This window comes from Drosophila innubila (genome assembly GCF_004354385.1).
Source record: "Drosophila innubila isolate TH190305 chromosome 3R unlocalized genomic scaffold, UK_Dinn_1.0 2_E_3R, whole genome shotgun sequence".
NCBI lineage: Eukaryota > Metazoa > Arthropoda > Insecta > Diptera > Drosophilidae > Drosophila > Drosophila innubila.
Genome location: NW_022995380.1, coordinates 21935266 through 22079444, shown reverse-complemented (window position 1 = coordinate 22079444; position 144179 = coordinate 21935266). Strand labels below are relative to the sequence as shown.

The window sequence follows — 144179 nt, the reverse complement described above, 5'->3', positions numbered from 1 at the left end:
CGGATTTTATGCGCTATTATTATTGCAGTATTGCAATAAATTTGGCCAAAAAGATGTTAAATACTTAATGCTGATTTAAATTAAAATTTAATTTAAATGCCTTTACAGTCAGTGCGCACGAAAAGTCAATAAAATGATTATTTAAAGCATTATTAGGATGCGCAAAATGTTTGCAAATAATCGTATATGATGTGCCCCTGCAGTCCATTAACTTATGTATTATGCAGTAAGTAGACATTAAAATGCAGTGCGAGGCTGAAACATAAATCGTAGAATCTGTGTGGTTAACTTAATTGTACGCATTGTTGCTGCAAGGACGATGGCAAACGGCAAGGGACAGAGGACAGAGGACAGATGACAAAGGACATTCGAATGGCCGCATTGTAAATTACGCAACGGTCAAGGACAATGTGGGCAGACAAACAAACAACAGAAATATTGTTGACAGGATGTGCTTTAAGAATTACTTCAATATTTATGATTAAATTGAGCCCTTAACGCGACAAACATGGCAGCGTTGAAGCTTCTGCAATTGCTGGCAATTTAAATGCAGGCCAATAAATTGAAGCACATTTTTAACTGGTGCTTTTATGTCTTGGCGCTCATTTTGCAAGCCGACATTATCCGCTTTATGCACGGAAGTCCATTTATAGTGGAGTCCCGGACATGTCCCGGGGCAGGGTTTGTTTGAGCGGGTGGGTTGAGGGGAGATGGAAAAGCGAGACAATAAAGTGGCTGAGTGGAGACCAAATTGCAACTCGGAACTCGCAGAGCGTTTAAATACCTTCGTGTCCGGCGCCATTTCCCTTTGCAAAGCGAGCATGGGAAATGCAATAAACTTCTAAATCAGTCGATTAAGCTGCCGAGTTGAGAGTTGCGAACAATGCGAATGCCCCTAAAAGCATGCTTCGAGTAATCGCACACACGCACACACCTCCTAAAACAAAGATATACCCACACACACACAGACTCAGATACAATCCCGCACGCAGTCGAAACAAAAGTTGTGAAAAATGTTGAGCAATTAAAATAAGTAGCGAGCATATCAAATGGAAGTGGGAGTAGACATCGCGTCCATGAATGCCGTGTTATCTCTGTGTAGACTCTGCTGTCGGCAAAGTGCATTGAGCGAGTTTCTAATGAAAGCCAAGAAAGAGACTGAGACTGAGACTGATACAGAGACAGAGACTGAGACTGAGTGTCGATAGTGTGGTGGCAATGACACTGGCTGAAAATGCTATTAAAGTCTTAGATTGGACTTAAGAATAAAGTGAAGTGCATTGAACGAGACTTTAATGAATTTGATGACAGCAATACAGCGACAGTATACTAAAAACTTTACTACAACTATCAAAAATTTAGTGCCAATATATAGAAAATAAATCATTCTAAAGTTTTAGTTTCAAATTCTTTATTTTAGCATGAATTTTTATACCTGTTCTTAATAAATAAGATAAGGGTATATTGTTAAAGTATGTTTTTAGACTATTATTCTAAATTTAAGACAATATTTGGATAAAATGTCAACGATTTAATATTACAAATGTGAAAACACTAAAATATTTTGTATAATTAAAAAAATTTTTATATTATAGAATTCAGAAAATCAAAACATATGCAGAAATAAAAAATGTCAAAATAGCGTAAAATATTTGATATAACTTAAAAAAATATTACAGAATTGAGAATATGCAAATGTAAAGTTGTGCTTGAAATAAGTATTTAAAAAAAATAGATGGAAAACATTCAAATACTCACAAATCGATTTCAGACAGTGTCAATAGAAATTTCACGTACATTGCACTCATTTGGTAAATTGAATATTTCTATTTGAAGCTGCTTTGCTTTCTCTTTAGTGCGAGTACTTTTCAATATCTTGTACAGCATCTGTTGGTAATATATTTCACGCGAATAGATGCAACATTTAAATGCCACACACATAGACAGCGACGATAACAGTGTATCTTTATAATTAGATCTCAAGAACTGTATCGTTGATAGCCACGTTGCAAACTGACTGCCAAACTAGTTAACAATGCCAACATCCAGACATAGCTAACGGCAAAATATCTCGCCAAAATGGCAGCACGTGCAAACATAAGCAAAAATCAAACCGAAGACGAAAAACCAAACTCGTAACCGAAACCGAAACCGTAACCGAAACCGAAACTCAGCCGCGACTAGCGCAAACTTGGCTCATTAAAGATTAAGGCACATTAACGCCAATGGTGTGAGGGCCAGCAAATTTCGGCACCATCAGCATAAATATTTATGTAAATTGGGATTAAAAGTATTTTGTACACGAGCATATCTATCTAACAGTCGAAAACTTTAGCAGTTAGTGTACGCATATCGAGGGGCAAGTGAGTGAGCTTTTAAATTGCCATTTAATTAGTTTAAAGCATAAGTTGCAACTGCTTTAAATTGCTATTGTTGGCCAGCTTTAAAATGACCTTGTTCTGGCCAAAATGGCAACAGCGATAGCATTCCCAGCTCACTCGAAGCATGCTTTTGCGGTTAGCTGCATCTTTTGGCTTTCAACTGGAATATATTTTGCATTTTACCACATTCAAGGCTGGCCAAAGTGTAAAAAAAGCATGAGCTAAATAAATGCATGCGATACTTTGTGTTAGAGGCGAGTATTATTTATGCTGCCACGTACCGAAACAAACTGAAAAGCTCGTGAAAAGCGGCCAAATATATTCAGAGCTAAGGTATGCAAATGGCCAAGGGCATAAGATTTAGATAAGTGAATCGCATAAAGATGACAGCTGCTGGCCATGAACTGATGCAGACAGAAAGATGATTATGATTAAAATTTTCCTGGCAATTATCTGTATTTGCAATAAATTGATCGACGCACAAGTTCTGAGTGCGAATGAAACTCATTAATATGCATTGAATTTGTAAATGTTGTCGTTGTCAAAAGTTGATGTCTACGAAATGTTTATTGGACGCATTGTTGCCTAATGAAATTAGTCGCATTTATGCGCAATTTCCGACCTCACACACACACGCACACACACACACACATACACCCGATTAGTGTCGCAACAAATTTGGATGCTATTTGCTGTTGAAATTTCATTACTTTCTGTAAACAAAGGCACGTGTCAATTGGCCATGCCTCGCCCCTCCCTGTGCTCAGCCCCTCTCTTCGAGTGTTGCAAGTTGTTGTGGCATGGACGCATGCGCGGATAACGTGCGAAAGAGCGTGCCAAGTGTCCGTTATCCCTGCAGTTGATTTGAAAATATGAAACACGGCAGTAAATCATTTTGTCATGCTCGTGTGTTTTATTCAATTATCAAAAATAATTTAAAATAATTTCATGTGCACAGCACAACAGACACAACCACACACACACACACACTTACACACACACACACACACATATATGGCAAAGGAATTTAGAGTAATACTTGTATATATCTTGAATGGGTCGCTTGCTGGTCACGTCGTAATCAGCAAAAGGTTCGCCTAGTTGCGGTTATAAAGCCGTGAACGTGACCCGCATTTCATATGCGAAAAACGTTCGTATAAATACAAATTTCTAATTTATGTAGTTTACGTTTCGGATTTATGGGCATTTGTGTATGATTTTGGCCACAAAATGTACATACTTACACATTTATTGATGGCTCTTTTAAGCCTTTCAGTTTGAAGCGTGAATGCGAGTGTGAGTGCGAGTGCGAGTGTGAATGTGAGTGCGAGTGTTGTGCTTATGCATTCAAGTGGGCAACGGTACGTATGAGTAATGCGCTTTTAATGCGTTCGCTAATTTAGCACCTCAAAAGTGGTCTTCATTCGAGTGCAGCACAGCGAGCTTAGTTCAACCAGCTACTTGTACTTGTACTCGGGCACTCATTTACTCAGCTGCGAGAGTGCATTTCCATTTGAATTAGTCATCTGTGTGCTATTTAGACGGCTCAGTGTGTCACCGAATGTGTGTTCACTTATGCGGCCAAATGTACGCTTTTAATTAATCTATTAAGGACATTAGGCTTCTAGCTACTCGTTTCTAATTTTTCGCTACTTCTTGCCACTTTGCACACGCCACACTCACAGCTAAAATTGCGACATTTGTGTTTAGTTAAGGGAACAGGATGTACGCCCAGTGGGCGTGTCAGGATACTCTGGAGTGCGCGTCAAAGGCCAATCTTATAATCAGTATAATTTTCATGTAAATAGAAGTAAAGCCAAAGTAAATATGCAGCCACAACACACACAACCACATTTACACACACAGACTGTAACAAAATAGACACGCTGAGATTTCATGGTAAGGTCGGAATATAAAGACAAAAGCCAGCATGTCCAAGGCAAGATCTGAGTCGACTTTTGGCCTGCTGGTGGCCAAAAAACATCGAGAGAGAGAGAGAGAGAGAGAGATCGAGATTATGCGCCAAGATAATTATTTGGCCTAGCACACTCTGAAGTGGCTGTTGCCTACCCATTTCCATTTACATTTCCATTTTCACATCCACATGCCGTCCACTTTCACTTTCACTTTCATGTCTCAGCGCTTTATGCTCCTTGCGCCTGTTGGCAAGTTGTGCCCTGGAGACTAGTTGTGCGAGTGTAATTCTTTGCGTGTGTAGCGGTCTCTTTGTCTGTGTGTGTGTGTGCGTGTGTGCGTGTGTTTGTGCCAGTATGTTATTATCTTTGCTGGTAGGCGTTACGTGCAAGTGTCATAAATAAAATGGCAACTATGTAAGGGTCCTGCCGTTTGCCTGACGGCCTCAACATCATTATTATGTATTCCTTCAACTTCGTTGAATTCTCGGACTCAGTTTCAGCTGATTTTGCTCTGTGTGTCGTTTGTATTTCGAGTGAATTACACAATAATTTGCTCAACTTACTCGAAGGAGCGCTGCTTAAATTTGATTTCGTTTGTACTAATTGTTGGCAGTGTAAAAATATGGCCAGCTATTAATCACAGACACTGCCACACGCTGCCAAAAGTGGTAAGGGAATGCTCTACATGATGTCGTGGGAGAGCAGCAAGCGGAAAGCGGCGCATTTAATTGGATTTCTGTATGGATTTATTGTCGATGTTCGTGTAAACAATAACGATAACACTTATAAACATTTGTACAATTTCGAAATTACGTTTCTCATGCCCGCAAAGTTGTAGTTGATTTCTGTACTTCACAATTGAAGCTGTCATTAAACATGGCTAAGAGTCCTTTCTACTGATTTAAAATTCATTTATTCCAAAGTAAATATGTAATCATTTTTTGATTATTTATTTATTTGTGCGATCATTGACAATTTTTAAAAGTTTTGTGAATTGCGGTTTATGAGTTTCCACTCGAAAGCAGCATCAAGAAAAGAACCCCAAAGAATTTCTAGGTTATTAGCTTAACTGAACTCTATCTCTTGTAGTCGCTATCACTTGTAGTCAGAAAACAGTAGCAAGTTTTAAAAATCTTCACAAAATTTAATAAAGGCACAGGGTATCCTTTTGCGAGTGCGCTCCATCAAGTATGAAAATTTTGGGTTTATTTATAATATTTCGTTCTGTCCATAAATATTATACACACGCAGTTAAACAGAATAGCAATAAAATAAACTTAAATCATATCCAGTTTTTAAGTACTTCAAAAAAATGATTAAATTCTTCAGATTTATTAATAATTGCTAATAATACATTTTTTGATATAAATTTGTATTATCTAAAATAAGTTCTATTTTATTTAAGTTTAAGTAAATAATCAAGGGTGTTCTCAACAATTACGATACTGTCAGTAAAATAACTAAATATTTGTGTAAGCTCTTACTTCAATGTATACATCAGCAAGCTCTCAGTGGATCCACAAATATTATGTTAAACTACAGATACCTCGCGAAGTGTATTTGTGTGTGTAAGGAAACAAGCCGCTCCCAGAAGCGTTACGAATTGCTGTGCGCACATAAATTGGCCATGAGTAAGTAACTCACTGACAACACACACAACATGTGCACACACACACACACACACACAGGGAAACGCACCTGCACTTCCACATATGATATCGTACATATGATAGTGCCAGTCATGCGACCAAAAGGTTTTTAATACCTGAGTCAAGACTGAAGCCGAAGGAGGACAACGTTCATGGAATTGTTTGTCATGCCAAAGTCAATTTACTCCATTCAAAGGCATTTTATTGGCAACTTGACAAATGCTAATGGCTAACACTCATACCCACACAACCACCAACACACACACACACACACACACACTCATACACTTAGTAGCTCATGTGTGTGGCAAGCGACGGTCTGCCAAATGGTGGAATGGGGGAAAAGTGTCCGGGTAAATTGTGTGTTTTGGGCCAAAAAGTTTGCATGTCATTCGAGCTGCTTCATTTTAACGCCACCTTTTTCCTTCTTTTTCGTTCATTTTCCTTTTACCCATTTTTTTTGTGGCCAAAGGTGTGAAACAATGTGGGGGTAAAGTTAAATTATATGCGCTACAGGACGATGCAACGAGTAGCTGCAAAGTGTTGTCAGTTATTATGGCCATTGTTGTTGCTGTTGTTGTTGTTTTTGTTGTTGCTGAGCAATTTTAATGCACTGCTGTTACTCTGTGCTGTCATTGCGTTGTGTGAGTGTGTTGTGTTTTTGGTCTGATTTATTTTGTTTATCAAACATTTAATGTTGTTTATAACTTGCTGAAAAGTTCAAGCAACGCGCTTAAAAGTATGCTACAAATTCTGCTAGCACAGCAATTTGAGTGTGTGTGTGGCTGTGGGTGGGTGTGTGTATATATATATTGTTGTTCTTTGTGCTAAGGCACCAAGGAATACTCAGCTCAACTACATTTTCATATGCTCAATTATTTAATACACCAGACGAGTTACCCAACTTCAGTTACAGCGCCTTAACTTGGCTAGGGGTCCGCTTCAATGGCTTTAAGCCAAAAGCGACTGAAAGCGGCCAAAGCAGGCACACCAATTAAAATGCTGGCATTGGCATAGTCTTTGAACTGGCTCTTGTCTGTTAAAGACACGCCGTCGACTGCAGTCGTTCTATGTATTTAATGTTTTTTGCCCTTTATTGGCCTATGGCCGCCCCAGTCTCTACCTCACTCTCTTTCGCCCACTCTAGCTATCTCTATCTGTTGGCCATTGTTGAGGCAGCCACAAAGGCACAACGGCTACGGCAACAAGCTGGGTTGCAGCTTAAGGAACAGAAGGTACCTCGGCTCATTGCCTCATACTTTTCTTTATTTATGGCCCGCACAGACTTAGTTATTGTCGTTGTTGTCTTTGTTTTTCCTTGTTATTGTTGCTGTTGTTACTGTCATGAAAATCACTTTAAGAGTCCTACAGCACTGTCGCCCCTTTGTTTGCCTGAATTATTGATTTTCATTAGTGTCTCCGATTACATTGAGAGACCGGCAACAGTTTGAGCTTATTTTCTTACTATTGATGTGCTTTAAAAGTTTCGCACAATTGCAAAATATAATTTACTAGAGACTAAATTTGCAATACAATTGCTAGAGAGAGAGAGAGAGGTCGATACCGATACAGAAAGAGATGCAAAAAGACTTGTCTGATGGCTTAAACTTGTGCTCAATGTCTGTCTGATGAAGCGTCTTTAGAGCTGGCCGTTTGTTAATTTAATTAAAAAGTCGCGTCAGTTGCCGTCGTCGACATGGTCACAATGCAATTGTAAGGTTTCCATTTTAATTAAAGTTTTTACGCGCATTCACTTTGCCTCAAAATGCGGACTGAAATCGCTGGACAAACATAGCGCAACTTTTCCGCAGGAGATAGCAACGGTAACGGTAACGGTAACGCTAACGGTAGTCGGCACGGCAGACGGTTGTAGTATTCAAATTTCATATTCCGTTGGAGCCTTCACATTCGGGAGCTTCTATTTAAATTGCGAAAGCAAAACACAAAAATATACAGCAAAATTGTGAGACAGAACGAGAGAGAGAGAGACAGAGAGAGAGTTGCCAGTTATGCAGAGCTGGCGCTTAAAGTGCCACTCAAACTGCAGCTAAAGCTCGAGCCAATTTGTTGGGAAGACGGCTTTTCGCTCCCCTGGCACGTTGCCAATATTGTCAAGTAAGCCCTGGGCATTCAACTTTCAGCTGGCAATTAAACGATTATTTCAATGCTTAGGCCCAGGTGTTTAATTTGTTATTGATGTGTTGATTCTATACATAATATTGCGCATACGCCCAGTCTGCAATTAAGCCCCTGAAATCAGTGATAATAATTATAAATTATAAACTTTATGGCACCTTCAATTACTTCCCTTTTCTAATCCACTGCCTGCAGTTAAGGTTTGTGGGATTAAACTCATGTACACACTTGTATTCTTTGTACGCTGCACTGCATAAGCAAACTCTGTAACGTTGCCTGATTAATGCAACTCAATGCTCTGAAAAGCACTCCGTCTACGTTGAACTTGCAGCAGATAATTTATTCCAAAAGGTGCCCTACTAATTGAGCAAATTGGTAAGGTAAATATTATTTTTGTTTTTAGCCAGTAGACATACAGTTATTGTTAGTGCTTAACCTCAACGTTGCTGCTATTAAGCACTGACATCGATGACCTCAACATTGAGATTGGGTTTCTGGTTTCACAATCATGTTCCAATCAACAAATACGAATTGTACTCAGTTGGGATTGTTGTTTTCGACCTTAGGGACCCAAAACTAGTAATTAAAATGCCAATTGAGATACCTCCAATAGATGACGAAGCAGCAGTCGGCCATGGAAATGCTAAACACGGCCTCAGACCAACCACCAACGTGGTCAACACGACCAAAGCATTCCAAATTCATTTCGCTCAATGAGCTGACTTCGGGGACCATTTCCTGGCGCTCCGCAATAGCAACAGGGACAACGGGCCAGACACCAACAGAAGGAATCTTCGCATTCCAGTGTCTGCAACCCATTGTATTACTAATTTTGGTTTCAATGCTGTGACGGAACAATGGGCATAAAGGTAAGTATGTCTTCATTATAAACACAGCTCCTGCTCTGCTTCCCGCCATGCACTCAAATTAAATGCCTGACGCGTTTTCAATTGCGATGCCGAATAATGGAAGTAAAGAAGCAGACAAACAATGTAGTTATAAGACTAGAATATACCCTTTCAGCTATAAACAATATAAAAGCCTTATCATCTGTCTAGTAAAGGTAATTGTAGGTCAAATTTAATTTAGCTGTTACTCTTATAAATAAGTATTTATCTCATGTATAAAGAACAAGTTCCAACTCTTAGTTCTTTTATGCCTCACGCGTTTTCAATTGCGATGCCGAATAATGGAAGTAAAGGAGCAGATTTAGTTATAAGACTAGACTTAGTTATAAGACTATAATATACCCTTTCAGCGATGAACAATATAAAAGCCTTATCATCTGTCTAGTAAAGGTAATTGTAGGTCAAATTTAATTTAGCTGTTACTCTTATAAATAAGTATTTATCTCATGTATAAAGAACAGCTTCCAACTCTGACTCCTTGTATGCATCTTTTGGTTCACTGACTCAGCTTAATTTTGTTAAACTTTGGTAATGAGCTAAAAATAGGAGACGAAATCGATGTGGCCATGCATGGGCGAACACATTTTCAGTTTTATTTTATTTTTTATTTTGGGCCAAATTAAAAGGTCAAGCCCGAACACAGGTCTGTACTTAACTGCAGTGGTTTTCCACTTAGGCAACTTGTTAAGGTGTGGCATCAAGTGAAACACCAAGAGAATCCACCTTGTGTACGTTGTGCAACTTCTCTGGCATTTCTCTGGCTATACAATTAAATTAGAAACCCGAGCCTGCCCTCAAACCAGCAGTTATAAACTTTGTTGACTTTGGACAACGTTGCCTTTTTGATATGTGATGAAACAAAATACGTGACAAAATTTTGGTGTCAACTATGAAGCAAACAATGTGGCAGATGTTTTGTCCAGAGAACACATGTGTGAGTAATTGACCTGTAGACAGTTCATTCAACTCAGCATCCGTTTTCTATTATTTAGGGGAAATGGAAAGCCTCATGCTTTTCTGTATAATAGTCTATAAGTCTATAACAAACCAATATTAAACTTTTAATATACAGATATTTATTTAGGAGTTTATTTTATGTGCTTGCCAAAGAACAAAAGAAGTTCGGCTAATTTAAAACAAGAAAATACTGTATTGGCGGCTCTTTAAATTTAAGACACTTCTAGGACTAATAAAAATATGTTCTAATGACTTTCGGCTTTTGTACACTAAACAAATTTCCGTATTATAAACTAAAAAAAATATTACAAATTTTATCTAAATGTAAATCGATTTGTCTATAGTTTTTCAACAATTTTTATACATTTTTGGAGATTCTATAATTATTCTGAAGGCCTTAGAAGTATCATTCAAAATTAAAGGTTAAAAATGAGAATTTACACATATTTTCAAATAAATTTGGCTTTGGATATTTTTCACTTCACTTTAAAATACTTTTTCATATCATTTGCAGTTTGTCATCTGTTGTTTTCCAAGTAATATCTTTTTTTTTTGTCAGTGCATTGAAAAATATATGGCGTCTGGTTAGTTTCTTATGGGGTTGACTCCTGGTTCCATTGTTTTTCAATTTCGTTTCTTAGACTGTGCATCGCTTTATTTATTTATATGGCCAAATGTTGTCTTTCGATTCGGTTGTGTTCATTTTGCTTGCCTTCACTTGGCTTCAATTGGCAGCGTGGCTGCACTTGGGCTTATTAAAGATTAACTGCATTGTCTGAGTGAACCAAGTGCTGGCCGGGTTCAACGAGGTCAAAGTGGAGGCGGTTGCTGCACGTGTCTGTAGAGCCGAAAATATGAAGCAAAAGGGCCAACATCAAAAGGATATTGTATGCCTAATGGCCATTGCATGGGATTAAGATTGAGACTGGAACTGAAATTGGGATTGGATCTGAACCATTTGCTACTTTCACAATCCTTTGAAATATTTAATAGATCTCCCTTTTCAGCTGCGCTCCAGATTAAGCAAGTGGCCCCAGACTGTGAGCACTCGGCTATAAAGGGTCAACCCATCCACATTGAAGTCCTTTTTAACTGTTGGCTTGTTTGACTGTTGTCTGTTGTCTGTCGTCTGTCTGTACTCATCGCCTGTCGCGTCGTTGCAGCTGCTGCTGCGTTGTCCGAATGCAATTAAAATGTCAGCGAAACTGTGGAATGGGCACATTGCGCAAAAAATTGGGCAAAGCTAACGCTGAGGACGGGATCTGGTTGCCGTTATCTGGGACTGGGACTGAGAGCAAATACGCATTTCACATGCCAAAAGGATGACCAAAAGCCGTTCAACATACGCGTATGACAGAGTTAGATTTGTAAACTGTTTGCCAGTCGCATGTCGAGTGAATGGTGCTGACCACGCCCCCTTGCCCCCTTACTTTGGGCCATTAAGCGCACTTGTGAAGCACGTAAATTAATTTACTGTCAGCCATTTATGGACCAGCCCCGCCCATTCCCCTCACACTCCTACACAGCCACCCAACAACAACAGCAGCAGCAACAACAATAACAACAATAAAAGTGAGTAAAGAGAGTTGGTCGCTTTATTGACAGCTGAACAACAACCACAATAACAACAACAACAACAGCAAAAACGAGAGAGACCGAAAAAAGTTGTGGCTGCTAAAAGTTAAATAATAAATAACATTTAGCACAACACAGCAGAGACGCATCCTAATTGTTCATCCCATCGTTGTTGAATTTATGATACAGGCGGAATATGTGGCAGAATTTTTAGTTCCTTTTGCCGCATCACAAAGTTGGTGACTGTTTTTTTGTTTACTTTTTCGTTATATGATCGAATAATAATAGTTTCATAAAATATTACAGATGACGGATTGATTACCTCTATAAACTGCATACACATTGGAAATGGAAATAAAAAGAAAAGTGGGTAGCGCCAGTTAAGAGTTTAAGCAGCCCGCAAGCTACCCTTCATTCCCTTAGGTTCTAAGAAAATATGTAAAATTAAGAACCATTATTATGCATTTAAAAATGCCGAAAATAAATCGGAATTTGGCTTCACCAAAAATAAATTTTTTATTTGTTACTAATATCGACGGCAAAGTGTCAATTCCGAGTTCAATGCTAAGGAATTCTTAAAATTTAAAATCTTAAATATCAAGTTTTCACTTTTAATCAACTCCTTATATCGTAATTAGTATAAAACAACACTTTAAATTTGATTCTGAGACATTTCATTATCTTGTAAAAAATCACGCCAAATTGTACAAAAATTTTGACTTGTAAAGTTGAAAGGTCAAAGGTTTGACCAACTTTAAACTTTCATAACTTTCTCAAAACTGAACCGATTATCAAGCGGAATGTCATTCGGATCATGAATTGGCTTCTGAATTTATTTTGCATTCAAATTTATTTATTTTCATTAAAAACATTTTTTGCCCTCTGAATCTCGGTTCCGATTTCAATTGAAAGGGTTCCCCCATTTGGAATTTTAAAAATTGTCTCATGTTTTTAGCTTAAAAAATTTCTTATATCGTAATTAGAATTAAGCAATACTTTAAGCTTGATTTTGTTTAGACTTATTTTCAAATTTTACTGACAAATATTTCCTATTTTTATTGTTAATTCAAATTTTTTTTTTATTTCTAAAAATAAAAGTGTTCCAGTTTACTAGTTGATTCAGTGACAGAGTAAGTGCTGCTGTTGAGCCCAGAAGGGTTTAAGTCGGTTATAATGATACCGTTGGTTGCCATTCAAATTGCGGATATTATCCGGAGGGTGTCACTAGCATTGGCAGGGCCAACAGATACTTAAGTGCGGCCGGGTGAGGGGACTCTGCGTGTGTGCGGCTTGTAAACGGAAACACGCAACTCTGACGGAAATTGCCGGCACATGCAACACACGCAGCTGGCCAGAGGCAGGCTCCGGAATGGAGTTCACCATGTTGTGGAATGCACTGAAATTTTAAGAAATTATAAAAAAATTTAAAAAAATTTACTATACATGACATGCCATAAATACCACAGCTTAAGACCTTGAGAGCCCTGACCAATTGACCCAATTGTTGTTGGGCAGAAAAAAAAAGTTTGCATACGCCGAGTTGGTTTCAAGTGGGTGACTGCCACTGCAACTTGCAACTGCTTGTGGCAGGGGCATGCGTGGGTGTAGCAGCTGCTTGCCCAGTTGCCTGACTGCCAAATTGAATCTTAAGCACACTCCAAATAGAATACAAGGCCAGGCCCAAGCCACAACCTGAGCCCACACAGCATTGGGCTTAAAAGTGCTCGCCAAGCTCGAGTGCTAGAAGGATTTAATCATGCTCCTAAAGTCAAACTCAAACATAAGAGTAAACCTCACATATTTCGCTCTTTGCGACAATCTACTATTTAGTTTATTTTCTCTTTTAGTATCTCTCTCTCTCTCTCTTAGGTGGCATTCTCTTTGCTTGGCACTGTGGCACTGTGGCACTTTTATCCGGCCTGCGTGTGGCGCTTCGTGTTCGTGCCACAACACGAGCTGTGGGCAAACGCAAACGGCGTTTTGGCCGACTTTGTCAGTTTGCCGCAGTCAAGCATTGAACGCGCAGCACACGGATATTAAGGATAACAATATCGTTTACCATTGGCAGTGAGCTGCTTTTAAAAGTGTCCAAAAAGCCAACTCGACTCGGCGTAATATTGACGAGTTGCCGGCAAAGGCAGTTTACAAGTTTTCTGTGAATCATTTAAGGATTACTTATATATATAAATATATATATATATATAATTTAATTGTGCTGTGTGTGTTTTTTGTGTTTTACACTTTGACCAACAATGACAAGCCCAATTTTAGCCGCTGTCAGGCGTCATATTCGCCACAGCGGCAATTCAGCATCATTTTGCACCTCGATGACAACGTTGAAACTCCAGAGCGACTGGAGCTGGTGTTAAAACCGCAAATCCAACGTCCAACGCACAACATCTGACGTACCACGTCCCACGCTCCACGCTGCAGAATTCACAACGTGCCACTTGCAACGTGCCACAGCAGCCGCAAATAAAATCCTGACACCTATACTATATATATACACCATATAAGCATACGTTGTGTCATAGTCGCGTTCGCGTCGCGTCCAAAAATGTTGGTTTAGTTGCTCCATTATCTGTGCGTACATATACGGTATATGAATTTGTGAATATGTACTCGCATATGTGTGTGTCTATGTGCCCCGCTGCCGCCCCTCGTTCCTCGTTCCTCCTCCGTCGTCCGTTGTCCGTCGTCCTCGTAATCGGTACGTGTCGCTAACCAAAATGCAACCACAAGTCGCCATTGCAGGCCGTGTAAGTGATATCCATGTACATTTATATAGATTTTTTTGGTTTTTTGCTGCTGCTGCTGCTGCTGAAATCTCTGGTCATGACGTTGACCAACGCACTGTACTCCTGTACCTCCTCTTGCCCTATCTTCTCTATCTGCTATTTCTCCTGTCCACAATATAAATTACCTGACTGTGCGGACACTCATGACAGCTAACGACTGTAAGTTTGGTTCAACTGCATGGACAGGGATTTGACTTCATGTCCGGACCAATTGAAGCTGCAGCTGCAGCGGTCACTGGTCGCAGCAACTTTAATTAAATTTCAGATATTTTTTTTATCAAAATTCCAGACACACTCGTTGTGCTAAATTCGTGTCGCAGCTGCTGATGATGTTTCAACTGCAGCTTCGCTTCTACTGTAATTCGTTTGGGTTTCCATCATTATTCGACCCGTTTCGATAATACTTCTGTACAGCAATTCTGTTCAATAATAACAAAGCCATGTCGAAATGCGCCGCGGGCCGTTTTCTCGGTTTGCTCGTTGAAAAATTGGCAAAAACTAAGTCAAGCTCCATTAGAACGTTCAAAAGGCAGCATGATTTATGTATGTAGAGCCATGCATCATATTTTTCCACAACGGAACGCAAACTCATATATACATATGGTGGTATTGTTGCTGTTGGTTGGATTTTTCGTTTATTTTTTGTTTCCTCAAGGTTTTTTCGACCGTGCGAACTGAGTAAATACATGTATGCACAATACTCAATAAAAGTACATATGTAATTCACATAATTCAAGATTGAAATTTAAAGGTCAAGTTATAAATCAACGGCAACTGTAAGCCAAAAAATTTAAATAAAAATGTCCAAACAATAAATATCTGTAGAAAGCAACTGCATTCACAATATTAACTTTCATTTTTTTATAACCAGGAGAATTAAAATTCAAAATTTATGAATTACACAACACAAAGACGAACTAAAAATAATTGCTATGGAATCAACAAAATATTAACATTGACAGACTAACCCTTTTTTACTTAGCTTAAATACCATTGCATACTATTAGGCATGACAAAAAATTCCAGTTGAGAGTTCTAACATAACATTTGCTTAGCAGTTGCAGCGACTTAACATTAACAGAACATTAACAATACTAGCTTTAGGAAAGATAACATTAAAGAACACAACCCGTTTGACTTTATTCACTTTTCATTGCATACTTCTAGGCATAATAAAGAAGTAAAATGCGACCATTACTTTTGGTTTTACGCTGCTCGTAATAAATCAATGTTCTTTTTGCTGTTGCTCTAAGTTAGCAAAATGCAAATAACATGTTGTTGCTAATGATTTTTACCAGAAAACAAAAATAGGTATAAAAAAGAAAACAAAAATACCAAAACCCATTCATAATACGCGTACAAACATACGTCTGTACACATAATAAAACAAGGTACATGGGCAAAACAAGCGACTTTTTTAACTATGGTTACCTCCCCTCAAGTTGCTGATGAACATTGCTTATTGCCAGTTGGAGCCGTTGCCGTTGCCGGTGCCGATGACTATGCCGTTGGCAATTCCGGGCTCTGTGGGCAATGGGAAGTATCGAATACCCGGCGTTTTATCAATTGCCATATCGCGTGCTCAGCCGCGCCAAATATTCCAAATGAACGATACAACAATAACAGAAATTGTGGCAAGTGGAAGTATACTGAATCGAACAATCTATTGTTCTTTCATATTTCTAGAGGCAGTTGGGCGCTTGAAATGTGTAAATTGTTGCTAACAAGAAACTTGATAGCTTTTTGTGCGATACTCACAAACAGTTTAGTTTTTGGGTATTGTTTATTTTTGTTATTGCCATATTTGATAGCTCCACCAATATTGTGTACCTTCTGTTAATCGAACATTTGCCTCTATGTGCATCCGTATACTTCTTCACGCACTTTCTGTATGCCACTCCCAAGTCTTTGCCCCATGCCTCATACCCCATGATATTCAGTTTGATATAAATGAACTGTTTATGCTAATATATGAGTTCACTGTCAGATGGCCAACTGGATGGGGGGTGTGTCAATTGAGAGGAATGGCCTCATTACTTCATTAAGAATACTGGCAACACCTGCTGCGACCGTTGGTATGAGTGTGTGTGTGTGTGTGTCAATGTCATGAGAGGACTTCATATACACATACAGTTACCCCGCATCTATGCGCTACAGGCAAATTACTGCTAATTAACATTTTTTTCAATTTGTACCTCAACATTTCGTACGGGAGGCAGCATTACACTGAGAGAAATTCATTGACACAGTAACATGAAATGTAATACAAAAAAAACAATTTTGTCTCTGCCATTTTTGTTTGACTTTTCTTGAAGTGTATTTCGTCTGAGACCCCTCCTGTCGGCTTTTGCCGCGCTGCTGAGTGTTTAATAGCCGGAAATCTGTCTATTTCCGCTTGCCCTGGCGTTGATTATAGTTAATAGATGACCGACTGTAGCTCCCTTCTGGCAGCTTATTCTTTTTCTGCTACTTTTGCTTGATACTCGTGCTCGAGTATTAGTCGAGCCGTAATTATGCTCTAATTATATGCCCTCTCTCTCTCACTGTGTGTGTGTGTGTGTGTGTACAGGTGCAAGTGTATGTGAGTGTTTGTGTGTGTGGCAATAAAAATCTCGGCGCTGATGTAATTAAAAGTCGAGGTGGTAAGGGCTTTGAGTGCTGTGGTGTGGCAACCAAAGGCTTTAATTTAAGTTGTGCATCGGGGAGACAGGTAAAAAGTTTGTAGACGCCGTCAGATAATGGCAACTTATTCAAATTGCAGCTTACAAACTGTAAATGACATTTCAGCATATGCGCAACAGTATAAACGTACATTTAAATATTTTAAACTTGTTTGTTTGCTTGTTTTAAAAATAAATAAATTAATGTATGAACTTTTTTTTCTTTATTTGCAGCATAACAATAAATAATTACACAAGCATATTGACAGATGCATTAAAACAGCAGCAGTAAAGACAAATAAAACATAAATATTAACAAAATTTAACAATTTAAGCATAACTTATAACGATACATATCAATGTTAGTCTGATTTTGTTTTACAATAAAACAAAAGTAAATCCAATAAGTAAATATTAATAAATCAATAATCATATCAACAAATATTTGTGTGTACTTTTTATTCAAGCTAAATCTTACAATTTATATGAAATTTTAACTAAAAATTAACTTAAGAAATATAAACTAAACAATCATAATAAACAATTTTAAATCAATTTAATATCGAATAAAAACGGAACACGTGAACATTTTCTACTGCATTTTTTGAGTGTCGCGAGTGCGTGTGCATGTATGTGAGTACGTGTGTGTGTTATCGTATACTTAACGGAAAATCGCTTTGTCATGTAATGTCTTTATGTCGCACAACGGATCAAGTGCTTAAACGCTAAGCAAAAGCCTCCTATGGATTTATATGCATAAAGGAAAATACACGCATGCTCGCCATAAGTTGAACGAGGCGATATAGAAGCCGGAGAAGTTTAGCTGCGTACATGCAAACGGATTAGCAGAAACATAAAAAAAATAAGCAAAAATAGAGGAAACATTCACATATATAAAACATTCAAACAAGCAAAAGAAAGAAGTGAAAGTAGAAGAAGCTATACAAATAAAAGAAAGACATAGGAAGGCCAGCCTCCTGGCTAAAACTTAGCTCCGTGCACGCTCTGGCACCTGTCATGACGTCAATGCTGTGGAAACGGCCAAGCAATTAAGCTGTTAACGATGTACGCGTACTTAAGAGCCGCGCAGCCACACACAGATACAGATACAGATACAGCTACAGCCACAGCTGCACATACAGATACAGCGACAAATACTCTGATAGCGTGCATAAAAACTCCTATGAAAAATCCATCCAGCTCTGTTGTGTCCAATGCTGCTGATTAATTTCAAGTAAGTTGATGAGCCTTTTGTTTTTATGCTTCTTTTTTAAGTTCACATTTTTTGCTTTCATCTAGCTGATTTGTGCGTCAGCTGATTATCTTGATAATGAAGTACTCCATACATAAATATCTTTAACTCTTCTGCTTAAAATTTATTCTAGCTCTTACATTTAAATAATTAAAAATTAAATGGAATTTTAATTTTACTTTAATTTTTTAATAGAATGTCACAGCATTTTGAGTCATATTATTAAAAATATTAATCCAAGTTAGTCGAGCATTTGAATTTAATGGAGAATAATTGCATTGCTGCCATATAATTAATCTTATTATGTGCTTAATGTATTATATATTTTCACGATTTATGTGTTATTTTGGTAAAAAAATTTAAAATGTCAATAGTTAAGCTAAGTGAAAATTTCCGTAAATTTAACACTCCAAAATATCCATAAATTATTTTCTACAGCTCTGTTATATTTTTTTTTTTTTTGATTATATTCTATTGTAATACTTAGATGATTTTACTCAGATGAAAGTAAATTTCAATGATTATTTAAAATTGAATTGAATTGTACAATTATTCTTTTGCCCAAAAATGTAGCTGCTTAATCGATCAATTTTATGCAAAGTTATCCACGTTTTTACATATACTCGTATGCATTTAATCTAACTTGAAATTGAATTGGAAGAACATCCCAGAAGGAGGAGCAGTTAAATTTTAAGGGTAATCTTTTAGAAAGAGAGATATTCATTTTTATTGCTTTTTTTTATGCTTTTACTAAAAATAGGAGAACATATTTGTATGATGTGTATTGAGAATGATTGACAGACTTGGCATTTGGCTTGGGCAAAGGCAAAGGCAAAAGCAAAAGCAAAGGCAAAGGCAACAACAAGATGAAGAAGCCAAGGTCTACATTCTATGCAGGCAACGGACGCATTTGAGGCCTGTCAAGTTGTTTACCGAAAATTGGACAGCCAAAACAAATAACTTGAAAGGAAAATCTATGCAAGACAAGCTTGTGAAAGTCATCTAATTCTCTCTCAGTTCACACACTTTTGCTTAAACCAAAATGTGCACACACACACATATATATAAATGGGTTGCCTTTGAAAAGTCGGTGAAATAAATGTGAAAACAAGCTGAGCGATGAGAGCCAGGCTAAGCTTGAAAAAATGGCAATTCATAGGCATAGGCAGGCAGTCAGGTTGATTCAATGGCTATGGCAGCCATTGAGCGGCTTAAATACACATACTAAGTAAAGCAGCATATGCGAATATGTGGCATAAATCAAGCCCAAGCAGGCCCATACAACAGCCACAAACCACACAAATACACTGAAAAAATATAATTCTAGAATTCAAGTTTAAAAGTCTGGATATTAGCATATATTTTTAAATTAAATGCTCATAAAATAATTGTTTAATTAAGACCACATGCAGATTAAATGGCAACGAATCAAAATTAATAAAGTCAAAGATGGCTAAGTTGTTTGAGCTAACTTAAATAGATCTTACAGAGCCCCAATAATCAAAATATTTGCTGTAAAAAATTGTTCTTGATTGATTTAATGCCAAAAATGCAGATTTTTTTTCAGTGTACACACACAATAACACACATGCCGCTGCCAATGACGCTTAAAGGCATTTCACAAAGTTTTTGACTTGAACATTTCAATCGTGTGTTTTATTGCGCACATATTTTATGCCGTTTATGCTCAAAATTCAGCTCAACATGCGCCGTTCTGCATCTGTGTATGTATTGGTGGAACTTCACTTGAGCCAAATATCTTCAAGTCCATGTGTGTGTGTGTGTGTGTGTGTGTGGTGTGTATTTTCCTGCGGCGTGGCGTCGTCTTCAGTGAGACTTCTAGCGGTGTTCGGGAAAAACCGCATTGCGGCATATTATGCGCGTTGAAATTCCCGGCTTGAAGCAACACCCAAAAGGCAACCGTGGCAGAAGGAAAACGCAGCCGCAAAAGAAATGCGCAATGTTTGCACTCCAATTTGAAGGCGACTGGCAGTTGTGGGCGTGGCATTGGGTTAGATGTTTGCTGGACGCGCAGTTAGTTGGCATTGCCCTTTCCCAGTTAATAAACTCACGAAACTATAGTTTGTTTTTGTTAGCATTTCGTTACGTATACGCAACGAGGCACAAACCATGTGCCGTGTAACGGCATAAGCCATAATTAATTAATGTTTTTGTACTGGGAAATGCAATCAAGTATTTGCCTGTCGTTGCCGTTGCGACAATGTAAATGTTTATTTTGCTTTTGCAATATGATATTACGCATACGCAGTGTAATCAGGCAGCAAATTAAATTTCAAATTATAAATTTCACGAGTTACATGCGATCGAATTGTTTTTACAAATTAATTTGCCCGAGGAAAATGTAAACACATAACATTGCGTCAACATTTGAGCTGAGGAGAATAATATTCTCAGGCATACGAAAGCAATCAAGAAGACCGAGTATAAGCCAAAGGCAACAACTAACATGAGGTATTTACGTTTTGTGACTAATCAACTCAAGCCACTCAAAATTTGCTGAAATATTTAATTAAATATTTATTTATTTAATTTAATTTACTTGAAACTATTTTCATAACTGAATGAAGTCATGCTACTATTTTTGCACTTGGATGAAACAATTAATTCAGTCAAGAAACTTGGCCTAAGTGGTTTCATTATTTCCAACTTTTGTATTGTTTTTCACTTTGTTTGTTCATCGGTCGCTTATTGATTTTTGTTTACTAATGAAAAGTGAACATAAAATAGAAGAAGAGACAGCAGACACTTAACCCCTTTACACGCAATCTACTGATGACGTCAGATAGCCAGATAGTCAGTGACTCGTTGACTGACAGCCAGCGCCTACATAGTGAGAAGAGAAAAGGGTTGAGGGACGTGGGACAAGGGACAAGGGAAACGGGCCACAGGCTAGCCTTAAATGGAATTACACTTTAAAAACATGCCACTAACATGGAAGCCATGTGTCCCAGCTAGCTTGTGTATTTATGTATGTGTGCCTGTGTCTGTGTCTCTGTGTGTGAGTATGTGCATGGGTGTAGTTTGCTGCCACACATAACGCCTCTGTCATTGGGGAACCGTTTAACCCACATAATTATTACTGTGCCAAGGCACCCAGAAAATAATGCGTAAAGTTGCAAGTCGATAATTGCAATGTTCTTGCTCCTGGTCTCCCCTCTGGCCTGACCTGCGTCGACGTAGTAAATTATTGTTAAATATTTATAGAATGTGTCGTTGTGTAATCATAAAAGTTAATTGCACTTGCATTTTACACACACACACAGCATCGACTCAAACTGCAAAACTATTCAACCATAATTGTTGCGTTATGCCCCAACGGATGTGAGTTCCTTTTTAAAATAATTTGTATTTCTTTTTTTTTATTTGTTTTTTTTTTTTAGTTTTTCTTTTGGTATGCACAAATACATTTGCAATTGAACGAGCAGGCAGGCAACTTGGAGCGTGACATGTGCCACTTCCGCCTGATAGCGTCACCGTCATGGATCCGTATCCGGATCGAGTGGTTATCGTTACTTGCCTGTGTGAGTGTGTGTCTCGCTTATCTATGTGTTTGTGGCTTGAATTCCATAGTGCACTAAAATAAAACAAACTTTGCGTGACATTTGCGCGTTTGTGCCAAAAAGCGCTGCTTTAAGAGTCGAGACAAATGAAACAGGCTATTAAGTCTAGTTTTTTTTTCTATTATAAATGTTTTCCTACGCTTGATTAGTTGTTTGTCTGTTTTGAGTACAGGTCATGTTGGTTTATTGTGCTCAGTGCATTTAATGAAAACTTTACACAGCAATTTGTATAACTTATAAAATTTTGTATAATTTTTAAATGCACATTTTATGTCTGCGTTGCCAACTGCCTGAAGTTGTGTTTCTGCCCGCAGCTGCGTGCTTTTTCTACCTGCGCTGAAAAGTAGGCAACGTTTTTTTCCCGCTGTTTGACATTCGTACTTTTTCGTACTTTAATGTTAACATTTTCTTTCACTTTGCTCTAGTTCTCAGTGGCTGGATGCGGTTGGCTTTAATGCGTTTTGTCTTAAAAGCATAAATGCATTTTGTATGCACACAAAACGAGAACAAAACTGACGTTATTTATGCAAACGTTACTTCAGCTCTTTAGAAATTATTATTTTGCCTTTTGCATTTGCCTATTCCGTGTTTCTTGCCAGCTTTTTATTCTTTTTCAACGGCTGCTGGTGCCATTTGTCTTAATGCATTTGCTGGCTGTTGTTGTTGTTGCGCTGATTGTTGTTGTTGTTTCAGTTGTTGTTGTTGTTGTCGCTGCTGCTGATGGTTGTAACTCTTGCTGTTGCTAGTTGGCCGTTGGTGCGTTTACATTTCCGTCTTTATGTTTGCTCACTCGCACACTCACACGCACACACACACGCACACACACTCTCTCCACATACACACAGCATAATAAGCGGTCGTAGCATTTGGTAAGCATCCTTCCGTTTTGTGTTGTTGTGCAATTTAGCATTTGTAAACTGCATCCTTTGTATTAAATTGCTGAACTGGAATGCTCAAGTTAATATTAACTCAACCGAACCTTTGTCCATCAAATGAATCAACATATATACAGAAATATATATGTATACATAGATCAAAGTGAGTCTTTAATATACGTCAAACGTCAGCTAATTAAAGCAAAATATTTTCTATCGTGTGCTGGCTTAATAAAACATGGCCCAATGGTTGCGAAAGCGACAGCAACAACAGGACTCGTGACTTCTTTCAACAAATGGCCACATGACAGGCGTCTATTAAAGTCCGCTTCTGGGCCATGTTGCTCCGGGTCTCTCTTGGGATTGACTGCGAAATTATATGTTGCGACATCGACAAAGCAACGCCATCTTAACAATCACTTTCCAAATATGTCAACATAATTAATTTTCAATTATCCATGCGACATTTCACACACACACTCTCTTGCACACCTACATATGTACATGTATACATATGTACGGACAACAATGGAGCTTATGGCATTATTATTAATTGTAGTCCTGTTGACCATCAACGTCATTATCGTCGCCCTGGCGTCACTTAGTGTAATTGAGTGCTATTTGATGGAAAACAATTCACAATCCATTTGTCCGCAGACTAAAGCAAACTGCTTTGGATGATCGCAGTAATGATGCTGATAAATTAATCAAACGAATATTCATCAGTCCAGTTCAATTTTTCATGTCTTCTTACAGCTCCACACCCATTTCTTTATATCACAAAATAGCAAAATTAATTTTACAAACATTTTCTTGATGAGCTATATATTTGTTTCTATATTTATGTATTTTTTGTAATATTTTCAAGGCAATTTTTTTCTTAAAAATCGCACGATATTTTCAATTTCCTCATTTATAATTTCTTTGGTATTTAGCCTCATTTTGGTTTCTTAAAGCTTTGTTTTTTTTTGTATTTGTAATTCAATAAAATTTTTCAGAGCTCGTAAGAAGTATATTTTTTATTAGGCCTTATGTATTTTGAAATATGCGTGGTTAATGTATATTTAATTATAGTTGTGACAGAGTCATTAAGTCAACTAAATAATGAGGTTTACAGAGCTCAAATCACAAGCCAGCATAATTGATACTTTAATCGAAGGTCAAATCAAGCTGAACTATTAATAAACTTAATTATAAGGTTACAACTGGACAAATCATCCACAAACATGAAAGATATTATTATATACTTAAGAGTATATGATAAAGGAAAGTATATTAATATGCAAGCACTCAATGTTATTCATTAGGTATTCAAGTAGCTGCTGTCAAAGTGTCTGTGTTGTTGTTGTACCTGTGTGGCCAATCGCATGTCATCATCGTTCTGGGAGCAGGACGAGGATCAGGAGTTGGAGTTGGAGTTGGAGTATATGCTAGTACATATGTCATCAATATTTGCTGTTGTGCGACATCCTTGTCAAGTGGGTGATTGAGCATTGGACACGCTATTCAATTTTGTCTTTGGTCTTTGTGTGTGATTTAATGACTCTCCATTAATTTGACGCTATGAGTGGCGTGTATGTGTGTGTGTGTGTGTGTGTGTGGAGAACACAAAGCTCTCAAATTGGGTCAGATTGGGGAGGTTACTCGATGAAGTGCATAAATAGCTTTTATCAGCATCTGTTCATCGGCAATCAAGTGTCGTGGAAATGAGGAGAAATGCATATTTTCCGCTTTCCGTTAGGTTAGTTTAATCACAGAGGTAAGCGGTCATATAAAGGGGGGTAAAGCGGGGAAAGGGTACACTTTTGTCAATGTAGGTTGTCAGAGTTGTTTGTTCTGTGCTCTGTTCTGATTCTGTTATTTCACGGTTTGCATAATAAATGTTGGAGCTCCGGAGAAACAACGACAAGGACTACAACTACAATGGCAATGAAAGTGTGCACAACGAGACAAAAAGAAGAAGAAAAGAGAAGAGAGGAAGACGTATAAAGAAGAAAAAAAAGCCACATAACAAACAACAACTACTTATGCACAGGTGAAAAGAAAGCAGACAATGGAAATAAGGAATGGAAATAAATGGCAAATGGCTGAAACGGAATCTTTGCCGGAATTATTCATAATGTTCAAGAGGCACGCATACATTTGCATTTTGCACGGATATGAGCGTCACCATCGAGACGCAGACAAAGAGTTTGCATGGTGTGAGAGGGTGGGGGTGCAAGTGCAGGTGGAGGTGGAAGGGGCTGAGGTTAAGGGTAGCTAAAATTAACATACATACCTATTTATGTATGTGGTGTAGCTTTGCCAATGGCAGGATAATAAGTGCCCAATCCACAACTTTAAAATACAAATACAAAAACCAGTCAAGCAAGTTGTTCATTTAAGCCAACAGCAACACACACACACACAGCATAATAAAAGTGAAAAATACATGAAAAACGCTCGGAGAATTTCAAACATGCTTGGCTTGTTGTAGCACGACTATCCCAACAATCAGTGAGAATGTAGAATGAAAATGGAAATGCTGTTGACGACAGCACAGAATAAGCAACAGGAGAATCAGGAAAGCAAACAAAAGCATGACAAGCTTAAGAAACAGACAAACCGACAAGAAAGAAAAGCTCAACATGGAAACAAATAATTAAAGTCAAAACAAAACATAAAAAGAAACAAAATGAAACGAAACGAAAGATAAAATACAAGTAAAGATAACAAAATAAAACTTTTGCTTAAGCAACATTTTGGATTTTGATTTCTTGTTAGATTGATATACTTATAAATTCGTTTCATTCTTTGCACGTCGATTTTTTGTTGCCCCAAAACTTATCAATTTTAAAGGACTTGACCTTAAATTTGATCAAGGCCATTAATGTTGACACTTTTTGGGCTCGTCACGGAGTTTTGGATGTTAGGTCAGGTTGCGGATAACCAGGGCTGCCACCTTCACGGCAATGGTCGTCCGGTTGGCTGGGCACAATGCGTGTGGCAAGTTGACAGGCGACAGGACAGGACAGGAGAATAGCGAAAGAAAAGAGAAGAAAGCCACAAATAGACAGACAGTTGGGCATCCAAACGATTATCTGCGGCTGGAAAAGTAATTTCTTAAAAAGTTCACAGCGTTCGGGCAACCTTGGAGACCAAGAAACACACCGAAATCGAAACGAAACGAAACGAAACGAGTGTCAAGTGTTATTGACGATTTGTTGATGATGTTGGCACAAAGGTTGCTACAAGGGGCCAAACAGCCAGACAAAGGGCGAACGCTACAAAAGGTATGCGCATGGAAATCAGGCAAGGTCCTTTGCCACACACACACACACATACACAGAGACAGGAACAAACACACACAGGGACAAGCTCATCTTGCTATTGTTTGTAGCGATGCCGGACACAAGCTCTTACACTGTGCGCACTTATACATTATCCAGTTTCCTTTTGAGCAGCATACGCTTTTTCCTTTTAGCTCCTGTGTCCAGTACAAAGGAATTTCAGTTGCTTTTTAAAGCAAGTCGAGCTTCGAGAGTTTTGCATTTTGACAAGGTTGTTGCTTTGTTTAAGGGTTGCTTTCGCCTATCGCTATTTTGACAACGCCTGTCAGCGGGGCAACAACAACAACAACAACAACAACAACAACAACAACAACAACAACAACAATGGGGCAAGGTAAACACAAAACACGCAGAGCACGAAACATCTTTTTCTTTTTTTTTTTTTGACTGCGATAACAGAAATATTTCTTCATTTCTTCATTCAACTTGGCACTGAAAGCGAAACAGAAAGCAAACCAGCCCAATCACGTAACATTTTTATCTGTTATTCAAAGTAACGCCCCCTCCCACGCCCACCTATGCCCTTTGGTGCCCCTTGTGCTGTCTCCTTGCCATGTGAAAGTAAGTAGTAAGTAAGCCGTGGCAAATTAAACTTACTTGCCCATTGCTTTATCCTGCCACCCCTTCCCCGTCTTTTGCTCCTACCTCTCCGCCTCTCTGGAAAAAAGTTTTCAAGTGTTGAGCAATAATCAGAAAGGCTGGACGGTTCTCGGTCCTCCGTCCTCGGTCCTCGAAGTTGTCGCGCAAGTTTTCGTGTTTCGGGCATTGCTTAAATGGGTTTACGGGTTCATTTGCACTTGTAATGGACGTCAAAATGTCAGGGATTTCTTCTGCCTTCCGCCTGTCGTTGAGGCAGTTTCACATCCTTTTCTTTTACTTTCCCAGGGCAGCGTTTATGAGCTGTAAATGAAGCTAACGACAGGGATTAATTTACAAAGGACCTGCAAGAAGTAGGCAATATTTTAATAAATTTTCGCGGTATATATTTTATAATTTATTAAAGTGGCATGTCTCTTTTGTTCAAGGCTTTCTCATAAATTGATCATTTCTTAAATTATTTTATTTTTATGAACAATTTATTCTGAGCACGATACAAAATATATCAAAATTTTTGTCTTTCAATTACCTCGATGGACACGGCACGAAATCAATTGAAATCAATGATGAGCACACACACACACATGCACACATACTCACACACACACACACACACACACAGAGACGGTGTGACGACGAGTGAAATGAATCAAATCAAATATTTATTGTTTTCGATTCAATAAATTTTTATCACGCATTCGTCAGTGTGACAAACTCTTCAATGATAACGCATGCCCATAAGGGCGTATGTCTTGTGGGCGTGGTAGGTGTAAAACAGTATACTCTGACGGGGTGCGAAAATGCTGAAAAGTGAAATTCTTTCACTTTCAGCATGAAACACACAAAAATACAAAACATAACAAAACAGAAAAGTAATAAAAAATTCAAGAGAAATGCACAAATAAATACAAATACGAAAGGAAAAGTCAAGCAAGTGTGGCACACACATAAACACACACACTCACACACAAGGGGAGATGAGATGCAATAGAGAGGAAGTCGAAAATTCGAACATAAAGAATTTGCAATTTAAAGGGGGATTTACTGCGGATCGTAAAACAAACGCAATAAAAGATCAAACGACATGACAGCACGAAGGACATTGTCCTTTCCCTGTCGCTGTGACAACCTTTGCCCTGCGGCCTCTGACAAAATGTCAAAAAGGCTGTCATATACATAACTGGGCAGGGAGGGGGGATGCTGCCTAACAGTGCGTTGAAAAACCAACAGAAAGACAATGTAAACAACATGCGGCAAATGATGCCAAAATACAAGTAAAATAAAATGTGGTGTGACAACTTTGCGACGCATCGAGATGGATATGACAAGGCCAACAGCGTAACGAGCAGACACACACACACACACACACACACACACCCATATTCATTCTGTGATAATAAAGTCAAATTGGGGGCGTCTGTGAATTGTTTTTCCTGGCATTTATTGTTGTTGTACCTACTGTTGTTGTTGCCGCTTTTGCCCATTGCCACTGTTGACGTTTTAATCGAATCAACCCAGTAAAAGAGCGTGTCGAAAAACACCAAAATAAAAGCGAAAACAAGAAAAGAAGTTGTAAACTTTCTGTGACTCATACGCCCTGTTGTTTACGTGATGCTCTATCAGGAATACACACATCACATCACATCACACACACTCACACATGTTTATGAGCTGTGCTTTTGTGGCAAGCTAATTTTGCTGCCACAATACACAAGTTGTTGCCCAGATTCTTGTATCTCGATGCTGCCGCTTTTCCTGAAACTGAAATCAAACCTTTCGCCTGCCAAATGCAAAACCAAAATGCTTTTGGGTAAATGAAAATTGCACACATTCGATTTGCACAGTCGAAAAACAGCAACAACAACAACAACAACAAAAGAATGAAATTCCATTTGATTTGGAGAGCTGCGTTTATTAATCCAACACCAAATATGAGTTTGGGCTAAAAAGTAAACGGTTTCAGAAATATTCAGATTTTGTTGCCACAATTCGTTCACATTGTTGAACATATTTTATAAGAAAGCACTTTAGTTTATTTGGAATGTTAATGAATTACTGCTGCAGTTCCAGTAATAAATCAAATTTCACTTGAGTTATGCAGTTATTTCATAATTTAATACGCAATTATGCAAACCGAATAAATGTGAGTCGAGTACACGCTCTTTGCCTTTGCCTTCGCCTTTGCCTTTGCCTTTGCCAATGTAAACTGCAGACTTAATCCAATTAATGTTGAATTTAAATGCTTGAGATGATTTGGAAATGGAAACATTGCGATTGTGGCATCAGAAGACCGTGCCTTAACCAGACCAGACCAGACTGCCGATGAGTGCTGTTGCACGTACTCAGCACACCCACAACAACATGAAATACTCGAACAGGCACTCATACTTATCTCTACCTAAAAAGAAGACCGCACTATGGGAAAATGGAAATTTTAGCGGCATGAATAGTTTTTATTTTTACTTGTTACTTAGAAAGTACATGGGTATATTGTTTTTATTGCATTAAGAGCAGAGTCGATCCTTCTGTCTGTATGACCACGTATATTTCAGTGACTTCAAGAGCTAGAGCAACCAAACTTCACGCAGATAAAGTTGTTTTAATAAACACGTGTATCTCAGCGATTATGAGAGCTGAAGTCTTCAAATTTGTTGGACATACGTGAACTATTTATTTATTTGTTTTTTATTTCATAATGCTTAAATGCTATCCTTATATATAAACAAATTCACTATTTATAAACATTACTTACCTACTATATAAAGTTTTGAAGTATTAATTTTAAAAAAAGTAATCATGCTAATTTGATTTTTTGCTTGACTTAATTGATTAAAAAGTATAATTTTAAGTATCCTCATGGACATTAAAGTGTTTTCAAATGTTGAACATCTGCAACTGCTAAAATTCATAGATATAATTAAGATATATTTAATTTGAGTAAAAGGGTATTTTGTTGTTAGGGAATCAGCTGTACCCATCTTACTTGTTCTTTATATTTTTCTGACGGCTTTTGCATTTACACTGGACTCCATGTCCATGTCTGCACGTAGCAACTGTGTGACATTGGACGTAATGCGTTCTCTGTTTCGAGTTTATCACGATTCCCCAGCCATCTCTCCTCATCTCCCCTCTTCTTTCCAATTCAGCAGCCATTCGAAATTGCTATATGGAAAAAGGGATTGTGGGCGTATTTTCAGACAACTGGCAACGTGAGTGAGCCAATGATGCCTTTGGTCACAGCGGACACATAACTATGTGTGTGTGAGTGTGTGTGTTTGTGGTCAATGCGTGACTCCAGCGTGTGCTAATGCTTGGGTCCTCCTACTGTCATTCTGTCGCTGACGTGGACAACTAAACTTGTAGACAAGGCATAGAATCGTTGCAGTCGGAGCATGTGGCAATGGGTTTGGTAATTGAACCGCAAATTGAACCGAAATAGTTAACTGCTCATCGTATTGTGGGTCAGTCAGATAGACAGATAGATGGAAATGTTCGCTCTACTATCAATCTGCGATGCTGACACTCTCTACAACAACAACAACAACGGAAAAAACAACAAAATTGAATAGTTTTTATTTTAATCGCCAGCTTACATAGTTTATGCATTAGCTGCCGTTTACGAATAATTTCATTTGCGCTGCTTTCATAAATGCATTACGGTTTGATTGAGCAAACATATATATACAAATACGCATATATGTATGAATATATTTACACTCACATGACATTCATTCATGCAAGGACGATTTCAAATCAATTTGCGCTCATTTGAATTTTGGCAAAAACCGAAATGCAAACCGAGCGTGATAATTCAATGAGGTCGAGCGCACAGCGCAGTGTAACACTGTGTGTGTGTGTGTGTATATATATGTATCTATATATATATACATATACATATATGCCCATTGAGCTGTCAGCTTGCTTTGAGTGTTTAAGTAACAATTTATGCCTTTTTGGGCCACTTAGACACAGACACTTTTGATTGCCGCACCGTGGTATGAAATTCCCTAAATTAATAAAACTAATTATTATTATAAATAAATTTAGTTATAACTTTATTAATATAAAAAAGTAATTTATTTTCTACGTTTCCAATACAATTTTTTTTTTTTACTTTTATTACTCATTACCACTGTGATTTGCAGTGTGTGCTAAGATTTTTTACCTGCAGGTCAATTCAATTGCCTCGCTTGTCTGCACACGCACAGCCTGAAGTTGTCTTTCCATTGTCCTCTTTTATTCTCTTCTGTGTTCTGCTGTCTCTTTGTTTTTTGGTCCACTTGTGGCATGTGGCAACAGTGCGTATACTTTTTGTTTTTGTTGATTTATGCTAAACTTATTTATTACTGTCTGTGGCAGACAGAAAAACAAACTGCTTATTAAAATTGTGGTCATTGTTGGGCCTGCAGCAACTTCTTCTTATATGTACGAGTTTGAAATGGCTTATATATGAGAAGTCAATGTTATGCTCTTAATCACTTGAACATTGTATTATATATAATAAATACATATATATATGTTGTCGAATTCTATTGTGCAACAACAATAGGCTGTATCAAAGAGCTTGCAGAAGAAAGTTAGTGAAAAGAGTTGAGCATTAAGTTGTTTAGAGTTGAGCTGGTTGTAAATGTGCTAAAAGGCAAGATAAATGGCTTGTTATTAAAGCCAACCTCATTGGGTATGCAGACGGGTGAGGTGAAACCCAACCAAGTAGAACTCTGCAAAATTAATGAAGCTGTATGGAATTACTCACACACCTAAAAATGCTCAGCTTTAAAAGAAGCAGAGAATTCTTAAAACACCCATCACCTGGCATTGAGGTGGAAATTATCTGATTATAAATAAATATACTTATTAATATATCATAGATGGGTTAAATCTAATCGATTAATTTATTAGTTTTTACACTATAAATCTGTAATAGCTACCCTCGTCTCACATTTACATTTTTAACAGGGTATACTAATTAAATTCACCTCATCTGTGCTGCGTTCTGTGTGTTGCAAAAAAATATTACGATAATTGCAATTAGGGCGGAAATTATAAATGTGCATTAATCATAGCTGTAATGGATATGTTCATTGCACATTTCGTTGGCTGTCATGTTATTGGTCATTTCGATTTCTGCTTTAATTTTCGAATTCGTTAATAATATTTGCCTGGTTAACAGGATTTAAAGATTTTAAATCAATTAAGCAGCCCATTAATTATTGCAAAAACAATGGTATTAAATTTCCCGCGAGAGTATAGAAATCTATGCATAAATAAATATATACTTTTATACTTGTACACATAGTTAATAAAAGATTTCGTAATTTTGGCAGACAAATTAACGGAATTTCAAATACAGTATGCACTTTTCATTAACGGACATTTCCCCTAGGCAGATATCCGTGGTTAATTGACGAATTTATTATTTATAATTTATTCTTTACTCCAAGTATGATACATTTTTTTTTTTTGTTGAAGTCTGAATTTGATTTCCATAAATCGATTATTAATTTATGATTTGCTAAGCGAGTTCAATTGCTCTAAATAAAAATTTGTGTAAAAGCCCATTTTTTTTGTCACAGCTCGTTTGCATTTGCCGGCTAAAAATTTGCATAGTTTTGACAAATCACGATTTTTTAATTAACTTAAATACGATTTTAGTTCATGATTGAGAATTTTTTAATTTATATACTTATTCAACTACATTTCATTAATCAAATGGAAGTATACTCATCTCAGATTTACAGATTACGTCTACAACTCCCACAAATCTGATGTACTTATTGTATATATACTCGCACTTATATATGTGTATTTATACAGTTATATATTATAAATTCGAACAGCAATCGATGGTGTTATATTATTGTCAATTAAGTTAATGAAATTCGCGATTTTTCTCTCTTTTTTTTTAGCTAAAGGACCTGCTGAAAGTTTTTTGGGTTTCATTTGTTCAACAACTGATGACAACATGCTGAAACCGTTAACGCTGATTATTGGAATTTTTTATTTAGGTGAGTTGTATTTTTGTATATGCTTACCAGCCCCATACGTATTATTAATGACACTTCTTTAATTGAAATTCGGCATGCGAAATATTCGATAGAGAGTTATCCATTAATTAATCACATTTTTCGTTAAACGATTTGTCTGAGAACACAATTTTTTTTGCTAATTAAACAAAATGACATTGCTGATAAATGGATTTTTGATTGTATTTACGCTTGTGCCATGCTATTTTGGCTTATTGTACAATAGTCATTGCAAATTGTATTTTTAAATTCAATTTGCACCACAGTTTAGAAAGTACTGAGCGACTTATCAGTGGCTCAAAAACTGTATGTCAGTTAGGACACCAACCCTAAAAGGCTGACACAGCAAATCATACAACCATTGCAGGAACTTTAGAAAATTGAGATTATTTGAGCTTCCAGGTTTCTAGCGAGTGCTTGCACCAAAGCTGAATAGCGAATGCATGCACCAAAGCTAACAGGGATTCCATTATTGGCTACACCTTGGAGTTGCCACCTCGCTTTAGGTTGCGAAAATTGCTTGACGAAGTGTAACAAAAATTTCCTATCGATTCGTCGAGCTTAACGAAAAGATATTTTGAAAGAAGGACATTTTTATTTCGGCTTGTGTCTTGGCTAAATTTATAAGAACTTCGATACTTACTCCACACATAACGAATTTGCTTAACATTATCGAGACTCGATGAAATATCGAAAATGACCGATAAGCTAATGTTGGCTCAATTTTTAAATTACTTATTTTCTAATATAAATCGATTTGATGTTTGTTAAATATAAAATATAAAACACTAGTTGTATTTATATAAAGGATAGCATGGCTTTAGATAAGCAGTAATTTAAAAACAAAAACCATTTGATATTATTTAGAAGGTTGTGTTACAAACGTATAAGTGTTAAGAACTACAAAGTTGACTTTAAGATTGTTAGAAATTAAATTAAATGCGTACACTTGAGTAAAAGCAACAACTCTGTTGGAATACGTTATTATTGTGACCAACATAAATTTTACAACGCTTCCATTAAAAATTAGAGAAGAAAGTCGCGCAAGGTGGAAAAAAACCAACAGCAAACAGCAAACTATAATTATGTTTATCTTAATTATATTGCGTGACGTAAGTTTCTTATTAAGCAGCAAAAGGCAACAAAGTCACAAAGTCACAAAGTCACCTGCCACAACAATCATCCACCGTGTGTATGAGCAGCCCTTACGGAATTATTATTACATGCGAAGACTTCCTCACTCACACCCAAATCCATTCACTCTCTCACTCTTTGTATTCATCAGCACAGGCTTTCACCCATTTTCAGATTCACAAACACACCTCAGGGAGTCGGAGTGGGAATAGGAGACGGAATAGGAAATCGGAGTCGGAGTCGTAGTCGGAGTCGGAGTGAGAGTCGCGTGAGGAATCACAGCACGCGCTGGCAGGTCGCCACCGAGCGGTCAAGTGGCGCCTTCGTCCTCAACTTTATTTGCATATATAAAGCGTGTGGTGGCACCAAAAACTCAATTGCCAGATGCCAGGGGGTTGGCTTTTGATTTCTTGCCTCACAGTCCCCGAAAAGTATGCTAAGAAATTAAGCACATTCGTTATTTGCGTGCCTTGGCTTCTCGGGCGTATGCGCAATGCAAAGCAAAGCAAAGCAAAGGTTTGACCCTTATGACACACGCAAATAAAAGTGCACGTCATTACCTTGATTTGCCGAGACCCGAAGTACACGTAGTTATTCTTTTGCTTACTGCAATTGTCGTTACCATAACAAAGTCGCTTGGAGTGGCAGAAATTGATTGCCAACGCTTATCGAATGCAAATAATGTTCAGTGGAAAACTTCTTAGCTTGTACTTAAGTCCCTTGAGGCGCTCTTGATCCATTTCATTTATGCTAATCAGAAAGCAGGCAGAGTCAAAGTCAAAATCAATTTCTTAGCATTATGCGACCGTCGATAGTTGAAGCATCAAGCGGCCAATGGCGGAGATAAATCAAAACAATTAAGTCGCTTTAAATTGAGACCGAGTCAAAGTGAAGCCAAGCCATTAAGTGACTAGCATTAACCAAAGTCTCAAGTGGGGCTAATAAGCTTGAGACAGCGCTAATTTTACCCTCATTAAACAAACTGACATGGCAGGCAAACTGAGACAAACACAGACCATCGTGGTCGAAGACGAGCACGAGAACACGAAGCTGGTAACGTTCTGGAGGCTCAATAAACCCAAACATGGCAAGAGCTGCTCGACCCATCGACTGAACTTGTCTCGAGCTACCCCTCGACACAAAAGCTGCCATTTTGGCAGTCATTAACGGCAAACTGCTTCATCATTTAATAACCCAAAAGTGAGCTGGTTAAATGCCGAGGCTGCCAGGCTGTTGGCCCTAAAAACATTCAATCCTCCTCCCACACTCACACATACACACACACACACAGACCCACAACAGCTTGAGCCAGGCATAGAAATGAAGAGCAAGTCAAAAGAAAAAAAAAAAAGGAATGGCGTAGAACATGCCACACTTATTTTTATAGATTTCATTTTAACGCCGAAAAGGCAAACGCATCAAGGCTGAAACCCTCTGTTTCACCCCCTGCCACGCCCACCACTTGATGTTTGTGTTGTTTCTGGCCACGTTTGCTTGGCAAGCGCATTGCTGGCATGCCTACATCAAATTGGCAAGGCGTCAAGTCAGCCAGCCATCGAGAGAGAGACAGAAAAAAAAGGGTTCATTATGGCAATTTGCTTAAACTCGTGTGCCTTGCATGAGAAGGGGCATGTGGCAGCTTCAAGTTTGTGTCTTCTTCTTTTTTTTCTGTGGTATCTTGTGCCCTTTTAAAGCCCACGCAATGAAAAACGCGCCACAATTTTGGCGGACTCTTTTTTGGGCTGTTTTTTCTTGTGCCTTGTGCTATTTGCTTGAATGGTTTCTCATGGCCATTTCAAACACATTGTGCCAGCAAAAGTTCATAAAACATAATGATTAGCAGCATTTGTTTTAGCCAGGCCAATGATTAAGGTTTTTCACTTCTTAAAGTTTGCTACACTGCACTTTAAATCAGTTCAATGCACTCTCAAGTCAACTTTCTCATTCTACTATATTCTACTCTTACCTTCTTTCATATGCTTCGTGTGTGTACAAAGTCACCTGATTTTATTTATTTCATTAAGGCTCCGCTGGTGGTTGATTTGCCAGTTTCGTGCCAAGACTTTTTAGAACAGCAAAATGCCTAAGCTTTAGTTATGTTTACCCATTGATATTTATGACATCACTTTAGCAGGGCCACAAAATTTTTAATTGCATATTTCTGGCCGCTTTCGATTGCCGCAGGTAAAATCTGAGTGGTCAAATCTGCATGGCCCGCAATGTATTTGAAAATGCACTTAGGCTCGACAGTGCTGGTCAGTCCGAGCCGTCCTTTAAGAAATACGCAAGGACCACGCAAAAGAAACACCCGCAACTACTGCAAGTCCTTTTTTTATACAATGACATTGGCTTAAAATTTACACAATCTGCTTAAAGCAAACTGCAGTTCTAAAATATATAACTTAACTAAAAAAGTTTGCAAAGTTAATTTCTTATAAGGTATTAAATGCATTTGTATCAGGCTATCGGTATATGTTATTTATAAGTTGTCAACAAATCCAATTATTTCAGCTAATATCATTAGACTCAAACAAAGAAAGTCGACTCCGCCCGATTGTCGTCTGCGTTCTCCGGAAGTCGGCTGCCAGCCAGGGGAAGAGTTGACGTGCTATGATTTTACATACCCTATACTTATGAATTAGCTCAAAGGTTAATATTAAGTTTGAAACAATTGAATGGAGTACTAGACCTTATAAAATATTTAAATATATAATTGCTGAGTTTAGATTACAAAAAACATTTAATATTTTGTATTTTATACATAAATATAGAAACTATTTTTATATGTTATAATAAACAGCTTTATATTATCTCAATAGCTAAAAATACATTTTGGACTTATTTTGAAGGGAAACAGAAGCGATCTTTGTTTATAGGGTGCTGTCTAGACCATGCTTACTAACTTTTATTTTTATTTGCCATGCGTTTGACCAGAGTTTAATTATATTTGCGTGACTTGGTTATGCATGAGATTGTGACTGAAAATTCGTCTTGGGTTTGCACACTCGACTGACGCATTTAAAAAGTTATTAACTGAGTTTCAGGGCAGCTGCTTCGTCAGTCAGTCAGTCAGTCAGGCAGTTTGTCAGTCAGACAAGTAAAACAAACAAGCCAACATTTTATTTCAATGTCCTTGCGTCATTGTTGACTGTCTGTTGTCTACCGGCAACTGCCGAATGTCGACTGTCGACTGTTCACTGTATTGTCAACGACATGATTTGTCAACCTCAGACGCGTTTAATGAAGCAGACGATTTGGTTTTGGGCCTCGTCAGCTCAATGATTTGCTCGCCAGCTTTGATCGATTGCCCAACACGTTTTCTAACACTGTCGTCTAAAGGGATGTCGTGTTGGTCGCTGTGTTGCTTATATTGTTGTTGCTGTTTTGCCCATTAATGGGTAATAAGTAAATTGCGTGCTTGTCGCTGGACGCGTCACATTCGCAGTGATTGCTTACTTTTCGGCACTCTGAACTCGAGTCTCATCAGTTGCTGCAGTTGCCAGCGAGTAAGGCGTTCGACATTTGACGTCTGTACATTTTTAGGATTGACCTAAGGCTATATACTGACGAGCCCATTAATCAAAGCAGACAACAGGCAAGGACGAAGACGGAGATGGAGGAAGAGAGGGGAAGATGGGGAAACATGAAGATGTGGGGCAAGTTGGGCGTGTTTCTTTTCTTTTTTTTATCAATTCCGTTTGCATTTTCTATTTTGGTTTATTATGAAGACATTTCGTGTCGATTGCTACAGCACTGGCAAACACACGGCGTATGCGTAACATACTTGTTATTGTTCTTGTTCTTGTTCTTGTTATTTCGTCGACATTTTCGTTGACGTTTTGTGTGCCAAGTAATTAGTGGCAAAGTGGAAGGGCAACAACTGCCTGGCAACGGGCAATATGGTAATAATATTTGATTTGAAGTAGCTTCCTGTCAAGGCAACAGCCAACGATTCATTCCCGATTCACTACTCACTATTCACGAGTTGCCAACGACGATTCACGACTTTGGCAGTCGCCTAATCTCTGCGTGTATGTTTGAGTATTTATTTAAATTAAGGTCAAAGGCGTTTTTCTGTTTTTTTTTGTGGGTTGATGGCTGGTTGGGTTGGGTGATTGTTTGGTGGGGTGGCACAACGTCCCTCGGCTAATGTTGTTTTCAGTGGCAATTTATGTTTTCAGTGGCATTTAATCAGCCGAGCCTTGAGGAAATTTGCACATTTATCGCCGATTCGGCCTCCATTTCAGAATGCGAGTATCGTACTCGTATGCATATCGTATCGAGTATATTGTATGAGTATATCCTTCGACAACATCCTTCGCCATATCCAAACGCATATTATCCTTTGCATTGAATCTAAATTGTTTTATGCCTTTCGTTTGGGCATCCCCTTGGCAGTCGTTTTGCGCCTTTTGTTGTGGCTGCCACCGCCAAATATGCTAAAAAGATAAAATTCGTTTCGTAACGATTCGATTCGATTTCGATTTCATTTTTCGTTTTTTTCGCTTTTCATTCTCATTTTCAGCATTCAGCTTACAGTTTTCGGTTTACAGTTTGGGGCAGATTAATTTATCTCTGCCCCATGCCAGGAATTATCGAAATTCTTTTCGCTTGCATATATTTGTTGGCTGAAATTTACAACTTTTTTGACGACACATTAAAGAAACTACGAAGAAGTAAGTTGAAGTATATTCTGCTTAAAGCAAAGGTCTGACCAACTTCCAACTGTCATAACTTAAACAAATCTTAACCGACATTCAAACGGAATGTCATTTTGATCATGATTTGGGCTCTGAATTCATTTTTCATTCAAAATTATGGCAACGTTTCCTGATTGTGTTTTTTTCAGTGTCAACTTTTAATCAACTTCTTGTGTCATAATTAGTATAAAACAACACTTATAGGCTATTTCCACGACCACTCACATTTGCCACATTTGCTCACATTTGAATGTGCCTCATATTTGGCTTTCCACGACCAAATGTGAAACTGTTAAGACACCCAAAGCAAAGCAGCTTTGTTATTATTTATTTTGATATTATAATTGGCAAAAATATAATGCCTATCGGTAGGCATTATTGATGAAAACAGCTAGTTAAGGTGATAATTGCTTTTTTTTTACGAGTTTATCGATAAACATCGCGTGTTCGATAAAAAAATATTAAAATTCACCGGGTCGAATGACAAAAAATCGGCTAATTCATTATGAATGAGCCAAAATGATCATTCGGATTTTGTACTGAAATGAAGTCCACATTTCGGCCAAATGATAAAAATGGCGTCGAATGAGCCAAATGTGCTGTCGTGGAAATAGGGTTTTAAACATTTTTAAATTTTTCAAAATTGATTTTTTGTACCCGTACATTATAAACACATCTATATAAAGTAAGTAATTATAAAATGTAGCTACAATTAAAATTAAATGTCTAATTAGATGAGTTTGAAACCTTAGCTCGAACTGATTAGATAACCTACAAGTATTGACAGCCATTTGGGCAATGTAATGCTGAAATTTCGGCCATGTTGTTGGCCGAAAGTGTGAACAACATTGGTTGAGGTTTAGCCGCAGGCCGAGGACAAAGTTGCAACGTTTTGCCGTCAGCCTTTGCCCAACACTAATGAGCCAGCGACCGATGGTGGCATGCCACGCCCCGATGTTGCAAGTTGCAAGTTTATGGCATTTGTTTTATGCAGTTTTTACCTGGCGTTCGTTCGTTTGCCTTTTACCTCAGCTTCTTTTTCTGCTTATTTTTCGTGTGCCACAACTTTGACATAATTCTGGACTCGACTGACAGGCTTGGGCCAAAGCCAACAAGTCCAAAAAATTATATATATAGTATATATGGTATAGCATGTATATGTAGAAATGTGTAGGAAAAGTAGGAAAGTTTTGGGTGCTTCGACTCGTGCTTTTTATTCTCTTCAAAATTTTTGGTATGCAGCATGGTTTTTGTTTTTGCACAACCAGCAAAAGTTGATAACGAGCAGGTGTTAAAATGTGACCAAGTGTAGGCGGCTGCTAAAGACACGCCCCCACGCCCCCCATACACGCCCCTATCTCTCTTGCCGCCCTCAGCTGGCGCTGTGGGTGATTACAAGTTGTTGACACTTTGCAGTTTGTGGCAAAAACTCAAAGCGAAAACAAAGTTGACGCCGCTGTTACACCTTCAGTTGCCCTAACAGTTGTCTCTCCACTTGTCCCTCCAGTTGTCCCTCTATTTTCCCCTCCAGTTGCCCCTTCACTTGCTGCTGTGACCATGGGCAACAGGCCGCAATATTCGTCCCGCAACTCGTCTCTTCTCGTCTCGTCTCGTCTCGTCCTCGTGCTCGTCTTAAGCCCATTTGAGCTGCCAGCTTGTTTGTGGCTGTCATGCCAGCGTTGCCAGAGTGTGTTGTGTGAATTGGCCGGCCATATTCAGCCAATGGCAATGCATATATTTGCAGTCACGTCTACACCCCAGCCCCCGTTCTCCTCCGTTGTCCCCTCTATGATGGCATTACAAGTTTAAGAGCCTCAACGTCATACGTTGACTTTTTAATGAGCTTTCTGGCGGCAATTTGCCGAAAGGTGAAATTACGTAAGAAACCACAGAGACACACACATTTTCACATATGTATGTGTAAGTGTGTGTGGAATTGAGGGTGCAACTTATCCACAATACGAAAGCATTTTTGATCAGTGCCCAAGTCGAATATCATTTCACATATCGTTAAAATTCGTTTAGGCGCAGCATACAAATTGCTACATTTCCGCTAAAACTTTGAGGCGCTACGCTTCCCACCGTTTTCCCTTCCTTTCGGCCGACGCCTTAGACCACAACCACTTGAAAAATATAGTATGTACATTGTACACGTATATGCAATGTGTGCTGCGGTGGCATCAACGCCGTTGACTCTAAATTGAATGAAATTGAAAAATTCAACGCAACAGCAATTCCATTACACGATTTTCCAGGCTCATTTCCACCGCGTTTGCCACGCCCCCCTATGGCCCCTATACCCTGACCCCGGCCCCAAACTGCTTGACTCGAAATTTATTCATTACATGCAATTTTTTCATTTCTTTTTTCGTTTTTTTTTTACGTTTTTTTGTTGCTTTCACTTTCGTTTATCTGGTTGCTCGCATTTGTCGAGCATTTCGCTTTCATTGAGCTTCGACGTCGTCGTCGTCGTCTGGCGCATTAGGCTGGCAATCAGAAATCATGTGTGAAATGGAAAAAAAAGAAGAAAATTCTTTACGTAATAAAATGAAAATCGCGGTGCGAACAGAGTGGAAAAAAAAAGAAACAAAAACATGGCCATTACCGTTGCCTGAGGGCATCTACAGGCATTTATCTTCAAGTGTTTGTGTCTGTCTCTCAACCAGAGCTTTCACCTGTATCAGTGTCTGTGTGAAAGTGTGTGTGTGTGGGTGTGTACATTCAATTACATTGGCAATTGCTGCGGTAACAACACCGGAAAGTGTCGTTGGCCCTGGGCGTGGTTAACAGTCCACAACTAATCAATATGAATGAATAAATAATCGCTTACAAATACCCAAGAAAATGTCTTGCCACAAAATCAGCAGCTGAAGTTTGAGTCGGAGTTTGTTGAAGTTATTTTTGCAATCTGCATTTTATAAATATGCTTATGTGCAATCAACAATGTTAGCAGTCGCTTGGCTTGGCTTCAGTTGCAGCTTCTGTTCCTGTTCCTGCTTCAGTTTGCATCTTGCAACTTCCGTTCTTGCTTTTGATCCTGCTGTGCGACATGTTGGGCATTTCAAATGCCGAATGCGTTTCCTTTTAATGTCTAATATAAATGCCCGCTGTCTCGCATTTACTTTGTTGCCTGTCGTCAATAAGCATTCGATATGTGGCAGTCCTGTGACAGGACCTTCTCTCGCTTTCTCCTTGGCTTTGGCTTGCATTGCGTTTGACATGCGTTGGACGATTGCAATTGCCGACTTATGCTTATCGCATAAGCAAATAGGACTGTCGCTCGACTCCTGCAGCAGCAACAATAACAATAACAACAGCAACAACATAGACTGTGCAAACAGTTGCCACATCCTTTGATCCATCCTGACCATTTCCCATTACAAAATGTGTTTGTTTATTCCGCAAGTTGCTGTCAGCATTTACCTTATCCTTATGAATTTTACATTTCCCTTGATGCGAATAATAGAAATAAACCATTATTTCCATTCACCACATGTCCTTCATCCATTGCAGAATTTGTTTTATTTATATTGACTGTCGTTAAATTCTTTATTATTTATTTTTATTAATTTTCTTGAATTGTATTATTTTTATTTTCTTATTTGCGCTTCTCAAATATAAAAATGATTTTATAAAAAACTACCCATAACAATTTTTGGATAAACTGCATTTCTCCACGGATTTTGGTTTGCTTCGCAATTTGACGCTTTTCTATTTTAGCATAAATTTCTATGAAAATTAATTGAATACCTTTAAACTTAAGTTTAAACCCATTTTTACATACATATATTTTTATGTAAAAGCTGTAAAGCTTTAACAGAATATTTAATTTTTGTTGTACTTTATAATATCTGCATCAAAATTTAAATTAATCTCTATAATTAACCTAAATTAACCTAAATTAACAATATTGAAATTAAAATATTTAATTTAAATACTATAAATTAAGAATATGCACATACAAATTCTACTAGTTTAAATATTACACATTTTTTGACTTCAAAACCTTTAAAGTCCATAGAAAATGTACTCGTACCTCGTAGGTGTGGCTAGGCACATGTGAGTGTGTGGATACGTATGTAAGTGTGTGTAATTTTGGTTAGTTGATGTCGCTTACAAACCTGCATACTAAATAAGCCTCCAGCCCTGGTGGCACCTCATTCATTCCACATTTGCAGTCTTCAGCCGCCACTCATTTGTTTTCTTTTGGCGCCCAAAGACATGCCACAGAAGGGAGATGATGTTGCTGGGACATGTTCACTAGCACACAGACACATACACACATACACACATAAGCACACACAAACTAACACACGCAATTACAGCCGCACAGCATTGTTGCAATTGCACGGGAAATAGACTTTTTGAATGCGAATGCGTTGCACATGTCGTAAGGAATACGCTTAGAAAAACTTGCAGCATGAAGAGAAAAGAAAAAGAAGAAGAAAAAATAGAGAATGGAGGATTCTTTTTTTTCTCAGCTTGATGCAAGCAGTTTCTTGTTTTTTTCTACTTCTTTATTTTCATGTTTTTTTATACCCGTTACTTGCAAATTAAGTAAATGGATATATTGTATACGTTAAAGTATATACATATATGTAAAGTATATATGCATGTATATTATAGTACCCCATACTCGTTATCTATGGTGAATTCTTAGATATTTTCAGTGAGAAACCATTGTTCTAAAATCAATTCCTAGTCCCCGCTTTTTGAGTTGAAAAACCTGTTTTTTTGAAATTTTTTTCATTAATTATTACCATATCTTTACTACTTTTACACAACATTATTTTCGGACTAGGAAGGACTAAAAAGGCAAAATTTTTCAACTCAAAAAGCGGGGACTAGGAAATGATTTTAGAACTATAGTTTCTTGGTAAAAACATCTTAGAATTGACCGCAGATTACGAATATGGAATGCCATTTTTTTTTTTTCGAAAAAATCGATGCACCCTAATGTATATGTTCTTGACCAGCTTTAAAAAGTCGAGTTCAAATTGCCATTTATATTTTTTAATTTTTCAATTTTGATGCAGAATCGTATTATAGGTTAAATACTGCTAAAATTCACATTCCTTAGGGAAATTGGCTAATTTTTGACCAAGTTATGACAGTTTAAAGTTTTTGAAAGCAATTTAAGCTCCTAAAAGTATTTAATGGGTATTCCTTAAGTCGGGGTCTCGACAATAGCCTTTTTTCTTTTTTTTTTTTTTTGCTTTTCGTTTGCAAGTTAGCTTTTTCCTTTCGAGCCGAAACACGAATCAAGTGGGAGAGAAGAATGGGAGTGAGAATGAGGATGAGAGAAGAATGGGAGTGAGAATGAGAATGAGGATGAGGGGAGTGAAGTGAAGTGAGACAACTGCTTGCTATTCTACATGCAGGAGGCTGCATCCTGTCCCTGCGGTCGCTCTTCTTCTCTTGGTAGTCGTTGTTGTTCTCGTTGTTAGTGTTGTTGTTGTTGTTCTGGTTGTTAGTGGGCTCCATCTTCATGTTTCTTCATGTTGTCAGCGTTGTTCTGCTGGGTGTTGTTGTAATTCGTTGTTGCAGTTGTTGCGGGCGCTGATGCTGTTTCTAAATCCGTGCTACTTAAATTGTCCCTAAAATCCTCGTGGCAATTCTTTCGCCATGAAGCACATGCAGCTTTTGTGTGCTGTATGAGAATTTAATGACATTCTTAAGTTGTCATCAGTGGATGGCAGGCCACGAGTCGAGTCGAGTCGAGTCGACTTGACTCTAGCTGCAACGCAGCATCGAAAACTGGAACTCAAACTGGGACTGTCACTACCTTTTTTACTTTTGGCCTAGCTGTCTGCTTCGTCTTGCTCTTCGTCTTCATCTTGTTGTTATCCTAGTCGCTGTCATTGTTGTTGCTGTGGTTGTTGTTGCTGTTGTTGTCGTTGTCGTGGTTGCAGGGAGCATATTAAATTGACTGGGACCAACAAAATGAGTAGAATCATTAGCGTACACTCTATGCAGCAGGCACACAAATTGCGCCCACATATTGCGCAATCTAAGACGCTGCATGCCCCGCAGTGGCAGTTGCAGTTGCCGTTGCACTTCCGTTACTTTGAACGCTGCTGGCATGTCGTCCTTTGAAGATGAAGTCATATCAGCATTAGTGTCTTCTTCTGTCTGTTGGACGCTCTCGGCAATGTTGAGCTGTCGGCTTTACTATCTTCTCTTCACTTGCTTTTTCTATTTCATTTTTTGGTGGCAGTTGCTTTCTTAGCCGCTAGCAGAGCAAGACCAGAAGAGGGAGGGAGAGTTGTAGGGACACAGCAAGACATTTACATGCATTTTGTATTTTTGGGGTCAGATCTGAGATATGAGACATGTGTATAGGTTTGTGTGTCACGTTGCCCTGTGGAACTGGCTGTCGAGCTGCTGAATTTAATTTCAATTTAGGACCAAAACATTTGCGCTGCGCCTGTCAAGCATTTTCCATTTGCATTTATTTTTGCGCTGCTTGCGCAAATCTTTGCTATTTGTACAAGAGACAGCCGCAGACTAGAAAAAGCCGCGCGCATTTGAATATGCAATTTGCAATTTGACTTGACGAGGCCAAAAACCGCGCTGCTTCTGCTTCTGCTTCTATTCCGACCAAACCCGGACAAGCCCGAGTTAATCTGCGGGCTTAAGAAATGCCAGACGGTTGCAATGCCACAGTCACATTTACAGTTGCCACATAAAAGCTGCACGCCGCGACATTTTATCACAACGCGAGTGTGCGCCTGTTTTCTTCCCCCTTTTTTTTTTTGTGTCCCCTTTTTTTGCTGCTCCTCGAGTCCCTTCGGCTGACATTTGAGGCATGGCAAGATTTATGCACTGGGTCTGCAGTTGAAGACAGCTGTCGTTTGCTGGCGCTGTCTTTTTTGGAGCCCTAATAGCTTTTTATCCGCGCGCATGAAATATGCCGCGAAAATGGCAAATAGAGCCCAGAGAATATGGAAAGTGTCAATCCAAGTTTTTGTCAATTGTAAGTACAGCCCAAAAAGGCTGTTTGCCACTTGCCAAGCGAAAGGGAAAGGTAACGCTGAAATGGCGCCAAAATTGAACCTAGTCTAAGTACAACTAAGTTGTCTTGACACGCCACTGACAAGTACACTACACACACAGACAACACACGCACACACACACACACACACAATTAAGTCATGATAAATTGCTATTGTGTGCGTTTGCAGTCATAAGCGCAGGCGGCAGCCCAAAATGAAACAATAAGCCACGTCCGTCAAGTCAACTTGAGGCGACAAGAGTCGAGTCAAGTCGAGACGAGCCGAGCAGAGCAGAGCAGAGACGAGCCGAGTCAAGTTATGAGCGGAAGTATACACACACACACACACACACACACACAGAGGCAGACAGACAACACTTCGTCACAGTCACAGTCACAGACAATGCGACTAGACAGCACAGACACCTAACGCTTGCCTCACTATCAACTTTACATTTATATATATACATAAGTTTTTGTACATATATATGTGTGTGTGTGCGTAGAGTTGCTCTGTCATGGCCTGGCCTGAGAATGACAGCGTTCGGTGTTGCAAAATGTTTGAAATTCATGCGTTCTGTCAAGTAATTTACCCCAAGCGCGATCCACACTCAGCTGTCTGCTCTGTGTGTATGTGTGTGCCCGAATGAGTGTGTGCGAAGTGGTGTAAAGGTACAAAACGGAAGGGTTATTCTACCTGTTCCCATTTGGCTGCATTTTGTTAAGCAAAGCAAACGATGGCAAACCAATGACACTGACTCATAAAGTGCATAAAAAATATCAGCTAGTAAGCTATAGACAAAGGCAAGTCAGGTTAAACTCATGTCATCTTTAGAAAATGCAAGTTAGAAGTTTATATGAGCTTTAAAGAGGTTCTCAGTTGAATTAGCAAGCGAGTAAATATTTTACGAGTCCTTTAGATTTATGTCAGCTTAATATCATGTGAACTATATAAAATGTAAACGTAAAGCGTCAATCGGCAATTGGGCAATCTCAAAAAACTATAGGAAAATGTAGAGATTTTAGAGCATTCAAAATTAAAAAAAATAATTTAATTTTGTAGTTGCAAATTAGTTTAAATACAATTTTAAGTGTCGAGTGGTTGCATAAAATCAGCTTTAAGCCTGAACAAGTTTTAAAGTGCTTAGTTAGCTAAATGAGCTCCATAAAATAAACTGTTATTTACCTAGTACAAATACGCTTTAAAGTGCTTTTAAACAACTAGTAGGTAAATTCAGCTTTCATTATAATATATCAGGTATTTTAGTGCCAATCACAGTCTTTGCCCTTAGACTACAAATGGGAGCACCTTTTTGGCTAATTGCGAACGTGTGTTTACACTTGAATGGCCCGGCACCTCATTAGAATGTTCAAATTATTCAATAGCCTCATTTCCTGCACTTGAATTGAACCCTTTTGGCAACAACTTACGAACTTACGTTTTCCTTTCACGAACAATGCGATTAAAATTTTATTTAAATGAATTTTCTGCTCAGGCTTCTTCCGGTTTTAAGTCTGCATATGTGTGTGTGTGTCGTGTGTGTGTGTGTGTCGTGTGCGCATTATTGTATTAATATTGCGTATACGCAGTGTGTGCTTACGGCAATGTTGTTAACTCCTTTAGGGTGAGTCCTTTTTGAGCCAACTAACTGGCAATCTATTATACGTATCCTTTGACCGTAACCATTCGTTCCATAGTTCCCAAAGAAATTGCCAAATGTTACCTTTCAGCTGGTTGACTTCGACTGCGTAAGTGTGTGTGCTCGTGTTCGTGTTTGTGTTCGTGTTCGTGTTGAGTTGCCCTTATTGAAAAGTGTTCATTTGAGTCACTCGTCGTGTAGCTTGGCCAATAAACTGGGCCTAATGCACACAATTTGCTTTGTATGTCCTTTTCATGGTGCGTCTGCCGTGTGTGTCTGTTTGTGTGTGTGTGTATGTATGTGTTATGGCTGGAAATTAACATTTTCACTATGGGCAACACACAGAGAATTTGATGCATTACCTGGACAAAAGCGAAATACCAAAGAGACTTGAATAAGCTTGGGTTTTCGTCTTGGGGATTGGACTTGGGACTTGACTTGTCAGCTGGAACTGGGTTTCAGTTTCAGTTTGAGACACGTCAATTAACTGTAGACCGGATGAGTTGGCCAACTTTAAGTTTTACTTCACTTGACTAAGTGACGGAGTGACTGAATGCAATTGTTTTGACTGACGCTGACATGGATACGCATTGTTGTTACAGCTTCCTGGTTGCCACTTGCCACTTGCCACTTGCCTCATGCCTCTTACCGCTTGTTGTGGTCGCTTTTCTTGTTGCCTTCTGTTTCTGCCTTCTGCTTAAAGTGCCTGGCTGCTGTTGTTGTTGTTGTTGCTATTTCTGCTTCTAATTATGCGCCTTCTGCAGGGCAACAAACCACGGCTGGTGGTGGCCAGTGGCGCGTGGTGGGGCAGGCGGGTACTCAAGTGGCTGCAACTGTCACAGTTGCGTTAAGATTCTTGCTCCAAGCAGCACCAAGAAGAAGCTGGACTATTTTATATATAACATGTATATGTGCTTGTCTGTCTCAGTGTTTTGCCTGACTGTGTATCTGAATATGTGTGTGAGAGTGTGTGTGTGTGTGTGTTTTTGCTTCAGATGTGTTTTTTTAATTTTCGCGAAATAAGCAATTCTCACGTTTTCATCTTCTCATGGCGTCTTGTGGTGAATTCGTGTTTTATGCCCAGCCTGGCCATAAATTCAATTCCAGCAAATTGTGGCTCCGACTGTGGCTCTGTTGTTTCGCCAACGGGCGACAGTGCCACCTGCACCACACAACTTAGCAAAACGCTTTGTACTTCAAAGCTGGGCAAATTTGCACTCTACTGTCTGTAGTTCTTTCTCTCTGTGTGTGTGTGTGTTGTGTGTTGTGTATGCAGCGATTTTTTTCAGTCTGCTTCGCGACTTCTTTTTCTGCTTTTCTGGCACTGTATCTTTGCATTCACTTTGATTATTACAAAAATTTGTTTTATTTTTGCTCACAATCGATTGAAGTTCAGTTTGAAATTTTTCTTTTTTTTTTTGGTTATTTTTTGCTTTTGTTTCATCTTGTGCTCTGTTATAGCTGCTGTGCTGGTAGGTTTACCTTTGCTTGTATTAGTTTGTGTCAGAATGTGTGTGAGAATATGTGATTGTTATTTTGTTAGCGTTGCTTTGATGTTGGCTGTAAACGTTCTTGGTTTATCCCCAACTGCTTTTGACTAACATTTCCGGATCCATATAAATTCGAGTTCCGGTTCCGGTTCGAACAGAAAAAACTTATGAGAAATTTTATTGGCTGTAAATAAGTAAAACTATCTAAGATAATTGTTAAAGTAATTGGGTAAAAACATCAAGAATATATTTTTAAATTAATTTAGTAACTCTTATAAAAAATACTTAAGTTGTCGACAGGATATTACACATTAGAGTACACAAACACTTACACAAATAACTATTAATTTTCTATCTGATTAATATCGGTTTACTTTCTTTATTACAGGTAAGTCTGGCTACTTTGACTGTGAATATATTCAACCGTTTGACTCGTGAATAGCGTAAGTATAACTCAACTTGAGCAACAACCACATGGCTGGACAGCTAATTATATCTTAATTGCATTAAAATAATTATAGTCGTCAATTGTAGCTAAGAACCCGTTGAAGTCATTGGCTTGTTGGCAGCGGGGAGGAGGGGAAGTCAGGGAAATGCTTAGATTTCGTGCAATAATTATAACGTGCTCTCATGTGCCACACAGAAAGCAAATTTGCTTGCTACGTGCAGCTATGCGTCATCAGCAATGCCGAGTGGATGATGTGGGTGGTAGTTGGGTGGTGGTTGGGTGGGTCAGCTATAGCGGTTCACTCGTGCGTTTGGCGGCCCGGCTTTATGGATTTATTGCGTTGGCGACACGTTGATATGCCGCATGCCACATGCCACAGTCCAAGTCTGAGTCCGAGTCCGAGTCGTAGACTTGAGACTTTTGCCGAAAACAATTTCTGGAGGCCGATACTAAGCCCACGGCAATTTCGTGCTCATTGTTTTATGGGTCGTCGGGTGCTCGACAAAATCTGAGTAGCTTGGCCGTTGGGCATAGTGCGGGTGTTGCTGCAAATGCAGGTTGCAAATGGAAGAAGGCAAGCGGCAAGTGGCAGGTGGCAAGCTACAATACTTGTACTGTACTAATTTTTTACTTTTCATTTTGCCAATTACCGCAAGGCTCGTGTGGCACTAAGTCGATGCTTCGGGGCGCTCGTAGCGTATACGTAATTTTTATTGGACATTGCCACGCGTCGTGGATAACGTGAGCTTTCCTCGTACGCAAAGGCAAAAAGTCCTAGGCCAACATGAAAAGCTTCTACATCATCGTTGCGGCTCGTTGCGAATACGCTATCAAAACAAAACGGATAATTGCAGTGTTTCGCACTCTCTCTCTCTTTCGTTCGTTCTCTGTCGCTCTTTTGCTGCATACTCTCCACTTGGCCACCTGAGCGAGTGTAAGCGGAGGGGGGAAAGAGAGAGAGAGAGAGAGAGAGAGATGTTTACCTGATGGGGCAGATTGGGGATTCGTTGATTGCGCCACTTGACACACATTCGGGAGCAGTGACTCGTAATTGTAATTGATGCATCAGTAAAGCTTATTCCTCATTTCACAATTCTCATTTGGCTTTGTCAGTTTCATGAATTGCTCCTAATTTAATTCATTTGCAGCAATGCAACTGAAATGCAATCAAGTGCAGAAAAAAGAAAATAGAATGACAAAATACTTGAGTTTTCGACATGAAAATAGCAATAATTGTGATAAGTTTATCACTGCATAATTCCACAATGACTTGGCCTCTTTGCGGCTTACAGTTTGACAGCCACTGTACGTAACTCTCCACACAACAAAATTTGGCGCCAAATGCGCCTCTCTCTCTCTCTCTCACTCTCTTTGTGTGTTTCGTAAACGAAGCACAAACAGACACGAGCGACACACTGCCGACTGCCGATTGCCGATTGCCGATGTGCGGCAACATCGTGTGGCAAGGACACGAAGCGAAGCAGTTGTGGCAATGGCCAAAGGGACTAAACAGTTTGCGACTAAGACTCGTGAGGAACGGACACGCGGCCAATAGCAAACGGGCAAAACGTGTCATGCGAATCGAATTACGAATCAACTCGTCAACCAAGTGTGAGTGCTTGAATGCAAGTGAATAACGTACAACCGGCTTGGACTCCATCACTGATTTGCTAACCTCAATCCGTTTATAAACCGTGTGCGTGTTGCCAACTCCCAAGACATTCATAATAAATGCAAACGATCGTCGTTCTGGCCAAGTGCCAAAGTGAAAATAACAAATAACAAAGAACAAAATATGAAAAGGAAAACAACGAGTTGCGAGCGTGTAAATCATTGAGTGTCAGCAGAGTCAGTCAAGTGTGATTTTCATATGATTTAAGCCAGAAACAGAACCGAAATACCGAAAAAAAAGGCAAGGACTGACTGAGATTTGTATTTTGTTGCCATATAATTTAATTTGGCAAATGTGTTGGAAAATTGTACAGCAAAGCGAAAAGCGAAAGGCACTGAGACAAAGACTGCTGAAGTCAGTCAAGAGGAGTCTGAGAGTTTGAGAGTCAGGCAGTCAGTCAAGCAGAGAATAGGAGAAACTTCACTTCACTTCTCAGATTGTTGTTACTACTTTTGGTGAAATGCTAATGGGTTAATGTGGTTTAGTACTTGTTCCTCCTCTCTCTCTTTCTCTCTCTCTCTCTCTCTCTCTCTCTCTCTCTCTCTATCCCTTAGTTCTCTGTCTGTGCGAAATATCGCACTTACCTAGTATAACTTGTTATTTACCTAGGCGTGCCACTCTCGTTAATTGTATGCAAAAAACTTGCCAACAATCGCTGTTAACTCAACTGAGTGTGACTGCAAGTGTGTGTGTGTGTGCTTGTGTGTGTTAGCTGCTTTGTGGCACAGCCTTTGTAACAAGTTTTTGGGTGCTGCTTCAATTACTAACAGCCAACAACAATAGCAACAATACCACTATTTCCGCTCTAAAATTTGAGCCAAGTTTTGAGCCAGCTGCGCTCGTTTCGCCTCGACTCGCGCTCTTCACCTTTTGGCCAAGTTTGCCACCTGGCAGCGCGTTGCCTCGTTGCCGTTCACTTAGTAAATAAATTGGCAATCGCATTTAATGTGAGTTTATGTGCGTCGCAGGCAGCCAGGCTTTCAGACGGTTCAGGCCAAGCGAAGAACTTAGACTGAAACTCAGACTGAGACTGAGACGGGAATTGAGACGGGCACTGACACAACACGTTAGTAGTTTTATACACATATATTTTTATTTTCATTCTCATTCTCATTTTCATTTTCTTCTTCATTTTGGTGGCTCCTTTTTGGGCTTGTGCTCATGTGCAAATCGTAAATTTACGTTAATGCCGAAATTTCACGTGATAATGACGTGATTACCTGGCACACAAGACCCAAAAAAAAAAAGACGAGCTTACACGGTGGCAAAGTGGGTCGGTTTTTCTGGATGGGTTTACACCACATACTCGTACATAGACTGTCAGTTTTTTGGGGGTAAATAGCGCTACTAAATATTGCGTTCCATTGCATATGCCGCTGCCTCTTGCCCCTCGTCTTTCTCTGTCTGTCAGTCTCTTAGTCTGTCAGTCTCTCAGTCTGTCAGTCTGTGTCGCTGTCAACTTTCCTGTACTGAGCTCGTTTGTGAGCCGCTTTAGTTGTTTTGTTGTCATTCCCCTTGCTGCTGTTGTTGTTGTTGTTGTTTACAGAATTTAGGCATAAACTACTTCAGCACAAACAAAAACAAGCACACACAAAGTGGAAAAACACACACTCATTGCATTTAACTAAATTTGCGAGCCTCGTTTGCTTTTGGGTTAACAGCCAAATTCGAATTCGGTTTAACTGGAAATTGTGGCTAAGCCAAATCTAAATTTAAATTCAAATCCAAAGCAAAAGCGTGAAATTATCGTCAAGTTTTGTACAATTGAAAGGGCTGTGTTTTGCTTTGCTCTAATAAATTAAATAACGATTTAAATGCATTCAACTCTTGCTCTAAACTCTATTAAGAAATCGGAAACAAAAGTTTGTGTTTTTTTCCCTTCGCGTAATCGCAAAATGTCGCCTCATTCTTTTCGCTTTTGCTGTAAACTTTTTAATTACTTTTGAACGACAATTCGAACTTTGCGCCTGTCTCTGCTTCTTTCTCTTACCCATCTCTCTCTCTCTGTCTCCTTATTTTTTTTCTCTAATTACAAACCAATTTATTGTCGACCTGCTTTTCATTTAATTCTTGCCTTTTTTTTTTTTATTTTTCATCTGAGTTGAAGTTGCTTATCAATAAATACTATAGCATTAAACAGTACGCGAATGAAGTCACTCGCTTTAGTCGTTTTAAACGTTCGCTCGCGTTGCCATTTCCGCTTCCGGTGCTACGCCTCGGCAGCCGCCAGTTTGTTAGTTTTACCTTGACATTTTTTTTTTACAGTTGTTGCAGTTTTTCCTTGGTTACTTGCGCGCTATTTTTTTGCTCAACAGCTTTTCCAGGTGCTATGTTTTTCTTACTTTCCCTCTCTCTGTTTTTTTCCTCTGTTTTTTGTTCTTTACAACATTCGCAACAACTCTAACAATATTTGTTTTTCTGCTCGAACACTCCGCTGCACACAAAGGTCCTAGGTCCTGGCTCCTTTCGCTTTACACTTTACATTCCTTCGTCGGGTTGCATTGAATTCATGAATCATTTGTGCTGCACCTACTCCCACGTGCGAGTGTGAGTGTGAGAGTGTTGGTTTGGTTTTAATGCAGCTTTGTGACTCGTTTGCTTCTCTGCTTTACGGCTGCTAAGCTGATTTGCCTTTGCATTTCCATTTCTTGTCCGATCGATGGCTATTTTAAAGCTTGTGATGTCATGGAAACCAGTTTAAGGTCCAGCTGCTTTGTTGTTAACCAGTTTAAATAATTGCGACCACAATAAATTATTAAATCAACAACAATTACTCAAGCGATCAAACGGCAATGATATAATCAATCAATGCCCCTGGCCAGACTGTGGTTTGCCGAATGAGCTCAATAAGTCTCGACACGTTGTCCTCATAAACCTATAAACACACACACACGCACACACATACACAGTGAATTAGTGTGTGTGTATGTATTATAATGCGTTTCATGACTGCAATTATGGATGACGACAGCACCCAACTCTTACTCACTTACCGCACTTTATTAATACGTATACGCAGTGTGGGCCAACTACTCGTACATGCCACACGGCTTTTGGGCTCAAGTGGTTGAGGTTTTGCTGCTCGTATTCGTTAGGTGGAAGTTACCTTGTGGCTCCCTCTTCAAATAAGTGTATGTGTTAGTGTGTGTGTGTGTGTGTATAAGTGTGTGTGAGTAACGTGTTTCGAGTGCTTTGTAATCGATATTACAATGTATGATTTGTGCGGCCATATTGGCGCCACTAAGCACATTGTGTTGAATACTCGTTGCCATTTTTATCGTCGCTTGCATTAACAGGAGGCAGAAGGCAACAGAGGAAATCAGCAGCTAGAAGTTGTAGCCAACTGTTTGCAGTGTAAACTTGCTAAAAAGTCGTTGACTATGCATCATGTTGAATGTATATGTCCATATGCCTTGCCTTTGAACACTTTATAAGCTGCAGACAATGAGTTTTATAGTTCGATTTAATACTGTTCCATATGGGATGGCCACAAGCCATAAATAATTAAAATTCGTATTAAATGTTACAGCTTGAAGTTGTGAAGAAGGTTCAAATTTTGAAATTGGTATAAATATAATATACAGAGTTCTGTAAATGAATTTGCATTTTATTATTGAAACACAATAAATAATATTTTTATTTAACTTTTGTATTTTGAATTATAATCGGTTTAAATCGAAGCAAAGAGTAAGTTTGACTAGCAATTTGATTTGTATATATTATTAAAATCAGTTGTAATCTTCCAGTTTTAGTTACAAATATTGTAAACCTTATACTCATATATTTGTCAGCTTGCCATATTATTTTTGCAGTTCATTTCTGTTCGTGTCTTGTCGTTAGATTTCTAAACTCATGATATTTTGACAGTTGCACTCAATGTCGCTTATTCGATTTTCATGTGATTAGTGTTTGCCTTCATTTTGCCACCATGAGCTGTCTAACTGACGGTTATGTTGCTAGTCTCGTGGGTGTCTCGTTGCTTGCCATTCCCAAGAACAAAAAAAAACAAAAAAAAAAAAAAAAACAAAACAAAACAAAACAAAATAAAGGAAATCAAAACAAATATTCGAAAGCTCAGCAAGTCAGATTTTCCATTTGTGTGATTCTCTTGTCAGTTGTCATTTTCTATGAATACATTACATACTCGTACACCTAAGTGTGCATGTGTGTGTGTGTGTGTGTGTGTGTGTGTCGAAGTGTGTGTGCTTCAGCTTGAGTTGCAACGCTGCCATCAGTTTTATTTGAGTTTTGCCGAAGAAGAGAAACCTTCCCACCGTTTCGTATTACACGCTTCAATGTTTTTGTAAAATGTGTAAATGAACTCACCCACACACACTCACACACACACACACTCACTCATGGCAGAGACATGTGTGTGAACAATGCATATAAACAATGGCAGGCCATAAAATATGTATGTGGACACTCCCAAAATACCTGCACAACCCCAAGGTGGCTGCCACACTTCAACTGCGCCTTATTTGCTTCCCAGTTTCTCTGATTGTTGATGTAAATGTCAAAATAAATAATAAATACAATTTCGCATTAGCTGTCGCTGTTGCCATTGCTGCCAGATTAAATTTTGGCCCAGCAGTTGGTCTGTGCATTATTTGATGAGTTTTAATAAGGACTTAATGTAATTGAATATCCATTTAATATGCACATAATGAGAGCAAAGCCCAATGCATTGATGTACTCGCATTTCTGCATGCTATCGGCTTTAAGTATAATTGGGGATCAAGGCTGTTAATTGATAGGCCAATTAGTTGTTGATCTGCTGTTAGTCACTTAATTAATAGTTCATTAAAGTTTTTGTCGCATTTTGTTGGATTTACTTGGTTAAGTGAGAGAGAACCGGTACTGATTGTACTCAAAGGTACTTAAATAATTAGTTAACATACACATGCACTCATTCACTCATCTGGCATTCAGTTGGACAAACAATCGCTTAGAAATGAGCATAACTTGTACCCCCTTCATCCATTCATCTATTCATCCATTCGCTCCGACTTCTCAGGGGCAGCTCCATTCAATACTGCACTCATTTATTCAGTCGTGCGCTTATTGCAATGTTCATTGGTTTATATTCATTACGGCAATGGCACTCGGTGCGTTCGGACTGGCCAGGACAACCATGGACACGAGCAGGACTTGGCGTAGAAGCTGGAGGAGTTGTGAAGGGAACAGAGGAACAGGCAACTGCTGTCGACTGCTTTTGTGTGAGCGTGCGTTCAATACGTTCGATAATCCAATAAATATTTATGAAGCACTTTATTGGAACAACACCGAATTACTTTATACATACATATGTGCACATACATACATTTATTTGTATGTGAGCATACTTCTCGTGCAGCATGAAACTTGTGTCAAGAAGAACTTGCACAACAACAATAACAACAACAACAAGTTCGTATGGCATTTGGAGAAGCTCTTAGCTCGCATACCGCATATTGCTCATACGCACCATCGTACCGAATGCAGTGCTTTGCTGCGGTCAGTCTGTTCAGACTCTGGTACTTTGGTTTCCCTCTCTGTTTTTTTATTTTTCTTCTTTTATTTATTAATAATTTTAAAAGCGTTGCCTGTTTTCTTCTGTTTGCCAACAACACTAGCCAGCATCCATCAGTAATTGCCATTGTGTGTGTGTTGGAGCTGCTTAAATTATAAACGATGTGAAACTTCTGCAGTTTGTTGACCCAATTAGCTGTCAAATGGCAAAGGCCTTAAACACCTGTCCTGTCATTGTCGAGCCCTCGTGCTGGCTGTCCTCTTTGTCCTGTTTGACCATCCCAAATGACAGTAGATGAACAGGACTATCTACTTACATATCAGTGCACAACTTGCATTATTAATGTGAGGCCTGTGTTGAAATGGTAACGAACTAGAAGCTGCAATTGGAGTTGTAGTCGATGCTGGGCTTATTAACGTTTACAGGCCATCAACCCTTCGAGCCAATTCACCACACCACATAATCAACGATTTACGACTGTTTATCTATGTGTTTGTACTTGCTAACTAAAACAGGTTAAGGTCTCAATTTACAGCTTAAACTGTATCTATAAATTAACATTTAAGCAATTTATTTTATAAATTCATTTGACAAATTAAAGAGCATTCCGTTTAATATGCAATTATTGAAACAGTGGCGCAAAAACAAACAACAACTGTGTGCCAGTAAATGCTGTTAACCAATTGCAAACATAAATAACGAATGGTAAAAAAAAAAATTAAAAATCAATGCAATTGCACACATTAAACAACAATGAGAGCAACAATTGCAACGAGCACAATAACTACAAACATGATTGACGGACGAAAGTGGGAGATGTGGCTGAAATACACTACCTGCCACTGTACTACGAATTATTGACCAAATTTTCATGCAGACATACCGCAAAAATGAGTACAAGAGCAGACAATTGCTGGGAAGTGACAGTGGGAGAAGGAGCGAAGGGTGGGGTAGGGTAGGAAGGGATACAAATGCATAACTGGGTCAATTTGACATGTAGTTGTCGCAGCAACTCTTGACGTCTACGTTCCATTGCAATATTTGGCAATGGGGGACAACGGGGCGTATGAATGTCAATGTATTAAATTTACTCAACGATTTTTCTTGGCTGGGTGAGGCGAAGGGGCAGAGGGGCGGAAAGGCGGGGCAGTCAGACAAATAAATTGCAAGGCATGCAATAAGACGAACCAAATGTGTGTCTAAGTGCCGTCTGTCTGTGTGTGACTCTGTCTGTGTGTGTGTGTGCTTGTGTGTCTTGCACTTGTATACAAATAAAATTGTACACGAAATTGACTTTTCTGCTGTGCGAGCGTGTGCGTGTGTGTGTGTGTGTTTGCTGGGTGCAACCCTAACCAAAAGCATGACTTTGACTAACGTTGCTGCTGCATGTAAATGGGCGCCACGCCGCATGCCACACGTTTTCCAGTAATCATCCATTATCCTAATGCCGGGCATGTGCACGGACAGTACAACAAAGTCTCCAGAGAATGACCATGGATGTATGTTGGTGTCTGTGTGTTTGTGTGTGTGCCTGGTCGATTGGATTAAGCTTTAACCAACGTATTCAAGTTGGAGCTAGAACTGGAGCTGGAGATAAAGCCGAAGCTGCCCTGACCTGTGTATTCTGTACTGACCTGTCCTGGCCTGGTCTGCGACATTTATAAATGATGCGACCAAAAGTCGTTGCATACTTTCAGGGGCAGCCAAAAAACTCGATTTGCGTAATCAGAGCTGGAAATCATATTAATTGGCCGCAATGCCTCTTGGCATTTACACGGATCAATAGTCTAAAGTTCAAACTGTTATGCCAAAAGGTTATCGCTGTCTCTGAATCATTTGGAGTGCTCTCACTTACCGCCCTTCTGCCCTTAATATTCATGCCACAAGTCAACGCAATTAAAAATGTTTATTTAGTTCAAGAATAGATCGATTGTTATTTCGAATCAGGTACGTCATAGAGTTGCCTTCAGTCAGCTGCAGCAATTCACATATCACGCATATCGAGAGTCTCTGAAATCGATACTCATAAATTGGGGCCATAAAATGGCAACACACTTTTAAAATAGCTCGAGAGTTTTAACAATCACATGTGCGTGGGATCAAGTTTCTGTCTGGCATAATATTTCTGCTTTTCATTACTCCGTCAGCTTAAAGTCTTAGCATTTATTTTTGACTTGACTCCCCACGCAGACAATTGATTTATGTCACATATATTTAAGCAAGTGCCGCGTTACGTATACGACGAGTGCGCACACGTCGCCGACAAGACGCGACTTGTGTTCTGTGGTTTATTTTCATTCTCTGCCCTTATAATTGTCATACACAATACAAGTATTTTCATATTCATTTGCAATAAGCTGAATTCAAGTGGAGATGTTCTGAGACAGGGAGACTGTGAATGGCATGTGTATGGCTGAATTTGATAGCAGTTGGCCACGGCCATGGCCAAAGCAAAAATAAAACAACAGACAGCAGCAACAACAAAAACAACAACAGTGTCTATCAAATGAGTTGGCTCATTTCAAATTTTCCGAAACAATAAAACTCCTCTTCCATAATATATGAGACAGGGTTTTGCAACCCCTTGACAGACAGCCAGAATATTGTGTGCCAGTTACTGATTTTCCGCTCATTTGTGTTGTTGTTCTTAATGCTATTGTTGCTGTGAAAAATGAACTGAATTGAGTGCAATTTAAGCGGCGACTGTCTGCCTGTCAGACTGTCAGACAAACATCGTTGGCAGCACCAACTTCAGCTCATTACCGGTCACATTGTCAGCTTGTTCCATAATCCCAGGTTTGTTTTGCCACTGCGAGATTATTACAAATTCATTAGAGTTTGCAAATGTAATTATGCGCTTTTGAAGAGTGTTCCCTAACTAGACCAAAGTCAACAGACACAAGCATTCAGCAAGGCTGCTTATCCAGCTGTGAGACAAACACACAAACACACACAACTCCACTTTCAGATGCTGTTGAAACTTTTCGCATAAAACGGCTTTGCATTTAATTCACATAAAACTTTGAACAAGAATTTAGCTGATTTGTCAAAGTCCAATGAGGATGATAAACCAAGCTAGGAAGTTAATCAGACTCAAAATAATGTCTAATAAAATGTAGAATTTGTGCTGAATCAAACAAGAGTTTAAACTATGATTGAGAATCAAGCTAGAAATTAAACTAATATTTTTTAATAATATATTCTTATTACTACGTTCATGATAAGTGAAATCTTAAAAGCTGTCAAGTATAATATAAAAAAACATTTCAGAATTTATGAGAATTAGAGTCCTGAAACAGCTTCACTAATGGAAATTTACAGCCGTAACTAAAGTAAATTTGATTATCATATATTAATTACAGTTAATTAGTTTATTGTCCTGGCTCTTTAAGGCACTGTCTTCATGTCAGTTAAGTGCGCCAAATTACATTTGTCATGCGGAGACGACAACTGTCACCTGAGTCTGCAACATGGATGGGAATGTCAAGTGGCATCCACGGGGGGCTTCTCATGATGATGCAACGAAGTCTAGTGATACGTTTTTGTAGACCACACTTAATCACATCAATGTCAGTGCAATCTGAGCTGTTAAAGTTTCTTGTACTCGTCATAATCGTAACTTGTGGACTGTCAGTCAACGCGGCTGCAACTTTTATGAGACGCTGACGGGCGCCTAATTAGTTCAACAGCATCTACAGATAACATACGTGTATATTATACGCGTGCACTTATCTCGGTCGACTTCTCGAAATTATCTCACAAATGCACTTAGCTGCAGTGTGGCATGTGGCAAGTGGCATGTGGCCTGGCTGACATGCAAAATGCTCTTTTATTTGTGTTAGCTGCTTTGTCGATTTACTTGCTTGATGCTTTCTTGGTGTCGGAATTTGCTGGCCTAAGAATTCCAATTTAAATCGAATTTGGGACGGCATGTGAAAGGCATGCGGTTTGGCATTTAGTCTCTGCAGCAGAAACTTGGCCAAGTCAATACAACGTCAATGCAGTGCTAATTCTCCAACTGACACTGGCTGCATACAATTTGTGGTATATTTATTGGCTTGTTTGGCCACACAGAGAGCGAAAGGGACAGATAGACAGAGAGAGAGAGATTTTTGGTTGCACAGCTGCAAGCTGAATTGTTGGTCTGTTAAGCTGACCAGGCTTAAAGCTTGACCATTGACATAGATATTTGCACATCTGCTGAGTTCTCTGCATTTCTCCACCTTCTCCAGCATCTCTATTTTAATATGTTAAATTTTCAACAATTTTCTTAAATGTTACCAGAAAGCAAGCAAAGCATTTGGTCACGCATGACGGCAGCTGCTCTGGCAATGACTTTCGGCCCAGTTGCTGTAACGTAATGTTAACTTATGCAACAACTTTCAACTTTAAATAAATAAATTTACAGTGCAATTCGGAGGCTGAAACTCAGGTTGAGGCTGGCAACAATTTGCTAGGCAAATATGGCTTTATTTTAGTTTCAATTTTTACTTCGTTATTTTTTCATGTATGTACAAACACAGAGAGTGAGACAGAGAGACAGAGAGAGAGAGAGAGAGAGAGAGAGAGGGTCGTGTTTGTTTTAGAACGCGCTGCTTGTTGTCTTTGGCAGCTTCGTCGTCCTCAGCGTCCTTTTGCCGCCATTTTACGCTCGTTATGGCAACACTTTGGCTCAAAAGCAAACGATGCTGACAACGTGCACTACTCAAACGGCCGACGCGCCACACACAAAAAAAAGAAAAAGAATATATGAAAAAAAAAACTTAAAAAAAATGTTATTGCGTCGTGTGCGGCTCGTTATGTTCCATAAGGCAACACACACAGAGGCGACACACAGAGGAAAAGCAGACGAGGGAAATAAGGGGCAGCAGCGAAAAAATCATTTCAAGCAGAAACAACAAGGGAAATGCACAAAACGCCTTCGCGCCTTGCAGTTTCCTTCCTCTCAACCAGTGTGTGTGTCGGTGTGTGTGTGTGTGTGTGTGCCACTGTGTTTGCCTACATTTCGCTTCGTTGACTGGCAACTTTCGTCGCCTGTGCACTTGCCACCCGCTCGTGATTGACTGCAACATGTCGTGTCTCCCAATGCTCCTCTTCATCGTTGTTGTTGTTGTTGTTATTCGTGTTTTACTCGTTATTGTTGTTGTTGTTTGGCAATAATTTTTTAACGCTCTAACAGACGCATGCGGCATTTGCCTGTTGTCTGTCGCTTGTCGCCTGTCGCCTGTTTGTTTACATGATTGTGCACAGAAGTGTTTGCCTTCCCCTCCATATACCCTTGGCAATCTAACGGTTTCTGCTTTGGGAATGCATTAACGCTCAAGAGCAGAGAAGAGCAACGGAGTGAAGAGGAAGAGTTTGCATTTCCCTTTGAGCCAAATCACAGCAAATTATATTTTTATTGATTCTGTCAACATTTGTGCGCGATTTGTTCGATAAAAGCGCAGCAAAGTGAATTAGTTTGACTGAGTTGAGGACGCAGTGGCATATTGCGCATACGCCACGTTGCCCGCTCGCAGCTGCCCGTTTACTCTTACCAGTTAACAGCAAGCTAAACGAGATGGAAGAGCAACAATTTTAAAAGCTTGGCACAACACAAAAACCGCAGAAAGTCGCGACAGCAACAGCAACAGCAATGGCAACAGCAACAACAGCAATAATAACAACGGCAACAGCAACAACTTTTCGCATTCACTAAAACTTTTCAACATTTTCTTGTTAGTCATTGTTGTTGTAACTGCTGTTGTTGTTGCTGTGTTGGCTGCATTGCCATAGACTCAGTGAGCAAATTGTAAATGAAAAAAACTTTTTTTATGTTATTCAGTGTTTGCTGTGGACGGCTCTTCCTCGAATTCCCTGTACTCCCCGCCCTTCGACTGCCTATGGATACGAGTTTGGTATTTTTGCTGTTGTCGTTATTGCTGCATTATGTCTATTGTTGTCTATATAAGTTTTGTCGAAAGTAATTGTAAATACTGCTCGTAGTTGGGCTGACTAGTTGAATGTCTGACGGGCCGTCTGTCTGTCTATCTGTCTGTCTGTCTTGTTCTTCTCGCTGTCAATTTTTGGGTTATGCTTTTCATTTTCTACAAATTAGTCAATTCTTAAAGTCAGTTTTAGGACAATGGCTTAAGAACAACATGATATATTCATGTTGAACTTAGTTATGTATTTTATAAATCCAAAAGAATATGCCATTTTTGATTTACAAGTTAAAAATGCAGTCAAGTGAAGCACGTGTAATACAAAATGCTTTTATGTAAAGCAATGTAAAAATAAAAAAAAATAAACAGATGTAGATTAAGTCAACTTTGTTAATGCTTTAGTTTTCACAGCAACAGCAACAATTCTAGTTATAATAATAATAGCAACAATGACAACACTGATAGCAACAGAGCATTAAATGCACTCGACTATAAAGTGTGAAAGGATTTACGAGCAACAAAATTAAAAGTACACAAAGCAAAGCAAAGTGAAAGTGTCAGTGTTATTGTTAGTGTTAGTGTTGACAACAACAGTAGAATTATTAAAATCATCAACCTGACGAGCACACCGCTCACCCCGCCTCCAGCGTCACCGTCTCCAGCACCGTCCAGGAGAACAAAGCGCATCCCAACGCCCCAACAGCGAACATGACCCGCTTTCGTATCAAAAATTTAAAAATCCTATCGTGTTGCCTCGGCGTTTGGGTCACGCTCTTTGGCGGTGCCCTGCATTTGGCCCGATGCAGCGAGTTTCCCGAGCGCGAATGCTGCGACTTGACCACCACCTCAACGGTGGGTCCTTTACCCCTGCCACCGCCGGCTCTGCCCACCGATAAATCATTATCGTCAGCCACAACAGCCTTGGAGACAGATCTGAATCTAACAATCGGACGATCGGGTAAGTAAAGTGTCAATTAACAATTGCACTCAAATTGTGAGTGATTGAGTTATAAAAAATCTTTTGAGCTTAAAATTTCTACTCTCAAGAGCTGATAATTCTCTAAGATTAAGTAGATTAATGTTGTCAGTAGAATATTTATATATTTAAATTGTAAACTTGAATTATAAATTCATAAAAATCTTATGCTGAAATGTGAGAGCTTCAAAAACACATGTGTTTTTAAGTAATTGCTTGATTTTTAAGCTGCTTTTACTTTACATATTCGAGTGAAATACGCCTTAAATGTTATTTAAGATTCTTAGTATTGTCTGCTTGACATTTAACTCGCTTAGGCACAAAGCGACTACACTACACTCTCAACTTGTGTCATTGGAACTTTGCTATTTTCATTGCCTCTAAATATAGCTTAGCTGCTAAGTGAAGTCGATGCATTATTGGCAAACAATATTTAACGCTTCGCTGGCTACACAAATACTCTGCCCACATGTGGAGACTATGCTTACAGATACAGATACTTATGTATCAGCTGGAAGGAAGATAGCGGCAACTGCCATCACTTATGCTCCAATTAACACGATGACCTTTCAAGCCATCGACGCGACTTGCTTGATGTGGGTTGTCCTCCAAACTGGAGAGTGTCGGTGGGGTGGAAAGTGTCGGTAATGCCCCCGTCCTGCACTCCGCTGACATCTAACCTTCAGTTGCAATACTGTCTGCATGTCTGTCTGCAACGGAGACGCTGAACTATTTGAAATGCAAAGCAAACGTCAGCTGTAAAACAATTTATATTCACTTTGAATTGAGGTTTTGTTTTGTATTTTATTGTGTGGCAACAGACAAGCAGAGAGGTGTGTGCGTGTATTTGTGTGAGTGTAGAATAAGTTTGTTATCCTCTACGGCAACTCGACTTGTTTTAAATGTTTGCTGAGCGTTGCTACGTGCCGTAAACAGTAATAGGTATAGGAATTGCAACAAGAAAACACGATCGAGAGGGTCGAGGAGCAGTCGGAGAATAGACAAGCACATTTTTCCAATTGGCCACGGGGACAAAGTAAATAAACATGCCACTCCAATGAGTTTGCTGCACTTGTTGTAAAATTTGTGTTGCATTGTGGAATTGAAAATGGTTTCTGCTTTATTTCTTAAATTTGAGCAAGCAACTTACTAGATTATTGTATCTCTCGAGTGCTCCAGCTAGAAACTCGACTCTCTGCAGTTTAAAATGAAAAATTCCTGCTAAAAATCACCGATAACTACTGACTAACGGTTACTCTCCACCTCCGTCTCTCTGCTGTATTGCAATGCAATTAAGTTAAAATGTTCAGCCTTCCCTATGCTTCATGGAAATACTTTATTTATTCAAAATGGCCAACTGTGAAAAGTTTTTGCCTGAGTGCAGAAAACTTTGAAAAATGAGTTGAGTGGTCGTCATTAATGGGGATTTCTATAGAATTGTTGTACAGACTATATTTTAAATGTCAAATTAGCAACAAATTAAAAATGCCAAAATGTAAATTGAATTGCTCAATGCAGAAGAAAATGTAAGAGCAATAACCCCTCACGCACGCACACATACACGTACAAAAGCAATCGGAGGAACTGGCCCTATAATTGAGTTTATTAAATAATCATAAATATCGATTCAATTCGATTCGATTCGTTTCATTTCATTTCGTTTCAACTCGATTCGATTGGCTTCGTTTTGGCTTCGTTTCGATTTGTTGCTACCATTCGCGAGTTCTATATAAAAATGGTCAGTTGAACATCAGAAATGCAAACTTTTTCTGACAAGTATGTGAAAAAGTTAATGTGATTGATTGACTGAATGATTGACTGATTGGGTCAAAGTACAGACAGACAGATGGCCAATTAAGTTGCCTGGCAAAATTAGTCATTAAATGGCACTAAAGGACCTGGCTCAAGATGCGGCTAAGACCGTTGGCCAATTGCAGTTTGCAAGCACTACAAAATCGATTGGTTTCCCGGTAAGGGACTGGAAAATCGTAAAAGAAACAAGCACACTCACACACACACACACACACACACACCACTACACCAATTACATTACACACACACACATAGAGGGAGACATACATAACAATTTGCAATGAGGTTGACGTTGAGGGACATAAAAATTTCCGTATGCCTTTTTATCGACATATGGCAAAGTCTACAGCAACAACAACAATGTCCGGCTTAGTCCTTGGTCCTGTCACACGACAACGACAACGACAACTACAACCACAACTACAACGTAGACGACGACGACGTTGAGTACGTCTTGCAGTTTATAGCATTTAGATTGAGTTTGCACACATCTACACACAAGCTGCTTGAATTCGCTTTCGAATTCGAATTCGTCTTCTCTTCATATTCCTATTCGCATTCGCATTTGAATTGGAATTTCTTTAAGTGACCAAGCCAAGGAAGTAGTTTGCCCTTTGAATCCCTCATCCTCAAATTCATTTTCAACCTCATCTATCCAATGTCCGTAGGTAAGGACTTGTCACAGTTTCAGTGGAACTATGCATAAAATATGTTCGATGACGACATGACGAGTTTTTATGATTTTAATCAGAATAAAATTTTCTTTTTCCGTTATGTAAATGCTTAACGATAGAGAGACAGACGAAGATGATTGCTTAACTTATGTTTCATTTATTCCATCATTTTTATTCCTCTTGCTATTTATCTGGGCATTATCAATTTCATTCACTCAACTTGGCTTTAAGTGCTTTACAGCAGCTTCTGCTTGAGAATGCCACTGCAATCGTTTAAATTGCATCAATTTTAAACTTAACGGACATTGCACGTACACTGGACACACAATGCTCTTAAGTTATTCCACCTTAATTATATTGCAACACCCGATCTGGGCACAACCCCAAAAACCCACCCAACTTGCCACTCGACCAGTGCGTTACGAGTCCTGGCTTGGTGTGTGTGTGTGTGTGTACACAACACAGCACAGGTGCCACAAGGTCCGTGTAACAACGATGTTTTATGTACTGCCCCTGGTCCGCGTCTACTACTCTCCCACTCTCCTCCCCTCTCAATCTCTCTCTGTGTGTGTGCGTGAATTAGTTATGAAGCCAAAGTCAAACTGGGTCACCGCTTCTTGCAGCATGCCCCTGCATTACTGCCACTGCCACTGCCACTGCAACATTGACTGTTGCCATATTTTTGTGTGGGCCGCAGCGAGTGCCAGTTTCATGTTATTGCGTATACGTGATGTTGGCCACGCATTAAATCCATAGCGATTGCTGTGCGTTAAAGGCTGTTCAAATTGTAATTAAATTCAATGCACAATTCACACAAGTAATGCAAATCTGTCACATTTATCTGAAAAATATTAGAAATGGCTACAGTAAAGCAAACTCGACTGTGAGAAACCTTGCATTTATTCTAACTTATTCAAAGTTCAAAGTTGAAGTAAAAATTTTAAAGGTAGAGAAATCCCAGATATTTATTTTCCATTTAAATTGGTTAATTTAATTTTTCGCGTCTTTGACGCTTTTCAAAAATATTAAACTGCTATAACTTGCTCAAAACTTAACCGATTTCCTTGCGGAATGTACATTTTTTCATTATTTGGTTTGATTGTTTGATTCTGCATCAAAAGTGAACATACTGTCATACTTAAAATATTCATGCTAAAATTAAGAAGTTTAAACTTTAATATTCTAACGATTTTTTACTTACTAACTGCTACTTACATGTATCATAATATAAACTTAATATAGCCATTGTACTTCTTAGGACCAGGGTCTAATAAGTTAAAAAATAGAATGCAAGTGCAGTGAGTGCAACATCAACCTCAACGAAATATTTCAATTTGTGTAGCCCACTCGACAAGGCATCCAAGTAGTAGCGCTTTGCACTTAACCTTCGAATGCTGCTGATGCTGTTGAAGCTGTTGAAGCTGTTGAATTACATGGGCATGACCTTCATTAAAAGGTAGATGAGTGCTATGGGAAAGTGTGCTATGGTGGAAGGTGTCAGATGGCGGCAGACTCGCAATCCAACCGTAACTCGTAGCTTGGTATCGCTGTTGCTGCTGCTGCTGCTGTTTTCTTCCAATGTTTGCCAGGCAAATTAAAAATTCAGCACAAGACAAAAAGCTGTAGGAATGGCAATGACTGCCAAGAACAGCCATTGCCTTAGCCACAGTCGGAGCCACAGAGCCACAGCTATGGCTAGTGGGTACCACAGCACCACGTGAATTGTGGGGCAACCGCTGCTTATGGGTCTCTAGCTGTCTCGATTTCACTTCAAATGAGAAAAAATGCGCAAAACGAAGCGCGCAAAAAGTAAATTAAAATTGTGTGTGTTTATTTGCACAAAATTCCAGCAAGAATTGTATGAGCAAAAGGCAAAAACACAAAATGAAAAGCTGCCACCTCACAGCAGGTGTTGTCGACTCCTCTCCTTGAGAGTCCTTTAAAGTCAAACAGAGATTCGAAGGGGGCGGAGACTGCTTTAAATTTTAACTCAGTTTCGACGTGTCAACGCTTAAAGTCAAGGTTGCTAATTAAGTGCCCTTTTTTCTTACCATTTCCATACGTTGCCCGCCTTTTTTTTCTTTTACTCGTATATTTGGGTTAAACACATACAAGGGCATAAAATGGAGCTTGCCACAGATTTCGTCTGCTGTGCGTCACATTAAGCGGGTTTAAAAGTGCTTTATGCGTACGTGTCGGTGCCTCTGTCTGTCTCTGTGTCTCTCTGTCTCTCTGTCTGTCCTAGTCTCTGCGTGTGTGTGTGTGTATGTGTCGTACAGCTCATGTTTTAAGTCCTGAGCTTAGCATCAATTTTTGAGGGATTTATGGCTTTTATTTGGCCACCAAACACCAGAGCAACCTTGTGGCTGGTTCTTCTGTGGTAACATCTACCATCAGCACGCTTTCCGCTTCCTGCGTTGCCTAGGCATCCCCCTGTAAATTCAACCATTCGTTAGCATTACGTTTTACAGCAAACTTCAACTCGCTGCACATTTCGTTTAATTAAAAACAAAACAAAAAAAAAGGGCAACAATTTTATTTCGAGAAATTATTTTACACTAAATAAATCACGAGTTTCTGCCAGTTTCAGACCAACAACATTTTAAAGAGCTCCATGGCACAGCATACTTACATACATATAAATAGAGTCGTATCATCTATCAAAATTCACTTTTATAGAGCAGTCTGCAGTTGTCTGACAATTTCGGCATACATTTTTAACCCGCACGTAGTCGCAATTTTAATATAATGGCAAGCTAAGCACAGGCCGACACTGGGGGGGACACTGTCAACACACACACACACACACACACCCACGCGCACACACACATATATATTGGGAAAACACCTGGCGATCGCTTCGCATTGCGCACTTTGCATAAATTTGTTATGCATATAAAATTAAAAGCATATTTTGAGACAGAGGTTGAAGCAAGGAGTTTACTTTTCGAGTGTGCTGTTGCTACTGTTGATATTTGTAATTTGTACTTCTTTTAACTGCCAGCAGCAGCTCCAAAAGATACAAAGATACACAGCAAAGTGAAATGAGTGCGTGCTCTCGTATCTCTGAGATATGAGCAAAGTTTTGTTTCTGTACTCGTATTTGATTTTTGATGCTTTGTTCTACGTTTGCTCTGCCTTACGGGCTTTGTCGACTGCCAAAATTAACCATTTTTTCTTGCAAACGAAAAGCAAACGGAGAAAAGTTGACTTTAAATGGCAAAGAATATGAAATAAATAAAATGTAGAGAGGCCAACGCGGTTGATGGCTATTAAACTGCGTGTCTCTTTTACCCCATTGCTAGAGTGTAAGTGTGTGAGTGTCTCTATGTGTGTGTGTGTGTGTGCTGTTCAAACAAACACACTTGCACCTAGGCAACATTGACGGCAGGTGCTGATGTTCAAATCAAAATACATTAACGCGTTGCGTGTCGTTGCGTGGGTGTGTTACACCATGTAAGTGCGTGTGTGTGCGTGTGTGTGAGTAAGCAACTTTGGCATCTAGCAACAACCGCAGCCAGCAACAACATATGCAAATGTTTCGCCGCAACGCAACGCGACACACACTCCACATTCATGTTGCCACCTCTCGCCGCCCGCGGCTTAAGTTTGCGTTTTTATTTAATTGCGGAAATTGCGGCATCGCGATGCCTAAACACACACACACACACACACACACATACACGCACTCACACTGAGAGAGTGAGCTGGAGAGATTGAGACAGTCAGACAGTCATTGAGGGCGAATTTTCCTTTCTAATTTCTTTCATAAGGCAACGAAGAATTGTAACATATTTTTATGGCCTCACATTTTTCTGTCCTTATACATATTCGTGTGTCATTCCCGCTCTATCTGTCTCTTTCTATCTCGCTTCACGTGGCGGTTCGCCGAAAACATTCTTGGAATTCAAAAGCAAAAGCAAATATGAGTTTTGATACCATATAATGTGCGTACGTATCTGTATTTCTGTGAGTCTGTGAGGCTGTGAGTGTGTGAGTGTGTTTGTGTGTGTATGTATGTATGTGTGTGTATGTGTGTATGGGTAATTCGCGTAAATTGAGTCAAGTGCGTCGTGTGCTCGTCGTGCGTCCTTCGCTTGACAAACCAAACTAATTAGAAAGTCACTTTGGTTGGCGTTTCATGCGCTTTGCTCGCCCCCTGCCACGCCCCCATGCAAAATCGTTGAGCATAAAATTAAAAATTGTTGCGCTATCAACTCTTGGTATGTCATTTGTTGTGTGTTTTTTGATGAGCTGTGCCAAGCGATATAAAAAATACTTGAGTATTAGCAACAACAATAAATAAAGCCGAAAATTCTTTATCCAATTAATTATCTGATTTTTGTTTCCCTTTGTTCTGCTCTTTGCAGGTAAGCGACCGCATTTTGTTGGCTAATTCCAAGCCAAAAACAAAAGTTTCTCCTGGGGTATGTAAGCTGTTTAATGTAATTGCTGCATTATATTGAACGAGTGGCACATGGCGTATACGTAACTCGATTTCAATGAGCCTTTTATTGATTAGAATTAATAGCCAACGATTTGCGGCTCATACGCGCACTCGAAAGTCCAACTGGCCCAACAACAATGCGGTTGTAAGTGAATTAGAGCCAAAAGGACAAATGACTCGCAATCAGCTTATGAGTAGCTTATGTGAGCCGATGCCAAACATCGATATCCAGTTTGTTGCTGTTGCTGTTGTTGTTGTAACAGAGGAGTTTTAATGTGTTTGCGCGTACTCTTATCGAACCATTACGATCTAAATGACACTTTGACAGGAGCACGGCAAGAGCGAACTAACGGAGGCGGGGCAGGTCAGGACGTTACCTGGCAGCTCGGTTTCGGGTTGTTCTCCGCCTTCTTTCGGTTGCACGCAGTCGATTGCTGGCAGCGATAAGCGCAAGAAAAATCGAAGCAGCGCAGCCAAAACACACACACACACACCCATACACACACACACACCTACACACATACTCGTGAGTCACGACACACGCCACTTAGCTGTTAATATTTAAAGTTGCAGGCTGCGGCAGTAGGAAGAGGAAGCAACAGCAGCAGCTACCATGCTGTGCTACACACACACACACACCCATATACACACACACGCACACACACCCATACACACACACACACACACAAACGGAAGCGGAAAGCTCTTCGCCTGCGGAAGTGTTTCGTGCGCGAAACTTTATATACATAAGTTGTTGTTGGCGTTGTTGCTGATGTTGCTGTTGTTGTTGCTGTTGTTGTTGTTGCGCAGTGGCTGTATGGTGTGTTGCATTCCCGTCGCTGAATATTGCAAGGTTTCTTGTAATGACAAAGCAGCAACAGCAACAACAAAAGAGCACAATTCGTTTAAGCAGGCGACACTTGAGCACATTTTTATTGCCTGAGCCACTAACGAACCGTAGACAAGCAGCTGCACAGTGGGACATAAGTCAATTTTATTGGACAAAACTCTTAGGTTTATTTTAAAGTTTATACCAATCTATTCATATTTCGCTAATAATATATGGATTAATCTGTCACACATACTCTCAGAAAAAAATCAAGTATTCCTTACTCAAATCAAGTACGATCGATGTCAGAATTGCGAAAACTCTTGATTCAAATAAAAAATTCTCATGTCAAGTATTTTTTATTTATTCCCCAAAATACTTGATTCTAGAAACTTTTAAGTAATTTTGGTTTAAGTTCAAGAATATTTTATACTTATTCTAAGCGCGACATAATTTGTAAGTGTATCTTTTTACATAATAATGCACACAGGGACTGATAAACTTTGAATTATGAATGGCTCTCCTTCTTTAGATAAATCGATTTGCATAGTTCAATTGAAAGAGTAAGCACTTAAACATTCATACCAATAAAGAATAATTACATAAATTTTGTCCCTATTTTTTATAAAAGTATTTTGACTTTAAAAATGTGAATAGTAATAATAATAAGTAATAATAAAATCAATATTTAAATTCAGATTCTTTAAAACGTTACGAATATTTGAAAAAAAAATAATATTGAAGACTTTAAAATCAAAAAGAATACGTAAATAATTGAGAAATTTAAGAATTTGTTTTTCAATTAAGGTTTAAATTAAACGTGCCAAAATGCTCAAAATTCTAGAGGATTGCAGCCTTATTTATGTTGCGAATTGCGTAGTTTGAGGCCTCTGGCCCACTGTGCAACAAGGTGGCAGATACTTTGACTACAACACAGAGTTTAGCACGGCTTGTGCTGCTCTTTAATGGCGAATCTGCTGAGTTAGCTGATAGTTTTCCATTGCTTTATTTAGCCATTTTCACATTTCTTGTTGTAGGTGCTGTTGTTGTAGCTCGTTTCCAGCTTCATATCCGTGCAATGCTAGTCGATGATTTTTGTTGACATCTTGTTGGGGATGCATCCGTCTGCCGAATGCTCCCCGTTTCCCGCTCTCCGCTCTCCGCTCTCCGCTCTCCACTCCCCGCTGCATGCCGCCTCGTGTAGCGCAATCAGCGCAGCTGCTTTGCATATTTTTACTGGAGTCGCGTGTCTCTCCAGATTGAAAAGCATTTTGCAACGTTATTTTTATTCTTTCTGTTTTTCTTTAACCATTTTTTTTTGCAGTCATTGTCGTCTATTTTTTGTTTCGCTTTCCGCTTGATATTTTCACATTTTGCATGCATGCTCTTTGTTGACATATCGAAATAATCTATTTTCGCAGCTCGAGAAGAGATGGTTTACATTCTAAGCTTTTTACAATGATTTCAGATGAGCTCACCTCTCGACTCTCAATATCGAAAAACAAAAGGGAAGTGAAACAATGAAATGCATCGACAATAAAAATTAACGATTTAATGTAAATTATTTATGTACATTTTGTTGTGGTCACTTTTAAGCCTGCTGTTAATTGAAGCGCACTTTCGAAATCGCTGTGCAATTATTGACAAATTATATTTAAATTAATTCATTTAAATTCCAACAAAAATCGAAAAATGTCACTTCTCCTTCCTTCGCTTAATGCAACTGAACACACACAGTCAAAACAAACAAGAGTTTTATTCAAAAATATGCATAAAATAAGCGAATGTTTTTTAAGCAATTTAAATGTGGCGCAACTTAATTGCCAAATTGATAAATAAATATTTGGACAGCTTGGCAACTTGACTATCGGGGAAAGAGCAAAACAGCAACAACTGAATCAGATATTATCAGACTATTAGACTATTCAGCCAATTAAACAATTGTAAGACTGGAAAATCTCTCTTTCAACTGCTGCTAAGCCACATAATGTTTACAAGCTAATAAATGTCAACAGTTGCAACTGCAACAGAAAGTGCAACTGCAGCTGCAACTGCCACAAATTGCTGACAACAGAACACATACAAATTAAACTGCTGCATTTAGCATGCGGTCAATTTTGGTCAATTGGGCAGCTGGCCAAAAGGGCAATGACCAAAATGTGAAATTTTATTGTTGCCAAATCACAACAATCACTTGGGTATATGCCTTGAGTGTGTAAATGGTTTAATGATTCATCTGAACTCACATTAGCCAAGTTTATGTAAATAATTTATACATACTCAGAACTTGGATAAAATTAATCGAAGGTTTTTTTTGTTGAATTTTATTATTGGGTAAGCGAATTAAGAAAAATGAAAAAATTGAAAGTAATTTTAGGGAGTCCATTTTTAAATATTATTGAAAATCAATTTTTATTAAACAGGAAATTATTTCGAAATAAACAGTTTGGATGATGGCAGGTTCCCATATGAACAAATAAATGTGCGTGATTTGTGTGAGCTTAAAAAACAATTCAACTAAACCGGAAGCCGAAATAACAACTTCCTTTTGTGTAGATGTTCAACGGTTGGTCACATGCCACTTGTCCAGCTATTGACAGTTGTATGTATGTATTTATGATTGAGTGCGCATTGCAGTAGTGTTGTATTCTTTATGTTTCTGTCTGCGTGTGTGCTTGTGTGTATGTCTACGCTGATAATGAGCGGAATCGCATGTGTTATAAAGCACAAAACAAACCGCACACGCACATATATTTCTACTCTCACATATACAAAATTAAAATGTCATAAACAACTAAAACAACACTAGCAACAAAATGCGTGCAGCTCTATTTTTTATATCCCTGCGGAGCGAGCAGTACCCTATAACAACTTATTAAAGAAGGCATTTTGGATTGAAAACAAGGAGATTATGTTGAAGTACACACAGATTTCTTAAATAAGGTCTAAAGAAATTTTTTATATTTATGCATTCCGATTCAATAAATTATGTTACAATCGCTCTTTAATCCTGTAGAATTGATCGGTCTTTATATCTGTATGATAATATTCTTATTTTGGCGCTGGTTTATAGTAAGCTCTTTATTAAATTGCAGAGTATGAAGGCTTCGTGACACAGTAAAATCACACTTTTTCCATTTTTTTTGAATAGGTCTACACATCATCTGAATGTGTGCGTTGTACGAGTAGTTGGCAACCCTTTTTTGACTGAATTTGTTGCTTTTATTTTGAACTTCCGTCTGCCATGAAATATGTAGCTTTGTTTTTTACCACATGAACCCAGGCATGGCTTTAACTGTATGCTTTTGTATGTGAGTGTACATATATGTGTATTTGTATTTATATTTATATTTGTGTTTGTGTTTGTACCTTTCAATTGTCGCAAAGTCATGCAGAGCGAATAAATGTCTGTGTATGTGAGTTCAGGCAAACACACAGCAAAAATTTAATTTAAATTTGTACATCAAATTTTAACATAAATTTTTAAACATGAACAAATCGACAAAAAAAATAACGCATGCATTACGAGTCGAATGCGTGTCTGGAGTTGGATAAAAAACTGGTTATTTATTTAAAAAGCAAGAGTATAAAAATTGTATGGTTTAATCATTCATTTTGCCATTTATGCGGTGTGACAATCTCATGCCATTCAATGACATAATAAAGTCAACCTTTGACAGGTAAAATACATTGGCGTAAAATCTCAGTTAACTTTACGACATATGCATTAATTGCTCTGTCAATGGAGGGGGGGAGGGGAGGGGAACTAGCTGCTGGTCGACAGATGATAGTCCGCAAAAAGTTTACCCTCAGATGGGGCAATGTAATTCGAACCTCAGACCCAAAGTTTCAGTGTCACTGAATCGGTTGCTATGACGGCTTAGCCAAAACTTTTACAAAGTGATTATTATTGTATGAAAAGTTTTACAGGCATGGTCACAAAAAGGAGAGTCAACTCTTAGCCGTAAATAGAAGCACGTGTGAGTGTGTGTGTATATGCTGTTGTTACATATGTAATAGCCAAAAAAGCAAAATCAAAAAACTTATCAGGATTGCACATAAAGTTTTGTTGCTGGTAAATTTTCATGCAAACTATTTCAGAACAAACTTACATGTTGATGACAAGAACAACAACAAGATGAAGAACAACAAACACGAGATCTGTAAATACTGTGACGATATCGTGCACTAACACCAATTAAAACTCATTTAACATTTAGCTTTGCATCAGGGGCACGTGTCAGGCACAGTCCGAACTTCTTCCCATCTCCAACTTGGCCTGGGTAAATTGAGTAAGTGGGTTCAAGTGTTGCCATAGTGCAAAAGTGAGGTCAGTTGCTGGCAGACTCACTAAATGAGTTGGCCCAAAAGTTTTGGCCCCAAAAATAACTGCAGGAGTACTTAATGTTCTCGTGCTAAAATCAGACGCCAATTGAAAAGTCACCTTCTGTTTCGCTTACCTTTCACATCAAGTATGACAAAGGCAGCCTTGACCGCTATAAAGAGTCTTCCGCAGCAGTCAGACATTCCAACAGCTTTGGCTCGAAATTGAAATGTCTTCACTGACAGCGAACGAACGCCAGAATGGCAGAACGAGAGCGCCAAAGTGGCCATTACTCTAATTAACCTTATTTCATTCTCAATTACAAGTGTAAAAAATTAAAAAAACAAAAAAAAAAAACAAAAATACAAACAAAGCAAAGAACACAAAAAGGGAAAACAACAACAGAGAATAAAAGTTGGTAAAACAAGAGAAAACAAAGCAATACAATTGCCTTAAAACATAATTGTTATTTTGCGCCATTTTCCCTTTTGATTCGGCATTCGCAGTTGCCAACGTTGTTGCCGACTTTTGGGCGCAGCCAAAAGGCAAATTAAGTTTTTGCTCTAATTTAGTCTGACGCACGCCACGACGGCAAAACAACAACAACAACAACGACAACAACACGAGCAACAACAATAAGAAAGACTTTGGTTTTATTTTTAAGTCGCAGCCGCTTTTCTTTAGCTTAATTTACCATTTTTCACTCTTATCTCGCCCCTCGTTTCGTGCAACGAACTCAGCTAGAGTGCGTGTGGCACAAGCAGAAGGAGAAAGAGAGTGAGAGCAAGAGAGGGGGGTGAAGCAAGGCGAAAGAGAAGGCGATTGGTGGGCGGCCATAAATGTCAAGACAGCAGTTGGACCTGATTCTGATTCTGATTCTGGATCTCAGTCTGACTCTCACTCTGCCACTTTCAGTGGCAGCTGCCTTAAAGTTTAAGCTGCAAGCGTAACAATAATTTAATGCGATGCTTAAATTGTTTGTAAAATGTTCAACAACCGCGCAACGTTGCCGCTTGCCACTTGCCACTTGCCGCTTGCCAACTCTGAAGTCAAGTCGTATGCCAAAGTTAAAAAGTGGAAAAGTTTTCTTTTCTATTTAACGTAATTTGCCTTCATTTGCGCCACCTTCCTCCCTGCCTGTCCCCCCTCCCCTCTCTGGGTGCCTGCTCCAGTCTATGGACTCTCTCGTTGACTGGCCAGCTTTTTCCCTCCCTCTCTTTTTCCTTCTCTTCTTAAGATACTCTCAGCTTGGCATATGTTGCTCTTGTCTCATAATCTGGCATATTCTCTTACCATGTGCTTTTCCGCTTTTGTTTTTCTTGCTGTCGCTGATTTTCTTGATGTTGTTGTTGTTGTTGCTGCTGTCGTGACTCTGTCACTCCCCTTGTGTGACAATAGCAAGTGACTTCGGCTTGAGCAACATTCTGGTTTATTTTCTTTCTTTTTTTTATTTTTGCTTCTTCTGTTTTCCTTTCATTTTTGTGGTTAAGCAAATGTTTAACAAACCAAATCGCAGATTTGCATTTTATGCTTTCCTCTTGGCTGGTAAAATCAGTCGCCGCCACTTTTTATAGTCCCAACTGTTTGCTGTTTATTGTTGTTGCCATTTACGCTTGGATAAGCACGGCTTTAATGCTCCTAATCGGGCTTAGAACCAAGAAGATGCTCAACACTGGCAAACCAAAATGCTTCTAATACGAGTACCAACAAGCAAAATGCTCTTTCTACTAGATTTCATCAATTATCTTATGAGTTGGAGCGGAAGATAGGAAGGAAAATTAAGATGCGAGTTGTTGTTTAAGGCTTGTGGTTTAGCTGATAAGCCGCTTAGCTATGGGACTACATCCTTTCAACTCTGGATTCACTGTACCTACAGCTTGACTCACTTATTTGATTTTCAGATATATTTGCTTTAGTTTTCTATACTTATTTGTCTGTTATTTACACTCAACTCGACGACATACTCGAATATATGGACGGAGACAAATTATTGACACGCTTAACACACACACACACAAAGGGACTGAGACACAATAGATTCATTGCCGAATGCCTTACAGGCATGAGTATGAAAACATTTTCACTTATTTGCTCCGAAATTGGATAACAATCGAACTGAAATTGGATCTCACTCATTTTTGTATACACTTGGAGTGGCGAGCGTTGCATTGTTTTGCTTTTAACTGCCTTTCCTTCTTACTCTTGTTGCTTTTGTTGTTGTTGCCAGCACATAAAACATTTTCCGGCTATTTGCTGCTGGCTACCCCCGTTCCCCACCCTTGCACCTTTACGCCTCTGTCAATTGGTGGCGATTTCATACCCCTCCGGCCCGCGTCGTTCTCTTATTATCGTAATAGAATTTGCCAAATTGAGGTTGAAATGCTTTCGGCTTTCCCTTTCCCTTTCCCCTTCCCTTGCCACTTGGCATCCGTTTATCGTTTGATTGTTTGTTTGCCAGTTTGCTTGTTTGTTCCCCATCCTCCCCTCTCTGTTCGCCATCATCCTTTCATCCTTCATTCGCTGCTGGTCTCGGTTTTTGGCTTCGGTTTCTGGTTTCTGGTTTCGGGTTTTGGTTTGCTTGCCGTTCCCTGTTCACTTGATTGTTTGCTTATTTGGCGGGGCCCAAACGCTTATCAATTGCCGTTTTTATTGCCATTTTAGCTTCGACGTCGTCGTTTATTGAGTACGAAAAAAATTCATTGCCTACTTCTGGGCGCGCGCCTTTTACAAGTAAAACTGCTTACGAATCGTTCAATGCCAATATTAAGATTCTTTGTGGATTTCGCTGAGTGGTCATTGTCCCTTCCGGCCTTTGCTGGCTCGCTTTCATTTAATTGTTTATTTTGTGGTAATTGTTTGTCTTGTGGTGAATGTGGCCAGCTAGAATTATGATTTATTGTCTGTTGATTGTGGCTGTACGAGTATATTTAAATGTACTATATTTCTGCTTTCAAACCCAATTTAGTCCTTTTTAAAAATTTAAAAATATCTTTACACGTGCTTAGTAATTTCTAAAATAGAACACACACACTCAAGGCCTCCGTGAAAGTGGTGCGTGTTTATAACCTCTGAAAATGGGGGCCCAATGTCATTGGATATGTGTCACGTTGACGGCCGACCTGGGGAGCAGTCACATTCAGCATGATGACGTTAGCGACGGCCTTTGGTCAATAGGGCAACTCATCATAAATACAAGCAGAGCAACGCAACAGAAAGGGAGAGGGCGAGAGAGAAAAGAGATAGGTAAAGGGGAGCAGAGGCAAGTAGAGTCTGCCTAACATGAACTCTTTGTACCACAACATCATTGTTTTTTGCGGCTTTTGGCTAACAAAGAATCCTATTCACATACATACACACACACACACAAACACACACACAGACAGTCACGCCACATACACGCATGGGAATAAAGAGGTCTCAGTGCTTGTTTTGTTTCTAGGCAATTCGAGTCACTTAATCTTGCACTGCGAGAAATAAGGGAGCATGTAAGCGAAAGAGATAAAAGACAATGACAGCAATGATTAAATACAACCGGGGAAAAGTACCGAAACCGTGTCAAGTAGATAGTACGGAAAAAATGGACATTGATTGGAAAAAATATAATTTTTCAATTTAGATGCAAAGTCAAAATATAGGCCAAAAAGTTAAAAAATTTACAATCCCCAAGTAAATCAGTTTAGTTCTTACCAAGTTATGGCAGTTGGAAGTTTTTGTAAATGCGTCAGGAGTCTAGATAAGGAAAAATTGGACAGTGATCAAAAAACTGAAATTTTTAATGCAGAAGTAGAGTTGACTTGTAGATCTTTCATACAAATTAATTTAATTAACTCGATTAAATTTAATTGATTTAACTTTCGCAAAAATCGAGCTGTCGATTTTTCGATGTAGATTTACATCAAAAATTTAACCTGTATTGTTGTCCCCTTTTTTCTCAGTGTAGCCTTGTCGCAGTCGCAACCATTGCGTTGTCAGTGGCTATAAAACTGTTGTTTACTGTTACGGGTACCTGTCGCCTCGGTTGTTGCCATTTGTGTTTCATGTTCCACTTGTTTCGCCGCTTGTTGTTGCATATATTTTGGTGTCGTGTATTCAGTCTATCTCTCTCTCTCTCTTTCTCTGTATGCAACACAACTGGCAACTGACAGATAGTTTGTACCTGCAAATGAGAACTGCTTCACCTTGAGCGTATCAATAGTGTGAATTGATGATTCCCCGCAGTCCCCGAGCAGCTGTCAGAGCTTAATTAGAGCGGTAATAAAATGCAAAGTGCTTTGCATTCAATTTATCATTATTGAATCACATGGAATCTTCTGTATTGAATGGATTTGTGGCTCATTTTGAAAGCCAATCGAGTGCTGTATAGATATTTGCTCTGATTAACATGGAATTACACTCAATTAAGAAGCACAGAGTGAGGTAAAAATCTCTGGAATTCCAATGCGACAGTTGGCAGAGCTTAACCGGATACATTTCTAAACACACACACTCACACACACACACACACTTCCTGACATTGATATTTTGCCTAATGCCTTGTCGTGCTTGAATTGAGTCATACTTTGTGCACTGACAGGCAGATAGACAGACAGACGCACAGATAAGCGGAGAGACAGACAAGCAGTCAGTCAATGAGTAAGGCTTTGAGTAGAGACAAGTTGAGGCAGGAGGCAGGAGGCAGGAACTGAAGTGGGGAGCACTTGGTATAAATTATTATGTCAACTCATGACAGGACGGACAACTGCTGCCGCTTTGCCAGCTGGACCCAAGCTGACCCCTCTTTTCCCCATTTCCCATTCCCCTTTCCCCCTGACTATCCCCAAGCCAAAAGGGGGCATGAATTAGTTTTGACACACAGGGGCAGACACCTCTGGTTCGTGTCCTTGCTATGGACATGTGGTCGTACCTCTGTGTATCGATCTGTAATTAAGATAAGCCTCGCTATGTTTGGTATGTGTACCACGGCTTCATTATGGCCATTACTCGTGTGTACACTCCAATGTGGACAGTGGAAAGTGGACAGTGGAGTGCAGTGGAGTGGGGAACGGAAAGGGGAAGGGGTTAGCACTTGTGGTTAGATAGCACTTGTGTTATTTGTTTATGAAATTGACCCGCGATTATCACTGCATACAAAGCGTTGTGGTAACGTCCCATAAATTACACGCTACAACCATGTGAGACATGGGCAACCGAGCCAAATGTGGGCGTGGCAGTATCGACAACATTTGCATGCCAGTTGAACAACAGAACAAAACGCTTAAACGTTTTATAAACTTGTTCAAATCCATGAGAGTGTAGTTCATGCACACACACGTGTGCTGCAGATGACTTTGACTTTGGCTTACCCACATATTTACTCCCTTTTCCGCCCCCACTCCGATACTTTATGCTGCAGAAATCCGTTTATACAATTTTACGCACAAGCTGGAAAAAAAAAAGTTGGCAAATGTAAGTATAAAACTTTCGAATTGACAATAAATGCCAGCACACTGCAACTGCAATGGCAAAAGTACTCCAAGGGATGTCGGGAACGGATGGGGGGTATTCAAAGTGTTTCCCACTGCTTTCTGAATAGAGTCGGGCATATGCAGAGCACTCTAGTCAGATCGTAGATAAAGCCCGCAGGTTGCAGTCGGCCCAATGCAATGTCAAGAGAAAAGCAGAGAAAGAAAACGAAATGCTGGAATATAACATAGATTCTGTTTGGCACTTAGTTGCTTCGAAGTTGCCTTAACCAGTGGCAGACTGGCAAGCAAGGGGGGGGAAGGGAATACAGCTTTTATGGCAATGGCAATGGCAGACAAAAGCGCACGAAATTCAATGAGCTGCAAAAAGCAGCTAAAGTTCCTGCTGCCAGATTTACGCCAAGAAAAATGCCCGGCAGGAAGGCAGGGAAGACGGGAAGTCGGGAATACAGGCAGCAAGCTACGGGCAGTCATCGGGAAGTTGCAACCTACAACCTGCAACCTGCAACTTGCAACCAGCATCCTGTAACTGAGAGTTGCAAAAATAATATATATATATGGAAACTGAACTGCAACTTGAGTTGACTGCGTCTGCGTCTGCGGTCTGTGCTTTGCAGCGTCAGACAAATGGCGCTCGTAAATGCCTTAAATCGTAAACTTCGCGTTCCCAAGAATTGAAGTTGAACAAGAAAAACGCGTCGCTTTAAGGCGGGCGGCAAACAAAAGTTGCGAAAAACTACAAGAAGCGTGCAAAAAATGGCTGAGCGTGTTAGGAAAAATGTTTTCGTAAGCTGTGAACAAATGCGCGACAATATTTTTGCTGCCACTTGCCACACCCACTTCACTCCACGTCGCTTGTGGCAACCACAACCTCGCGAGGCGCAGAAAATGCTCCCAAGTTGGACAACAGTATAAGTATGTGATGCGAATATACCCTGTAATCATCGATCCCGTAGGCAAATAACATTAATTGCAGGTCAGTTCCGACTTACACTTTAGGCAAGATTTCTCGCAAGTGAATATCTTTAACCTGTTGGAATCTAATTTAATTTTTAATCTAATTAATCTAATAAGAGTTGATGAATTAAAGTTCGGCTAAATAAAAATATATTAATTATAAATATTGTCCAAAATTAAAATATCAAGTAGAAACAATTATAGCATAAGTATCGAAATGTGAAAAATTAGTTGTCACTAGAGCATTAATTTATAAGAAAATCCTTGTAACCTACGATTCAAGATAATAAAACAAAACGAAATAAAATTAAATTCAAAGTTTTTAATGTCGAGTTTGTTAAATGCAATAAAATAATATGTGAAAAAAGCGGAAAAGTCCTATATACAGGTGTGTTTTAGAAATCTCTAGAGATTTTGAAGAGAAATATTTTTTAAAACAACTGTTCGAAATGTTGGTGTTCCCAAAATGTCGGAGATTTAATATTTTCGAACATATTTTTATGGATTTATATTCAATTTAAAGATATTTTAATTAAATTTAATAAATATTAAATTTTGTCAAATCTCTTCAAATTTATTTGAGACATTTGAAAGCAATGGTTTCTTTTTTTTAGAGCTGTTATAAATTTGTAGAACACACCTGATACTATTTGATTTTTTTCATATTTTTTTTCATTTACTAGTTATTATGATAAAGATATTGTATCATTACTATAATATCATATACTGACATCAAGTCAATATAATCCCATCCCATGTTTTCTGCTACAGAGTATAATGATGCCGACTGTCTGCTCAGTGTTGGTTGTAAGGAAGAGAGGAAGAGTGTTGGGAATGCCGCAGTGTCGGATTCAACTTGAACACCTTTGGCAGCGGTGTAAGAAAAGCGAACGCCTTTGTTGTAGAACAAAAACGGGAAATGCTACAAGCAACGGTTGCTTGACTCCAACTCCAACTCCAACCCCCACAACCACAACCACTCCCATTTACACTAGTGGATGTTGCATGTAGCATGTAGCTGCTCTCTCTTTGGAGGTTGGCTTGATAACCCAAGCCGAAACCGATTGCCACTTAAAACCTTATGGCCACACTCTTGAACCATGCACATTTGTGTCCATGTGAGTGTGTGTCTGTATCAGTATGAGTTCTAGTTACAGTGATGTTGTGTGTGTGTGTGTGTGTGTGTGGTGCTCGCAAGGTGTCAAAATGTTAAGTTAATACAAAGACCTGACTTTGGTGTCGACTTTTAACTTTCAACAGTTGCCATTGCACTGGCAATAAGGATATTTTTTGTTATTCTTCCCTGAACGTGTAGAATTTTTCAATTTGTAATGTAAGTTTTTGTTGGGACTTCTGTTCCATGATCTAATGACCTCTTTCGTGTGACATTAAGACAACATTACGGATAGAAGAACAAGCCCACCCATTTCTAGTTAAACTCAAAGTAAGTTGTTTAAGGCTTAAGTGAACTTTAAGTCAATTCCAGTGAAAAGAATAAAAAATGATAATTGAAAAGTTGACAAGTTGAAGGTCAGGTTGCTGTTAACTGGCTGATAACGTCTGATAGTCGAGCACAAATTCAATATTCGCTGACGCAATACTAATTGTAAGGTGTGCAAAGTGCCTAAAAATAAGCCGAGAAAAGCACTTTAATTAATTAAAAAGACACTGAAAAGTCGCAAAACGAAACGAAACGAATCCTTTTCCTTTTACCCAAAGACGCCGTTGGAAATCGCAATGGCAAACAAAGTTCGGAATTAGATGGAGAATGAATATTATTGTTAAATTTCACTTTTTACTTTCCTCTTCTTTATTTTATTTTTTATTTTTTGCTGTAAATGATTTATGTCAACTTGCCAGCCAGTGAGGCGGTGAGTGGGCCTGAATTGCCGACTGCCGACTGCCACGCCCACTGTTAGGCTGAAGGATGAAGGCTGGACAAATGGTTGTGGGAATTGTCGCATACTCCCTTACACTTACATGCTGCTGTGTTATGAATAATAACTTGCGACTGCTTTTTGTTTCTGCTTCTGCTTCTGCTTTTGCTTCTGCCTGACTTGTTGTAGTGCGTTTTCTCAGCTCTCTTTCGGAGCTGAGCTTTGAATATTTTACGCAGGCATAAATAATTTACAACAATGAACGAAGCACAGGTTAAAAAAAAAGGGATAAAGCAGTGTCGCATAAAAAAGGGCGGAACAAAAGTGAGAGCAAAGAATGCAAAAGATAAGAATAAAAATTTATATTTTCTAAACACAGTTGTTAGGGAGAAAGGGGACGTTAAAGAGGAACATGCAATTGGAACAGTAGTGGAAAGATGAGAGCAGGAACAGAGGGAATGGAACATGTCACAGGGTCGTTCTGTTGTCCTCTTTTTCTCTCGCTTCTCTGCCGACACTTGACATATGTGCCGGCTTTTGACCTGTTTCGTGGGAAGTACGAGAAGTATGAGAGGAGGAGGAAGTGTGAGAGGTGCGGGGAAATGCGGGTAAGCCTGACACGCCTATGATATGTGCGGACCGTAAATGAGGCGACGAGCCGAAACATTTGGCAGTCGACTGAGGAAATGTAAATGCTCAACTGTTTGTTGTCTTTGGCTCTGAATACAAGCGTATTCGTTTGTGTTTACAGTGAGTGATGGCGGCTCAAAGGAATGTCAACACGTAAAGCCTACACACACACACACATACACACACACACGCGCTCACACATGCATTCACACACGCTCAGTCTGGCGTTGGGAATTTCACTTTGACTTAACAAATAGAAAATCATTTATTCTGCATACGCAGTTTTCGTCCCTGACAGCTTTTGTCTCTCCTCTTCCCCCCGCTTCGCACACTCGAAATTGTTTCCTCCCTAACGCGTTTCGATTTCACCAGATCCTCTGAATGGGGTCTCTGTGATTTCCTCCCCCTTCTCCTCCCCCATCGAACCATCGAGCTATGTGATTTATGCGCATTTTGCATATTTTCTTTGTGCTTTATTCAAAGCCAGCTAAAATGGCCCATCAAGTCAAGTCAAGTCAAACCAAGTTGGGGCTGTGAGGGGTTGTGGGGCGTGGCAGGGCAAGGGGAGGCGGCAGAACGCGCTCAATTTTCATTGCGCGACTTTTATGACTTTGTTTGCTGCTGTTTTTGGCTTTTATCGAATGCAAATTGTTTTGTAATAATGTAATCGAATCTTTATCTACTGTGTTTGTTAATGTGTTTATTCTTGTTGTTGCCTTTGGTAATTGAAATGGACAGCAAGTAAAATTAGAGACTCATGACATAAGTAATTATAGTACAGAGTTTAATTATATTAAGGTAACATCTATTATGGCTTCAACTTGTTACTTACATTTTCACAAGTTTATTGTATAATTTCTAAAGATTTTATAAAAGCAGATACAAAGTAAACAAAAGCAATACGAAAATAAGACTGACTCTAGACAAGTTGTGTTTAGGAAATTTATAAAACACAGATATTTTCCGCGCTTATTTTATTTGAAAACTTATTAAAGTCAATAAAAAGTATGAGGAATAATCTGAGCGACAAGAATAATAACAACTTGGACACTTGCGTTGACAATAACAATAATGGTATTTTCACTTAATTGACCATAATACGCAGCAACGACCAGCGTACTGACCTTTTTTCACACCATTCCATCGAGAGAAAATAAAAAGTTTTTTTTATTTTTCGCCAACTTTAGCAGCCAATGCATTGAATCGACCATTAAAAAGCCCTTGGCGATATTTTACAATGTTCTTGTTTGCTGATGATGATGATGATGACGTTGTTGTCGCTGTCATTGTTGCTGCTGTTGTCGCTGTTGATGTTCCTGGGAGTATTCCAAGGTTTTTGAGCCACAGCTCCTTCAGTGAAGTGAAGTTCGTATTTTATGTACGAGTATTTAAATTTAAATGCCTACAGAGCATTGCTGTCACGATGTCCTCACCTATAAATTAAATCAAATGTAATAATTTTGTATGTGAACATTCAACTGATGGTATTCAAGGTAGTAAAAAGATGACTACTTTCAACAAAATATGAAACAAGTGAAATAATTGAAATAATAATTCTATATAATAATTTAATTATCATCTCTATCGATAAGGGTAGTTTCAAAACTATCACCACAAATTTTAGGTAAAAAAATGTATTGAACGAAATTAAAAATATTTGAATGCAGAATTAATTTAGAGGCCGCAACATGATCAAAATGACATTCCGCTTGAAAATCGGTTCAGTTTTGATCAAGCTATGCCAGTTTGAAGTTGGCCAGACTACTGACTTAGCCACTTTACAAGTCCAAATTTTTGTTCAATTTCACATGATTTTTTACAAAAAAATGAAAGTTCTCAGAATCAAGTTTAAAGTGTTGTTTTATACTAATTACGATATAAGGAGTTGATTTAAAGTGAAAACTTGAGATTTAAAATTTTGAATTTTCGAAATTTCAAAGGGGGGACCCTTAGCATCGAAATCAATATCTAGTAGAATCTAGAGAAAAATATTTTTTTTTAAGAATTTAATAAAATTTAAATGCAGAATCAATTAAAATGTCAAATAATGATTAAAATGACATTCCGCTTCAAAATCGGTTCAGTTTTGATCAAGTTATGACAGTTTGAAGTTGGTCAGACTGCAGAGTTCGCTTTACAAGTCCAAATTTTTGATAAATTTTGCATGATTTTTTACAAAAAAATCAAAGGTCTCAGAATCAAGTTTAAAGTGTTGTTTTATACTAATTACGATATAAGGAGTTGATTTAAAGTGAAAACTTGAGATTTAAAATTTTGGATTTTCGAAATTTCAAAGGGGGGACCCTTAGCATCGAAATCAATGTCTAGTAGAATCTAGAGAAAAATATTTTTTTTTAAGAATTTAATAAAATTTTAATGCAGAATGAATTAAAATGCCAAATAATGATCAAAATGGCAATCTGCTTAAAAATCGGTTCAGTTTTGATCGAGTTATGACAGTTTGAAGTTGGTCAGACTGCGGATTAAGCCACTTTACAAGTCCAAATTTTTGTTCAATTTCACATGATTTTTTACAAAAAAATGAAAGGTCTCAGAATCAAGTTTAAAGTGTTGTTTTATACTAATTACGATATAAGGTGTTGATTTAAAGTGAAAACTTGAGATTTAAAATTTTGAATTTTCGAAATTTCAAAGGGGGGACCCTTACCATCGAAATCGATTCTTGGTCGAAAATAATTAAATTATTTAAACGAACAAAAATTGAATACAGAACGAATTTAGAGGCTAAATTATAATCAAAATGGCATTCCGATTGAAAATAGGATCAGTTTTCTTCAAGTTATGACAGTTGAAAATTGGTCAACTCTTTGAGCTAGCAACTTTACCACAACCGGTACAAACGTTTCGGTATTCGGTTTTTTACAGAAAATGTATTTCGGTTAAGGTTTCTGTTTCGGTACTAAAAATGAAACAGCAAGTTTCGGTTAATGGTTATAGTTTTCAATCACAATAACAGAAACCCACCTATTTTATACTCGTCTATGTCTCTTTCCGTGTAGTAATTGACCTGTATTTTGACCCACTTACTCGGATTAACGAGTTTGCTTACAATTGTGAGCTTAGCTCCACTTTAGTGTATGTCCATAGTCAAGCCTTCATAGTTGTTAGGACCTGAACTTGAACCAGAATATTAGTAACTATGGCAACCGTTAAATAAATAGCATTAGTACAAAAGTAGAACCAGCTTCGGTATGCTAATGAAGTGCATGGCAATGTGGCCAATGGTCTGTGCTTGGCCAAAAACATGAGGCGGAGCTAGTTAGTGGCCGTTGCCAGTTTTGTTGCCAGTTTTGTTAACCACACTCTGCATATTTATGGACCGGAGCAATGTCAACAGCAGGCAGACGGCAAACAGCGAAAAGGGCGCGTACGTACAACCAAATCCACTTCATGACCGAAAATTAGTTTTTAACCCACAAAATAATCCCAAATGACATAAGATGGCTGCACACTACGACAGACCGACAGACGGACAGACGGACAGGCGGACAGGCGGACAGGCGGACAGACGGACACACCGACAAAGCCAAGCGGAGTATAGCGAACATTTCACAGTTACTGCTTCTCATCTACTTTCACGTTTACATCGCAGTCCAAGTCCTCATTCTCCTTATCCTCATCCTATTCCAAGCACTCTTCCCGCCCTCTGCATGTCTCCTTCTAGCCACAGTCTCCTGGCGGAAGTTGTAAAGCTGCCATTTCTCGACCATGTTTTTGTTGTTGCCTCGGCTGTTGTTGTTTTTATTGTTGTTGTTGTCGTTGGCAGCGGTTGGCAGTCCCAGCAACGGGTCCGACTCTTTTTGGCTTACGGGCAATGTGAAGCGCCAACAATTCGCGAGCTCGTAATGCGGTCGTTTTACAGCATTGTTGCTGTTGTTGCTGTTGTTGTTGCTGTTGTTACTATTGCTGTTATTCTTGTTATTGGCCTCGTTGAGTGTTATTGTTGTTGTTGAGCAGCGCATTTGTTGTATTAACTTTTTCCAACTGACGTGAATGGCATCGGCCAGTGCAGGGCCTCTCTCTCTCTCTCTCTCTTTCTCCTCCTCTCCCTCTCTCCTTCCTCTTCTCTCACACTCCACTCTCTGCCCTCTCTTCATCATCTCGATGGCCCATGTGGCCATAATTTATTAAAGCCTGCACCAGAGTGCTCTCCAGTTGAGCGGCCGCCTCCGGCATACAATTGAAGTGTAAGCAGCAAGGAGTGGAGAGCGGGGAGTGTGGAGCGGGGTAAGCGGGTCCCGGGGAACCAGCAGCAGTTGAGGCACTGCAAGTTGCAGAAAATGCGAAACATTGACTCTGCTTTCCAGCTCCTTCGGTTCGATCGGCAGAATGGTAATCGAAAAATGCGCCGACTTCAACAAAAGAAAAGAAGAAGAAGCAAAAGAAGAAGAAGAAGACGTAGTGCAAAGAGCCCACAGCACTGGGGAAAATGTCTTGTTGCTGTTCATTTTCTACATTTTTGCTTTTCTTTTGCTGTGCTCTTCTACTCTCTTGTTTTTTTTTTTCTTTTTTGTTTCGCAGTCAAAGTTTGGCCGCCAACACGGACAACTTTTTGGCTGGAAAATAATTCATGAAACATGGCGGCAACATGCGAACGCGAAAAACGAACGAGTAACGCCAACTGGAAATTTTTGTGCCCAATCCGAATCTGATTGTGACACAAACGAATTGTTCTGGTTGTCGCCGTTACCAGTTCACGTTCCCCTTTCCCTTTCCCGTTCCCCCTGTTGCTGGTCAGGTCGCTGTTTTGGGGCTTGCGCATATTTATGTGCCTATTTTTTTTCTATGTAACCATTCGAGTGTCTCCTTCTCCCCTCGTTCACCCCATACCAACTTTCGTCCGCCCCTCTCATTCTTCTTGGCATGCAAATTTATGGTGTGTCCCGAAACAATTGTTATTGTGTTTTCAACTTTTGCTTGATTTGTGTTTTTAAGTGATTTCGAATGGGTCGCATGGGGCCCTGGTAATCGGGCCGTCGACGACTATTTGTGTCCGGCCAGCTGCCGTTGATAATTTCTAGCCTGTCATCAGTCGCAGACCAAACGAGACCAGTTCAGTTCAGACCAAACCAAACCAAACGAAACCAAACGCATGCTAAACTACTTCAACCAGCTGTAGTACGAGTATTGCTACTAAGCGTCCAATAACCATAAAACACTTTGTGAATCCACCCACACAGGCCCCTTGGTTACTTGCAACTTCCCACTTGCAACTTGCAACTTGCAACTGGCTGCAATTTTCGTGAGGCATTTTATTTATTTGTATTTCCGCAAACGATTCGAGTGCCTTGGCTGCCACAAAACTTTTGACTGCCCGGAATTTGCTACTGCCACAGCCATTGTTGCTGCAACACGGCACGGAGCTGCCGCCCGGCAGTAGGCCACTTCCTGCAATGGGGCAACTTTAGCTCGAGTTGCATGCATTCGTGCATTTTTGAAGGCATTTCTTTTGCTTTCCTTAGTGACCTTCCCCCCTCTCTCCACTTGCCTTCCGGCTTGCAATATGCAAACGGTCATTTCGTTAATGAGCGCGGGGAGAAGCACAAGAAGCAGCTGCAACAGCAGGAGAAGAAGGGAGAAGTTGCAGGAGAAGCAGCTACAACTTTTGCTGGGCATCCGCCGGATGGGCAGTGGCAAGTGAAGCGCCTGCCACGCTGGTCGCACATCCAACAGAGAGAGAGAGACATATATATATATATATATATATATATATAGAGAATGAAGAAGAGTGAGATGAGCACAGCAGCCAGCAAACTCAGCTCCAAAACAGACTGTCTATCTATCTGTCTGTCTGTCTGTCTGTCTGTCTGTCTGTCTGTCTGCTTGGCTGGCAGCCCGAATAACTTGGTTTATTTCAACGTAATGAAATGAAATTGAAATGAATGTTTTATAAACCGTTGCCGAGCTAGGAGTCGTCTCCACAACTGGCGACTCATAAAATGATTATAATCTCAGTGGTGGCAATGTTGGCAACCGCAGCATGTTGCCAACCGGAATTACTTGTAACTTAACTGAGAGCTATGAGAATTGCATGCAACAGCAGCAGCAGACACAACACAGCTACAAATGTCACAAAATTTCAAATTTAACTAAATTCCAAATTAACATAAATAATTGTTAACATTTTGCTGGCAATTTGGATAGTGCAAGCTAAAAACAATTTTAACAATTTAATGGCCACAAAATTGTATACAAATTAAATAGAAATCAATGCACAAACAATTTGAAATCATAGGTGAATAATTCTAGTGGATACTGTTTGGATACTTACACATGCATAAGTGCGTATCTCCTGTTTCCAGGAGCACCAGGACGTGAGTCGAGTCTTATGTACGTGTAAATATCCTGACGGTGTTTCTCTGCTCCGCTCTGCATCTCTGGGATTTTAATTAAATTGCGCTTAATGGTGTCGCGGCATTTACTCTGGTTGCTGCCACTGCCACTGCTGATGCTGCTGTTGTTGCTGTGTGGCATGCACCCATTAAATATTTTGCGGATTGTTGTTGTGGTTCTCGTAAGCCCAGAATTTATGAAATTCAATTAATATGGACACCACAGTCTCCCCCTGGCCGCTGCACAAACAAAGTGAAATGCGTTGAGCATTAAAATGACAATTACAAATAAAAAGTTGATAAACACAAACCAATTGTTCAGATCCTGCAAAGTTATTTTCCTTGGATCCTTTGGCTTGACCATGTCGAATATCTCATTGCTGATATCCTCGAAATTAACAGCTTCTTCGCTGAATGCCACCATTTGCTCCTGTATACCCTTGAAGAAATAGTGCAGTGTCTGCTCCGTCAGATACCCTGTGTGATGCACGTCCAGCATGCGAAACAAGTAGTGAAGTCCTTGAGGTGTCTGTACATATACGAAATGACAATTTTAATTTAGTCAGTGAACAAGCAACATAGTCATTCATATTAATATTAATTTTAGTTAAAATCTTGCAGCTTGACCTCTCACCTGTCGATTGTCCAGGGCAAGCACAAAGTCTAGAAACGATTTATAGTCCATTTCGCCATCGTAGGTATGACACTCTTCGAATACCCGATCCAAAAATACAGAACTGAGCGTGCCAGAGCCGTAGTAGACCAATTCCTGTTTACTCAATAGGCCATTGTGATCCTGGTCGAGACTCAGGTAGTTCTCATAGATGGCAAGCACAGCGGGCATTGAGAAGCAATTGGGAGGTGATGACTCCTCCGTTTCCGTTTCCGTATCTGTTTTCTTTGGCTCATGACGCAGTTCCATCAACTCGTTGATCATACCAGAGGCTAGAATATCTCGAATACGTATACGCCCCGTGCGCAAGCGATCAAGGAAAAAGAAAAACCTTTTAACTGCCGTGCAAACATAGAACTTCTGAAACGAGGGCTGCATACAATCACGGATCTGGCTCAATGTGGGCAGGAGGTCAACCAAATAGTTTTCCAAATCAAACTCCCTTAAATAACCCTGGCCAACCTCATCGTAGAAAGAGAGACCAATGCGACACTGTGTTAGCCACACTTTCCGGATCGTATAATTATAAATGGTGGCAACCTCCACAAAACCAAGATACGCAGAATCGCAAAGCAAATAGGCAAAAAGTCGAGCCGTGAGATATTTGCGGCACTTGTCGCCGACAATCGACTGCAGCTTACAATAGTCGTCGTAGCTGATGAGCTGCTGCTTCTTGGCTGTCGTCTCGGTGACATGTTCCTTCAACCTGTCCCACAGCTGATTGAGCTCCTCGCTGTCCAGCTGCTCCTCTGCCTGCTGCTGAAGGAACACCGAATGTGCCTCCTTTCGCAGCAAGTGCCGCAGTCTGTCCGCTGGCGGGGGAGGCACATAAAAGAATTGTGGTATGTGAGCATACGAAGGATGTTTCGTCTGAGAACGCTCTCGCAGCGGTGCCTTCTCATTAAAACTGGCCAGCTCCTCGGGGGAAATCTTCCGCGTGGAGACCTTTAGATTAGCGAATTCCTCAACAAATTCTGGATCCAATTCCATATGGTGATTTGAGTTGTTTACGTCGTACTCGAAACTTATTTACACAGTTTATTTCCTCGAGCTGATGTATCTTTTGTTCAGGGTATTTTATTGATATTTATTTCAAGGGTTCGTAGGTTAAAAAGAGTCAAGATCTGATTAATATATTTTGTGAAATTAGTAAATTAATTTATCAGAGTACAAAAGTATTTTTGAACCATTTTGCACATAATTTTGAAGTGGAGTCTTCTGTTAATTGATATTTTAATCTTACATATTTTTATTAATCATTATGATTTTTATATTATTTTTGTTTCAAGTATTGGCTCATTAAAATGAGCAAATTAAAAAAAATATTCAATTTACGTAAATGCTTTTCATCGAATCAATACTATTTTAATCTACAATATACCATAAAAACTTAATCATTTCTTCCCAATTTACAGAGTATTTATTTTTATATATTTTTAATGTAAGTTTTTACTTTATTTCTTTGCAGGTTCGACCATTAAGGGCGTGGTTGCAATTCTCAATTGCATTTTGGCCCGTCAATTATGCTTTGAGGATCCCTCATGCTCGGCAATACTGGAGATAATACCCCGCGTCTGCGGTCCCATACCTGGTAAGCGGAGTGAAAATGAATCAATGCGTTAACGCTTTTGTTAGCCAACTTTTTAGCAGTTTAGCCGTAATTTAGAATTCGCTACAGGGCACACACAGACGATTGTAACCGTGCTGTGCTTGGGGAACGCTTGCTCCATGTGTTCCGGGGACTTGAGGCCATTTGAGGATTAATTTTGTTTAGTTGCTGCTTTTGGCAGTTGTTTTATTTCGACTTGGTCAGAGAGCGTGTGTTGTGTGTGTTTTGTTAGCTTTGCCACAACTGTGTAATTATTTTAGCAATTTTTGTGTGCGCCTGCGTGCAATAAAACAGTAAATAACGTTCATATGCTTAAAGCGCAACAGCCAACAACAGCCACAAAATGCCATTTGAATATTCAAATGCCCCTGAGAACTGACCCACTCGGCTGGTCAAATGCTATTGTGGTTGCTCGCCTCGCTCAGCGGTGCCAATGTGCGTGCCACTCGAACCACTCTGAATGTACTCATGTATATGTGAACGTGTATACAATTATATCGCGTACATATAGTTTACCTAAAGCGGGTGGTGCTTGCAAAAAAAAAAATAATAATAAATAAATAAAAAAAATAAAAGAAAAACAAATTGTAAGCGGGTCGCCATCTCTTGCCCCGTGCCTGCCACCTCCGTGCCACCTCCTTGCCACCTAAGCCATTGTTGTCGCGTACAAAGGCGAACGAGCCAAAAGAAAAAGTTAATTTATAAATTATTCAGTAATTTGTTTTAGACTTTGCTTTCGTCGCCGTCTCCCCACTGCCAACCAACAGCGAGAACAACAACAATGTTTTAAGCTGCAGGTATAAATTTCTTATGTATGCTTCGCTTTGATCCGACCACCCCCCCTGCCCGCCCCTTTGGCCCCATCAGAACAAAAGCCAAAGCCAAACATCGAGGCATTCAAATGTGTATTTAAGTTCACTTTGCACCGCGCACTATTCCATCGGCAACATCATGAGTTCAAGTCTTCGGCTATCCAAGGGCTACATCACAGAGAGCTTGAGGTTAGACGGCTGGGGAAAGTGGCAAAAGAGACGAAGGGGCGGGAGGAGAGAAGGAGAGGAGAGACTTGTGTGTGCCCGTGCACAGGAATTTTCTTTTCCTCAATTTAATTATTAATGTTCAAGTCAGCCAATGTCTGCTGGTGTTTCGCCAGCTTTTTCTTTTCCATTTGCCTGTATCTGTGTCTGTATGTCTGTGTGTGTGTGTCTGTGCCTGTGTGTGTGTGTGTGTGGGAACTTCTTTATGTTGTCACATGTGAAAAGCTCACATTTAAAACAAGGCATTAACGGCTTTATTTCAACTTTTTAAATCTCTTCTTTGTAACATTTTAGTTGCTCCTTTTTTGCGTTTTTCACATTAAGATGAAGCACTTGGAGTGGGGGATTAACTGTATTTAGTTTTGTGGCTTTGACCATTCAACGCTTAGAATCAAATGATCATAGCCATGTCCATTGAGGATTTCAATGGCCTCAGCTGCGTCCTTGCGATACTTGAAGTGCACATAGGCAAATCCCTTGCATAAGCCAGAGTTTTTCTCCCTTGCCAAATACATCTTTGTATGGGGTCCAATCTTCTTGACCAACTCCTCAAGATCATCCTCAGTCATCGACTCGGACAAGTTGGAAATGCGCACAGCTGATGAGTCATCCCTCTCACGTCCCTTGCCGCTCTCCTTGAGGTAGGGTGGCACATACCTTCCCGGCTTGGCGGGTTCACTCACAGAGGTGGTTGCCACCGCAATCGCCTTGCTCTCCATGTCGAGGGAGGTGCCCTTGTAGGGACACTTGACGGACCAATGCTCCCCATTGCAGATGCGACACTTGGCCATTGGCTTGCCCGCCTCCAGCAGCGGATCCTGGGTCTGCTCAAAGTCCTTGGACCCTATGTAATTCATAAGGATCTCGTCAGCTACCTTTGTGGTGTATGAATTAGGCCCTGGTTTATCCTGCTTCGAGTCGCCGAACTTCACCCAATTACGACGCTTAGCCACGGCCCTCGAGACAACCTTCTTCTCAATCTTAAAGCTGCGCACAACTTTAATCTTCTTGCCCTCTTCGTTAAACTTGTACTCGGTGACATGTTTGTAGTCACCCTCCACATATTCCTTGGATGGCGGCAATCCATCCACATAGTCAGCTTCCACCTCATCGGCCCACGAAGTAATTGCAGGCTTCATTCTGTTCTGTAAAAGTTATGACTGATCAAGTTGAATACTTTTGAAATTTTTCCTACTCACTTACTCTTCAATTTATTCTCTATTCTATGAAAATTCTGAAGTAAGGTGTCTTTCCCAATGAACAGCTTGGAAATACTGCTTAGAATAATGGAATTTGTTTTGAGAACTATTATGAGAGCTGTTTGACTAGAAATTCATATTAAAATAAATTCGTTTTCTGGTACAATTTTTATATATATTATTTAAAAATGATTTTCTTTTCTTTCTATTTGCTTCATATTAAAAATGAACAATTAAAATGAAATTGACTTGTAAAGTCCATAAGTCGGACCATATTCAAACTTTCATAACTTTGTCAAAACTCAACCGATTTTAAAACGGAATGTCATTTTGCTTATGGTTTAGCCTCTCAATTCATTCTGCATTCCAATTTTAAGACTTTCGTAAAAAAAATATTGTCCCTGGGATCCCGGTTCTGTTTTCAATGCTAAGGGTCCCCCCTTTGATATTTTGAAAATTGAAAATTTTAAATCTCAAGTTTTCACTTTTAATCAACTCCTTATATCGTAACTAGTATAAAACCACACTTTAAATTTGGTTCTGACACATTTCATTTTCCTGTAAAAAATCATGTCAAATTGGACCAAAATTTTGACTTGTAAAGTTGTTAGGTCATGGGTTTGACCAACTTCAAACTTTCATAACTTTGTAAAAACTCAACCGATTTTCAAACGAAATGTCATTTTGCTCGTGGTTTGGCCTCTAAATTGACTCTGTATTTAAATTTAAATAGTTTGGTAAAAAAAAAATTATTGCCTTTTGGATCCCGAATTCGAATTCAATGCTAAAGGTCCCCCCTTTGAAATTTTGAAAAATTCTTCAAAAATTGTATATATTTGGTATTATTTTTAGCATTAATAACTTAAGAGTATGTCTAGCATTAGCTGTTTGATGTACATTCTTTTTATCAGCCACCAAGGCTGCAAATACTCTTAGAAATTGAAAGACTGTCTCTAAATAGTCTCTCTACTTGCTGATAAGCATAGCTAATGGAAACTTTGCTCTTGCTGATAAGAGCATAAGATTGTTTATGTGCAAAATCGGCTGATAATCGAGACTCACTGTCAGCTCACATTCAACCTCTGCTTCGGCTTAGTCGAGATTTCGTGCTCAGCTGTTAAACACATTAGTATTTGAATGTTGCATTTGGAGCATCCCAAGACGGGCAAAGGCCTGGAGATCAATGAGTTTTGGCTGCGGGATCATTGTCGCTGCGGGGAGTGTCTTAACACGGAGACAAATCAGAGACGTCTCGATCTCTTCGATTTGCCCTCGGATGTGAGGGCTTTGCAGCACAACTGGGAGAAGAGGGCAGAGGAAGAGGAGCAGCTGGTGGTGCTATGTAAGTAGGCATCTATTTGGGTAGACCCTCTGTTATCGAAGTTTTCATTTCAACAAGGGAGCGACGGTCATCGTTCGATTTACACCTCGAGCTTCATTTTCGACTCGCAGCTGGAGCAGCTGATAAGCCGCAGGTCAAAGTCCACAACGCTGACCACATGGAATCGCAGCATTGTACTACAGAACGAGAGACACTTGCGCTTCTCGCTGCCCCAATTGGTGGCAAGTGATGAGCAGGTCAAGTTGCTGATCGCAGCCCTGGTGCGTTACGGTATTATCTTCATCGATGACGTGGCCCCCACGCCCACAATGACTGAGCTGGCGCTGCGTCGCTGCTTTCCGCTGATGAAGACCTTCTTCGGCGAGATGTGGACATTCAGTGACAGGCAGGATCACGCGGACACGGCCTACACACAACTCTACCTGCGCTCCCACACGGACAACACGTATTTCAGTGATGCCGCCGGTCTACAGGCGCTGCACTGCATCGAGCACTCCGGGGATGCGGCTGGAGGAGAGAACTTCTTCGTGGACGGGCTGCATGTGGTGCACGAACTGAAACGCAGTTATCCAGCCGCCTATGAGCTGCTTTGTCGGGTGCCAGTTCCCGCCGAGTACATTGAGCAGGGCGAACATCATCGCCACACGGCGCCGATCATTCGCATCGATCCTCTGACTGGCGAGCTCCTTCAACTCCGCCTCAACATCTACGATCGTGCGGTGTTTGATACTCTGCCCCAGCAGCAGATGGCCGAGTTCTATGCCAGCCTGCGGCAACTGTTGCAGCTTGTGCGGGATGAGCAGCAGCAGTGGCAAGTGAAGCTGCAACCCGGCAGCATTGTGCTCTTCGACAACTGGCGAGTTCTCCATGGTCGACACGCTTATTCCGGACGTCGTACCATGTCCGGAGCATATGTACAACGTACTGACTTCCAGAGCAAGGCCCGCACTCTTGGCATCATTGAGTAGAAGTAATTCCAGTCCGTCAGTCAGTCAGTCAGTCAGTCAGTCTGTCAATTGGCAATTGCAAGTCTGTCATAAAAAATTACGATTACAATCAATGGACAACGTCTAATTCGTATCGGCAACAAAAACCAAACAAATATTGTTTCGCATTTGTTTTTATGGCAAACGTCTCATACGAGTACTCACAAATGTGTATATGTATGTGCCTTTGTGTGCGGATTAAACAAAATGGTGGCTGACGTACCCAAAAACAAACGTAAAACGCACTTTGAACTTTTTCATTTAAAAACTGAAATTACTTTTTTGGCTGTTGCTTTAGCAGAGCACGAACAGCAAAGACAGGGAAAGCAGCAGGCAGGAGCACATTAATGGCTCTCATATTGTCCTTTAGATGTCCTCAAAAATTATAATACACACACACACACACACGTGTAAGAAGAGAGAGCAAAACGAGACTTAAAGGCGGCCTGAATATTTATGATAATTGCATTTTATGCTGCGTTTCTGTTGGCTTTTCTTTCTCGCCGCCTTTATGCGAGCACATGTCCGCGCTGAATCCTTTAAAAGGATGCTGCACCTCCTGGCTCGCAATAAATATTTTGAATAGCTGTCTCGGCTGCTGTGGTGTCCGCAGGGCAGGACGTTCTTTTGCAATGCATACTTTTCGGCATGTTTCCCTTACGGCGACTCGAGAAGCAGCTGCTTGGGCAGCCCTGGTATTTTGTTCAGTTCGCTTTGTGCATTTGCCGATGGTTCAATGGAATCAACACGCATTCAGCTGCGCACAAGGCAAACAACCACATAACCACCCACCCAGATGACCAACGCCCAACCCACTTGCAGCCCTGTTTGATATGACAAAAAGGACATGTGTTTTCTGCTGCAAGTTGTAAAATATTTTATACACAAAGGCGCAAAAGAAGACAAAAGTTTACTTAATTTAATTAATTGCATGCTGAAGCTGTGCAAATAAAAGCTATAATATTTTATATATGCAAGTTCAAATAAGTTTACGGTTTTTCGTTTGATGGCAAACTAAATAAGTGCCATATAAATTTCAGCTATTGCACAAATTTATGGCAATAACAGAAGGCAATAAAATGCCAAAAACAAGAAAAGCAAATCACAAACTCAAATCGAATAAAATAAAGGCAAAAACACACACACACGTCGGCAAAATTGTTAGCAACAAAGAAATCATTGAACCAATTCAGCGACCAACTCAACAACCGGAAACGCGTTTCGAATAAAAACGAATTGAGGAGTTAACAGTAACAGTAAAAGTAAAAGGCAAAAACAAAGGCAAAGCCAGCAGAAAAAGTAGAGGCAAAGAAAAGAAAAAAAAAGTCGAACAGTCGAACAGTTACTGCAAATGGCGTCAGTTGATGATGGCGACGAAGCATAAAAACCACTTGACTTCTTTTATGGCCACACAGCAAGCGATGGCCAAATCAAACTGGCCACAACAACAAGATCAACAACAACAGCAAGTGCTTGGGGAAAATGCAGTCAGCTTAAGTGAAGGTGTGTGCTCACCTGCAACATCCACATCAACATCCACATCAACATCAACATCCACATCAACATCAACTGTTTAAGTGCCAATGACTTCTAATTGAGGGCACGATCCGAATGCTGCGTCCCACATCGCAGAGTGGCCAACAAATGTCGCCCAAGTGTCGGCCATGTCGTAAATATGATGAATGCCAGCAAAAAAATGTCACTTGTTGCGTAGTTCGAACACATTGTTGGTAGTAAATGAGGCGGGGAGGCAACTTTATGTTCGAGTAGCAAATAATCATGTCCGGACATCGTGTTTGGGTTTGAGCGGGAACAACGGGGCGTATGAGTGACATGAGCAATGGGCCATGGGCTCGTCCAGCTCACTTGCTGACCATTGACCATTGTGCCGGACGTAGCTTTGCTTTTTGGCGATTTTACGGCTTATGACGAGCCACAGTCAGTGTGTGAATGTGTGTATAGTGTGTGTGTGTGCTAAAGTGTTGCCGTAGTCGAGTTTATTAGTAGGGCTTATGTTTTATGGCCAAAAGGACAATGGATGGCCAACAGATGTTTGTTTGCCTTTTGTTTGTTTCGCCCTTATTCATTCGAACTCGGTGAGTGTGTGAATGACTGAGTGTTTGAGTGTATGAATGCATGATTGCATGAATGTGTGTGTGTGTGTGTGTGTGCAGCAGTAGTTGTCATATGCTCGAATAAGCTGTCATATATGAAACATAATTTATTATGTTATAAAATATTATCGGATCTCTCATAACGGCACAAATGGCCACATTGCCTGCTACGCTTCATTGGCCGCTTAAATCGACCATTTTGTTCGTAGACTCAATTATTCATATTGTTGCTGCTACAGTTTGAGTTCCAGTTATCATTGTTGCTGTTGATGTTGTTGTTGTTGTTGTTGTTTGTGTTATTGGTGTTATTATGACATGTTTTTGGTTTGTAGTTGTCTGTTCGGTATACGCTTGTCTGCCATTTATAACAGCTGTCAACTGGCAAACAACTTGGTAATCGATGTGAGCAGCGTTCGCCTTCCAACGCATTCAGAAATGTCAAAGTTTAAGCGTTGCTGCCATTTATAGATCATTAAATATAACGCACACTTTCACACTCTACTATTTTTCGTTGTCCTTGCAGTGTCCTGTAGCACAGTGACGGTTACTAAATGCCAGGCGGCATTAAGAACACTGCAGGCATTCCAATTCTTTCGGCCAACTTGCCTCTGCAAGGAACCCGGCATGGATCCCGATTGCAATCATTTTCGGGACTTCCTGTTCGATCATCCGTGTGGATTTGTGCTCAAAAAAGGTGAGTTACAAAATTGCAATTGCAAAAAGTATTGCTTATCTTTGACCGACTTGAAACTTGCAAAACTTTTTAATTGATTGTTTGACTTGACTTTGCTAACATGATATAATTATTCCACCATTTCCTACTGCAGCTGAAAAGGATCCTTATCCGATTGATGCCCTGCCCACGTGTAATCATGCACTGTCCGTTTGTCAGCAGGAACGCAAATGTCTGAAGCTCTTCGAGGATTTCAAGACGCACTGCAAAGTGCGCGACAATAAATGCAAAATGGAGAATAGGTGAGTGGATAGGCAACATAAACCTACAGACTTTTTATTAAATATACATACCCGTAAATACTTAATTGCGGTCAACGTCCGGCAATTTCCAACCCAGACCAATTTTAAAGCCTTAATTCTCTTTAGAACTCAACTTGTAGTCATTTATAATTCAGTTCTCATAATGAACAACATGCTCGCTCCACGTACCTCTCTTTCGCTCTCCCTCTCTCGAACTCTATCTCTTTCAGTTGCTGTCTTGCCTCAAGTTAAGCACAAAGACTGAGAATGGGCAAAACGCTAATTAGAACAACGGCTGAAGAGTGCAAACTGAAAATGGAGAGAAGGAAGAGATGGAGAAAAGCAGCCAACATTTAATTAAACACTTTGGCTTAATGAGAAAATTGATTTGGTTGCTGGCGATGCCACTGAATACTCGAGTGTGTATACTTATTGCCATCGAAAAGTTGCACGCGGCAACAGCAGCAGCAGCAGCAACATTTAATTTCGATATTCGATTTTATTGGCAAGACACGCACACACGCGCAACTTGGTGGCAAACTTCAGCTAACAGCAGCGAAATGAAATTTCCTGCGGGTTGACTTCTTTCTGCTTCCTGTAGCCTTCACATATCCTTATTGAAGCCACTTCCGCTCCCTAGTCCTCTGTCTACCGCCTAACGTCTGGCTCAATACCCTTGGATACAAACATTCTGAATGTTTTAATAACTCGAAATGACTTTTTGCGGCCGCCTCTGAACGTTCGGTCTTTTGGGCTGGCTTAAAGTTTCGGTGCCGCCGTCTAAAGTTTTCAGCACGCACAGCACAACATGGCAGCTGAAACCGGAAGGGGTTGACACTCCACTCCACCACTCAACCACTCCACCACCGCAGCACCACTCTAAACACTCACTGATATTGTGGCAGCCGGCACCTGTGCGATAAAATATTAATTGCACTGCCGTACGTATGCATTTTTGATGCAATTGCCAATTTTAAAGTTTTACTTTTGCATCGAACGGAAGTTGAGGGGTCGTGGGTCACGGGTGGGGTTCATTTTTCGATACGGTAGCTATGGGAGTGCTTTAACTAAATGCGAATTCAATTAGCTTTGTTGCGGTATTGGCGGTAAACTATGGTTTTCAAAATACAAGTTATAAAATATGAAATATATCTTGATTCACTTAAAAACATTTATTTGTCGATATAAAAAAGAATTGTAAAATAATAATTCAATTTTAAATTTAATTTAATAATCATAAAATAATTTCAATTTAAAATTTTTTATCATAAAAATAAAAAAAAAAAGGTAATTTTCTAAAACTAAAATTATAAATTGTAAATGTTTATTATGATTTTGTATGTGTCTTTTAAGCACATGTGATGTATTATATTTAAAAGATATTGAGCTACACATCGAGAATGTTTTTATATTACAAAAAAAAAAACACTTATGTTCTTTTTAATTTTTATTCCAAAAATTGAAATTAAATTTTACGTAATTTTTAGTATTTTTTTTTATTGAAAAATAACTGTTAAAATTAATTTGAAAAACCCCTGCATTAAACTGTGCCACTTGTGTATTTTTAGGGACGCCTGTCATGACTCATGGACTAATCTGCGATTATCTCCCATGTTCGGATGCATCTGTCCAAATAATCATATGAAAAAGCGCTGTGATCGTATATTTAATATTGTTAATCACAATCCGTGTGTGGGTAAGTTTTCAGTCAGCAACTGCAACTGCAACTGCAACAAAAAAAACAACAACAACTCCAACAAACTTCAACAACAATAACAACAACACAAAATCCTCAAAATAACGCGTAAAAAGTATTCATGACAAATTCGTCGTAAACCAAAGTAAACGTTTTGATTTATTGAAAGCCGTAAATTTAATTTTTTTCTTATATATGTATTCGTATGGTTAAAGAATCAAATAATATATTATATATCTCTGAGTATCTATATAATTATTTGATTTTGAGTTACTCTCCGTCACAAGTGAGTTTCCCTTCAGTTTGTCTATTTTTACTTATACTTTCATGTTCGATTTAGATATCAATTTTGTATTCTTATTGTTTCCTTTTTTGATACTTTGTGAACCGCTCAAAACTGAATCTAGCCTAACAATTTAAGTAACCAAAAAAAAAAACCTGAAACTAAAATCGCACGCTTTTGCATCAAAACAAAAATAAAAGTAATTTAAAAAGCTATCCAAATATTAGACATAAATGAAACCCACATTTGCGTGATATGCGATCAGTAAAATACTTATTAACAATATGCCTATATCAGTAAATGAATATATGGAAATACGTACTCGTATTAGCAATGCTCAGTAATATCGTAAATATCACGTATACGTATACATACTTCTATGTAATTCCAAGCTGCCGTGTTAACTGTCACTGCTCTCTCTCTCTCTCTATCTATATAAATATCTCTCTCTATCTCTATACCTCTCGCTCTATCTATCACTATTAAAGTATCAAAAAATCATATAATATACTTAAATTACCAGTAAGCGTTACCCGAATTTCCTCACCAAACTGCCAGTCCATTGAACTTGATATGTCACTCGCTATAACTGATTCTGTTATTGTGCTTTAAATAGATTGATACTCGTATTGATATTGATATATATTAATGATATTGATTGACTGATTGCACCCAAAATCATAAACACCTCTAGAACTATCAACTAATGCTGTTTAATGCCGCTAACCGTAACTCTAATCTTTAGTTTTAAACCGTAACTGTTGCTGTACTTACTAAATCTCGCTATCTATCTCTCTCTCTCTCGCAAACTGTATACTTATAACTCTGTAAATGTTAATTTCACAAATTAGGGCAGGCTTAGAGGGGTTACTTTCATAGGTTCCACAGATTTTTCTATACTCTGCTCAGTTTCAATGCTTTTCCACGCTAAACCTAAAAATTTGTATCATTTCACATTTTCAACATTCACCTGAATCTGAATCTTTACCTGACCGTCAGTCTCAACCTCAATCCCGAGACTCAAGCTTAACTCAATTTAGGTTAATTTCGACACACATTTAGTTGGCGCTGTTGGGCAACAAACCACACCACGATAGCCACTTTAACCACTGTAACCACACCCCCTCCCCCTTCAGCACCCGCACCATCGTATTAAATGCACCCTAGGCACAAATAGCACTAATTAAATACTCGAACGCACACTCACACGATACTCACACCACCTGATACACATATATATGCACCACTTTGGCACTAAACTGTTATTGCACCCCTCGCATGCCTGTGCCCCTTGCCCCACGTTTTTGCCTCTTTGCAGATAGACTCATATTTTTCCCCAACGGTTTGCCCAAGCTGAAGCCAAAGCCAAAGCCGAAAACGAAGTCAAAATCAACGCAAAAACAGAGACAGAAACAGAAGCAGAAGCAACAACAGAAACATGGACAGCGCATTGGCCACGCCCACAATGGCACCGAACTACTGTCCAACAACATCGAGTACCAATACCATGACGAGCCAAACAATGAGCACAGTCACACAAACGCTGAAGAGGATGAGGATGAAGCGGACGATGAGGAAAACGCGAATGAGGACTCGGATGATGATGATAATGATGATGACTATGATGATCGCATACGCGCTGAAATTTATTCAAACTACCCGCATTATCTGCACCCGCCCTCGTGGGGCATCAACAATCCATTGGTGCTCGCCTCGCACAGTCCCCACACCTCCGAGGACGACGATGTGGTCGTCGAGGTGCCCACCACGACAACGCGTCATGGCCACAAGAAGCAGCCGCTGCAGCCGCTGCAGCCGCACATGGATGCTGTGGACGATGTTGTGGTGGTTGTCGATGCAGGTCCAGGGTCGCATCAACACTCGCATCACACACACACCTACTATGCACATGGCACGGAACCGTCGACAACCCTTGGATCAGCGTCAACGGCAACGACAACATCCACATCCACATCGAATCTCCCAAAGTATGTCTGTCTGACTGTCGCTGTAAGACTCGGCCAGGCCGAGCTTAAGTTGGCAGCCTTAAAGTCCGCAACTTTCAGCATTCAAAAGTTTTATCCTCATATGATTACGGCTGAATTCTCGTTTGTCCCACTCTCTTCATTAACTGAACCAAAAACTATTTTAACCACAGCAGCGGATGCAGCTGAAAACTTCATGCAGAAAAGCTTTTAAAATAATTGATTCACTTGGGTATACCACAATTTCCGGTTAACAGCCAGCTAATGAATAGGCACAAACACAAACAAAAACACAAACTGCATTTGCCTTTGGCTCCCTGAACACTTGCCGGAGCATTTAAATACTTAATCTGTGTCTAATGCATGCCATCTTAATAAATATTCAAATGAGTCATAGAATGAACACATGAGTACTCACAAGCTGGCAGTTAAGCGGTTTTCAGGGTCAGTCATTCATTCGTCCGTTATCCTACTCCAATTACAAGTCCTGTCCGTAAAATCCCCGTGAGGCAGGTGAAATTAATTAATAATGCCAGCAGCATTGTCATTGTCATTTTGCATCGGAAGTGAAAAGTCAACGGCAGTCAACCAGAGATAACTAATTCTCGACGGTTCATCAACTTCTGACCAGGCCAACAGATAAGCAGAGAGTCTGGGTAAATGTTGGTAATACTTTAAGCCGATTTGTGCTGGTATTAACTCATTTAATATTTGAATAAACATTAAACTGGCTTCATGCTAAATAATATTATAACAACAACGATGCACTTGCACCTGAACTTTCACTTGCACTCCTCGATTAAGAATATTCAATACTCTCCGTCATCACCTTTACTCATATCACGCCAATTAGTTTTGATTGTACTATGCACTTAAGTAATTTTGCAATTTCCAAAATGAACATTTCATTTAGCACTGGCACAAAATTGCACAAAACAAATGCACATCATGTCGATTTAGTCGCCGGAAGTGATATAACCCACCGCAACTACTCTGGTAGCATCATGGAGGAGAGAGGTAAGTGAATTTCCTTAATAAACTATCTTTTACTCTGCACCTAAATGCACTTAAGCTAAGCTACAAGAATCTGATAGGAGTCAATTTATTGTGTTTTCAAATTATTGGAAATAAGTGAGGGGCTCATTTATTACATTAATAAAAGGAAGTATTTTAATTTCTATAAATATAATATAAAATAGGGTGTATTGAATTTATAAAAACGTATGCTAATGACAGCAAAAGATACTTTCAATCAAATAAATCCATGTGAAATGCCTAGAGTCATAAAAATGAATACAATTATTTATTTCAATTTTTGTTTTTTTTTTTAACTCACAAGTTACTATTAAATTTGATTGATCAAATAAAAATCTTAAAATGACCATTAAGAGTGATTATGTTTTCCTAATTTCACTTGTCACTTTCTGTCATGAAATTTAATTAAAATATGATAATAAAGCTTAAAGCTAAACAAAATATATATTGTTTTTTATTATTTTATTTTATTAAAAAATAGTTTCGGCGTACATATAATATAAAGATTTAAATATTTCAGTGTTAATTAAAATATAAACAAATATTATTTTGATTTAATTACAATTGTGGCAATATATAAATAACTATTATTTCAATAGTTATTGATTTTGATTTTTAAATTTAGACTAAAGTTATTGTTAAAATGTTGAGTGTCAAAAACATAATATGTACGAGTTGTTTTATAACATTCTAATTGAATTAGTGTGTTTTCATGAACTTTCAACAGCTTTAATTAAAGTTTAATATTAATGCGAATACTCTGTCAGTTAAATGTGCACTCGATATAATTCAGCATAACTGATACTGAAGGTAATAAATAGCACAACTTTGGCTTGTGGGTTTCTGATTTCTATAGAAGTTAAGGCGAAGGGAGTATGGAGTGCTGGGATGGGGAAAGCAAGCGTAGGGAAGGAAAGGGGGTAGCACATTAGACAATCTGAGCACATTGCACATTGGAGCACTGCACCAAAGGCACTCACTCACAGTATCGTCTCGCTCTCAGCACAGTTGCACATTCACACACACACACACACTCACACACACACATATCCTTTCATGGCACCATTTAGACAAACAAGCTGCAGACGAGCAATGAACAACCGAAGCGGCAAATGGCGGCCAGTATCCTGATCCTGCAACCTAGTAACGCTCTTGCCACAGCAACTGCAACTGCCACTGCAACTGCCTGTTGTATGCCACGCCGTTTGTTTACCGCTTGCTGTCTTGTTCTTGGCATTTGCAATAGCTATTGGAGCATAGTTATGGCTATCTGCCATTACAATCACTTGCAGTTAAAGTAATGCACACACACACATTATTACTTGGAATACACACAAGTGCCATAAATAAGCATTTTGTTTGTGCTTTTGGTGTTTGCCCCAGCGCCAAATAAGAACCCCCAAAAAGTTAACTAAGTGCAATATCCGATATGAACTCTGCACTCTCCACTCTCCAGTTTACACTCTACAACCTACACTGTACACTGTACACTGTACACTGTACTTGGTGGCTTTTCGTTTGGCATCTATTATGTGTATTATATTCAGTTGCTGCTTATTTACAACACTCTCATTCACACACACACACACACACATAGACAGAAGATGCATTGATGCGCATTTATCTATATCTGAGTCTCGTTCCCTGCATGTCGCATAATGTTAATACGCATCGATTGGCCCTCGCAGTGTTTGGCATTTTGATTGTTACGCATTTTGTGCATTTCACTCGTATTTATTGCCATTGTCATTGGTCATCCATCATCATCAACATTATCATCATCATCATTATCATCATCATCAGCTTGATCATCATGATCATCATCGATGAGCTGACCCTTTTGTTGTTGCATGCAATGCGGCATTCTGTTCTGTTGGCCATCTGCTGACAAGGGTTATAAATTTAGTGCTGCTTGCATTGTGCTCTACACTCAGTTACTTCATTTGCCAGTGCAGCTGTGGGACACACACACACACACACACACACATACACATGCAGCTATTGTGAATGAATGCAAATATTGGCAAATATTTATGCATGTCACATGCAATGCGAAAGCATCGCCTCATAGAAATTTATATGCACTCGACTTGTTTGCGTTTATTCACATGAGAACGACAACAGCAATAACAAATTGTAATCACACATTGTTGCAAGACATCAAACAATAACAACAACAACAGCAAGAACAACAACAGCAATAGTTACTAACTGATTCTGGTAATTAATGAGAACTAAAATTAAAACCCAAAACGAAACTAGATGAAAATAAAACGAAGCATTTATGTGGCTTGTAATTAAGATTTAATTGTTATGTTTACTGATTTAAATTTTGAATAGTTTCAATAGCTGCATTGCAATTTTTAATTTATACAACCAAAACAAATAAACAAAATAGAAAAACAAAACAAAGTAAATCACATAATGCTAAGCGCACAATTTGAAAATTTAATTAAGCACAAGTGAAAACAATTAAAGCGATTAAAGCAACAACAACAGCGACACACTCATAACTAAAAGTATGTGCATAGCTATTCGGCATGGTGTAGTCTTGCGTGGAATAAATATTTTCATAATGCTGCACAATTTACATTGTTGCAACACTCCGTCCCGTTCATTCAACAAGCCCTGATGTTTATCCTGCTCGTCTGTGTGTGTGTGTGAGATACAAATTAGGGGCATGACCAAATGTTTCACACCCTCACACACACACACACACACACACACGTACAGTAGACACGCACTGAGCTTGCTTCTATTTGAAATTACAGCACATTCTGAAATTTATTTCAGTTGTTTATGAGTTTCGACAACAATTTCGCGCCATTTTGTAAATGATTGCGAGTGTATATACATATGTTGCTATCAGTGGACAATTCACATTTGTGCAACAACCATCATAGACATAAATCGCCTTGAATTGCGCCACTGCTTAATGAAATAATCAAATGAATGGCATTCGTTCTAAGCAATAAATGTGCAATAGACTGCATTACATTATATATATGTATGTATATATACGTGCCATGGCATGCTTACATTTATCAGAGGGCGTACACTGCGTATACGCAACAATTGCATGACGTTGAATCAGATTGATCCACTTGACGACAACTGCTTACATGGGCGATAACACTTAACAAACTGCGCTAATCTCATTTCCAGCTGATTCCCTTTCTCCCCATCCTTCCACCCACTAAGAATTCCGTTACAGATAACGCCATTTTGCTGGGCTGCCAAGCAGTTTGTTTCGCAAATATTTGCGCTCGACAAAATAAGCGGCAAACATAAATACGAATCGCAGTCAGTGAGACGCACAAGTCTGTCGTCTTTTTGCAAATCCCTGCCGTTTAGCGCCACGCATTGACCGCCTGCCACCCCACAGCTTAAGCATCCCTGCATCCTTTGAGCAGGAGCAGGACTCAAATGAAGCGCGCTTTGGCGTGCGCCTGGTGAGATAAGCAAATGCTGCTGTGCTTGCAAAACGTCTCCATTGAAACGTTTGCCATTTGAAAGCTCTAACAGCGCATGACATCTCACACATACACCTACACCTTGAGTGTGCGTGTGTGTGCGTGTGTGTGCGTGTGTATGCGTATGTCTTGGATCTGCCAATGACATTGATAGCGGAAACAGCACCCCGCAAGGGCAATTGATCCGTGACGAACCGCACAATAAGCAATTGGCAAAATCGAGCTGAAAATCGGTTGAGTCATGCCATTAATACCCCAATGACACTTGCTTCAAGTTGCTTTTATTAAAATTGAACACACAGTGTGAAAATAAATGCACAAAAGTAGCTTTAAGAATTTAAACGCTCTTGTAAATTTATTGCAATGAGCTTTTAGCATATTAAATCTAATCAAACGCTTAAAATTATGTCACTATTTGATGGTATTATTTTATCACATATTATATTCCTATCACAAATATATGAGAATCACTTTAATAATATTGATTTTTTTAATCACATAATATAAATATGTATTTATGTATATGAATGTTTAAATTTGACCCGTGTCATTCACTCGCACAAATGTTTTTCTCGTCGCACAAGAAATGCACAGTTTTCTTGAAGTTTCCACGTAAATTTCAAGCTCTCTTTCATTTTCTTCAAACACGTTACATTTTGGTTTTTATGGTTCAATCAATCTTTGTTTTAGTTTGTTTTAGGATCTTGAAGAGTCCATGCACTGCAATGGACACACATAAAAACCTTTACAATTTTTTTGTTTTAAATAAAAAAAAAAAAGAAACGCCAAGAAATTAAATAAAATAAAAATAGCAAAAAAATAATTGCAAATTATGCATATTGATTGGATGCCCAAAACGTTGCTGTGTTTCAATTCACTGCTGTGTAGCTTCTACAACAACTACAGAAACAACAATTACTACAAAAATATGTACAACAACAATTACTCGTATCTACAACAACAATAACAACAACAACAAAATAAGTAAATGCCAATTGTACAACTACAACAACAATTCTACCCTCTCTCTTCTTGCTACTTATAAAATTCCAGTAAGAATATTGGGCATGGACGAGAAATTGCATCAGAGAATCTTCGATGATAATTTGGCGCTTATTGATACGCCATTAATATCGACGGGCGGCGGGGCGAACAGCTATAATTATCCGGGCTCGGTGTCCAACTCGTTGCACGGTGTGCTCAGCTATCCGTTCAATATAAGCGGCTTCCATCAGCGCCACATGGCGGCGGGCGCATCGGCAGCCGCCGGAAATGAGTCGCCATTCGATATCGTTGATACGGGCTACGGCTACGCCAATGGCAACAGCAATGGCAACAGCAATGGCAATGGCAATGGCAACGGAAACGGAAATGCCGGTGTTTACTACCAAAGTATGTGTACATGTATTAGCATGAGCGTAATCAATAAATAAATGACCACAAATCTAGGCAAACCCAACAAAAACAGAAAGAAAACAAAAGCAATCAAATAATCAAAACAGAATCAGAAAATACAGAATAAACAGCAGCAAAAAATAATATTATCTGCAATAATTAATTCATAGGCAAAACTGTTTGTTGTGTTTTTTTATACATCACCCGACAGGTAGAGTTTTGTAATTATTTTGATAACGAATTCCTTTATTTTAATTATCATATTTTTGACGTTTTGCGCGTGTTGTGTCGTCCCCTGTAACTAACACACCCCGTTGCAGGTAAAATTTTAAGTACCATACTTTAACTGTTAAATTCTTTTATATATCATGTTAACAAAAACAAACCAAAAAAAAAAACAATAAAAAGAGACAGGCGCGCTCCGAGCTCGTCTTGGCTTTGTGCATTATTTTTGGCATTTGCTAAACTTTTATAAATATCAAACAGTAACAACAAAACTGCCTATATACTCGTATATACATACATACCTTTATATACTCTTATAAATATTATTATTAAAATCAATTATTACTTTACTTTACCATGAACTGCCTATATATATATATATTTTAAGTTCAATTTTTTTCCGTATGTAGCTTGCCACTTGTTTTTAAAATGTTTTGGAAATTTTCTAAAATTTTTAACAAAATACAACAACAATTAATAAGATTGCTTCAAGTTCGTTAAGAGATTTTCTTACAATGAATTTTGTTTTGTCATTTTGTTTATTAAATAAAATCTACTAAAAAAAGAGCCAGCAGTGTATAAATTTTTAATATATATATTTAAATCAAAATTGTACATTCTCTTGACTAATTTAAATGAGAAGTCCGTAAACACTAAAAACAAAATTCATAAAAAAAAAAAAACAAAACCTAAAAGCTGAAAAATAATTTTTGTTACATTTAATTCTAGCACATTTTTTATAACAAATTTTTCGATGCACCCGTTTTTTGAAACAAGAACAATAACAATTACAGTTACAGTTACAATCACAACTAATTTAACTAATAAGTACAACAACATGCGTTACAAATATTTCATTTTAAACTCAACAATTTTGTTACAATGCAAATTTTTTACCATACGTTTCATATGTTGCGTGTTCAACTTAAATAACAACAAATACAACACGACGAACAAAAACTTCATAAATTCATACAAATCAATTAAAAATCGTATGAAATTACATAAATCAGATAGATTTAAACAGTTTCATTTACAAAAATATAAGCAAAGAATTATCAAAGACAAAAAATCTCATTCTATACAAAATACAGATAAGCTCGTTACTCATTTTTGATATTTTGAAAACCGAATTCGACTCACTGGTGCCCAAAATTAAATGGTTTTCAGATAATTTATATTTTGCTTCTTGGTTTTTTCTTTTTCATTTTGCATCGCAGCTGCCCAAATTTGATTTGTGCTTCTTCGTTTTCATTTCTGTATTTGTTGGGTTTTTTTTTTTAATTATATTTTTTTTTTGTTCTCTTCGCTTTGCGTGCATTGACAGATATTTCGTCTTGATTTGAATTCCACTCAAAAGTACACAAAGACAACAGTTAATTATATGTTTATTAGCCAGAAGAAAGTCCATACAGTCAGTTCTCATTTAAAACACATTTCCATTGACTCATGTATTCGAGGTTTAAAGTGTGCTTAATCAGAGATACACATACATACTCGTACACAATTACCGATAACACGGAAAAGATTACTCGATTCGTTAGTAATCGCTGCTCCTGGCGAATCCCTATAATTATTATAATAATAATTTAATGAGTAGGTCGTTGTCTTGAAGGCCGACACAACTATTGAAATATAATATTGAAATACTTTTATAATATTAATATTGCGTATTACTTTAGTAATTAGTTGTGTTTGATCAGACCCCCGCCCCCGCCCCCGGCAGCCCCGCTGCACCTGTAGCCCTGCTGCTCACCAAAACAGTCTGCGCTCCTTCCTGCTCCCTCCTACGTTTCAAAGTTGAAGTATAAATTGATTAACCCATTCAACGCCACATCAAAATAAGTATAGATGTATATGCTTTTAATTTCGTTATTTATTTATTTCGGTTCACATTATTCGATAATTTATGGGTGGATCTGCGCCGGGTCGGATTGGGTCGGGTCAGGTCCGGTCGGATTGGGTTGGGTTGGGGTTGGGGTTGGGTTTAGGGTTGGGTCGTAATGCACTTAACCTGAAAATGAGTAGAACATCCAACAACAAGTTGGTTAATTAAAATGTAATCGATAAATGGCACCAGCTGTTGCCCCCCAACATGTTGCGAAATATTCCTCCTCCATTCCTCTCCAGCTCATCATCATCCTCTTGAAAAACATTTTTAATTAGGATTATTTGCCATCTATTTCATGAATTAATAGAGCTCTAAATAACGCCAGAATTCATAAATGTTGTCAGATGCTCGATTTAAACATTTGAAATCCTCGCATCAAATACGCACGTTAATATCTTAATTAGTTAGTAATTAATGCAATAGTATTGAAAAAAAAACTGAATATGTCTTTCAATAGAAATAACAAAAAGCAATATTAATTAATAATATGCCGCTAAATAAATGCGAATATTTGAGCCAATTGACATAAAACCTATAATAGCAACAATTGACAGTTGAATAAAACATTTTAATTAGTTGGAATAACTCAAATTGGAATTTATATAATTATAAGTACGAGTACTCATTCTATCACCATCCCATCTACTCGTTCATGTTGGTGGATGCAGTCTGAGTAGCTTTGTCAAGCGCATAAAATAAAAATTACTAACTAATAAAAGTGTTCGCATAGCATGCATATGTATAAGATGATAACTAATGGAAATCTTTACACGTTTTTCTACACTCATTGCGGATTTCAATTGTGGCAAACGATGTTGAATACTCTGGCGAATACTCGTACTCGTACTCGTTTCTCATTTTGGGCTTTTGCAAATTCAACTTGAACTCGACAAACTCAAATGCAATGCTCACTTGGGCACGTCTGCTGCAGGTGGTCAGGATGTCGAAGTTGACCTCTCAACGGAAATAATCAAGCAACACTTTCAGGTAAGTTGCGGCACGAGTGGGCGTGTCCCAGCCTCCGTCCCAGCTCTGTCCTCAGAGGATAGACAATGCACTGAATATGTTGCAGCGCCTTTTTCATTTTGTATACAACACAATGCAAATGCATTTCCTCTATGCCCCCGACAGAGTACCTGCCACACAGCATTGGATAGCTGCCGAGATGATCCAGTCTGTGCATCCTCACTGCAACCAATGCTGACGCATTGCGAGCTGCATCGTTGCAATCGCAATGCGTGCATGACATCATTGCAGTCCTTTTACAAAGGACCGCATGAGGACTTGAGCCTGGACATTGCCTTTTGTCTATGCAAGTAAGTATCAGCAGCAGCAGCAGCTTCTCTCCAACGGAATATCCTTATTCTCTCATTGTCCACTGGCAGAAAAACCACAAACAGCAACAGCAACAACAACAACAGTCCGAGCCAGCAGAACAGCAATCGGCACGACATGTGTATGATTGCACAGGAAAAACTGCATCCCGTCTGCGCACAGCGGCCTCCTGATAACAATAATCCAGCCAGCTCCAATGGCATTTACTACCATCCACCACCAGCGTGTCACGTAGTGGCCGACAACTGTAAAGAGGATCGCGAGTGCAGGTGGGTCAAATAAATAGTTCAATTCACGAGTCTCGTGTCCATAATTCAAATGCTCGCTAAACGGAAGCGGAAATATGCGAAACGCATGTAAATCCGTAGCTCGTTTTAATCTCTCTGTCTATGTGAGAGACACTTGTGTGTGTGCGTGTGTGTTTGTGTGTGTGCGCATGTGTGTGTTCAACAATTTTCAACTGCAATTCAATTAAACCAAAAATTGAATTTCATGTGTAGATTGAATTACACGTATTTAGCCACAGCAAAAAGGCAACAGCCGCAACTTTGATGGCGTTGATGAATTTTGACAAAGTCATTAAATTGACAAGAGGCAAGAACGAGGAAGATCAAGTTGTTTTGGCATTTTTGGTGGTTATCAGCCTCAAATCCGCGTCAAAGACAAACAGGGCGTTAAATTACCACTTTATGCTTGGCTCTTCATTAAACACGACACAGCACAACACAACACACACACACACACACAGCACACACACACACCATTTTGTACAGGATGAAGCTGCACTTTCGGCACTTCACTTGGTAGCCAAACTTGATGCCAGGCCGCGAATGTGTCAAACACAAAGTTAAGTGATAAATACGATGCAGCCATGGTTTCTATGGTTGTGTGAGTGAGTGAGTGTGTGTGTGTGTGTAGGTGGTGTGTTTGTTGTCATGTTACGCCTGAACAACCGCAGAGTACGTGGCTCTGCCTCAGTCTCTGCCTCAGTCTCAGTGTCTGCCTCTGCCTCTGCTTGTGGCTGTGAAAATTAATTGCCTTTTAAGTGAATCTCACTTGCCTTAGTAAACAACTAAATTGCACTAATGACGCTCATTTTCTATGCTGCGCTGCCTATGTATATGTGTATATGTGAATGTAAGAGAAGTCAACTGCAGCCATCGTGCTTATGTTGACTTATTACGTATACGACGCGTTGTATGCCTGCAGGAACGTGCAACTTGCATTGTTGGGACGGCACATTTGTTAGGTTACCTTGCCGGTCTGGGAGAGGGTTGAAATTGTTTTATTACATCTGCCATGGCTTCCTTAACGTCATGCCACGTGCCGAAACTCTTCAAATGCATTGCATTTGCCTTTACATAACATTCGAGTAAAAGTCCAAGCTGGACGGCAACAAAAGCACAGCATTATTTATATAACTTATCATTATCAATAATATGTAACTCTTACTCTAACTCTAACTAAGCACAAAGGCAGCTAATATTATGCAATTATTGACTCGATTGTTTGATATTTAAGCTGAAGTTAAGCTGTAACCGCAAACTTTAAAATGATTCGATGGCACTGCACAAATAGTTGTCTAATTAGCTGGCCAAATTACAGAGTTAAAACACACGTTGATTAAGTTGATTGAGTTGTCAATGTCGGTGCCTTGAATTGGAGACGTATTCTGCATATTACGCATACGCCACATTGTCAATAAAGCAGCAGCAAAGATTTTACAAACAGAGTGTGTCGTAAACCTAATGCCATAAATTTTGTTGCCGTTTTGTGTGGTATACGTAGAAGAAACATCTGCAGTACCATAAAATGCAGTAGAATATCGTAGCAAGAGTAATTCCAGCACAAATTGCACGGCATCAATCTCAGACTCCACCAAGTTGCAGGCAACTGCAGGTAACGAGACTCTTATTCACAGACAGACAGACGGACAGACGGACAGATGGACAGACAGACAGGCAACAACAATGACGATAACTGCAACTAACTGACAAGCAGCAGAGGGAACACATGTTAACACTCTGATTTTCTTCTTCATCTCCTTGTCTCCTTGTCTCCTTTTCTCCTTTTCTCCCTTATTCGTCCTTTCTTATCCCGTTTAATCGGTGCAGACTGAAGCTGGAGTATTACGAGCAGGCCTGTGCCGTGGACAGTGTGACAAAGAAGTGTGCCGGCCGTCCCAGTGGCTGTCGCACCGCAGTAATTGGCATACTGGGCACCATGTTGCGCACCACATGTGCCTGCCAGGGCACAGATCCGCAACACGCCTACCACTGCATTGGGTGGAGGCGCCTCCTCTGGCTGAATCCCTGTGTGGGTGAGTTCAACTGCAAACTGAACAACTTTGTGATTGCGTATGGCAATGCTGAAATACTAATGCCCTGTTTTAGTCGAGGCCCAAAAGGACTTTCATATGAAGCGGCTGGCCGAGTTGGGCTTCCTCACGACAACAACAACAACGACGACCACAACTACAACCACGACAACAACAACAACGCGTGCACCACCACCACCGCCGCAACCGCCACCGCCGCCGACGACAACAACAACAACCACCAGTTTGCAGCCAAAGCAGACGGCTAGAAAACCGGCAACACATATCTTCAAGGTAAGTAGCATGACCATTAGGCCAACTAATTGTTAGCCTCAGTCCCAGCTAGTCTCAGTTGGCTCTGCCAATCCGATTAACCATTACCTATGCTGTATTTAATCTCCCATGCCAGTGCAGTGCGACCTCTCTCACATCCATCCATCCATCCATTTATCCTTCGATCCGTCTGTTTTCCAATCAGCACTCAATCAGTGGCTGCAGAGAGTTGAAAGGCCAAGCGAACAATATGACCCAATGTCCGACTATGAATTCAAACCGACAAAGCAATCAATTCTTTTTTCCCATATCCATCTCCAATTGTAACTGCAACTACAAAAACAGTTGCTCTTTTTGTTGCAGTTACTGCAGCAGAAAGATTAAACGCAATATACACTGAAATATTCGAATTCACATTGAAAAACCTTAAACATCTTCTTTTCATGTATCAACTGTGCTAACAACAATTCCAACAACTCCAACAATGCACCACAAAAACCACAAAATAAATAAAATAAAATAAAACAAACAAATAAATAAATAAAAATGAATAACTGGTGTATAAAATTGAAAAAACCACACAACGACCAACAACCCGAACTCATGATAACCGATAACCGAAACTGAAACTGAAACTGAAACGAACAGGCAAAGGAGAAATCAGAGCCAGCATCGGTGGAGCACAATTATCTCGATCCGCCCGATTCGGTGCCGTTGCACAGCGGAAACGATGCAAGCGGAAACGGCGGAAATGACGATTATCATGGCGGCAATGAACACGACAATGTACACGGCAATGGACACGGCAATGGGCATGTTCATGGAGGCAAGGGGCATGCCAATGGCAACGGTAATGGAAAAGGTGACCAACGGCGGCAGGGCAAGAAAAATGGAAGTGGCAATGGGAATGGAAATGGCCAAAACGGTGGCCTTGGCCGGCAGGGCGGAGATAACGATGATCGGGTGATTTTTGTTGACCAAATGGAAACAACAGAATTTGTGCAGCGCATCAGCATCACAGAGCCGACAACCACAACGACCACAACAATGGCAACCACAACAACAACGCAGCCGCCAAGTAAGTAAATGCATCTGGCCTCCATTCTGTAAATTGTCCAGGGAAGTGGACAACCTATACTTTGAGTGGTTGTTACTGAGTGGGGGTTACTTTTGACTAAAAGTACTCGTTAATGCCGCATTTCCGGTTAAATTCCGGTTACATTTTTGAGTTGTGCGTTTCACAAATTACGCTGGTTGCACACGTGGGTCACTTTTGGATGATTAGGTTAATCAGCTTGTCATTTGAAGTTTTCCGTTTTATCACAATTAGCGTGTGTGTGTCAAGGGACTCAGGATATCAGTACTGTCCCTTTACTCTGTTCTGTCACCTCGTTTCCGTTTTTGAAATATTCAACATAATTGATGTGGTTGATGTGGTTCTGTGGCTAATTGAAACAACAACTCAACGTCGCATGAATTGTACATATTTGAGCATCAAGTATGACTGTAAGTTTCATTTAAAATGCAGGATCATGTATGCATGGCCTGTATGTGTGTGTGTGTGTGTGTGTGTGTGTGTGTGTTTGGCCATCAACCGGAAATGAGTTTGTTTTTTGCCTCATGTGGCAATTAATTGTAAATATCCCTTTTGTTTACACACACTCAGTCAATTCTTGATGGCCAAGAAATTTTGCAAAGTCTCTTTAAATGACCGTATACAATTTTTTCATTTATTAAAGACTTCCGACAAGCGATTATTGTGCATTTCACAGACCAAAACTATTTAAAAATTTCATTAAAAATGCAAATAACTTTGTTTGTTTGCCACACTTCGTCTGTCAATGGACTTGTTTATATATACATATACATTTCTAAATATATATCTATATGAATTTGGGCTGTAATTATTTGGACCATTGGGACAGTCGCGTGTGTGCATTTTGCATGAATTGTTGTTGCTTTTGGTTGGTGTACAGCGTTGAGTTTCACAGTTTGCATGTCTCATCTATAATTGATTTGGTTCATGTTTTGGGGTTTGGAAAGGGAGCAACAGCATTTTGGAAGGTTTAGTTAAAGTACTTTGCAATATAAATAATTTTGTTTGGCTAACACACAGTGTTCAATTATTTATTTAATGCAAACAAAGTTTAATATTAATTAAAAATGTAAATAAGATTTGCAAGGTGCGCTTTATATACGTGATTTATTGGCAAAGTTTTTGAAAAGATTCTGTGAACCGAATTTATGCGCCTGGGGGCTACAAAAAAGGCTTAGGATAAGGTTCGTTAGCACTATTGTTGGCCAACACTTTAGATTTGCCTTCAGGCCAACAATTAACACACTTTACGGCCAAACAGTTAAGCCACCTCGTCAACAGTCGACGCACATAGGAGTATACTCATGTTATATACGAGTTAGCAAACAATTCACACACTCATTCACATTCACACTCACACTCAAACTCATACGAACTGACGCACAACGAGAGTGCAAAAAGAGCATGAGCTCATGGGGGGATAATCGGGGAAATGGGGGGTGTTTACAGACTGTCATGCTGTCAGCAGTGTGATATGTTTGTAAAATGTCACATTTTTATTTTGGTAAAAAAAAACCTTAGTTATGAGGCGGCTTTTGCGTTTATTACAGATGTGTCCGTCTGGCAAATGGGGCTCAATTCATTTGCTTAATAATGTGCTAATGGATTTCTCTTTTCCATGTCTTTTAGGGAACTGCGTGGTGCAGCGTCCTCATCAAAGTGATCAACTGATACGCGAGGGCAGCAGCAAACGGGTAAGTCACAAGGTCTTACGGTTCTCTCTGAATGTATAGAATCTCATGTGGTAACTGGCATTGTGCACATTTATGCAACTGCGATAAATCGTCAACAGTTTGTGGCAATTAAAATGCTTTCATTTGTATAAAACGGGTCACAACTTTTTTCTAGCACGCCCGCAAAATTTATTTACATTTTTCTTATTGCTTTTTTTTGTGTGTATTTCAACAAAGTTCAAAAAGTACTATTAAAATACACTTACATAAATAAAAGTGCGCAGAGCAACTGCAGGAAAAACAAACGAACAACTTAAAGTTGCAAGCACGCAGCCAGTTGAGGCTGTATCTGTGTGTGTGTGTATGTCTATGTGTGTGTGTGTGTGTGTGTGTGTGCGTGTGTGTGTGTGTGTTTATGCCTGGCTTACGTGTCGGCACGTGCCCAAACGAAAAGATATTACCACATTTAACAACACCACAACATGGAAAATAAAGGAAATGAAGAATGAAAACATAAGCGAAAAAGAGCAGCAGCAGCAGCAACAATGCACTTTGGCCACTTTTCATTTCACTTACCGTGTTTTGTTGCTTGTGCTACGTGCTGCCAGCAACAATTTGCAGCAAGTGCAATGCAATTAGTGCTGAATTGTAGCAATGCGTTGCTGCAGCGCTGCAACAGGGCGTATGCGTAATATAATGCCCGCCAAATTGGTGGCGTTCTTGAGCTGACGGCATCATCTTTACTTGCAGATCTACTCCTTGGACGATACCGAGTGCAGCGAACTGTGCAGCTGCGGCGACTCTCTAACACTCACCTGTCACGCCCTGTGCGTGCAATTTCAACCCTGTCGCACCGCCCTCGCCTTCTACAGTCACGCCTCGCCAGCTTATCAGGCGTTCCGTGGCCGTTGCCTTTGCTACTCGGGACGTTTCATCTGCATGAAGCCACCGCTCGGGGAATACGTATTGCCAGGTTAGTAACCTCTTTCTCCTTCTACTCCTACTCTTTCATCTCCTTTATCCAAATGCTGTTTGCATCCATTTGATGCGTCGCCACTTCCATTATACTTACTTATGTATAAATTTCATTGCTCTGTGTTGTCCGCACTCTCTACTCTGTTGTCTGTTTTCTGTTGAGCATTTTACGATTATCACCGGCGACAGGCAATGACGAAGCGGAGCTTCCAAGTATGCTCCATTTTGCAGTTACTGCTGCGAGGCAAGACCATCAAGTGATACCATATACATATTACGTATACGTATGCGTGCACGAGTATATTCTGCATGAGGCTGACAGTATTTTTAAAGAGCTTTTCATTGAGAGGAGAGGGGAAACTATTGTTGATGCTATTCTTATGCCACACTTTCCAGGTGCACTTTGTCGCTTCTTTGACTCAGTCTTACAAAAGCTGTCCAAGGTTGCGTGACTTCCTCTCTCTCTCCTCTATACATCTCTCTCGCTCTTACAGCACTTACGTGCTTTTTGTATTTTCCCTCGATGCACAGCTGAGACTCAGACTCAGACTCAGTTCTCAGTCTCGGTCTCAGCTCTCAGTTGGTCGAGCAAATCATATATAGTATTTTTCGAGATTTATGGCATACTATTTGCTTTGTGCTTTGGCAGGTGGCGTCTTTCTGCTGCTCGGCTACAGTGCCGCCGATGAGGCACTGCTCAGACCTCACACCAATCTCGGGGTACAGGATGCGGTTCGCGCCTTGCAACAATACGTGACAACCTACATCAATAATCAGGTGAGCTAGCGGGCACTGCCAGAGACTTTCTCAATTGTGACTTGTTCGAATATTAATTGTCATTCGCGGCTTTTGCCATTATGCTCCTGCTACAGACACAATGCACATTGACGCTATTCAACATGACAGAGGAGAACATCATTATTGCCGCCCGTCTGCCACACGATGGCAAGCAAAAGGACATTGAGCTATTGCGCAAAGAGAAGGTTTGTATTATTTATTTATCTTGTTGTATAAGTTGTATTACATTATTTGGCATGGACAACAATAGGTAGGAGTTGTATTAATCCCATCGTATACTGTTATTGGTTATCTGTCTGCTTGCAGGACGAATGCACCGCGATACTGAAGACCATCAGTCATCACATCAACACCGAGCACAATGAGCTACAATCCCACCGACTGCTCAGCATTTTCAAAATGTCTGAAGTCGATGTTGTCTGGCCGGAAAGCACGAGCGCAGCTCGCAGTGGCCATGGCCACGGCCAACAGACAGCGGCCAGTCGCCTTCTCTCCCTCCTGCTGCTCTCGCTGGCAGTAACCGTCCGTGGCACGCTGCGTATGAGCAATGTACTTGCAACATGACACACCAGCTAAGGCAGTCAGAGCAGCGGCATGTAGTTTATTTGTAAGCAACAAACTGTGGAGGGGATTGGGGTGGGTCTGTCAAAAGGGGCGGGAATTTCGGCTCTCACTCGGTACGATAAGGATACACTTACTTAATTATATGTATACTTAGGAAAAAAAGATGGACAACAAATGTGTATGCGATATCTATTTAGATGTGTGTATGTAGCTACAATAACCTATACCGAGCATCGAGCTCGGCATATTCAGCAGCATTAAATGTGAGTTTTCTAGAGTTAGGCATCTACAAACGAATAATTAGCAAAATGTGCTGTATACTTTTAGGGGCTAACTTGGTGTTAGCATACATTTGGGCGCTTTGTTGTTGACTTAAAGAACGTGCTCTTACTTTTTGATACGTACTCACATATGTGGGACATCAAGTAATTGATTCACTATTCGACTAGCGATAACGATAACGATAACGATTAACTTTACATACTCAAACCAAAACCAAAAAAAAAACTGCTGTCTATATAATAATTATCTTAATAATAATTAAAAATATCTAACTATAATAATAACAAAATATAATTAAAGTTAGAGTTTAGTAATAAAATTAACTATATTTATATGGATATCGATAACTGACAGTGAAACGTGTACATAGACTTGGTATCACATAAAGGTTTACATCTATATTCTTACATATGTATATGGAGAGAATACACGTAGCTAGTGTTTTATACGATAAATGTATACAAAATACTTGAAACTATTGACGATCCTCCCTTTTCATTATTATCATATCTTCTGTTTCCATATCAAATATTTAAATATAAAGAGATATTTTTGTATGCGATTCTTTTACCACTTTTAAATGAAGTAATTATTTCTCTTTCTGTCATTTTGAAAAATTAATTACAATTTCCTTTTCGTCACATTTTTATATACATATATTTTAATGGGTTTCTTTGAACAGGTTTCATGAAATCTTTTGATTTGGAGTTTTTTTTTCTGCTGTAAATAAATTAAGTAAATTATTGATTTAATAAGATACTAACAGTACATATCAAAATGAACACCTAAATATACACAGAATGTCGTATAAACTAACCCTTTGTACATACCTCTATATACATATGTACATGCAAGTATATACACATCGATATATATACACGTCAAACAACTATAAACTTTAAATATATAAATATTAACAACCCTAACAGCAACCCTAAATTGTTATTGTACATTGAACCCAACTTCAGTTGCGCCTTAAAGTGAAGTATGTAAAAACTATTAGGTTTTGTAAATAAGTCTAGGAAAAATACTAAATTCAATGAATATAAATTGAGTGTCATTCCCAAAGATACACACATACACACACATCACACACATCACACACACACACACACACACACTAAGCCTAAGCTTGACCATTTCATAAAGGCGTTGGATAGCATCACAACCATATGCATTCCAATTAAAAAAATGGAGAATAATGTGTAAAGTGCGCTGAATAAAAATGGTCACAATCATGAAAAAATGTCTTCCTTAATGCATATACATGACGATATGTGTTATTCATATTTATACATGCTAAACTTGATATACCTAAACATAAATATATACTCGTATGCCTATAAACATAAATATATATATACATATATGTTATAATGCTAATGGTGCACCCTAGCCTATGCTTCAGTTAGAAAATACAACTTAGTCAGAAGAGTATGCAAATATCGATTCGATTGGATTGCAAATTATACCACTGTTGACCCTATAATAGCTAATACAGAAGAAGTATCTAAACACAGCAGAAAAATATACTTAAAATAAAATATATATAAATTATGAGTAAATATACCCTAAATAAATATACAAATATACTTAAATCAATTACTTACTCGTAAATATGTTCGATCATTCGACATTCGGCAATCGGCACTGCACTCAATTAATGTCGTCAGAAAGAACCTGCTTATATCAGCTTGTAGCATCTTAATATTAGACGAATTTAAAGCTAATCAACGCGATTAATGAGTACTCGTAGACAGTAACGGACAAATGAAAGTACCTGCAATCTCTTTAGAAGAGGTTACAGGACACACTTACAACTATGTCAATAACTAATCAGATTATCTGATGTCTAATATCTGGTATCTGCATGTACGATATGTATATCTATCAGCTTTAATAATACCATTATTGTTTATAGTATATATCCCATTTACTTTGTCATTGTGCTCTCAGGTCAGCACAGCACAAGGCGTAGCTACAATGTAAAGTACCGATTAAATAAAATATGATAAATGAAAAAGAAAAGAAAAACTACAAATAGGTCAATACTGTTAAGAGAAAACTTAGCTGCATATATAGAAAATGTAGCTCAAATAATAAAAAAGTTTAAATATGCATGAGGAATAATTTTACTTGTAAGTTTCAATTAAGTTGAGGAATTCAAGTTAAGCGCAGCGACAGCTAACTAAAAAAAACATTATAAAGCATAGAAAATATGAAAAATATGATAAGTAAGAGAAAGATACAATACGATACGATACGATATGTTTGTATGTATTACTATGTCGAAGGCTTTATGTTTGTCCATGAAAAAGAGAACAAAAGGCCAAGCAGAAAAGTGAGTCACGTGGCACATTTATAATGAAACATTGTAAAAGCAAAAAAAAAAAATATGAATAAATACAAACAGAAAAATAATAAAAACTATGAAACATTAAATACAACGCTTTCTGTCAATTCTAAAGAGCTGTGCAAAAATGCGAAGTGATAAAGTAAGTACCACAAATATAAAGTACTTGTAGTTTTTGCATTAAAATAACAAACATTTCAATTTAAATATCAATAGCAGTTGCATAATTTCATGCTTTCAAACTTATAAATAGCAGAAAGGATATCTATCTGTTGGGCAACATTCAATCCTGCCCTTCTTCTAACACAACATTGTCACCGCTCTTCGCTGTGCACTTCATTATTGACCCCCAAAAAAACATGCAACGATCAAAGCTGTGACACAATTGAGCCAAACAACAATGGGCCAACAATGAAAAGCGCCGAAAAAATATATTGAAGCGCCATTTTGTTCAGAGCATAGAAAGAAAAGATACCAAAAATAAAACCAAAAATGCCAGCCACAACAGCAAGGCAACAAGATGGAAAAGAAGAATGAGAACAAGAATGAAAATGAAAATGAAAATAAAAAGAACAAAATTCACACAATGCCCTGAGACGACTTTGCTTACATGGAACAAAAGATGGAGCGAAGACAAAGGCAGTTGCTACGCTCAAGGCAAGCCTTAAACTCGAGTATACCCCACTTGAGGAGCCAGAGAAACCAAGCAAACACATACACACATAACCACAAAGCTCACACACATTCATTCTGATATGAGGCAGTGCAAAGAGGGAAGGTCAATCATTGGAATGCTGCCAGTTAATTCACATACACAAAAGGCGATGGCCCAGAAGAAGAACATTAGATATATGTGCATACTATACTTAGATGGAACTGTAGCCAACGTAACCCTGAATGGCCTGGCCACGCCCAGTAACTGGGTGGCTGAGCTTGGCATTTATACTTCCACTTAATTAGGTAATAAATGATTGAAGAAATTATGTCTAGACGTGAGGACAATTCCGATGGCACGAAAGACGCCAACTGAACCGACTGAACCGACTGAACTTGACAAGCAGCCAATTCATTTGGCACGTGAGGGGCTAAAGTGTTACAAATATGAACAGCAGACACACACACACACACACACACACACACACACACACACATACGCGCACATAATAATATACCTCTTTGTGGCGCATGTTAAATTCCAATTCCATCATTGAGTCTGTTGTTTGGGCAAAAGCTTAGCAAATTATTCGATTGACAATAAAAGCTGTTAAAATTGTAAACAAATTTTTGATGTGAATAAAGTGTCTCTTGCCACGGCACAAGCAGCCGCTAAGTGGCAACGCATTTGTCATACTGTGTGAGTGTGGCCTCTGCGGTACGTGAATGTCAAATTAATGAATCGCAATGAATGCGGCTTGTATTCGTATTCGCATTCGCTTTCACATTCGTATTTTATTTTTGCCACCATCAGTTTATTATTGCGTCGATGTTCGCTTGATGCCACAGTCAACATGTGTGCGTGTGTGTGTGGGTGTGTGTGTGTGGGTGTGTGTGTGTGGGTGTGTATGGTTGTTGTGGCTGCTGTGACTATATAATGATTAGATCGAGCTCGACACGGCCGTGTCGCACGCACATTTCTCTGTCTACCATGATTACGTGTTTGCCATTTTATCAGTAAAACTGTTGCGCCTTCTCTGCATGTGGTCTTGCGTCCCTTTCCAGCTACCCTTCCCCCCTTTGCACAACCCTCGTCTAAAGCTTCAGCTCCAAGGCAACGGTAAAGGCAACTTTGTCTGTCTGTCTGTTTGTCTGTCTGTCTGTCTGTCTGTTTGCTTTGTTTGGTTTCTGTTGCTGCTGCTGCTGCTCAGTGCTTTGTTCTGCTTGGAACTGCCTTTTATTTTCTGTTAATTGAAGTTGCTGCCATCACATTTTTCTTTTTTCCACACACACTCACACACACACACATGCAGTAAAGAGCAGGAGTTGGCTTGTGTTTTTCCTTTTATTGCCGGCTCTACGTTTTGCCTGTTTTTGCAATTTTAATTAAAAACGTGTTTATAACAGCGCAAAATGCTGATGAGTGAGCAGAATAATTTATTTCAAATATACAAAATAAAATGCCAGACTAAAACAAATACAAATGTATGTGAATGTGAATGTGTGTGTGAGAGGATGTTGAAGTTGAGGCAATAATTGGCAATATTCGTGCCAGGTATTTGAATCAGCTTATTTAGCTAACATTTTATGACTTAACGATAAAGTCCAGTTGTGAATTCACAGTTAATTGCTTAGATCGCCTAGAAGTATGCAACACTTATGGAATGAAAAGCACTTTCCGTATAGAAAAAGAACAAGAGAGAGAGATAGAGAGAAAGTCTTAGCCATTACGAATTCCTTTGCACAACACTGAGGGAATCTTTATTGCCATGCAACCACATTGCCACTGCAAAATATGCGCTGAGATGCACAAAGAATTCAATTCAATTGATATTCAAATGCGCATTGCGAGCACGCCAAGACATCGGCATCCATTATTTGTCGATTTTACACATGGCAGAAAAGATGCAACGCCGATAAAAAGAAATAAAACCAATGGGAGGCAAAAAGATAAGTAAGATAGATAGAAGAGAATATCTGCCTAGAGATGGAAACACTAAGACATGCCTACTATTCATTAAAAATGCAACTGTTGGCCAATGAACAATGGGATATTTCTGATAACTTGGCCCTGGCTTATTTAAAGTGTGCGATTGCGTTGTGCAATTCAATTGCAACGAATATTACAACGCCATTTGCCAAACTCAGCACCTTTTTTTGGCCGAAACAAGAACCCGGCACAGAGGCGAGTGCAACAAACAAAGCAATGGAAAGAGGCAGCCTCTGGATCTAGGAGCCAAGAGGCAACCATGCATCATTTGCATAGCCCAATGGGGGCTTGCTAGTAAGCCAAGGCAAGGAAAGTCAGGTTTCTGTTCCTAAGACAGACGGACAGACGGACAGACAGACAGACAGACAGACGGGAGCTGGCAACGTTCGATGCGCTCAAGTGTAGAAATAACACAAAATACTAGTACACTTTGGTTGATGGCAAACGGGAATCGGAATAACCGGTAACAGCAACGAAAAATGCTAAGGAGCCAAATACTTGAACATTTGCAAACGCGGCAAAGTAGCGAAAATTTGCAAATTGATTGCATTCCAGTGCCAAGCAGAAGCCGCTGCATCAGTTGAGGAGGAAAAGGAGATGAACTGGGACTGGGACTGGAGCCAAACATCCAAGCATCCAAACATCCAGAGAGATATGAAATCTTCTCGAGTGCAAAATTTGCACATTTTTGCAAGTAACTTTTGGGAATTTCTAGAGATATCGAGGAATGGCAAAACAAATGGCAAAAGGCAAAGGTCTCCCAATAAGTATGCGACCTATCAAAAGTGCAGGCATATTAAATTAATGTCGAATGAGAGCATCTCGCTGTCAATCATATTATGCAAATCTCGTGCCCAATTAATGGAGTGAAAGCAAAGAGAAGAATTACTGGAAAGAATTAAGTGAGTTTCAAATGGAGAGCAAGGAATCTCAAATAAATTTCGCATGTTTTGTGCATCATTTGAGAGCACATAAAATATGCAAACACTTTTTGTCGCACTTTGTTGCCCACCGAACAAATGAGAGTCTCAGAAATGCGAGAGAGAACTGCGAGAGCTGGGAGAAATGTGAAAAATGCGAAAAATGAGTGGCCATGTCGGGCAGGAAGATGACACCTAGTGCAGAAACATGAACACATGCCTAATAAATAATTCAGAGCGCAACAAGCGGACAACAAGCTCACTTGTGGTGTGCTTCGTCCTCGTCAAAAAGTGGACCCACTGACCCACCAGACGGACAGATGGTCAGACGGACAGATGGACAGACGGACAGATGGACAAACTGGTCAATATTAAGACAAGATTGAAATCTATTCGATGTGAGGACACAAGTGTTGCCTATGAGTGTTATTGTGTGTCCTTGAATAGTTCTCTTAACGTATGCTTCTCTGACTCTCTGTCTATCTGACTGAACGCCATATGCGGGTCATTTGATGAAATTGCAGACTATGGAAATCTCTACGGATCATTGCTTGTTCTTTTTGTTGTTTAATAAAACGACTAACGAACACTGCAATCAAATACGAGAACAACATGAACAAATTTATAACAAGAGACAAGAAAACGCTTTTAGCTAACCAAAAATTTGACGGATGAGACGATTGGTAAAAGCTGTTGAAATTTCAGTGCTAAATAGTAAATGAATTGTGGCTTTTACTGCTCTCAACGAATCTGTTAAATATGAATGTAAATATCCGACAATGCTACCTTGATATAGACTTAATCAACTCGTACATATTCAAATATGCAAGAGAAAATTATTTTGTTGCTCCATGCAGAAGTCGACAAATGAAAAATGAGGCACAAAAAAATCATTTAGCATAATGATTAAAATAAATCATATTAAGCGCTACAGAAGGCAGACCAAAAGAGAAAGGGCGAAAGGAAGAGAGGGAGAGGGAGAGGAAAAGCGAGTAGACGGCCAGCCAGTTAGACATATGTGTGAGAGAGGACATTACGTATACGCCACGTAGAACACAAACAAATGCAAACAGACAAACAAAAATGATTTATAAATTGGCACAACGTGCATAAAATGCTGAGCAGAAAAAAATTTCCACTGCATACGTAATAAGGCTGGAGACCCCAAAACTCACATGAACCCAAAACACAATTCGGGAACGAACAGGAGGAACAGCATTGTTGGAGTCCTGTTCAGACTGCGGCTGGACGATGACTGCCGAATCATGTGAGTGCGAAAGAAGTGGCATTTAAATGCGCGCATTTATTCACTTATAAATGCTACAAATAAAAATATGCTAAGGGAATATGCTAAAGAGCCAAGACCGGAGACAGCCGGAATCCGAGCGAAATAAGGCCAAGTATGGCCCACAAAGTGCAGCAAAACTTTTCTAGAATTATAGCCATGTGTGTGTGAGTGTGTGTGTGTGTATGTGTGTGTGTGTGAGTGTGTAAGTGTGTGCATGTACTTTAAATCTCATTTGGCCTGCAGCGGCACAGGAATTTTTAAAAAGACAGACAGAGCGAGCGAGCGAGAGAAAGAGATCGAAAAAAGACTGTAAAAGTATAATTTAAGTCTTGTGGCTGTAACGACCAGCATCATCCAAACACTATCACTATGCAACGCCAGCCACTTTAAGCCACACACACAGACACACACACAGTACGCACGCACATATGCCATGAATTTCATTTAGTTTGTACGTGTATGCGTTAGTTAATATTCCACACGTATCTATGTTAAAGAGTACGTGTATGTGTGTGTTTGTTGCGTTTAAATTACTTAAACCATAAAGAAAACTTATGTGTGAATTTGCGTGCGTGTGTGTGTGTGAGTGTGAGTGTGCAATATGCTCTTGATGATGCCTGAAATGTGTTGCGTTTGTTGTGTAATATAAGTATATTTTAATTAGGTTTAAACTCAGTCGAAAGTTAGCTTAAGCTTAATAATATTTTCAAATATGCCCATAAATGAGGCATTATACACACACACACATACATACACATCCATAGACTGGCCCAATAAACGAATTTTGTTTCTCTCAAAGATGCCGTACTGAGATTCATGCACCGTTTGTCTGCACGTTTCTCAATGTGCATCCTTTGTGCCTTGCCGCTTCTTTTAATAGCTATCATGCGTCTTGGCGGGAAAAGAGGAAAAAGAAATCTCAGCCAGCGCTGACAAAGGTCTGGGAAAGACGCTGCCTCCTCAGTGGGAGTCAGCCGCTGTGAAATTTTGGCTGCATCTTCAAGGAGCGTAGGATGGCAATGATGATAATGCGGCACACGTGCACTAAAATGCAAGCACTTAAAATATTTATAAGCTGCAGCAGGAAGCAGCTACCAGGTAGCAGCAACCAGGTAGCAGGTAGCAGGTAGCAAGTGCAACATTTTGGCAGAGGGAGATAAATCACGGCCGGAAGGCAGTCAGCTGAGTTGTTGCCTCGTTCAAATGAAGAATAATGGAACTTGCCATGTTGCAAGTTGCAGTTTAAACAGTCACTGGAAGGCACCATCCATAAACAATAGCTAGCGAGCCAAAGAGAAAGCAAGGATTTTGACCTTGTCATGCCACAGCAACCACAGCAACCACAACAACATCAGCCAAGCGAAACTTGAGTACGCCACTTTGCTGATGGAATTTCAGAAGTGGGTGAATGGGATTGTGCCTCGAGATTGATGTGCCAAAAACAGTGTAAAGGTCAAATTTATGCGAGAAAAGTGTCAAGGCTGCAAGACACACAAAACTCTCAGAGGAGAAGCGAAAATACGAGAGAGAAGTGTGGCAGTGAAAAAGTGTTGACAAAGTGCATGATGATGCGTTTAAATATTTTATGCCTCAAATAAGGCGCATAAACATTTAAGTGCCAAAACGTGTTGTGGTCTCTATGAGGAACTGAAGCACCTCATTACGCGGCCACTGTCGCCTGGACGATTGTCCTGGCAACACTCAATTAGTTGGAGCAACTTTAACTGCGCGTAGTGTGTAGTGAAGTGCTCAAAGGTTCTACTGGATTTAGTACAAGCCAAGCAGTTGTCATGTGAGCCATCTCAGCAGCTGACTTCCTCTCTTCGGAATTGAGCTTATTTACATGTCAATGGTAAATTGTTTTTCGTGTTTCAGCACACTTATCACTTTAGTGTTCTGTTATTTATACTTTTTTGTTGCTTAGAAATCGAAAAGATGTCAGGATTCGCCTCACGATATTGACGCACAGTGTCGCGCCCGTAAGTAAGCCGCAAAGGAGCAATCCCGGAGGTGCTACTGTGACAGACTGCCGCAGATTTGAAGTGGCAGCTGGTAGGCAGAACATACATGGCTCTTCTAAGTGGCAAGAGAGCGAGAGAGAGAGAAAGAGAAGAAGAGCCCTCTCTTCTGTGCATATATCACATGTCAATCTAATTTCATTTTTACGCCCGAACAACTCGGCAATCGAGGTGTACAGTGTACACTGTACAGTGAAACAATGACAGCATATGGCCAGAAGATTCTTCACTGTGCTCCAACATTTTCTTTTGACAATTTGACAAATCGTGTATAGACATTTGCTGACACACACCCTCAAAAACTGACTAAAAACTGGCACGTGACTGTGTGTGCATTTAGCATGTGAGGCACTGTACGATGGGACTGGCATTCTTATCCAATTGAGGCCAAGGCTTCAAAGAGCAGCGGGGCATCCAAACAGAGCGCAAAGCTAAATCAACACGCCAATAGAAGCAACAACAACAACAGCAAGGGCAACAACAGCAACATCAACAAGGATAACGGCGTTGGCAACTGTAAAATTCAATGAATTGGAAAATGTTTTGTTAGCTGTTGTCATTATTCAGTGGCAGACATGCAGGTGGCACAAAAGCGTTGCCTACTTTTCAGGGCAATACAACTCTCAGAAATCTCTGTGTGTGTGTGTGTAAGTGTGTGAGTGTCTGCGTGTCTGTGTGTGTGGGGAGGGGACAGCTGCCACACAACAAATCGTCAGCTAAATCTGGCATGACATGTAAAAATAAAACAAAAGCGTTCAGCCAACTGCTGCCAGCGTTAGATCTGTGCATTTCAATACTCGTACTCGAACTCGTTAATTGAATAATTATGTGCAAATACTCTCGTATGCAAATTACAAAACAAAACCAAAAATACTCGCAAATACGCGGATATATATCTCAAATGTTTTGTAGCATTGCTGCGGGCACGCGTCTAAATTGAAATTTCATGAAATCTGCTGGGCGGTGAATCATCAAGCTTTAAAAAACACACAGAGAGAGAGAGAAATGGAGGGTTAGAGAGGGAGAGTGGGAGAATTATGGGCAGCACGCGTTTTATAAAATCATTTCAAACGCCTTTGTTGAAAGCGTTGTCGTCGCGACGCTGGCGTCACTTTGTTTATTACTTATTTAACCGCACACACCAATACACACTCACACACACACACACACGAGCACACGCACAAATTTATGCACACAAATAAAATGAAAGTAAATTGATTTATCTGCGGCACAAAACACTCACACACACCAACACACACACACACACAACACATGAAAGCGTCGGCGGCCATTGGAGGGTCGTCTTTGGTCCTTGGTACCGCGAGCATTCATTGGGGACACATTAGCCATAAGACAGACGCCAATGCTGTGGCCAACACACACACACACATGATTGCAAATGCAAATAAGACCCACACACACACACCCACACACATACACACAAACCCACACATGCTAATATGCTCGTAAAAAGGCAATTTCCACAAATTCGACGTCTCACCTCAACATACTTAAATATTTGTCGGGCTTTGTTGTTCTTGTTGGCTTTGTATTTGTTGTTTTTGTTATTCAGTTTGTTTATTTTTTTTGTTGGCTAACTCAATTTTCTATTTCTAAATCTTCTTCGCCTTGCTCTGTTGAGGCTAATAAGCAGCTGTCCCCTGCTGTCCATACGCCCAGCAGCAATGCATAACTTATGCTATAGATGTATCCCACACACACACACACACACACACACACCTTAAAATATACTGGCACTTGTAAGTGAGCTTTCTTTTCTTTCAGTCCCATCACACATTTATTTCAATTTTTACAACATTGACGCTCAATTCCCAGATACAACCTGCATCCTGGTTAACGTTCTGCCCAACTTCGATTATGTTCACTTAATTTGCATGAAATACATTCTATTTAAATATATATGAATAAAATGAATTGTTGCATACTAATAGAATGATTTAAATGTTCAATAATGTTTATTAAATATCATATTATTTAAGTTATTTATGAAATTTTAATTTATACATTCTTTTGTTGATGAATCATACCAAATTTAATTGAAATTATTATTTCTCTTATTATTGTTTATTATTGCAAATGAAATAAATCTATATTTATTAAATTTCACTTCAACTTTTCGTTGATTAGCTGTTCAATTAAAAATGATTGGCTGCATTGAAATAACGGCTAAGAATAATCTGCCAATTAAACTCTGCATCTAAAGTGATTCTGCACTGAAAAAAAAGACCAACTTCTAAAAACAAGAACATTTATCTTAAATATTTAATTCTTAAAATAAGAACATTTTAAGACCATATTACCAATACTAAGAATATAGATCTAAAAAATCAAAGCTCTTTATACAAGAGTAAATTGGTAGGAAAGTAAAAATATGTACTATATTATATAAAACAAATGGTGGCCCTGTGGTGCTCTTGTTAGAGAAACCACTTCAATAGTCAGTAGGCGCCGGCTCGAATCCCAATCGGAACAAATTAAAAAAACATTTATAAAGTTGCCAAGACAGAGTAAAATGTATAAAAGTCAAAATAAAAAAAAAAAATTTAAAATTCAAAAAATAATTTTAATTTTAAGCACATTTATTCTTAATATAATAACTTCTTTTTATTTAAAATGTTCTCAAAACCAAGATGTGTTTTCTTAATCTAAGAATTTTATGTTCTCGACGCATTTTTTAGACCAAAAATATTAGTTTTGTGACCAAAATCTTGATTTTAGAACATTTTTTTCATCAGTGTACCTAAACAAAAATATAAATGAAAACTCTTTAACATTTTAAATTGTATAAATAGGTATATAATCTCAACGCTAAATGCCCGGCTACAAACTGATGGGCACAGATTTAAGCCAGTGAATTCAAGTAAAAATCCAATAGTCAAGTCCTTTGGCGCGAGGAACAGCAAACAACGGCAACATACTAACAAAAGTCAAAGCTATTGTAATAAATGACAGTAGACATCTGCAAGTTTGGACTAGAGTGGAGTGGAGTGGCGTCGAGTGGAGTGAGACAATGTTTGGCGGGGTCAAAGGGCAGCCGCTTGGCAAATGCCAGCACTGCAAATCCTCGACTCCTGTGCCAAGTGATATCCACTCGAAATGGCATGCCTGCGAAATTTTCTAGCATTTTAGCATCATTAGCATTGATTTATGATTAAGTTCAACCTCAATTTTCAGTTAAATCGTTTTCCATGCCGGCTCCATTTTCCACTCACTCCCAGCCCACAAAAGCTGCAGACAGCCTCCGAAATGCCGCTGTTCAGATTCTGGCAATCCTTGTGCTCGGCATTTTGTTTCCAGCTTGGGGATGGAGATGAGTTTGGGGGCTGTGACTGAAGCATTTGCTGTGTGGGAGGCACAAACGTCGAAAACAAGAAATCAGAAATCAGAGTAACTGCGATTCTCACAATCGGACGCACTGATGTGTATAATGATCTTTAGCTGGGATTTAAAACGGATAATAAATAATAAAAATACATGGCACCGTATACGGGGAAAGTAACAAAAGAGAGTTGAGGCAATTGGCCCAGAATCGGGTCTGAGTCTGGGCTTACTCAACTAAGTCAGCTGCGAGCTTCATAAAAAATGAATTGTTAAAAGGCCACACGGCGAAATGTTAATACATATATATAAAGAAAAATAAATGTGCAGTGCCACAACAAAATCTAAAGTTCGGGAATTTACGAGTATTTACTCACACAGTAGGCTCAATATAGATGACAGTGACAAAGGCCAGTTAATATATGATCCTGAACAGAGGTTACTTGAACTTGCCTAGCGGTGTGAATTGAAATAAATAGAATCTTGAATGGACAGCCACGTACAACTCGAAACTAGCTATAATGAATGATACGAGTACGAGTATGAGTACGAGTACGAGTACTCATACCAAATGGTTGTCTGCCTGAGCTTTTAGGTCGTTATAAAAATACTCGTTATCGGACCGACAAATGCTCAACAAATTTCATTGCACAACAAATCAAATGCACAATACAACTTAATAATATTTCCGTTTGTCAGACAAGGGCTCCGCTCCGGGAAAAGGCCGAGCATATTTGAATAATGCTGTTCAATAAATGGAATTGCCTTCATTCAGCTGGCTTCCCGTCGTCTTCGACCTTTTTTTGTGGGCGATGCGATGCGATGCGATGTGAATCGCGATGTACGAGAATGTACGATGAAGCGGGCACAGGATATTCACATGGTTGCCAGCTATTTTCTCGGTTGAAGAGAATGCCATCGAGTGCCAGCAGCTGCAGCAACGGCAATCCCATTGAAATATGGAATAAGTTAAAAGGATTTATTAACTCTTAAAAGCTTCTCACAACAAAGCAAAAAGCCAACACAAACGAATAATGCAGCACAAAAAAAGGAATCATAATAATAAAAAAAAAAAACTGAACTTACTTCCCGTAAAGGAAATGGTATATCTTACATTGTTATTCATATCTATCTTCACATTGCAGAGCTTCAAAATATCTGCATCACTTCCGTAAATATATTTATTTTTTTAGCTGGTTAATTAAAGCTTTGCTTGTCAATTAGTTAATAAAAAAACAATCCACTTTATCATTATTTGGTGTCTATTTTGATTCTGCATAAAAATTGTTTTGATTCTGCACAAAAATTGGAAAATCAAAATTGACATTTACGATTTTTTGGGACTTACATGACTAATTACAATTAATTCTACACCTGATTTTAAGTTTATTTAATTTGCTTACCAAAATAAAATGCAATATACTTATATGTTTCACAACCCTTAAACAATAACTAACTATTAATCACAAGCAATTTATTATTTGTATTTTAATTTTTAAAGCGCATTGTCTTATTGATTAAATGTCAAATGTAATATTATTACCATAATCCTGCTTACAGCGTTATGGACTTCTATGCACAAAAACAAAGGCAAATTTATAAAAATAAATTGCAATGTCAATAAAAAAAAATTGCACTCTCGAAAAGTACTAAAATGCTCGTACAGAGAAAGCGTATACGAGTAAATGGACTTTACGAGTATGTTGCCCGGGCAACAATGGCGAAAGTATTTGAAGCACTGTGGAAAGGAGGGGGAAGGAGTGGGAAGGAGAGAGGAAGAGGTAGGAGGATGACAACTTTGACAAAATGCAAATAAATAAACAATGTTGCGCTGAGACGGACTCTGACTTTGCCACTGAATGCACTCGTTCTGTAGCTCTAAAACAGTTACTCTTCTGGCCATGGCCAGGATAGACATTTTCTTTTGAGCCACATTTTAACATTTTAAATTAAACACTTTTCATGCGCTGCCTTTGTGTGTTTGCTATCGTTGCAATTCGCTCTGCGCTCAATGAAAATTAGCACACATTTCACATTTTTCCTTTCTACTCTTAATTCAATGCAGCTCTTTGTGTGAGCGTAGGAGTGTGAGTGTGTGTGTATAAGTGTTAGTGTTAGTGCTAGTGTCAGTGGCCATTGCTGTTTCTAACCCGCTTTTTTTCTCGCTTTTAATTCGTAAATTCAAAAGTTCGGAAGCTGTTAATAATGTGGACAGGCGCCCGACACAAGTATTTCATTAGAGAAGCAGTCGTGGCAGCCATGAGGAACATGGACATGATCCTGCCAACTCGTTTTCATTCCCATTCACGGTCCCACTCCAATTCCCATTAGTATGAGCTATTTTCGGATAGCGAAACTCTTTCAGCTGCCAAGTGTGAAAAGCAATTACACTGTACACCAGGGAAATGAAAGAAAAACTAATTAAATCCTTTGTGCAACAGAATCGAGTTACTGAGAGGTGTTAATGAAACCAAAGTTAGGGTATAACAATAAGTTGATTGCGATTGATATGGCGTATTATAAATAGAAAGTGGATTAGCAGTTGGTAAGCTGCTATCATTACCTCGTACTTATCGCGTTATCATTTGCAGTCAACATTGCTTAGCATAACGATCGAAAATTCCAAATTCTGCAGCACTTGGCCCTAATGGTATGTAAATCAATGTGCTCTCTCATCCTTCGATGGTCGACATTGTCTGCAATGCGGCAAAAGCGGCTTCCAAAAATCGTTTAAATTATGTAAATGCGGGAATCAAATCAATATGCTTTCATTTTCAACATAAATGCCACATAAACGACATCTATCTGGATGAACTCGTAAGTGTGCTTAAGTTATGCATTTGCCGAGCTAACAATGTCAAATGAGGAACGCTGAAGAGAAGATGGACCGCTGAACTGAACTGAAGAAGCAGAAGAAGAAGAAGCAGGACAATGTCGGTCATAAATTTCACTGCAAAAGAAGTGACAACTCGAGGAGTTCAGGTGCATTCAACATTCTTTCTCCTTTCTCCTCCATTCTTTCTGTTGTGCTGCATTGATTTATGCCAATCACGATTTGCTAATAACTCAGTGGCAAAAGCGACGAGAGCTGTCCTTAACAACGTTGTTGTTGTGGTTGTTGTCGCGAGTCCTGTCATAATGGCAGTCATTTGAGGGTTAAATTGGATATGCCACTTGCGTTGACAAGTCGGTCACGTGCCGTGCCCCTAACAGGCGCACATAATTGACGTTTCATTAGCAGCATTTTTTGGCGAATTACCATGCAAATACGACAACGAGTAACAGTCCAAAGAGACAAAAGACACCAGCACAAACATTTTAAAGTTACCCTCATAATTAAAAGGGCCAACTAACGATGAAGCAGCTTACGAGTATTTCATTTGGTCAAGTCATAAAAACTGTTATTAAGCTTAACACACGCAACGCATATCAAAACGGACACATTTCCCACTTCGAAAATAAGGACAAATTTCATAAATGATCAAGGATTCAACAGCAATTTAAGACATAATGATGTTGGACTGAGGCAAATTGTGGCCTAGACAGGGGATGGCTTAATAGACAGCAGGGTGTGAGCGTGTTTGTCTGTGGGAAACCTTTTTATGACCTGGATCTTGCCCTCTGGATATATTTTATGTAAATTACAAGATTATGCTGTGATTTAGAACAACTTACAGCTGGCCATGGACCATGTTTGGGGTGTCTTCTTAACGCATTTTATTTGCCAATAGACTCTGTCAATTTGTGGCCTACTCAAAGGTGTTGATATGTGGCTTAAACATTAATTTGGATTGCCATAAGTTGTTTGTTTTTGTATGGCCTGTTTAGCTAAAAAATGGGTATTCCAAATCAACCTTCATTTTAATATGTGTATCGAGCTCAATTTTAAATTAATTCAAACAATTTAATATATCAAATTACAAACGAATTTCAATACGCATTCAATAGTTTAATTTAAATATCATCATCTCTCGAGTTAAATATACAAACATTTTTTTTAAATATATTAATTTTTGCATTGACTGCAGATTCAATTGAGAGCTTAAAACGTTATAAAAAAATGTACGCAGTCTGAATTTTATTGGATTTTAGGCAAAGTTATTGTAGTCTATAAAAGCTCAGGAAAAAACGTATGCAACTGAAAAATTCGTCTGTTTTTTTAGTGCTAGGATGAAGCAGGGAGGCGAAACTAGGCGTTGAAATCCCTTCAATGTGATTAATGGCTTGCAAACTTGTTTTCTAATTATTTAACACCCAAAAACTACGACAATTAATTATGTGGCTCAACAATAAAAGCTCTGGCCGACATTGTGGGCGACCCACACACACACACGCACTCACACACACAATCACACACATGCTAAGCACAACAATTGCAACTACAACAATAAATTTTATTGTTCAGCGCAACGTTTTGTATACTTGTTTGTCTCTTTGGAGCTGGACATTTGTGTGTGTTTATTTTTTTCGTAGATCCAAAATGAAATTGTTGAGCTTGCCAAACTGCAGAGAGACATATAAATGTATATATTTACAATGCAGCTGCGTTAATTGTTTTTTAAAGCACATACACATACATAGCCATAGAAATTCCCTTAATGGCCTCACACACACAAACACACATTCAACTAGCAACTTTTTAATTAAACTGAACTGTGACAATTTATTTAAACGATCTCATTGCAAATTGCGTTTAAGCGTCGCATTAAGTTGATTTAAATGTCACCCCAATGCCCAATGTATCGCACCCTCATCAAGGACATACATATACATTTATAGAAAGTGCTTTTCCTCCCCCCGTAAATATATAAAAGTCTAGTGAAAAGTCAAAAGGCCAAGTTGAGGGACGGCCGCAAAAGAAATCTGCTTAAGGCAATTACATTTGAGCATAATTGGCTTTAATTGTTGGCAGTGGCCAACAAGAAAATCTTATGCTCAAGTGTAGGTCATAATGGCATCTATCAGTGGGCGTCGGTCGAGGGTCGTCAAGAAGCGAGAGGCGAGAAGCGAGAATGCGGAAACGGAAACAAGCAATTTTGCGGCAAAGTTACGAGTGCCACAGACAATAACAACAACATCAACAGACAACAACAAACAACATCAGTAAGAAAATAAAGCTGTGCCACAACAATAAACCAGACAACAACAGCAACAACAACATCAACCGGAGAGTTGCTCATTAAACTGTGGCAAGTGGCAAGTGGCAAAAAGGGCGAAGGGAAAACCTAAAAAGTGTTGCAGACTAACTGTTAGTGTTGGCCAGTAAACTTGGTCAGAAAGTGTTGCAAATATTTGTGGCTGCTTTGTTGGCCAGTTGGCGAGTTGGTCAACAATTCAAACACCTCAACTAATTCGTCTCAAGCCTACAAGGCATCAAGTCTTAATTGATTAGGAATCACAGCCTTATCAACTAGGCAAATACTACGGACTTAATAACAGTGTAAAGTAACCAAAAGTACTCTACTTATGCACAAGTACCTGTTTAACATGAGAGTATGGAGGAGAGTGTTGGAACTTAATTAGAAGTATTTTTCTAAATTATGTGTAGACAATTTGAAGAGGATATGAGCACAGGAAACTACGCAGACAGTTTCTCTTTCCTCTTCTGCCTTTGTCGTGGTCTTTGTTATGGCTAAACGAGCTGTAGCTCATTATGAGGCAAGTCTCTCCCTTTTGCCTCCCTGGCCAGACTGCTGTTGCTCTATTGCAACTCGAGGGTGAAGTTTTAACAGGCAGCCACTTCACATTTTGTTATGGCGTGTTTTTGTCTGGCTGTTCCTCATTGTTTCCTGCATAAATGTTTAGCTGAAGCAGCGCTAATTAATTGTTTAAGCACTCACGCTCTAATGGCCACACATACATACACTGCGTATACTTAATGCGAGCAGCAACAGCAACAGCGACAGCAACAAAAACGTGCCACGTTCTTGTGGCCCGCAAATTATTTTCGCACACTTACAAGTGTCACAATTGTGTTGTGGCGTTGTTTCATTGTTTGCCAAATGAGACCGCATAATATTTGCCATCTTTCAGTGCCAGCAACATTAGCAAAAACAACAACAACTTCAACATTGTGTTGCACATTTCAATGCAACTTGTTTGCCAGTCAGTTGGCAAATATTTTCACATACAAATGAAAATGTAATTAGACCAATACTCGTATCATTGTTGACACTGTCACTTGCAGCATAACAAGCAGAAATTCATAAATATATTCAGAATTTAGAATAGCTTCAGTTTCTCATAGAACTTTAATACACAGCAATCATTTATGATTATTATTTATTTAATTACACATTTTCAAATTTGTTGTTGTAGTTGTTGTTTACTTGGCCTTGGTCTTGGTGCTGCAACATTGATCCTTGCTGCCAGTTTTGCAGACGCACTTGCAGTCCTCACAGCAGGAACAGTTGTCGCCGCACTTGCTGTCAGTGCATTTGCAGTCTACAAAGAGAATTCAATTCATTGCAACCAATATCAAAGCGAAAATTAAATAATAATTGTACTTACTATTGCCACAACCTTTGCAAACCATTTTCTTGATGTTTTTGATTTACTTTGAAGTACTACGCTTTGAATTCGTTTGAGTTTATTGTATGAAAATTGCAGCACATACGGAGTATTTATAGCTGAGAGTCGGGTAGAATTTTTGCACTCGCAATCGAAGAGCACAAGCGAGAATTCAACGTGTGCAAAATCAACAACAACGTGTGCAAAGCGATTCGAGCTTAACTCAATCGGTCAACAAGAGATAAGAATGATTAGATAACATTCAACTGAGTCAATTGAACTGTCAGTCAGGCAGTCAGTTCAGTTGGTTAGTTAGTTAGTTAGTTAGTATGAAGGTATGTCTTGCTCTCATTACGACATAATTATAATTGCAGCTGGTTTGCTGTCCCCAATATTAAGTATACGCCCTGGCAGCTCGCTTAGTAAGTTGAAGTGAAATTACCGCAAATTGCGAAAGTTTTTAATTGTTTATCTCGGCAGTCGTCGTTGCCGTTGCCGTTGCCGAAACATTAGTGCAACATGGTCATGCTGTCGCTTCAGTTCAGCTCAGCTCAGCTCAGTTTGGTTTGGTTTGGCATTGTCCTTGCCGCAATCAGAAAACAAAAATCTTTCCGACCGGATGCTTTGTAATTTGGCTTATGCCTTGAGTGGGCTACAGATTCAGCTCTCACTCCCTTTTCTCTCTTGCTCTCTCTCTCTCTCTCCCTCGTTGCTATCTCCCTCGCTCTGCTCTGCAGCTGCATGAGGTCAAATTATTAATTTAATATGTATCCGTGCCGCTCGGACTTGAGCTTCCGTTGTGGCAGCTACAACTCGTTGCCGCGGCTATTTTCCTATTTTCCTATTTCGCTTGTTGAAAATTGTTGTATGAAAAGTTAGCTGCCCCCCCCCTCAGGTCCGACCTGTGACACAGTTGCCACAAACTTTGCACCATTTCCGCTGCGGCAGGGCCACTTCCGTTTTGTCCGCCTGTCCGCTGGTCCAGTCCGCTCTCCGTTGTCAGCTAACCCTGCTATAGCCTGATTAACGTTTAAACTCATTAAGATAACGCAATTTTTGGCGCTCTGCTTAATTTCGCTTTCGCAGCTGCCACCGTCACAGCTGCAGGAATCGAGAACGTGGAAGGGACCGGGGGCAGGGACGGAACAGGGTCCAAAGGTCACCCAGTTGAAGCTCTAAAATCTGTTGCCATTGTCTGGCGCTTGCTTGTAATTGGTTTGTAAACAATTTCAGTTGCTCTTTGACAATTTGCCTGGCCATTTTGTTTTGGGCTAATTGCAAATGAGCAACATCCATTTGAAGACATCTTATCAAAATGAAAACCTACATTTAAATCTTAATGTATATTGGCCAAACTTAAACAGCTGCAATTAAAGCTTACTACTCTGTTGTATTTATTATGTGCTCACGATCAAATAAAGCTTCAATTTAAATGATTAAAATAAGTCAATTAAACCATAACAAATACCGGTTTCGCTTCCGTTATGTAAGAAATCAATTACTTATATCGGTAAAGTGTTCTGTTTCGGTTTTGTCCTTTCGGTTCCGGTATAAGTTAAAGAAAATTATTTTTAACGAAGTAAATAAAATTTGAATGCAGAGTGAATTAAGAGGCCAAACCATGATCAAAATGGCATTCCGCTTAAAAATCGGTTCAGTTTTGATCGAGTTATGACAGTTTGAAATTGGTCAGACTACTGACTTAGCCACTTTACATGTCCAAATTTTTGTTCAATTTCACATGATTTTGTACAAAAAAATGAAAGGTCTCAGAATTAAGTTTAAAGTGTTGTTTTATACTAATTACGATATAAGGAGTTGATTTAAAGTGAAAACTTGAGATTTAAAATTTTGAATTTTCGAAATTTCAAAGGGGGGACCCTTAGCATCGAAATCAATGTCTAGTAGAATCTAGAGAAAAATATTTTTTTTTAAGAATTTAATAAAATTTAAATGCAGAATGAATGAAAATGCCAAATAATGATCAAAATGGCAATCTGCTTCAAAATCGGTTCAGTTTTGATCAAGTTATGACAGTTTGAAGTTGGTCAGACTGCGGATTTAGTCACTTTACAAGTCCAAATTTTTGTTCAATTTCACATGATTTTTTACAAAAAAATGAAAGGTCTCAGAATCAAGTTTAAAGTGTTGTTTTATACGAAATACGATATAAGGAGTTGATTTAAAGTGAAAACTTGAGATTTAAAATTTTCAGTTTTCGAAATTTCAAAGGGGGGACCCTTAGCATCGAAATCAATGTCTAGTAGAATCTAGAGAAAAATATTTTTTTTTAAGAATTTAATAAAATTTAAATGCAGAATGAATGGAAATGCCAAACCATGATCAAAATGTCAATCTGCTTAAAAATCGGTTCAGTTTTGATCGAGTTATGGCAGTTTGAAGTTGGTCAGACTACTGACTTAGCCACTTTACAAGTCCAAATTTTTGTTCAATTTCACATGATTTTTTGCAAAAAAATGAAAGGTCTCAGAATCAAGTTTAAAGTGTTGTTTTATACTAATTACGATATAAGGAGTTGATTTAAAGTGAAAACTTGAGATTTAAAATTTTGAATTTTCGAAATTTCAAAGGTGGGACCCTTAGCATCGAAATCAATGTCTAGTAGAATCTAGAGAAAAATATTTTTTTTAAAGAATTTAATAAAATTTAAATGCAGAATGAATGAAAATGCCAAATAATGATCAAAATGGCATTCCGCTTAAAATCGGTTCAGTTTTGATCGAGTTATGACAGTTTGAAGTTGGTCAGACTACTGACTTAGCCACTTTACAAGTCCAATTTCACATGATTTTTTACAAAAAAATGAAAGGTCTCAGAATTAAGTTTAAAGTGTTGTTTTATACTAATTACGATATAAGGAGTTGATTTAAAGTGAAAACTTGAGATTTAAAATTTTGAATTTTCGAAATTTCAAAGGGGGGACCCTTAGCATCGAAATCAATGTCTAGTAGAATCTAGAGAAAAATATTTTTTTTTAAGAATTTAATAAAATTTAAATGCAGAATGAATGAAAATGCCAAACCATGAACAAAATGGCAATCTGCTTAAAAATCGGTTCAGTTTTGAGCAAGTTATGACAGTTTGAAGTTGGTCAGACTGCGGATTTAGCCACTTTACAAGTCCAAATTATTGTTCAATTTCGCATGATTTTTTACAAGAAAATGAAAGGTCTCAAAATCAAATTTAAAGTGTGCTTTTATACTAATTACGATATAAGGAGTTGATTTAAAGTGAAAACTTGAGATTTAAAATTTTGAATTTTCGAAATTTCAAAGGGGGGACCCTTAGCATCGAAATCAATGTCTAGTAGAATCTAGAGAAAAATATTTTTTTTTAAAGAATTCAATAGAATTTAAATGCAGA

At 39.1% G+C, this 144179-nt stretch overlaps 5 protein-coding genes and 1 long non-coding RNA gene across 8 annotated transcripts; 3 read left to right on the top strand and 3 right to left on the bottom strand.

Annotated features, from left to right (window-relative positions):
• The first annotated feature begins 50560 nt into the window (after positions 1–50560).
• On the top strand, positions 50561–62504 carry LOC117790966. The gene is made up of 2 exons (XR_004618010.1): positions 50561–50891; positions 62440–62504. It is a non-coding gene; the product is annotated as an uncharacterized LOC117790966 (long non-coding RNA).
• Positions 62505–62792: 288 nt separating this feature from the next.
• LOC117790713 lies at positions 62793–121603 on the top strand. 3 transcript variants are annotated; one of them, XM_034630251.1, is made up of 20 exons: positions 62793–63109; positions 92634–92756; positions 99976–100146; positions 100280–100427; positions 101996–102123; positions 103725–104394; positions 105305–105408; positions 109953–110291; positions 113342–113397; positions 113542–113726; positions 113796–114014; positions 115860–116065; positions 116139–116356; positions 116984–117151; positions 117221–117413; positions 119061–119125; positions 119855–120077; positions 120729–120856; positions 120952–121062; positions 121184–121603. In XM_034630251.1, the coding sequence occupies exons 1-20, from the start codon at positions 62860–62862 to the stop codon at positions 121439–121441; spliced, it is 3963 nt and encodes a 1320-aa protein (XP_034486142.1). In that variant the 5' UTR covers positions 62793–62859; the 3' UTR covers positions 121442–121603. The 3 variants fall into 3 exon arrangements, with proteins under 3 accessions (XP_034486142.1, XP_034486143.1, XP_034486144.1); XM_034630252.1 differs by lacking the exon at positions 109953–110291; XM_034630253.1 differs by lacking the exons at positions 103725–104394; positions 105305–105408.
• Positions 90539–92169, bottom strand: LOC117790714 (serine/threonine-protein phosphatase 2A regulatory subunit B'' subunit gamma-like). The gene is made up of 3 exons (XM_034630254.1): positions 91127–92169; positions 90804–91021; positions 90539–90732 (listed from the first exon to the last, which is right to left on the bottom strand). The coding sequence occupies exons 1-3, from the start codon at positions 92153–92155 to the stop codon at positions 90642–90644; spliced, it is 1338 nt and encodes a 445-aa protein (XP_034486145.1). The 5' UTR covers positions 92156–92169; the 3' UTR covers positions 90539–90641.
• Positions 94043–95077, bottom strand: LOC117790717 (eukaryotic translation initiation factor 3 subunit G-2). Its single transcript, XM_034630256.1, has 2 exons — positions 95015–95077; positions 94043–94956 (listed from the first exon to the last, which is right to left on the bottom strand). Exon 2 carries the CDS (start codon positions 94948–94950, stop codon positions 94168–94170), a length of 783 nt encoding a protein of 260 aa, XP_034486147.1. The 5' UTR covers positions 94951–94956; positions 95015–95077; the 3' UTR covers positions 94043–94167.
• Positions 96113–97583, top strand: LOC117790716 (trimethyllysine dioxygenase, mitochondrial). The gene is made up of 2 exons (XM_034630255.1): positions 96113–96352; positions 96410–97583. Exons 1-2 carry the CDS (start codon positions 96148–96150, stop codon positions 97318–97320), a joined length of 1116 nt encoding a protein of 371 aa, XP_034486146.1. The 5' UTR covers positions 96113–96147; the 3' UTR covers positions 97321–97583.
• Positions 121604–140513: 18910 nt separating the features above from the next.
• Positions 140514–140955, bottom strand: LOC117790126 (metallothionein-3-like). Its single transcript, XM_034629412.1, has 2 exons — positions 140796–140955; positions 140514–140729 (listed from the first exon to the last, which is right to left on the bottom strand). The coding sequence occupies exons 1-2, from the start codon at positions 140818–140820 to the stop codon at positions 140611–140613; spliced, it is 144 nt and encodes a 47-aa protein (XP_034485303.1). The 5' UTR covers positions 140821–140955; the 3' UTR covers positions 140514–140610.
• Positions 140956–144179: the final 3224 nt, after the last annotated feature.

Bases quoted from the DNA above. Each gene is read 5' to 3' on its own strand.
- LOC117790714 (XM_034630254.1), bottom strand. From the start codon at position 92,155: ATGGAATTGGATCCAGAATTTGTTGAGGAATTCGCTAATCTAAAGGTC. The intron at 91,022-91,126 runs GTGAGAGGTCAA...GTATATGTACAG, and splicing joins TTGCCCTGGACAATCGACAG to ACACCTCAAGGACTTCACTA. The intron at 90,733-90,803 runs GTTTGTGTTTAT...TTGTTTGTGCAG, and splicing joins TTGCAGGATCTGAACAATTG to CGGCCAGGGGGAGACTGTGG.
- LOC117790717 (XM_034630256.1), bottom strand. From the start codon at position 94,950: ATGAAGCCTGCAATTACTTCGTGGGCCGATGAGGTGGAAGCTGACTAT.
- LOC117790126 (XM_034629412.1), bottom strand. From the start codon at position 140,820: ATGGTTTGCAAAGGTTGTGGCAATA. The intron at 140,730-140,795 runs GTAAGTACAATT...TTCTCTTTGTAG, and splicing joins TTGCAAAGGTTGTGGCAATA to ACTGCAAATGCACTGACAGC.
- LOC117790713 (XM_034630251.1), top strand. From the start codon at position 62,860: ATGACCCGCTTTCGTATCAAAAATTTAAAAATCCTATCGTGTTGCCTC. The intron at 113,398-113,541 runs GTAAGTTGCGGC...TGCCCCCGACAG, and splicing joins TAATCAAGCAACACTTTCAG to AGTACCTGCCACACAGCATT. The intron at 120,078-120,728 runs GTTAGTAACCTC...GTGCTTTGGCAG, and splicing joins CGGGGAATACGTATTGCCAG to GTGGCGTCTTTCTGCTGCTC.
- LOC117790716 (XM_034630255.1), top strand. From the start codon at position 96,148: ATGTTGCATTTGGAGCATCCCAAGACGGGCAAAGGCCTGGAGATCAAT. The intron at 96,353-96,409 runs GTAAGTAGGCAT...CATTTCAACAAG, and splicing joins GGAGCAGCTGGTGGTGCTAT to GGAGCGACGGTCATCGTTCG.